The 121,890-nt window shown below is 32.2% G+C and overlaps 1 protein-coding gene and 1 pseudogene across 3 annotated transcripts; one reads left to right on the top strand and one right to left on the bottom strand.

Annotated features, from left to right (window-relative positions):
• The first annotated feature begins 7,149 nt into the window (after nt 1–7,149).
• On the top strand, nt 7,150–96,870 carry LOC118205995 (mitochondrial S-adenosylmethionine carrier protein). 3 transcript variants are annotated; one of them, XM_085819205.1, is made up of 9 exons: nt 7,150–7,513; nt 44,882–45,038; nt 50,097–50,206; nt 50,404–50,508; nt 60,148–60,240; nt 68,770–68,839; nt 81,294–81,358; nt 81,907–81,980; nt 95,937–96,870. In XM_085819205.1, exons 2-9 carry the CDS (start codon nt 44,900–44,902, stop codon nt 96,046–96,048), a joined length of 768 nt encoding a protein of 255 aa, XP_085675331.1. In that variant the 5' UTR covers nt 7,150–7,513; nt 44,882–44,899; the 3' UTR covers nt 96,049–96,870. The 3 variants fall into 3 exon arrangements, with proteins under 3 accessions (XP_085675331.1, XP_035234171.1, XP_035234164.1); XM_035378280.2 differs by lacking the exon at nt 7,150–7,513 and adding an exon at nt 35,191–35,324; XM_035378273.2 differs by lacking the exon at nt 7,150–7,513 and adding an exon at nt 35,430–35,538.
• LOC118205985 (uncharacterized) lies at nt 32,885–35,108 on the bottom strand (annotated as a pseudogene).
• Nucleotides 96,871–121,890: the final 25,020 nt, after the last annotated feature.

Genomic DNA, 121,890 nt, shown 5'->3' with positions numbered 1-121,890 from the left:
TAACTGACCCTAAATTAAACTAAGTATTTTTTAAAGTATCTTCAGTACTCCAAACAGCAGATTTCATATCATTCACAAATTCTTAAATGGTGTTGCTACTGTTCAGAAAATTTAACATAAATTTTAAAGGCTAATCTACATTTCAGCATGTGTATTCATTCCAATATCATCTTACTGAATGATGGATGTACTATTTGGTAGAAAGATTGAGATGTTATCTCTTACTAAAAACATTAAGTGAAGTATGAGCGGAACAGTTGTCTATAATCAGAACAATTTTTACATCATCCTGTAAACCAATTTATTTGAAATGTTCCCGAGTTTCTGGTATGAAATGATTTTCAAACCAATCTTTTGTTAATGTCTGTGTCATTTATGCTCTTTTGTTTGACTGGTGAAAAAAATCTTTATTTCTTTAAATGCCTGAGGCCCTTTTTTCCCCCTGTTTAAGAAAAGTTTGCATTTGTTCCTATAGTATTTGCATATGGCATCATTAATCTCACCTTGGAACCTTTGGCATCACTTGAGCCTTATTCTGAAAAAGCTATCAAGATATTTCAAAGCACATTATGCTAGAAAAGCCCAATTTCATCAACATTATAAATTGGTTCTTGAGATAACTTTTTACTAGTAATGAGTTTGATGGATCCATCTGCAAATTGTTCAACTATTTCAGCTGAAACATTTTCACCTGAGATTTTTATTTACCTTATGCCATGGTGATCTCTGAATTTTGTTAACCAACTTGTCAAACATGTGCAATTAATTTTTCATGATGAAGTATTTTGGCTTGGGTAATCAGCATTGGGCCTGTCAGTGGCACACCTTCATTGCAATGCTATCTCATCCATGCTGTCAGTACTTTGTCATGATTGTCACTTTTAGTATAATGATTTTTTTTTTTCATATTGAATTTCCAGTGCCATACTCTTCATATAATTTTAAGATGGGTGTCCCTGTATCCATTTTTTGCTTGACTGACATCGAAACATGCTTTTGCTCTGCAGGTTCTGCTGCAATTACAGAATTAGAAACTCTTTTCAACATAATATAAAATTCAAACTTTAATTTTGCTAAGGTAGCTGTAATAATTATAAGCCTGCAAAAAATAATAAGTTGGATCAGATTATGAAGTTAGATTGCATTTTACTATGTTAACTGAACTGAAGTTCATCAGAATCTTAATTCGTATAAAAGCAACATCTCACTCAAAATAAATATGTCTTGGTGTTTAATTTATTTATGTCTTGGTTTAAATAAATATGTCTTGGTTTTAATTAAATATATATAAATTTAAAATAATAAAATAAAATAAATATGTCTTGGTTTTAATTTAGGTTAAACAGAAAAATGCTGCTAACCCCTCCCCACAACTACTTAAGGGTCGAAAATATGGTCATGGCTAATGTCAATCGATCTGTTGTCATTGGCCATCATGTAATTTCTTAGCCAAAAAATATTTGAATGTAACACAAAAGAATTGTTAGTTAATCAAGAGAAAAATTGCTTTTAAAGCATACCTGCTTTTTCTTGAGTGTTATAGGTTCTGTTCCTGATATTTGTAAAAAAAAAAAAAAAAAAAAAAAAAAAAAAAACTATGGTGGTATTAATTAGATCATTATGAGTTTTGGACATCTGGATATCAGACTTAGTACTATATATACCAGTCAAGAGAAAAACCACTATTTAATAAATTCATTTTTGCTGCTTATAAAACTTAGATTAGCAAGACCGATTTTTCATTGCTAGAAATATCCTTATCACAGCACCATATTGAGAATTTAATTTTGTGCAATCACCATCATAATACACTATCTGGCCAAAATTATCTGGATATCCAGTGGTACAGCCTACTGATGTTGATGAGGCCTGCCTGCGAGGACTTGTGGAAGAAGATAAGTATGCAATTACTCAAGAGCTTGCAAAGGAGTTAGACCAGTGATTCTTGACCTTTTTTTCGTTGTGGTTACACTTTATCAATTTCAAAATTTGGCAGAACACTAACAATAAAATAAGTTTAAAAGAATTTTACTTATCTGTAATGCACTATGTAAAATAGTTTTTCATAATAATTTTTAGTGTTAAATAAAATAATATGTATTACAAAGACAACAAAATGTTTGAGTGAGTAATTATAGGAATACATTTAATGCAAAATTTGAGCTTAATGGTTTTTGATAATTTCATTTATATTTGGTCGTAAAAATGATAATGGTACTCTCATTTTGTCATCTGCACTTGAAAGTCTCGATCTTTTTTCCATTTTTATACTTGTTAATGTTGAAAATCCAACTTCACACGAATAAGATTTAGAAAATTGTAACAATATTTTTAAGCTTTTTTGCTTACTATGGGATAATCACTTCTAATTTTAATCAAAAATGAATTATTTGACTCTTCTGAATATTTTGAAATTAAATCTTGATTATTACAGAGCAAAATTAGTTCTTCCTCTTCATTCAAAGTTAATTCATGTACAGATATGTCTGTTATCACAAATAGATTACAAACCCAATCAAATTTTTTTATATCTAAATTGGAAAAGTAATGAATAACTCTTCTCTATTGTTGTGAAATGGTCAATAACAATTTTATTTTATGAATAGTTTTATAGGAGTCTTTTGAAACTGACTCAAACTTTTCCGGATTACCTTCCTGTGCTTTGTTCTTCCTTAAAGTGTCTTTTTTAAAAAAAAAAAAAAAAAAAATCCCACCAGTTTAACTGTTGACTTTAAAATATTTTCTTTCAGTCTTTGCATACATGAATTTATGTTATTAAAAATAACAAAAATATCAGATAAGTAAGCAAGTTTAGCACACCATATTTTATCTTCCAACAAATGAACAAAACCATTTTTATCTTGTTCAAAAAATGTTTTCATCTCGTTTTTCAATACAAGCATGCAAGATAAAACTTTTCTTCTGGACAACCACCTTATTTCCGTGCGCAGTGTCAAGGATTGGTATTTACCTTCCATAGCTTGGCATAAATAACTAAATATGGGATTTTTTTATGATTTTAATTTTATATAATTAACCATTTTAATACGTTGTTCCAGCATTCGTTCTATTCTAATGGCAGATACTTTGTAATAAGTGCTTCGATGCAAAAAACAATGGGTAATTAATATATCTGCATTCATTTCTTTCACATGTGCCACAAATCCTTTTATATATATATTCAGTCATAGCTGGAGCACCATCTCTGGAAATGCCAGTACATAAATTCCACAAAACTTTAATTTCTTGTAAATATGAGCTAATTACATTGAAAATATGTTTTCTGGTTGTGCAATCAGATAACTTACGACAACATAAAAATTTAATAATTATATCATTTTTATGAATCAATTGAACAAATGCAATTAATTAATTTCTGTTGTTTTGCCTGTTTGTAGAGCAAAGTTTGAATTTGCAAGAGTTTTTGCAGTATTTTCTTCAATATTTCGCAACGTCTTTAATTCTGCAACGAATTGTGTCATTTGTCAAAGTTGTATTTTACAAATATCAATATTTGCTGATCCACCAATCATTATTTTTACAATTTTGCGATAAGCTGGTACTACAATTTCTTCAGCCAAATTATTAGGTTTTAATTTAACTGCAGTTAATTAGCCTATTTCTATCTGAGCTTTTTCAGACATACTAAATTGCTTTTCAAAATACATTTTGCAGATAATGAATTTTGAAAGTAGCTTTTGCCTTTTGATGCAGGCGAAGGATGGTTAGTCAGCAAGTGACATTGGAACTTGCTCGGAACCACAGTACTATTTGATAATTTACAACCACATCTATGGATGCTCGAGAACAACTATATTATTTTTCATTGTTGATGTTAAATTCAAATTTTAAGAAATTGTCATTAATATTTCCGATGAACGATATATTTTTTGCAGAAGGAAACATCTTCACTCGTACTGGGCATCAGCTCATCAGCCTGATCGCTAACATCATCATTATTATCACAGTTAAGTTTTCTTCTTTTTAACCATTTATCCATTTTAGAAGGTTTTTTTAAGATAAAAATGATTTTATCAAAAAAATTATTAACCTTTTGAGGCCGGGGCTTTGGTAGCAGTAAAAGCCTTGAAGAGACGGGGAATCTTGAACCGAATGCTTCCCCCCCTTTAAGAAAGCACCTCCTATTTGCAGCAAAGATTCTTGTGTGTAGTTTTATGGATTCTCAGAGGAGTACATCTATGTTGCAAAAGGAAGGGAAGTGTAGGGATTAGTGACCAGACTTCAAGATGCTTTTCGTCACTGAGGGAAAATTTCATATTACAGTTCTTCCGGATTGAGACTACTGGGAAATGTGTAAAACTCCATTGAAGAAAATGCCATTCTTTATATTATAAGATGTTATGTTCATTTTTATAAAATTTTGGTTTGAATTTTAAATTACACTGCAAAACTACGTGTCTTTACTAAGTGCTTACAATAATTATTTCTATCATATCTTTATATTAATGTTATGCCAAAAAAATATTTCAATTATTTGATTATTTCCTTGGACAATTTAAAATTTAACCAGTCTTCATCTCAGTCTTTTTTTTTTTTTTTTTTTTTTTTTTTTTTTTTTTACTGTTAAATGTCCTTATAATTTTAAATTTGTTTTGGTATATATTATATTATGAAATATAGCTATATCTTTGAACTTTCTTCCATACAGGGAATAATTAAAAAATAAATGCTTAAAGCTATAGAAATGATTAAAAATTAAAGTTCAGTAGAACTGTTAAAATTATGCTCTATAGGCATAATGAAATTTTAATTTTAGATAATTGTTCAAAATCTGCTTGATCACATACTATGTAAGGAGGAAACTTTCAGCAAATTAGAATATAACTGGTTTAATTAAAAATAATTTTATTTTATTGTAGACTGTTAGTATTGCAATGTCCAACTACATAAGTGCTACTAATTAAGATTCAGTTCTTTTCCAAAATTAATGCATAATAAAACAGATGTTTATTGAAAATTAGTAAGTGATATATTTCAAGTATTAATAATAGAATGAATTTAAGTCATTAAAAATGTCAAATTATTTAGTATGCAAACCCATAATTCAAAACGTAAATTCCATTTGTCTAAAACTAAATTTCCAGCCTCACTAAGGAAACATATTCACTCGGGTATCAAAATTTAGGTAATTTCTTAGTGCAAAGAGTTTTTCAAATTGAAGGGAAAATTGTTTGTTATACATAGTGTCTGCAAAAACTGTAGGACAAAAGTTACAAGATAATTAGTTGTTGTCTTCAATACTGTATTATCTTATTCTATATTATGCTACATAATTTAGCACATTAAGAGAAATTTCCAGATAATTTCAGATGCCCGGTCAGCAAAATTCTCACCTGTTTGAAATCGTCGTCACATGTGAATTTTTCTATTTCCTCTACTGTTTAAACCAGTTCGTTTCAACTCCAGACTGTCTTTGTAGCAGCTTTGACATCAACCATGGCGGCATATTTTATATGGTGGAATTTAAATTCTACAATATATTAGCGAGTATCTTTACTTGCAGTTACTCAAGAAATCTTCATTGTCAGGTCATGCGAAATCTATACTGATACAGTTGAATTAACTGTTTTTCTCTTTTTTATTGAAAGTTTGGCAGCTATTCATTGGTTTCATTTACATTTCCGTCATTATGTTGTCGTATTGAAACTATTTCATAACTGGGTGCCCAAGGTATGCCTCTAGGAATTTGTCCTTGAACGTAGTTGATGAGCTATATGTCTAATGAATGACAAAGCCATTTCATCACTTAAGAGGTCAAGGTTCATAAATTCATATGGGGAACATGTGTTGTCTTAGAACAATGATTTGTACATTATTTGAGAGCTTTTACACCCTCTTTGTATTCTCAGAGCTCAACGGACAGTGAAATTTCACAAATGCTACTCTAATCCATTCTGTACATCTTACTCCAAAATTATTTAACCATGAAATCAAGACACTGATAAGGAGGTACCTTTTAAAATAACAGTACATCAGTAATCTGGAATCTAATGGCTAGAGATGACCTTTCAAACTGATTGACTAGTTTTAGTGTATTTACGATTTCCAGGTTTCAGACTGAAATTGTAAAACTACTGTTGTTTCTTTGACACAAAATTTATATTTATGTTCTTGCGATTTGTTTGAATAACAGTACCATCATAGTAAACTTCCGTGTGTGAAGGTCACTTCAGCATAAACAGATATATATGGAAATAAAGACAGACAGAACTATTTAAGAATGAAGTGATAAGAATGTAAGAAAAAGTGTTGTACATGTATAGACAGGGTTCGTAGTGGTCCTTATAAGTGCTTATAAGTCCTTATAGTATTTGAAAATAAAATATAAAGGCCCTTATAGGTGCTTACTTTTTCTTTAAAGCCCTTATTTTTTTGTTTTTAGTGCTTATTTTTTGCTTTTAGTGCTTTTTTTTTTTTTAATGAATGCGCTATTTTTCCCCGTGTGAAGCCGAAACTAAATAAACAACTTTTCTTCCTAATGTGGAATGTCAGATGGTGAGTCATACTCCCGGAAATAGCTTTTCCCCCTTTCTCTGCATTAACATAACCTTTGGTGTGCACGAAGAGTACAGACAGGTGCCCGTCCTTCTATTGGTCAAAGAATTGTGAAAGCAGTAGAAAATTCCGCTACATTCAGCATTCTTTTCCTCCCACCCAAATACTATACACGTTTGAATTTCTATCAAGATCTTAAAAATTTGCATTCTCATTCTGCTTGGTCAGTTCATATTCATGTTTATTATGATCGTTATGCTTATATTATGAGCATATGTATGAATGTTTATAATAACATAGTTGCAGTAACTGCTGAAGTATAGTAAACTTCCAAAAATGGTTCTGTTTTAACATAGATTATCTTTCTAAGGAATAATATTCGGAATGGCTTAAATAAAGGAAAGTAATCGAATAGTCAAAATAATTTCATTTTTTTTGGCCAATATATTATACAGTACGGAGGTTGGGAGGTCTCGCCTTTCTCCGCAAAATCTTGAATATTGAAACCGTTACAGTTCGCTGCAAAACAAGTAACGGACCTTTTTTTTTTTTTTTTTTTTGTCACTTTGGATTGAATAGGACTAAAAGTTCTGCGGTCTACCAACCCAAGCGAAGAATGATTCTGTTCCGGAAATTTAACGCCATCTGTTGAAAATTAGAATGAGAAACACCCCAGTTATTTAGTTCTTTATTCTCCCAATACCGGCAGTTGTTGATTCCGATTGCGGAATATCACATAGGGAAGAATTACGGCGCACGTATTGCGCAATAATGTTTGCGATATTTTGCAGAGATAATTAATTTTGATGTTCAGTCCGAGATTTGTTTATGAACACTTAAAAGAGTTTTACTGTGCTTGCTAAGCAGAATATTTTTTACTTCTGTTGGTTTATTTTTTAGCGGAAAAATCTAAAAAGCGGCCACAGTCTACCCCCCCCCCGCGCTCCTTCAAGTTAGGCTCGACTGTCCGAATATTCGCCAATTTCCAAGTGTGCAGGTTAGTTAACCTTTTACTGTTAAAGGCGACTGCATGAAGCAAATTTCTGTCTTCTGATTTCAGAAATATTCCTTTTTTTTACTTAAATTACTTTGCTTGCATTATCTGTTAAGAGAAAACTAATATACAATGAAAATTTAGAAAATGTTCAGAATTTAGATTTAAATTATTTAAATATCAATATGAGTGGAAAAATAAATTGTATTTATTATTAGGTTCCAAGTGAATACAATAAATATACCTTATTATTATTTATTTTATCTATTTTGAACTGAAATTTCATCATTAAATCTTGTAATATAGTTTAGTTCTTCATAGTTTTTTTTTTTTTTTTTCTCTCATTGTAAACAAGTTCTGTAAATTGAACTATTTAAAACTAAAAACAAAACAAAAAAAAAAAAAAAAAAAAGTAATTATTTTTCATGGTTGAGGTAATGCTTGTTGTCTCTTAATAAGTACGTCATTTCTCATATTTTAAATTACAAGTCTAATTTTTAAGGTTATGCAGTTGTGTATGATGTAATTAGACAGGTGCTTATTTTTTTTTTTTTTTTTTCTTAAAATGTGCTTGAAAAGTGCTTATAGGTGCTTATTTTTTTAACTAAAATGTGGCTATGAACCCTGATAGAAGTACGTGGGAATTTATATTTGTTTATGAAAATGTATACCTACATATCCATGTAGTATGTATGTCTGCATTGATATAGTATGGTTTAAGTGCAGATGTGCACATAAAGCAGAAAGCATGCGTACCCTTAAGTGGGAATAACGTATATACAGACACGTACATGTACACACACACAGGCACACATATGCATTTATATATATGTGTTTGCGTGTGGATTTATGCATGCGTGTATAAACATACAGATATATGTATGTGTATATATTTCATCATCAAGCTCTTGAAGAAGTTTTCGTATTTTTTCTTCAGTCAGACCTCTTTTGGCATATTGCTAGAAAAATACCTTTGATACAAAGACCTTTGAAAGAGATAGGTGGCTAAAACCTCAGGGACGTCAAATTTGACATTTCACCCCACTCTTTGAGCCTGGAAAATGGGGGGAAAAGACATGGCCACTAAAGTGGACAACCCCATCCTTTCAAACAGAGGACTCTAGGCCCACCAGTAGCCGAGCGGTAAAGTCGCTGAACACTGGTAGTTCGGTCCGAGGTTCGAATCCCGCGAACGGGCCGGCTGCATGGGCGTTTTCGTGGTTTTCCCCATGTGTAACATCTATACGAGCCAGTTTCCCTTAGAAAGTCCTCCACGAAAGGCAACCCTCCCCTTAGGCAGATAGCCCTAGAGTGCTTTGCCATAATTAAATAAACCAAACCAGAGGACTCTATGGCCACTACAATGGGCATCCCGCATGATTCAGCCTGATAATACATCATTTATGGTTTTTTAATTTGCTGATCAGTTTGCACAAGAAAAAATCTGTGTACACCACATGACTTCCTTGTATGGAATATTAAATTATACGCATTTTTTCTTGCATTTCATTTAAATTTATTGCATTGAATTAAATCTACTTCGCTGACAGCGCATAAACAACAATAGAATAAATGCATTCTTTAAAAGTTACTCTAGTATTTGTTTAACATAGCGACACTTTGGCGCTAGATTCACTTAACAGTATTATATTTCATTCATATTATAACTCATAATGCACAAAATTTATATCATTTAAAGAATAGAATTATCTAATCGTTGCCACATGTTCTATTCAAATACTATAATAAAGCTAGAATGATGTATAAAAGAAATTAAGCAAATAAAACAAAAAAGAAACAGTTTTTCACAGACGATTGAGTATTTCTCATTCAATTAATTCAGTTCTCACTTCACAAGAAGGCAAAAATACATAAAAACTCAAAATATCTATATTAAAAATTACGAAGTAAATCTTAAACACTTATTTCCTCGAAAAAATTCCAGAAAGGATTAAGCATGATTTAATTGGCAATAATAAATGAAGGTGTTATCTTTGTTGTTGCGAAGCTAAGTTTCTCTAGATTGGCAACAAATCCACTAGTCTGCTGTTTCAAATGTAGACAATCAATGGCCGCCATAAAAAAAAAGGCTTAGCGGCACTTAAACAACTTTAAAATTGTTGATAATTCTAAAAATATTGCATACAGATTTACTAAAGGCATAAAAACCTTAACCGGAAGATAAAAACAAGATAATTCAATCATTTCTAAAGCAAAAAATGTACAATTTACAAACATATAAGGGTAAAGAAACTGAGATCACTGAGCCGGGTCACAGAGTGGATATATATATAAATATATTTATATACATTTGGTGCGACCGATTGCAACCAAAATATAAGGTGCACATCTACATGTTATAGCAGTCCTATATACAAAATTTCAATGTTCTGAGGCTACTCGTTTTTGAGTTGTGCGAGATACATACATACGTACATATGTTCGTACAGATGCCACGAAAAATTCTCTTCAGAATTAATTTTAAGGCAGTTTTATAATTTTTTTGGAGGAAACGAGTCTTTTATTCTGTCCTTACGTACAGATATCACGCAAAAACATTGTTAAATTGCATTCGATAGTGGTCAAATGGATATTTTCATTGAAATATATATGCTGCCTGAAACTTTTCGCGATTACAATACTTCCTTTTTACTTCATACAAGGAAGTAAAAAAGTGGATATTGCCATTTGAAAATTTCGAAATGTTTTCACTGTTACTGTAACCATGAGAGCTCTATTGCTTTAAATCATCACAATCTTGAATGCATACCTTTAGATAACAATACCTGAAATTTCATTTCATTTGGATGAGCAGGTAGGCTGCTGTGGGTTTATATATTGGGGAAGTCTTTTTATGGCCACCCTGTATATATAAATAATTTTATTTATTAAATGGATCCATATTATCATATTTTAAAAGGGCTGAAAATAAAAATAAATTTGTATGATACATGGTTATTAAAAAATAATAAAACTGACATATGAATCTTTGATTGGCTACCTTATAAGAATTGTAGTTTTTAAGTGCTATCACATTGCTACACTTCTCATTTCCTGAATCATGATTAAATAAATATATTGCAGAAAAGAAGCCTGAATAATAAAATATGGCATTTTTGTTCACATAAATTCATGAACTCAATATGTATTAAAATAAATTTAAAAGAAAAGAAAACTAAAAGCTTTCATTGTTATGTTATGCTGAAAGGGGTATTTTTTTAATGTTTTGTGTTACAAAATATGAAATAAATAATAAAAGTCCAAATTCAAAATTAGTAGGTCTTTCAAGTGGAGGATTATGTAATTCAAAATTTAATGGCTCTTAGGTATCGTTGTTTTTTCATAATGTGAAAAATATACATACATTCATGCAGATTATTCATTATTTAATTTCTTTAAATATAATAATATTTGGTGCATATCTTTAAATATAATAATATTTGGTGCAAATATTAGGACAATAATATTTGGTGGCAACATTTTGAAAAGTGATTCAGACTTTTAGAGTGATTCAATGCAAAATACTGTTTCAGGACTAATTATCAGGTCTAACACTTCTCTGGGCTAATAAAAATTAATACAAAGTTATTTACTTAAATTCTTGGGTTGATTATATAAGAACAGAGTTTTCAAATTTCAGCATTATTTCAATGTCTGATATGGTTCCAAACAAATGCATTTCTGTGAAAGAATTTGTAAATAAGAAATCTCTCATTACAACTTTCCCTAAAATTGATAAATATTTATTACAGTCAAAAGTCGTTCATTCGGACACCCCTAATCCGGAATGATCTATAATCTGGACCTCAAAGCTACAAACTTTCTACGCATGCGCGTTAGACCTTTACGGCTGCGAATATGCGTGTGCGCATGCGCATAATACATTTACACATGTGCGTTTAATGTATATAACGGACAGTATAAGCTAAGCTAAAATTATCTAATTCAGTTAATGTTTGCAGATTGCGTTGTTCCTTAATCTCGAATTGGATTCGGCTTATTATTTTTTGCAGACTGTTAGAGCAATTTTATAAAAGTAAGCTTGAACTTTCGATTATGTGAAATAGAATTTCCGATATATATTTAATAATATGTAAAGGATATACAAAGCTCAATTATGTTTCAAAGTCCATTAAACAAAAAGTGGAATTGCTGCAAAAAATGGATAAAGGCATATCCTTTGTTTCTCTAACGATTCCGAAATCTGTTTATCAATATCACGCTGCTCTGCGGCAGGGGAAGGGGGGACGCTGCGGCACGCAATGAATTGGAAGTTGATCTGGCAGCACTATCCTTATCTTCAGGGCAGATGTTTTTATTTTATTTGGCTTATAATTCCTTACTAAATGTAGTATTTCATCTCGATGTACTCCGTCTTTGATATGATTTAAATCAAATTCCTCGTCATTATAATTCGCTTCCGATAGTGAAGGAAGTGACACAGAGGTTATTGAAAACGAAGAAATTTCGATTGACAAATTAGTCGGTATCCTCGACACAGCAATTATAGGACTTGAACAGCGGAACTTTGTAACTGAACAAGAAATTATGTCTGTTTATAGAATTAAAGAGAAAGTATTATCACGTAAAACGAAGCAACTTAAACAACTTACATTGAAAGAAATGTTTAATAAAGTAAAGAAATAAATATTAAGCCTTTTTTTTTTTGTAAATTTTGATACCCTTTAGATCATAATTGTTCTTTATTTCATAAATTACGATTTCATATTTTAAATTTTAGAATTTCTGCATGCCATCTTACCAGATTTAAACTGATGATCTATAATCCGGAAAAATCGATAATCCGGAATCGCCAAAGTCCCGACAAGTCCGGATTAACGACTTTTGACTGTATAACATAAATAATGCTTCCTATGATACTAATAGGTATCCTGTATAATTGTGGATTGGCTTTAAAACTCTGCATCACCTACAATGTTTATGAAATAAGCTCCTTTGTGTGAAAAAAAATTACCGTTTAAGCAGAAAAACTGAAGTAAGCATTTTTAAGCCAGTAAACAAAAATTATTACAATTTTTTAAGTGAGTATCGTAAAATATACTTAAACAAAAAAAGAAAAAAAATTTAGTATCTGCAAGTTAAAATGTGGTCAAGAACAGATGACTGAAATCAATACCCTTACATATCTTGAAAAATTGGAAATTCTCTATTGAGTTTATTCAAAATAACTCTACTTTCTAAAATGAATGAATTTCACTTTATTGTGCTGTAAGCCTAATGAAATATTCAAGCATCACTTCATAATATACATGATATTCATCAGTAAAATAAGATATTACAAATATTACTGTGGAGGTATTTTACCAAATAGATATTTTTGATGCAAGTGAACTAGCTGAACAGGAGACAACTATCATTAAAAAAAAATCTATGGTGATTTCCTGTTATGTTTTTACCACCAATCCTCGAATTCCATACCACAGATTATGTTCTTACTGCATTAATATAAATATTAACAAGACATAGTGCACAATAAAAATTAAGCTTTATTTAGGAACTTCGCGCACACTGCCCGACAGCCTGCCTGTTTCGCTCTGCTCGCTACTCGTAAGAAACTTCTCCTCTAGGGTTGCCACACTTATCGGAGGGCGCAAGGCGCGCTCCTTATCACCATCACCACAGAGTTTCCCCCAGTTCATTTAATGGCTATTCAAAGGAACGACATAGGTTATGAAATTATCTCAGAGTATCCGTGCTGTCGGGTATTTTTTTTATGATTAAAAATTAGAATATAAAATTAGAAAAGATCAAAATGCAATTCAATATACAACAAGGTATTGACACATATAATAAACATGAAATAACAAGAAATATGTTAAGATATGAATTTAAAAAAAAAATGTTTTAAATTGTTACGTAAGAAGCAAGTTTCTTAGGGAAGTGAACATGTCTTCCCGATCTGGTGACAGTTTGTGTCTTAGAGAGTTCGTTTGCAGATTTATTCTGCTGAACTGTCTTTAAATCTTTATTTGGTTTCAGTTCAGGCAAATTAGAGTCCGAAAGCAAATAGGCTGGTTTCACACGGTCTATAGACACAGTAGATTTCAGACCGTTAATATCAATAGTGAAAGTTTTGTCCGTTCTAGAAAGGACTTTATGCGGACCTGTATATGGTTGGCACAGAGGTGGCTTTACTCGATCGACACGTAAGTATACATGCATACACGACTTTAAGGTAGCACTTACGTAACATTTTTCTTGGCAATGTGCAGATGTTGCTATTGGATTCAATTGTTGCATTCTATGCCGAAGATTCGTGATAAATAGTGTGTCATACGGAGATATCTTAGATGATGTTATCATATCACTAGGCAGCTTGAGAGTTGTGCCGTACACCAGTTCAACACAAGATGACTGTAGATCCTCCTTTACGGCTGTCCGAATACAAAGCATAACAACTGGTAGTGTTTCAGTCCAGTTATTGGTCTCGTGAGCCTTGAGAGAAGATTTTAAATGTTGATGAAATCGTTCAACAATGCCGTTGGACATTGGATGATAGGCTGTTGTTGTGATTCTGTTCGTACCTAAAATGCGCGTAAATTCTGCAAAAAGTGCGGATCTCATTTGAGAACCTTGGTCTGTTGTTATGATCGATGGGCAGCCAAAACGAGATATCCAACAGTTGAAGATGGCTCTGCAAATGGTTTCCGTTTTCATATCCGGGATGGGAATGGCTTCAGGCCATCTGGAGAATCTATCTATGAGAGTTAAAAGGTACACGTTGCCTTCTGATGGAGGTAACGGTCCGACGATATCCATATGGATTTCTGAAAAACGAGCATCAGGAAGAGAGAATGTGCCCAGTGGTGCTTTAGTATGCCTAGTAATTTTCGATTTTTGGCAAGATTCACAGGATTTCACCCAATTTTTGATATGACGTTTCATATCGGGCCATACATAACGAGAACAAATAAGCTTCGTAGTAGCTGCAATTCCTGGATGTGACAGATTATGCAGATAATTAAAGATGAGTCTGCAAAAAGAATTTGGAACAAATGGACGAGGAATGTCTGTTGATATGTCACAAAGAATATTACCATCAGAATATTGGCACGGTTTAAATTCCAGTTTCAAAGATGATGTGTTGTTTTTGAGAAGGTCTTGTACCTCCGGATCATGCCGTTGAGCTTTCGAAATTTTTTTAAAATCCAAAAATGGAGATTTTGTTATGGAATCAATTTCGATTCTTGAAAGAGCGTCAGCAACGACGTTTTTTGAACCTTGCACATGCCTAATATCAGTAGAGTACTGAGAAATAAAATCTAAATGGCGCAATTGTCGAGGTGAACATTTATGAGGGTTCTGTTTAAAAGCGTATATTAACGGTTTTTGATCCGTATAAATTATAAACTTTCTGCCCTCTAACATGTGTCGGAATTTCTTAATTGCAGAATAAATAGAAAATAATTCCCTATCGTACGCAGACCATTTCTGTTGACTTTTATTGAGTTTCATAGAGAAAAAAGCTATAGGTTCCCATGTTTGTTGAGACAACTGCATAAGTGTGCCGCCTATTGCGACGTCATAGGCATCTACCCAGATGCTTAGCTGGGCTCCGGGAATAGGGTGTCTCAAAAGGGTAGCCTGAGCAATGGCATTTTTGGCAGCAATAAAGGCTTGTTCAGCATTCTCGTTCCAATTTAATTGTGGGGATGAATCCTGAACACGAGAACGAGATTTCTTTTTATTAATATAGCCTCCTAACAATTTTATTAAAGGAGAAAGAATATGTCCTGCTTTAGGTATGAAACATCTGTAAAAGTTAAACATGCCTAAAAATCGGCGAAGCTGAGTGAGAGTGGTAGGTTGAGGAAAATCTAAAATACATTTGACTTTGTCAGGAAGAGGTTCAATTCCGTTTTCACTAAGGTGAAAACCTAAGAAATCAATAGACGTTTGACCAAAGGTGCATTTTGAAACTTTTATGCAAAGTCCATATTCCTGAAGTTTGGAAAATAAAGCTTTCAAATGCCTGCAATGTTCCTCAGAATCTTTAGAGGCTATGAGCAAGTCATCGACGAAAGCGTAAACACCTTCTAAATCCCGCGTGACTTCATCTATAAAACGTTGAAAAGTCGCGGATGCATTGCATAAGCCGAATTGCATACGGGTACTTTCGAATAAACCGAATGGTGTGCATATGGCGGTTTTGTGGATGTCGGCTGGGTTAATTGGTATTTGATGGTATGCCTTAATCAGGTCGACATGACTAAAAATTTTAGTACCGTGCAATGCAGCAGTAAAATCGGCTAAGCATGGAATAGGGTATTTGTCTTTTATCGTTTGAGCGTTCAATGCTCGATAATCTCCTACAGGTCTCCATTCCAGACTTCCCTTTTTTGGAACCATGTGAAGTGGGGATGCATAATTGCTGCTCGAAGGTCTCAAATGCCCCAATTGCATCATAGTTTGAAATTCTTGTTTTGCTATTTTTAAGCGATCTGGAGCTAACCGACGAGGTTTTGCAACCACAGGTGGACCTTAAGTTATGATATAATGAACGGTGTTATGTTTAACAGGTTGGTTAGGATCTGGTAATCTAGTAACTGAAGGAAATTCTTTTAAAATTTTGTGATATGGTGTATCACTAAATACAGTTTTTACTGAATAAATGCTTGCATTTTTCACGCAACCGACGGTTTTAAAATGCGTTTTTAAATCTTTGAGACATTTGTTTCTGAGATCAGGGACCAATTCAAAGAAATGGAGAAAATCTGCTCCAAGAATGGGTGTACTAACATTTGCTATAAGAAAAGTCCATGTAAACTGTCGTCTTAATTTGAAATCCAAAGAAAATGTTTTTTGACCATAAACATGAATAGTAGAAGAATTAGCAGCGAAAAGTGTTTGTTGGGACGAATTCCGTTTTTGAGAATTATTTGCTGGAAGTAAGGACACGTCAGAGCCGGTATCGACCAAGAATGAAAGGTTTGTTCTACGGTCACGAACGAACAGGCGACGTGAAACTTGAGGTAAAGAATAAGTCGCCTCTATTCTTTGCTGGTTTTGTTTCCCTGCCATGAACAAGGTTTTGTACATTTGTCATCTCTACACTTTTTCCCAAAACGTCTATGATACCAGCAAACAGAATAATCTCTCCTTTTGGAATTGCTTCTTTCCTTATTGCGATCTCCGCGATTTGGTGAGCGACCACGAGAAAGAGAAATGCGATCAATACGTTTGTTTAATTTTTCTATTTGTTTAAATAATTTATCCTCAAGAGACTGATCAACTGTGCGAGAAACGGCACAAGTCCCTGGGGTTGGATTTACTTCTAAAATTCTGTCGGCAATTTCTGCAGCTTTATCTACAGTTAAATTGGAAACCGCTGCCAAAATAGACTGAACAGTCGAAGGCAAACGTTGAAGGAATAATACTAACATTAAGTTATCAGGAACATTTAAAGATTCTGCTCGACGCTTCATATTTCTAAGCAAATCGGAAGGTTTTTGAGAGCCTAATTCTTCTCCAGATAATAATTGGCGAATTTCTTGCTGAGAAGATTCTCCTGAACGATTTATTAACTCAGTTTTGAGCTTTGTATATGGATCAATAGGGTCTGGTTTCATAAGTAAATCCCGTACTATTGATGCAATATCTGGAGGAAGATGAGAAACTACATAATTATATTTAGTAATGGATTCTGTGATAGGTTTGGGGGTGGCAAGAGCAAAGGTACTTTCACACATAATAAACCATAAAGATGGGTCTGATCGGTTATAAACCGGAATTTGGACGGCATGAACATCAGACATTGTGCAAGGTTTTTAAGCCAAAATAAAAGCAAAAATTTAACTAAAGAAAATGAAATTAAATGATAAGTAGAAAACAGAATTATAAAATGATCTATAATTACTACTCATCTGTGATTCGGAGGACGAAAACCAATGTAATCCATTACTTCTGGTTTGGAGATCTTGAGTGATGGCTTGTAGTCAAAACCGAAAGTGCTTGAGAACTGTTCATACGATTTAACACAGTCCGGGTTACCATTATGGTGATTTCCTGTTATGTTTTTACCACCAATCCTCGAATTCCATACCACAGATTATGTTCTTACTGCATTAATATAAATATTAACAAGACATAGTGCACAATAAAAATTAAGCTTTATTTAGGAACTTCGCGCACATTGCCCGACAGCCTGCCTGTTTCGCTCTGCTCGCTACTCGTAAGAAACTTCTCCTCTAGGGTTGCCACACTTATCGGAGAGCGCAAGGCGTGCTCCTTATCGCCATCACCACAAATCTAAATCAAAATAGTCTGCACAGTAAGAAACATATCACTCATGAAGACTTAGTGGATAAGAAGATTTGTTTACCTCAGCCAAGGACTAAGATGGAAACTTATCATACTGTGTGCTAAATTTTATACATTAAAAGGGTGTGAATTCTGAAAGTAACTTTTTGGCACAATTGATTTTAATTCTTTGGTTCCTTTAACTTAATGGATGATGGTGAAAATTAAATGTCACTGGATCAATCATAGTGAAATCTATAAAAAACATCCACGAAACTGCAAGATGAAAAAAGATTTTAAATACAGAATGGCAAGATTATTGATACTGAACAACACTTGTTTAAACTGATATATGACAATCCTCTACATATTTATCTACAGAATCATTGGGTCTTACCTGTACTCTCTTATAACAAAAATAAAATTTGTCAAAATTTAGATCCTGTGCAATGCACCTAAGTTTAAGATAACATTGATTAAGATCTACATCTGGAATCATTCCATATAAAGACAAACACAGAGATACTTTTCCAAGCTCAGATAAAAGAGGAATTAACATATTCAAGACCAATTCTAAGGTTGTCGGCCACCAGTATGCAAAGACCTGATGTATCACCCCTCCAGAGAATTTTTCATATTTGACTAATACTTGATGCTGATGTTATAAACTCATCTACCTGTATAAGAATAAAAAATAAAACATTGATAAAAACATAATAAGTTCAAAACTTTATTTTTTGGCCAGCTAATAGGTTATAATAACGACAAAATAATAAACAAACAAAAATATTACCTTTGAAATAAAAATAGACATTTTATAATTAGAAATGCAAACAACAGTATTTACTCAGAAAATATAATCTAATAAAAAAAGTACTAAAGCATAAATCTCGTGAAACAAAAAGTATAACAGTCCTTCTACAAAAACTACCTGATAATTAACTAATAAAATAACTTTTCTGGCTTTATAAAACTATTGACAGATTTGCTTTCGATTTTTCAATTCTTGATCACACAATCTCTATGGTAAATAAAAGATTTACCTTATTATCTAAGTACTATTCAATATTCTGCTTTCTATATGAGTTGATTAAAAAATTGATTTCACCAAAACTATTGACAGATTTGCTTTCAAAAAGCAAATCTGTCAATAGTTTTGGTGAAATCAATTTTTTTCAGAGATTTTGGTTTTAATAGAGATGGTGGCCAAATCCTTCTTGTGTCATATTATTTCTCAAGTAATTTTTAATGTATTGGAAGCCGCAGGAACAGGTAAATGTTAAAAAAATTCTTATTGCTATAGCAAAATTTGGAAAACAGAGAATGAGATCTTTTTTTTTATTATAATTTTTAGTATCTCAATTGGCTGTTTTTTTACCTAGAAAAATATCTTTGAACAAAGTTATTTTATTAAAGAGTTGTATACCATCTATATCTTTCGCAATACTTCCTTCCTCCTGTACCTGTAACTTAACAAGTCCTTGCAGGCTTTTATGAAATCATCATTAGAAATGTTGTGAAACTCATATAGAAAGCAGAGTATTGAATAGTACTTAGATAATAAGGTAAATCTTTTATTTACCATAGAGATTGTGTGATCAAGAATTGAAAAAATTGAAAGCAGTCTTGTTCTGCTGAAAGGGATTTGATAGTTAATCACTGCCCTCGTAATCAAATAAACAGACTTTTTCTGAGCTTCCAGATAATAAATTCAGGATCTATAAAATCTCTAGCAAATGTTGTTGCTGAATCGACAAATATTTTAAAATTATCATCAAATCTTTGGGAAACTAATTATTTTTCAAGATTATCTAAGCCACCAATGCATTCCACGATTTTTAATTCAGGGTTTTGAAGCATTTTATTCAATACATCAATTCTTGATAATAAATCATGCCAAATTAAAACAACACAAAAATTTAAATGTTTCAAGACTTTTAATTGTTGATTCAGTACCCACTTTTGCTTTTTGTGTCTTTGGTGACATCTTCAATTAAGGTATTAATGCAGTAATAATGTTTTTTTACGTCTTCTTTCAGAGGTCTAATAGCATTGATACGATTTTTTCACCTTCTTTCACTTAAAGGTTTTAAACTTTTCACTTTTTTTTTTTTAAAGTAAATCCCATCGATATGGGGATGCACAAAAGTAATTGTATACCTCTTGTACCATATATATAAAAACAGAAATTTCACGACTGTAGCTGGTAGCGTCATTAACGACGAGATTTAATGTATAAGCCGCACACGGCACGTATAATGCTCTAGGATTGATTTCGAGAATAAGTTTCTGAAGCTGTATATTTTCCCCCTTTATGTGCGATCCACTGTCATGGCTCTGACCCTGTATATCTTTAACTTTGAGCTGCAGACTAGGTAATAGCTTCTCTATTAGAAAATTGTACAACCTTCTCCAGTGGTATTACTTACTGGAAAAAATTCTAAAATATCTATCTACCTTACCATTAGTAGTGTTTACACATCTAATTACAAATGTTATTTGTTCTGTGTGACTAATATCTGGTGTAGTCAAGAATTATAGTGTAATATTTGGCTTTTTTTGACAATGCATATTATCTCATTATGAATAGATTCGGCTAAAATATTAATTATTTCATTTTGAAAATGCTGCCTTAAATAGTGTGGATTACATATTTTGTTATCTCTCAATTTAATTGCATTATTACGGTGTTCTCAAATAACTGGATCAAATTTGGCCAACATCTCCACTGCCTTTAAAAAATTACCATTATCTCTGTGATACAACTTCGTACTAGTTCCTCTGAATGCCAAATTTTGACTGGTTAAATATTGTACTACAACAATCATACCAAAACAGACAATTTTGTTACTTAATTTATAAATCAATGTATCAGGCTAAATATGTGGTGACAGTTCAACACGGCTTCAATTCAGTCTTAAATGTGATGCATACATAAGGTGTTATAAAGAACCATCAAATAGATAAATCCTGCTAGAATAGAGAAAATACTAAACACGGTGACACAGTAAGGGGATAAGTGGATTAGATGATATTAAATTACTCAACTAGGAAAAGGAGTTTACATACAAGCAGGCATATATTTATAGATTATGATTAACTATTAATACATGTGTTCTTTTATTTCTATTTTTAGTGCTATGTTGTGAATCTCTTGATTCATTCGCCTATTAGATTATACGGCATCTTGTTAAATTTAGGGCTCTAAAAATGAATAAAACTCACAATTTTTTTAATATAGTACTAAAGTACCATTCATTACCTAAAACATAAAATAAAATTTAGAACTTTGGCAAACTTTGCTAACAATAATACTATATGAATATTTGAAGTGTTTTTCAAACAGGCTTTGTAATGAAAACCATTTAATCAAAAGAAGCTGCAAGATTTTTTCTCAAATAACTTCATACCAAATAGAACTATAAGAAACTACCTTTTAACAGAGGTATAACACACTAAAAAGGAAAATGGGCATTGTAAAACCATAGACACAAAAATCACTTTGTACCTCTAATTTGTTTTTCTAAATTGTAAGGCTATTATTAAATTGAAAACTTTTAATTTGCCCAAATGCATATTGAATTTAAACACTCCTATGTCTTAGGTAATATTACCCATATCAGATATTTTTTTAAAGCAAATTCGGCAAAGATCATTTTTGAGACGCCTTTTGTTAAGCATCAATCCGCAGTGCGCCACCAGTGCCGCTGATAAGGATAAAAAACCATTTATATTGCTTTATTGCCAGTTCTACCACAAACTTTGCTATCAAATGAAGGATGTGTGTAGACATTAATGGACAATGGACCAAGTGTGTACCAACACTCTATTTTTCTTAAAACTATGCTATGCTATCGGGACTTAATTTGATTTCTCAAAAACTATTTAAAATTCAGCACATTTATTTGACTTATTATAAATTTTATTTTGATAAATTTGTAAAACATTTTGCTTGATTGATGGAACAATATGCGGCCCATAGCCGCCCGCATGCGATGCACACCTGCTAGGATCAGCACTGAACATATTAGGAAAAGATCCCAAGTTGTTAACTCAAACTATAACAGTTATGCTTTGATAATGTATGTCCTTTGCCACAATTTATAAATGGCATAATCCTTTAAACAATGGGTGTCTAAAGTGCGGCCCAAACGCAAATTATGAAAGTATTTATACATTTTTATTAAAAAAATAAATGCTTGAATTTGATTCATACATAATCAATTCATTGACATTTATTTTAAAATAAAATTTAAATAAAAACATCTCAGTATTTCATGATGTATTAAAACCCTTCGCATACGGCTCCAGCGATTTCCACTGTGTGCGAAATACGTCTCATAATATGGGTCATGTGAAAATAGTGTGCGTAAGTTTATTGCTCTTATTTTCCATGTAGGCGAAGAATAGTACAATATTCATATTTCACGCTTCGTTTTGCACCTAGATGGCGCTACAGGTTTATATCATTGTAAGGGAATACTATTGCTTCTTTCATTCTTGGCGGGAACTGTCTTTGTCATTTGCAGGACCATAACTTCAGGTTTATATTACAATAATAATAATAAGTTAATACAAGCAATATTATTAGCTATACAAATTATATAGCATGTAGTTCCATTTATACTTTTATAATTCACAAAAGTTCACAATTTGTAAAATATTTAAATACATCCTAAAACCGTTCGATGTAATGTATTTTACCGCACATGAGAATTTACGTTTTGACATTTGCTTATGAAATTAAAATATATAATTTTTTAGGCAGTTTCCATATCAATAAAAAAATAAACAGAACATAAAAAAAGAAAAATTGAAGATGAAAAAAGGGAGTTTTTAATGAAAACTGAACAGGGAAATACTTTTTTATTGAGGAGAATAGCAAAGCACTTTGTTTAATTTGTAGGTAGTTTGTGCCAGTTTTTAAAGACAACAATTTTAAACATTATAGTCTAAAGCATGCCCGATAATATGATGTATATCCCGGCATTTGCCGTAAAGATAAAAAAACAGAACTAAAAAGAAGGGCTATCATCTGAACAAATATTTTTTAAAAAAGAAAAAGAACAGCTACTCAAAATAAAATCAACTGTTAAATAAAAGCAAGTTATGTCGTAGCAAATTTAATAGTGAAAAAATCAAAACCCTTTATTGAAGGCAAATTTATAAAAGAATGTATGGAAAGCGTAGCAAACATACTTTGCCCTGAAAAATAGTTGGATTTTTCTAAAATCAGTTTATCACCAAACTATAGTGACAAGAATTGAAGAGTTGGGGAATTTAGTTGAAACGTCTTTAAAAAGCAAAAATGATTCAATTTTAAATTTTATCCGTTAGCCATGAATGAAAACACTGACGCTTTTGATACGCACAATTGGCAATCTTTATCAGAGGAATTGATAACATTATAATATCATGGAAGAAATTGTTGCTTTAGTATCGTTAAACAGGGTTCGTACACATTTCCTTACATGAAATTTAAGGACTTTTAAGGACCATCAGAGAAAAAATTAAGGACCTATCAGCAAACAAACAAAAAAAAAAAAAAAAACCCCGAATAGAATAAAGCAATTATCTATACAATCGACTTCATGCTTGTAATCTCACTTTAAGAAACTAACAATAGAAGTGTGTATTATGGCACTATTATTTAATTCAATTTAATACTTAACATAAAACAATTTTGAAAATTAAACTAACTCCCTACAAGTTATGAAGTAGATAACATTAAATTAGGAACATAATAAAATTAGTATAATGCTAATTTCTAAGGGTACCACTTTATTGGTATTTCTTTTTGGACATTCTTCACTTTTTACTTTTACCCTTGCCTGCATGAATGACGAAACACGAAATGAATGATTGATGAGTTAGGTTTGGAGGCAACTTCCCCTTGATAAGTCTGTCTCCTGCCTGCTCAACAGTCATTCACTTATGCATTTTTAAAAAAATTGTTTGGATTATTTTAATTTGCTAAATTAGTGAATTTATTTTCATAAATTGGTTTTGCACTTGATTTGCTTATGTTTCTGAATTTAAATGATATTGTAGAGTAGTTTGAAAATTAAATCTTTTATATGTTTACACTTTTTTTTTAAATATTTTTTTGGCTTTAAATTTGCTTTTTTACTTTTATAAGTGTTTTTTAAAATTTAAATTGTTTAAATTTCTTTTTTACTTTTATAAGTGTTTGTTAAAATTTAAATTTAATTTGTTTAAATTTATAATGTATATATATATATATAATAAGAAATGTATACTGAAAATATAAAGGACACAACCAAGTCTGTAGATTTATTCGATGCATTAAAAACGACGATGAAAAGGTTTTCCTCATCTATGAAAAGTTTATCAGCTTTCATAACCGATGGAGCCCCTGCCATGGTTGGTATAAATGAGGAGTCGTTAAAATGGTTAATACAGCCGTCGCTGACGGCAATACGATGTTAATGACATATCATTGTATTGTACATCACAGCAATTTATGTGGAAAAATGTTTAAAAATGGTAGTTCAGTCCGATGTTCGAATCCCGCGAACGGGCTGGCTGCATGGGTGTTTTCCCCTATGTGTATACGAGCCAGTTTCCCTTAGAAAGTCCTCCCTCCCCTTAGGCAGATAGCCCTCAAGGCTTTGCCGTAATTAAATAACCTAACCTAATCTAAAATGTTTTAAATGCAAAGTGTATTAAGCATTGTTATAAAAACCATTAACTTTGTAAGAGCAAAAGGACTTACTTGATCATAGACAATTTCAAGACTTTCTTAAGGTAATGGGCACTGAATTTGCAGATGTTATTTATTATACAGAAGTGAGAGGGCTCTGTAAGGGCAAATGCTCAAAAGATTTTACGATTTAAGAACTAAAATAAAAATATTTATGGAAACAAAAGGGAAACCTTTGACTGAATTTGAAGACTAAGATTGGGTTTTAGATTTAGCTTTTTTAGTAGACTTAACAGAACATTTGAATGATCTACATTTGAGATTTCAAGGAAAAAATCATATTATTAATAATATGTTCCAAATAATAACAGTGTTTGAAAGAAAGTTAAAATTTTGGCACATTCAAATAAAAGATTTGACATATTTCAGTACTTTGGCTGCACATAAACCTGCGAGTGCTAACATATATAAAATATGCTACATTAATTTTTGATTTAATTCAAAGTAGATTTCAAGATTTTCAAAAAAATTAAAAATATTTCAACATATTTTCTACCCCATTTTCTCTGGAAATAAGTAAATTACCAAATTACCTTTAAATGCAATGAACTGCAAAGTGACATTCAACTGAATTTGAAAATGTTTCTTTACTGGAGTTTTATAAATATTAACTAACTTGCGATAAATATCCTAATTTTCACAATCATAATTAAGACACAATAAAACGCCGAACAAATACTAATTCAGAAGTCAAACAACAAACATCAGCGTTATATTTTCACAGGACTAGTTTCGATGGTTTTAGTTAGTTCGTTGGATAGTTAGATGGTGGTTCGGTAAAACCATCGAAACTAGTCCTGTGAAAATTTGAAAATATAATACTGATGTTTGTTGTTTGACTTCTGAATTTCACAATCATGCTTTATTAATGTCTTCAGTTTTTGGCAGTACAGTCAAAAGTTGTTAATCCGGACTCATCGGTACTTTGGCAATTCCGGATTATAGATCATCAGTTTAAATCTGGTAAGATGGTATGCAGAAATTACAAAATTAAAAATATGAAACCGTAATTTATGAAATAAAGAACAATTATGATCTAAAGAGTATCAGAATTTACAAAAAGAAAAAGCTTAATATTTATTTAACATTTTTTTCAATGTAAGTTGCTTCGTTTCATGTGATAATACTTTCTCTTTAATTCTATTAAACAGACATAATTGCTTGTTCAGTTACAAAGTTCCGCTGTTCAAGTCCTATAATTGCTCAGCGTCCCCCCCCCTTCCCGCAGGGCAGCGTGAAATTGATAAACAGATTTCGGAATGGTTAGAGAAACAAAGGATATGCCTTTATCCATTTTTTGCAGCAATTCCACTTTTTGTTTAATGTTACTTGAGGAAGCATTGAAATAAGAAGTAATTTCATGCAAGAAATTTTGATTTCAAGGAAAAGTGCCTTGTCAGCATTTTGTCGTTTAAAAAAAAAAAAAAAAAAAAAAAAAAAAACTTTTTTTCCTCTTATTTTTGATATTTAAAGCATTTTATTGACATGCCTGATGTTATTTGAGATAAAAGTTTCTGAAAATGATCTCAATGATTTGAACTACCGCTTACTGGAAAAAGATCTACTTGTTCACAATCTGTATTATTTTATGAATACTTTTGGAACAAAATTAATCCTGTCTGTCAGTTGCTAAATAATAAGAATTTCACTCACTTTCCAAAATTGATGGAGTGCATGAACTCTACAACATTCAATTCAAATAATTTTGCACAATGCATTTCAAATTTGAAAGAGGAATTCAAAAGCAGGTTTTCGTGAAAATTTTTATCAGAATGTTATCTTCACCATTTTCAGTAGACATTGAAAGTGTTCCACCTGAACTTCAATTAGAATTTATAGATTTACACTGAAGAAGAACCAACTCTATAAATCTTTTAAAGAAATATATATAGTAAAATATACAGTACATCGGGACTTTGGCAATTCCGGATTATAGATCATCAATTTAAATCTGGTAAGATGGCATGCAGAAATTATACAATTAAAAATATGAAACTGTAATTTATGAAATAAAGAGCAATTATGATCTAAAGGGTATCAAAATTTACAAAAAAAAAAAAAAAGCTTAATATTTATTTGTTTACTTTATTAAACATTCATCACTTTGTCATGTTCGTCACTTTTAGCATAACGAACCCTTTTTCTGTTAGTCATAGCAAGTGGGTTGTTGGAATCCACAAAATATTCAAAAAGTTGCTTTTTCTTTTTGCTTACGTCATATACAGTTGACTTTCCAATGTCATAATCCTTGCATAATTTTGAGACGGATATGCCTTTATCCATTTTTTACAACAATTCCACTTTTTGTTTGATGGACATCGAAACATGCTTTCGCTTTGTAGATCCTTGGGCATCTCCAGAACTTGAAACTCTTTTTGACATAATTGAAAATTCAAGCTTACATTTTATAAAATTGCTATAACAGTCTGCAAAAAATAATAAGCCGGATCCAATTAGAAGATTAAGGAACAGCACAATCTGCAACATTAACTGAAATACCTTAGATACTTTTAGCATAGCTTATACAATCCGTTGTACATTAAATGCACATTTTTAACACGCATATGCCCAAACCCATGAGCATAAAGTTTGTAGCTTTGAGGTCCAGATTAGAGACTTTGTACTGTATAAGGATTCAGAGAATTAAATGGGCAGGACACCTGTGCAGAATGAATGAAAATAGAGTAACTAAAAAGATCTCAGACAGACCATTCAGCACCCGAAAAAGAGGGAGACCTAAACTTAGGTGGCTCGACTATTTGAAAACAGACTTAAGAATTTTAAAAATAACCAGTTGGATGTCCATGGCCAGGAATAGAACAGCTTGGAATTCGATTCTGAGGAAGGCAAGGGCCCATAGGAACCCTGGGCTGTCTAGTCATTGAAACCCTGGGCTGTCTAGTCATTGAAGAAGAAACCTCAGTTCGTGAATTAAATTCATTCCCGAAAGGTCACTCACCATCCAAAAATGTTTGTAAATGGAAACTATTTCCCTCATTTAATGTAAAATGGATTAATCCATTCTTGGATGCCAGATGATTGCATAAAAGTTCACAACATAAAAATAATGGAAATCATAAAGACAAAAGGTAAACACATAAAACACCATATTTGTGAAGAGCGCGGACAGCATTAATGGGAAATGATGAGAATTAGAAATCCCCTTCCATGAATCAGCGGGCAACTCTTCCTGAGACACCTTTTTTCTGTCTTGTAGCTTGCAAGTTATGTCAGGGTGATATCATTATGTGGAACTTTGCATGTTACCTCATTTCATACAAATTTTAGATAAAATAACTAGGTTCATGTTCTCTTCCTCTGAAGACAATTCCTCCCTACTGCCTTTTACTACTACTTCTAAATGTTCCAGTTCCTTCTTGCTAAACATTTTTTATGATCCTCTACTAACTCCTTAAAGTCTTCAATGTGTAACTTCCAACCCTACGGTTGTGCATATAAACCCATTATCATAAATAATAAGAAAATTCTCAGTGTTCAGGATCTGAAACATCTCTGCCTGTAACACAATATGATCATAATTAAGCTGGATTTTACACGATTTTTGCTGCCAAGTTTTGTACTGACAGTTAAATGTCAAAGAATTATTAAATGGTGCTTTTCTTTGCTGACTGTATATCTGCAACTTTAGACAACATTCGTCATCTCAGACTTTTTTGTTACTTTGTTTGGAGTCTGAAGTTTCACTGTATAAACCAGTCTTTCTCAACTTTTTTTGGCCCATGTACTTTCATCAATGCTAGAAAATCACCTCCCTCAAACTAGCTTTCCAAAATTAAAAAAACACATATACAGTATAAAGTCCAAAATTCAGACATTCAATATCCATACCTATGGATCAACAGCATCCACTTTATTCAGAAACTTTTTGTTTGCTTTATGCACATTTGATATTTTTTCATAATAAAATATATGGAGGGTCTTGACTCTTAATTTCACTTTGGCACTGGTGACTACCTGGTTCATTATTTTTTGCCATGACTATCAACACAATGCAGCCTGAAAAATTACTCATGCAGCAATGTCTACGCAACTTTTTTTTTTTAATTTTCAATATCAGTACTTGAATACCAAGAACATGCTAACTCTTTATGTTGACATCATGCTCAATGATGATTACAGGTTGTTAATCAGAAGAAAATTGCTCTCCATATGAAAAAAAAAAAAAAAAAAAAAAATAGATTTAATGTAAATGATACTCATAGGCCAAACGATTACATTTAGTGCTATCTGAATAGAGAAGTCCACGATCAATGTCACAGCTGCAGTGTGCATTTAACAAAATTAAGGGATGCTTTGAACTGTTATCGAAAGCTTCCAATATTTTAAATAATTTTTCTAAATACTACAAAATCAAAGCAGACATTAAAAACCATTGGGTTTTATTACCTTTTCATGTTTCAAAAACGCAAGTTACCGCATCCAAGTAAAAATAATCTTATCTTTTTCCTATATAATGTAGTCCTTGAACCAGATAATATGCAGGTTATTTATTAAATAACATCAATACAAAAACTTATTACTTAACTTATGCCATATAAAAATGACAACACACACTTGAATAGTATGTTCATCCATCACTGACATAATTGTTAGTAAGCTAGTAAACATCACTCGCAGATTGCACCATGATATTTAAGAGTTAAACCTAAATTTCTCCGATGTCATTAGGAAAAAAGAAATCACCCCTTATAAGTTACTAATTAAATATATTTTTAAAAATTTTTAGTTTGACTATTCCAAAATAAAAGAACTGCAGGAAAAATAGATTACCTTTTCTGGACAATGTAAAATATGCATACAAGTTTACATGCTACACAAATTTTTCTCTCTGAAAACAGGACTCGCACACTTCTGCACAAAAAAAAAAAAATTATGGATCTACCAAAGCAAATAGGAACTAACACTATTTACACACAACTCCACTTTTGTAATCTGTAAGAATTAGCTTTATGTTGATACTTTTTTTATGCCTCATTTCATCATTACTCACTTTCCAGAGGTATTTGCAAATTTTGTCATATGACATTAAGCTAAACTATCAAGATAAATAATAATCAGAATGAATCATAACAGAAGCTTGGCTGTTACCACTGCAATTGACTGCTTAGAGAGGAGAGCCACCGATCAGAACAGACATGAATGCTTGATGTTGTTAGTATTGCAAGTTGCTCTTTGACCAAGTCTTGTATCATAGCTTTATGTAGATTTGATGAAATTGTAACCCAGTTAACATATATTTAACATAAGGTTCCAATATGCCACTGATGAAAGATCAGCTGTAAGGAATATATGTTTATATTTATTCTACATTACATTGTGTTGTATCTTGCAAACACAATAAAAATTAAGGAAAGGAGACAACTTTTAAGGGTGAGCACTTAGTTACAAATAATTAAACTATGTAATTATATATTTTTAATTATAATAAATTTGCATGGTTACAAGTTTTTTGTTTTTCTAAAGAACAATTTGTACTTAGGATGTATAGACAAAAGTTCTAATTTTATTTCTTTAATAATATGAGCATTGAAAATATACGAGGTCAAGACCAATGCCAAAATTTTTAGAATTTAGGAACAAAATTTAGGGCAGGCATTTGAGGTACGTATAGTGTACCAAGTAATATACACTGAATCTTTTAATTAACAGTCTGTTTTCAATTTCTTTGATACTTTTGTGTAGTGAAAACACAAACATATTCAAGCTTCTGGGATCAACAGGAGAAAATTCAAATTTCTTTTCACTGTTCTTACAAAAAAAAAAAAAAATTCTTCAAAAGTAAAGTGCAGAATCGGCCGCTTATATGGCGTGTATCGATGTGTACATGGACAAAGTCAAGGGAGTGCACAATGCCAAGTTCGTGCAATTCTTTGATTTGTTATTTACAAGTTGGCAATTTTGCAAAACGCACGAAGCAGTGGGTGATTCTGCATTTTCCTCAAAAATTCAAATAATTTTTGGCACATCCTTATTATAACAGCCTCCAGGACTAAATCTCTAATTAACCAAGATTTCTTCCTTCCCACTGCATGGCACGTATAGCCCAAGTGGTTAATTTTTGGATTATGGTAACTTGGCTATTTTTTGGCAACCAACCCTGCTACAGCAACCTGCTAGTTTTTATTTGGACACCATTTCATGTTTTTTTCCCTTCCTCAACAATTGTTTCCAATAATCTGCTAGCCGAATTATGCTTATGCTAGAACTTTAATGGAACAAAAGTGCTTAATCATGACGAAGATTAGGTGCGAAATTGCAAACTGCTTGCCGTGTTTTTAAGAATTGCACATGCACGGTATCTATGTACACGTCGACCTATTTTCACTTAAAAAAACATTCCAGAATTGCACAAAAACGGCATTGCACACACTCTTGACTTTATCCATGTACACTGCTAAAGTCCTAGCTAGTAACATTTATCGCCTTACCAAAATGTTGCCAAACTACCTGTTACCATGTTCCAAAGATTAGATGCCCAAGTTGCCGAACGCATTTCCAGGAAGTTTGCCAAGTGCCGCTTATCTGAGTATCCCCAATAAAATTATTAAAAATGGCACAGATAGTCCATTTCAAAAACTTTAATATTAGCTTTTATTTTCTAATGCTGTGCCAAAACCATTTTAGTTAAAATAATTTACTTTTTTCCAAGCCTTTATTAATTTAGAATGTTTTAAAAAGGACAAAACAAATGCTCATTATACAAGGGAAGCACTTCCGCAAAGAACCTGGTATATGTAAACATCGCCAACTTTGGCGATAAAAGTTCAAACCTGGTAACTCATTGGATTTATCCTATTCACTTGTTCGAAGTTTGCAACCATTCCTCATGTGTTCATTTTGTTGAATTATCACTGTCGTTGTTCATATTTGCAGATTTATATTATTCTTCTCTTACTAGTATTATTTCTAAATTTGGTAAAATCCTAGTATACAGTGCAGCATTGGCACTATTTTGAAAATTATCGCCAACACCAAAAATGATCCAAAGAACGTCTATATACTATACACTATGTGTCTATATACATAATATATACTATATATATTCTTTGAATGACCTGTTACTACTCATCGTACATGTCCCATTTTTACTGCTCATCATAAAGTCGCCAAATCCCGTGTGCACCAGATACTAGGATTAAACCCTAAATTTTTTAACAACGAATAGATAGAAATATTTTTGTAGATATATGCCGGTTCTCGATGAAAGGAAGAAAATACGGCGAGAGGGGTGAATGCTAATTTGTAACACGTTGTGTTCTTAGTTATTAACAGCTCTAAGATTATGGATCTACCAAAGCATGAGGTTTCCAACCTCTAAAATAATTTGTTTTCGTAGGCCGCAAAAATGTGCATGTTAAATAATTAAGAAATGCTTTTATTTTTGGTTAACGTCATCTAAAATTATTAGAATAAATAAATTTTTATGGCATAAAATTTTAACAAGATAATATATTGTTAATGCTTTTCTAACAATAACAGAGGATGGCAGGTGTGACATTAGTTTGATGCATTACCATGGTCATCAAAATAAGCAAACCACTGCTGGTGTAAGGAATATATTTTTTCTGTGTTAACTGGAATTTAAGACAAATTTTTTTTTTTGTTTATCACGTTTAACCGGGTAACTTCAGTACATTAATACTAATTTATATTTTTTAAATGAATTTTTATTTCCGTTGTAAATGCTTATATATTATCTTATGCTTAATATATTCTTTTCTGTGCTAACTTGAATTTAATACAAATTTATTTTCGTATATCACATTTAACCGGTTAGTTTTACATCTACATGCTTATTATCTGTGAATTTTTACTACCATATGCTTATTATATTGTTTTGTCTGCTAACTTGAATTTACATGCACTAAAAATCACCTTTACAAAATGTCACGTTTATGGCTCGGCTCATCATCGATGAACCGCGAGCTTGGCGAGTAAAAATGCAACGGGTTCTCTGCAGATGAAAACCCTATACAGGTATAATAAAATACTATTAGGTGTTGTCATGAGCTTGACAAGCATATTTTTTTCAATTTCAATAAGATATCTTGTAAGCTAATAAAAAGGTTCAATTTAAAAATTATGAAAGAAATAATACTTATATTGGATTTCTTTCCTAGTAAATTGCAGTTTTGTTTTCCACACGTGATACATTCCATAACTTTTGTCTTTAATGTAGCAGCAATGTTATAAAAATGTTATGCAGTCAAACCATCTAGGCACTAGGTTTAACTGTCAGTATGTTTTAATTATGCAGGCACTTGAGTAAGAAAATAATATATATACACAACGAAACAAAAAGATAAGAAAATTGTATAATAAAAGGCTACAGGAATAAAAATTTGAACAGGGAGCTAAATCTAAAAAAGTTATCATTTGTGAAGGTAACTTTATTACGCTCATCATCATTTTGCCATAATGAATTTAACTGATAACATAGTTTCATCATAATTTTGCCATAATGAATATAACTGATAACATAGCATAACATAGTTTTGCTCTTATTATAAATAAAATGGATAGTGCAATATGTTTCAAAATATTAAATCATATTCCTTTCTTCATTAACAATATACTACTACCATTAATAATAAAAAATTTAAGATACCATACTTAATGCAGTCATAATTAATAGCACACATCATATGCGTATAATTACAAAAGTTATGAAAAACGATATGTAATTTATTTCAGAATAAAATTCCTCTCAGCAGTAATCTTTTAAAACTACAACTATTAAACCATTATTATGATCTTCTCCAAGATAGCAAATACTAAAAAATTTAATATATAAAAAAAAAAAAAAAAACACATTTTTATCAAAGACAGAATTATTTATTAAATCCAAATGTAGACAATGCACATTAAGCAATCCACATTTATCATTTAGTAACATCACAGAAGATGAGAATTTTGTTCAACTTCCAATCATAATCTATCAGATAAATGGGAATATCTTATTCGAAATCTATACTGGACAATAAAAGAAATATAAAAAAATTAATTGAAACTAAAAAGTTGGTATAAGATATGTGTGCACTTTTTAAATAAAATATCAATGGATTCTGCATTTAAACATTATTAAATTTATATTGATATTCAGAAAATTTATTACCATCATGATAAAAAAATTTAAAACAAAATATTAGCCAAACACAATTTAACAATAATAATTGAAATAGGAAAAATCAGTCGCATGAAATGATTTTTAAATACAAACATTTCTAAATGTTTTCATATGAATAAATGACGTGATTAAACAAATTTAAAATTATTTATAAAAAAGATATTTGCCTAACTAACATACATAATCAAATGAGAAATTTTCCAGCTGATCACAAACATAAAAGTGCATTAAAATTAATTTAAAAATTACTATGTTACTTGAATTTAAAAAGTGTAAACATATTATTATTACCAATACAAGGAACAATTGCTTGAAAACAAAATCCAGAATGATTTATAATGGTATTAAATAATATTTAGTTCCTTCTGCAATTTACTGATGACATATTTATGATCAGGAAACTTCAGCTTTCGAGGCGGTCCCTTCTCAATACCACTCCACACAACCGAATTAGTTTCGTCTTTAACTAAAATACACTCAAAACTTCCTTTGCGGGGCTTTTCCGGATTAATGGTCACAGAAATGTTATCAAATGCTTGCTCTAATGCTTTCTTAAGAGCAACAGCGTTCCTTCCATACACTTGTCAGGACTTACAATGTTCAAGAACTATTCTGACATCTTTTGTCATTTTTTTAGAAGAGGACGAACTTTCAGATTCTTTTTCTTCAGCAGGTGAACGTTTTTGCTTTTTTGTTGGAGCTTTTTCTTCATCAGATGAATTTTCAGATAAATAAGGTTCTGGTTCGGGTGCTGCTTTCGGTTTTCGACCTCGCTTCCCTTTTGTTACCGTTTGATTCTTCGCAGTTTTGCCTTTCCCAGCTTTCTTCTTTCCACTTTCCTTTTTTTCTACATAGTCTTCATCTTCGGACCCTGCAGCAGCATTTGATTCCTCTTCTGAAGCTGAATCTTCAGTATATTTGGGAACAGATTTCTGGGGACGACCTCGCCGAGCTGGTGCCATTTTTTTTTCAGCAGGTTTACTTTTCGCAGTTTCTTTCGGTTTCTTTCCACGCTTCTTTTTAGATTCTTCTTTATCTTCTTCCTCATCTTCTGATTTCGGGACTTCAGCAGGTTCACTGCCAGAATTTGAATCTTCAGTATAATTTGGAACTGCCTTTTGCTGTCGGCCACGTCTGGCTGGTGCAGAACCCTTCTCATTACTAGATTTAGAGTTAGCCTTTTTATTTCCCTTTTCCGATTTCTCATCTTCTGATCCAATATCGCCATTTTCTGATGATGATTCCTTTTCTTTTTTATCTACTTCAGAATTCTTTTCTTCATTTTGTTCATCTTCTGGATCTGATGCAGAATTATCAAGTGTTTCAACTTCCTTCTTTTCATCATCTTCTTCATGTTTAGGCTTGTGAGCAGATTTAGCTCGTTTATTATTTATTTCCTCATTATTCTGATCTGCAGCAGCATCGCTATTGGTTTTCTTAGGTCGACCTCGACTTTTTCCAGCCATTTCTTACGAAAAGAGACTAAAAACCTTCGAACAAAGATTATCTTTAAGACTTACTTCAAAATGGAGTATGATTTAACGGCGCAATTTCGTTCTTTATTCTTTCACAGAATACCGGTATCCAGCTAATGCCAGATGCAAAAAGGAAACTATTGCGAACTTTTTTATCTCTTTCCCTACAACTTCAATGGAAATTAGATGTTATAGCGAATAATACAAGTGAGTTTTTAATTTATATAATATATTTTATTTTGTTTTATCAATCTACTAATAATTATATATTAATTTCTTTGAATTACACAGCCACATATTAAATATATAGCTCAGCTTCTTCCGACTCTACTCAAACACATGACCAGATACAAAAACGTGCTTTTGTTTACAGATGGCGGAAGTCGGAGCGAGATTCAATTCGTTTGGTATATCATTAATGGTATTTCATTGTTTTCTCTTATTAAATTTAAATATGCATATAGTAAGAAACTTTCTTAACCTGTTAAATTATTTCGCTCAACAAAGCTTTCTGTTCACATGTCTTTATAGCGATTTATTTCATTTAGGAACAGTAGTGTATGCTATGAGAACCTTTCTCTGTTTAAGACAAACATTCAGTGTTTAAATTGTGTCTGAGCCCCACGCACCCGGGATCAGTTTTTAAAATAAATCATAATCTTAGACCCAGCCCGAAATTAGTTGTACTTCGGTACTTCTTTGTATGAAACTGAGCCATATTTTTAGCAAAAAAGGTCTTTTGATTTCGTAGCATTTTATTTTAGCAATGCATAAGACTTGAAAACAGTTATTAATTTCTGAAAGCATATATCTATTTTTCTGGAAAGTGAATCCATGTATAAAATACGAAATGTTTAAAGAAAGAAAACGCTCCCACAATGGGTCTAAGGTTAAAGAGGTACTGTTTTGTTATCAGGACCAGATTCAGCAATGTATGCATGTATGAATGTATGGATGTGTTCACGTATATATGTAAGCACGAATGTATGTGTGTATACATATACACATATATACGTACACATGCACATACATTCATATATTACTGAATCCAGTCCAAATAACAGAACAGTATCATTAAAGCCTCAAAAATGCCCAGAACTAGCACACAGAAAAGAGAACCTATGGACTGATGTAATCAAATATGAGAAATGAAAATGTTTACTTATACAGAACCTTACATTTGTTCTCAGCTAACAAATCAGATCTCGTACAAAGACATTTTCCACCACTACACATTCTTTTAGTGTTTTATTCTTCCCTCGCTGTTTTTGTACCCACATTACTTAATAGTTGCTGTACCATGGGCCCAGGCTCGAATATTGGAGAAGACATGTATTTTGTAAGTGTATCTTTGTATCTGTGTAGCATGGGAGCACTTTAAATGCACAGTGAGAGAAAGCTTTCTCAAGTGGTTAGGTGGGAAACCCTTAGACCATCTCCCTGATTGCTTGCTATCAAAACTGGGATAGAGCTGTATGTTTAATGTTCTGGGACTACACCTATGTGTTAAGGTGGGCCAAAAAAATACCTTTTTTTAATTATTTTTCTATCACTTTGTCCAAAAAAGTTGACGATCAACTAGTTATGCAAAATGAAAAAAAAAAATTTTTGTATTAAAAATACAGTCAAAAGTCGTTAATTCGGACGCCCATAATCCGGAATGATCTATAATCCGGACCTCAAAGCTACAAACTTTCTGCGCATGCGTCAATTTGACGCATGCGCGTAAGACCTTTACTGCTGCGAATTTGCGTGTGCGCGTGCGCAAAATACTTTTACGAATGCGCGTTTAATGTATAACAGACGGGATAAGCTAAGCTAAAATCATCTAATTATCTATTTCAGTTAATGTTGCAGATTGCATTGTTCCTTAATCTTCGAATTGGATACGGCTTATTATTTTTTGCAGACTGTTAGAGCAATTTTATAAAAGTAAGCTTGAACTTTCGATTATTTCAAATAGAATTTCCGATATATATTTACTAATATGTAAAGGATATACAAAGCGAAAGTATCTTTCGGAGTCCATTAAACAAAAAGTGGAATTGCTGCAAAAAATGGATAAAGGTATATCCTTTGTTTATCTAAACTTTAATGTTTTTTTATCTAAACTTTGTTTATCTTTAATGCCGCGGAGCGCAATGAATTGGAAGTTGATCTGTCAACACTATCCTTATCTTAAGGGCAGATGTTTTTATTTTATTTGGCTTATAATTGCTTACTAAATGTGGTATTTCCTCTCGATGTACTCCGTCTTTGATATGATTTAAATCAAATGCCTCGTCATTATAATTCGCTTCCGATAGCGAAGAAAGTGGCAGAGGTTATTGAAAACAAAAAAATTTCGATTGACAAATTAGTCGGTATTCTCGACACAGCAATTATAGGACTTGAACAGCGGAACTTTGTAACTGAACAAGAAATTATGTCTGTTTCTGGAATTAAAGAGAATGTATTATCACATAAAAAATGAAGCAACTTAAACAACTTACATTGAAAGAAATGTTTAATAAAGTAAACAAATAAATATTAAGCTTTTTTTTTTTTTTTTTTGTAAATTTTGATACCCTTTAGATCATAATTGTTCTTTATTTCGTAAATTACGGTTTCATATTTTTAATTTTATAATTTCTGCATGCCATTTTACCAGGTTTAAACTGGTGATCTATAATCCGGAAAAATCGATAATCCGGAATCGCCGAAGTCCCGACAAGTCCAGATTAACGACTTTTGACTGTATATCTTTTGTTCATGCATCACATTCATAATTTTGAAAAATAGCAAAACATTGCTGTTTTTCATAGGTTTTTTTTATAATTACAAAACTTAGTCCTATTAAAATGTAATTGTCCTTAATGATGGGACGTGAGAAACATGATAAAAGTTTAAAAACCTGGCATTTCAAATTATTTATTGTTTGTGCAAAAAGGTCAAAAAACACAATTTTTTGTGAAAATATTTTGTAATTCCTGATAATTTTATTTTTAGTAGACAGTTAGTAAATATATTTATCATTTTTAATTTTGTAATTCAGACGAGTGCACCTTCAAGTTAGTTTTTTTTTTTTTTTTTTTTTTTTGAAAACTTCTGGCATTATACGAGGGCATTTCGAATAAAAAAAAAAATTTATTTAGAAAACATCAGTTACATCATATTAACTGGATTATTTATTATTTATCGTCATAATCACCCCTGTTATCCAAACACAATTTCCTGTACCCTAACTTGACAGTCACAACTTCATAAAGAGTTGTCATTGACACTTCCGGTATGATCTGATGCAATTCTTTCAATTTGAGACATCTATTCGCACAAATTGCTTCCTCTGTTCTCTGAAGAAGGGCGTCAGAGATCACAAATGGCCGACCTGTTTTTTGTTCGTCATGAACATCGGTCCTACCTTCAGAGAAATGACGACACCATTTCGTTATATTTTGTCGATTCATAATGTTCCCATAAACAGAAACAATTTCTTTGTGAATATCTGCTGGTCGCTGACCTTTTGCATGAAGAAAACGTATGACAGAGCGCACTTCGCATTTGGCGGGATTCTGAATCAGCGCAGCCATTTTAAACACAACCTACTCAACCAAAATCAATGTTGAAATGACAAACAACCTCAAGGAAAAAGCTGACGGTTCAAGGTTAACACCTGTGTTGCCAACTTGTTCACCAAAACTTTTCTTTTCCTCTGGTGTACGGTGTATCTTTGCTTTTCAAAATGCCCTCGCATATCTTGATGTAAAGGTCATTCTAATCAAGCTGTCTCTTGCTGCAGGGCTTCACCCGTTTTAGATGTTTCAGTCACAAGTTTGACACACCATTCTATAGCCTGGATTTAACATGTAATGCTTTGGCAATCTGACTCCAGTGATGTAGCTTTTTTTAATAAATTTTTTATGTCCTCATTGGTAATGTTCCTTAACAATGGAGGAAGAGAGATATTGCAATTATCGTAGCAAATCATGTTGATGTAGTCTGTTGCTTTGAGTTTTGATATGATGAAGTTTTGATCCCTTGAAAAGTAATCAGGCTTTCAATAATCAGCTCAACTGCAGTTCTCTGATAGGTCTTCTTTTATCCACAAACAATGTAAGGATCAAAATTTTGGGATGAGCAAAGAAAGACTTCTGCTGAATTACTGAGACTTGCAATAAATTTTGAGTTAGGCAATCATGGTATTCTAATAGTTTTCATGGCATTCTGATAAATTCAAAAACTATCTTTGGACCATCTATGAAATGGAAGTTGATGTATACTCTTAGAATTCAATTTGCTGCTGTCACTATCTTGAGTGTGAAAGCAGATCAACATCATGAGCTGCTAAATCTAAAATTGCACCTGAAATACCAGGTAATTATAAGTGATCCTTTCTCAGGCACTTTCCTGCCAGCTTGAGAAATGGGATACTCAAGATGTTGAAAGCAAACTAGTGGAAGTTTTTCATATCCAGTGAAATTTTTCCCAATTGTGAAGAATTTGGGTCATGTGGTAACATCAAGGGAGGAAACAGGTAATGGAACTGCAATTCACTGAAGTGTAAAAAGTATATAACCCATAGCAGAAGTCCCCCAACGTGCAATTCAATCTTGTGTGTTGTTATTGTGACCTGTTTCACTTCTCTGACTGTAACATCAAAATAAGCCCATGGAATTTCTTGTGGCTAGGAGTGCAAGATTTTGCCTGTTGTTGGCAATAGTCTTGAGCATCATACAGGTGATGGTACAACTTTGCTCAGTTCCGTCCCGAATTTCGAAGGAGAGTACCTGGGGGGATGGGTCTAAGAGTCTCCAACTCTGCTTTTCCTTTCAAACTGAAAACACATGTTGTGGTCCAAGTTCAAATCTTTTACAATCTTATCACTCCTGCTGATTCTACGTAGTATTTGAAAATGATTGTCATTGTTTAAAATGTTTGTAAAAAAGGTGCAAAATATTTCAGTTTTTACAAAAGATTATCTTTTTGGTAAAAGTATATTTTAGGGTACCCGTTGGCGAAACTTGACGATTTTTGGCGGTACGTGGATATCGTGTTTGTGCAATTCTTTGACTTGTTATTTTGGCTTGTGTAGTGGCGATTTTTGCGTCAAAAATCACCGCTGCACAAAGCCAAAATAACAAGACAAAGAATTGCACAAACTGGGTATCCATGTACACATCGACCTATTTTCACTTTAAAAAAAATCACGGAATTGCACAAACTAGGCTTTGCGCACTCCCTTGACTTCGTCTACATACACATCAAACTATATTCACTTAAAAAGTCAAAGGAGCAGCCATATAATCTGAATAAACTACATTTTAAATCAAACAATGAAATAACATAAAAAAGGAAATTCACCTTAGCACTACATGAAGGAAATATCCACTTACCTTATTTACACATCTTCAGTCAAACAAAATTCCTTAACAGTGTCCAAACGCTTCTTAAAATTATCTGAACTAGAATCTGTATACAGTCAAAAGTCTTTAATCCGGACTCGTCGGGACTTCGGCGATTCCGGATTATCGATTATTCCGGTTTATAGATCATCAGTTTAAATCTGGTAAGATGGCATGCAGAAATTATAAAATTAAAAATAGGAAACCGTAATTTATAAAATAATGAGCAATTATGATCTAAAGGGTATAAAAATTTACAAAAAAAGAAGCTTAATATTTATTTGTTTACTTTATTAAACATTTCTTTCAACGCACGCATACGTAAAGCATACATTACGCATAGCCGAAATTAGAAAATTGCAACCAGAAAACTATTTGATTTGTATTCGTGATATTTATAATGATGAGGAATTTGATTTAAATAATATCAAAGACGGAGTACATCGAGATAAAATACTACATTTAGTAAGGAATTCTAAGCCGAATAAAATAAAAACATCTGCCCTGAAGATAACGATAGTGTTGACAGATCAACTTCCAGTTCATTGCGTGCGGCGACGTCCCCCCCCCCCCCGCGCAGGGCAGCGTGAAATTGATAAACAATTTTCGGAACGGTTAGATAAACAAAGGATATGTCTTTATCCATTTTTTGTAGCAATTCCACTTTTTGTTTGATGGACATCGAAACATACTTTCGTTTTGTAGATCCTTTGGGAGCTCCAGCATCAGAAATTCTATTTGACATAATCAAAAGTTCAAGCTTACTTTTATAAAATTGTTCTTACAATCTGCAAAAAATAATAAGCCGGATCCAATTCGAAGATTAAGGAACAACGCAATCATCAACATTAACTGAAATAGATAATTAGATTTTTAGCTTATACCGTCTGTTATACATTAAACGCGCACGCGAAAACGTATTCTGCGCGTGCTTCAACGCGGCGCATGTGCAGAAAGATTTTAGCTTTGAGGTCCGGATTATAGATCATTCCGGATTATGGGTGTCCGAATTAACGTCTTTTGACTGTATTAGAACATTTAGTGTATTGATAATAGTAAGTTAAGGAACTATAAAAAAAAAAGATGAAAAGCTTCAAAATTTTGAAAGTGAGGTGCGAATGGAAGATATAATTATATTTGAAATTCTCTTTTCAGTTTGCTTAACTAGGCAATAGACAACTTTTCTGGGGTATAGTGATAGAAACATTTTTAAGAAGTGATTTGGGGCCCACAGTATTGTACAGCCATTGGTGAAATTCTGGTATCCCACCCACTCATATATGTACCCACATTTTTCTGCTAAAATGTTCTTTCATCAAGAGAGAAGAGAAACATGTCAAAGCAAAAGATAAAATAAAGCAAAGCAATAACCTTGGGTTTGGCATGGATTTTAATTGAAACTTAAAACTGTATTGATTTCGAGAGCAAACAGGTGCAGGTCCCTGTTCATCAGGAGTAAAGAAATCTACAAAGAAAGGTAAGCTGGGGCCATATTTATATCAAAAAGGAGTAAAGTGAGGTTGATCTTTGGATTATGGTAACTTGGTGAAAATTTAGCGACAAACTCTGCTACAGCAACCCTCTATTTTTTTTTCGCCGCCATTTTGTCTTCACGAAGTAAAGACATGTTTCTTTTCTTTTTTATTTACTGAACACTTTTTCCAACAATCTACTAGCCGAATTACACTTATGCTAGAAATTTTATGTAACAAAACTGCTTAATCATGACAAATATTAACTGCAAAATTGGGAAAAAGTGCACAATCACAACCTCCTTGCGCGTTTTTCAGAATAGCACGTACACATAAACCATTTACACATCGACTTATTTTTACTTAAAAAAACATCTCAGAATTGCACAAAAATGGCATTGCACACACTCTTAACTTTATCCATCTACACTGCTATTTTCTCATAAATTACAAAAATTTGCACGAAAATGCAAAAAAATTCTGTGAATCTTTAAACTTGGTAAAAAGCACATATATGAAATTACCTGATCGCGAAAAAGTATATACCCTTTCCAAGGATGAACATTTCCACGTATAACATATCCAAAAACTTTTACCTCTAAATTATCTATTATAAACTTCACCAACGAATTCATACCGCAAACATTACAAATGGTTACAAATACTTAGTGTCAAATATTTAAATTATTTCCATGCACGTTTACTTCAACTGAAACGTATACCAAATTCCTACAAACATAAAATTCACAAAATAACTATCATTTAATTAAAATATCACTAAACCATGTACACATCGACTTATTTTTACTTAAAAAAAATCCCAGAATTGCACAAAAATGGCATTGCGCACACCCTTCACTATATCCATGTACGCTGCTTTTTTCTCATAAATTAGAAAAATTTCACAAAAATGCATGAAAATTTTGTGAATCTTTAAATCCGGTAAAAAAAAAAAAAAACATGTATGAAATTACTTGATCGCGAAAAAGTATATACCCTTTCCAAAGATGAACATTTCCACGTATAAAATAAATAAAATATCCAAAAACTTTTACCTCTAAATTATCTATTATATTATAAACGTCACCAACGAATTCATACCGCAAACATTACAAATGGTTACAAATACTTAGTGTCAAATATTTAAATTATTTCCATGCACGTTTACTTCCACTGAAACGTATACCAAATTCCTACAAACATATAATTCACAAAATAACTATCATTTAATTAAAATATAATTAAATTCAAAAACACTACTTAAAATATAAATAAGCACATACATTAAATTAATAAAAATTAGCTTACAATCCTAATTACTTTAAACTAAATCATTGCTAATAACAATTTTCCAATAATACCATATTACTTTATTTACTCCTTACATTTAGAACAATGCATAAAAATAATATCCTCAAATAATTAAAAATACTAACTTACCTAATCTTCTTCAGAATCTTGATTACGTGGCAGATACACTTTTCTAATTCATTCAATAAAATTATTGAAAGATTTTTCTGCGAATTTTTCCTCCATACTTCCTCCGCTAAATAAAAAGCAAAATTGTCTTTATCAAAATGCCTAAATACCCATTTCGAATTCACTTTAGTTAGGGCCATGGGATCCAAAAATTAACCAACACTGTTTCACACAACACAGAATAAAGCTAAATACAAAATTTCCAGATTTCCCCCCTTTTCCGATTAAAGAACTGTAATTCGTCCATTAATGTCACATGACATATCTCATGATCTCTCATTTCCCTCACACAAAATAATGCATAATCGGAACTGAGTACTTCTCACATTATTACCAAAGTCCTAGGTAGTATCCTTTATCGCCTCCAAAATGTCGCCAAACTACCAGTTACCATGTTCCAAAGATCAGCCTAAAGTGAATTAGAAGGTAGAGCCTTCTAATTAGTGAATTAGAAGGTAGAGCCCACAGAAATAGTAGAGGAAATTGAAAATTTAGCTTTTTGGATAATTTTTGCGCACCCAGAGTCAAAATTGTGTCTCCTTTTTGGACATAAGATTCATCTTACTTGATGCAAAACTTTAACTATGTTTTAATTTGGCTGACATATCTCAAACCACACTGACAGGATATGTAATAAATTACTCAAAAATTAAAGCAGTTCTTTGATTCTTAAAACTTTCATTAGTCTAGGCGAATTTTTCAGGTCCACTAATTTTACCTTTTGAGTGTTTGATTGAAAACATTACTGGCAAACTTCTCTCATGTATTTGTTTCAATCAACAACCCATATTTAACTTTTTACCTATATTTAACTGTCTATTGCACCATCTGATTAATAGTTAATTCTTCAGCTGAACAGTAGGAGTGCAAAGGAATAAGAAAAGCAATCGTGGAATCATGAAACCAATTCTCACTGTGAAAGGCTTTTTTCCCCCAGCTAGCTTTTCATGATGCATCTCCAACTAGAATAATTAAATGGTTTAAACACTAAATAAAGTATAGAGGTAATTATTATATATATATATAAACTACATGACTACCTCTAATTATAATATCCATATCTAGTCGAACAATTTAAATTTAGCCCTGCATCAATGATACTGGTTACTGCTATGTCTGAAAATAAATAGGTAATATAATGTACCTTTAATTTTTACCAATTCTTTCCATACTGTAGTAAAATATTGTATTTAATTAGCTAGCTGACCTTTTATTTTAATCAGAATCATGCTCTTATCAATGTGTACCTTCATTTTTATCTCCTAAAATTTATCCTAAAATATAAGGAGGGCCTTATTTTTGAGGAAATATGGTATAATTCCAGTATTAAAAATTTCTAGTTGCTGCACTATGTTAAAATGCCAGCATTTTTGCTGATAATATGATACATAAAAAGCATTTATTCATGTAAATATTTCTATTGTATTTATAGTCTGGAGCTGTAGCTGGCATGGCTGTGGACATTTCTCTTTTTCCTTTGGATACTATCAAGACTCGATTACAAAGCTCACAAGGATTCTGGAAAGCTGGTGGCTTACGAAATATCTACTCTGGAATTGGATCTGTTGTTGTTGGATCTTCCCCTGGAGGTACAATACATTTTTGTAAATATTTGTCATTGATTTGTTGTACAAGTGCAGTGAAATCTGTAATAATAACCACCTATAAAATTGGACAATATGTTTAAGAACAAAAATTACTCTATGAGGCAACTGCCTCATACAGAACAACAGAGAAATCAAAATTATCTGAAACTGTGAATATCTTAATGATATTTCAAAGTATGTACTTATTTTAACTGAATTTATGCAAGTTTTAAAATTAAGCATTTATATGGTTTATTATAATTTTGCTTAGTATTTGAGGGGAATATTTTAAGACATAATGTATTAAAACATAACATTCTTGAATGTAATTTAAGTTAGTTTTAATGCTTATATTTTAATATTAATTTTTATGATTACCTTATTTCTTTATTTTTCTGTGGTTCAAAAATAGTTAAATTTTCCTGGCAGAAAGATATTTAACACTCCATTGGGCACAATGTGTTTCGGAACACATTTGGGCACATTGATCCTAAGAGGCACTTCATGATTTACTAAACTTTTATATTCATAAAAGGATAGCATTTGATTTTTTTCTTACAAAAATCAAATGCTATCCATTATTACTAAACTTCCACAAGTTATAAAAATACATAAAGGACAATAAAACAATTTTTATAGTCTTAAAAAGGAAACTATTTATATTAAACAAATTTTGTAAAATAACTTGTTGTACAAGACTAATTAAGTTGTTGTACAAGACTAATTATAGATTTAAATTTAATTAAAACTAGAACATAAATCTAATCTCTCATTAGGACATATCTGTCCTTCTACTTTTCTCTTATAGCATGGAGGACATATGAAAACAGCATATGATAGGCAGGTTGCTGTGTGACACTTTTTGCACTCATATTAGCTTAATATTCTGTTATGAGTCTCCTAATAGCATGTTTCACATTTGCGTCTTTTTGGAGATATCTGTAGCTCATCGTAATTTTGAGGTTGTTGTTTTTGGTTGGGAGCATATCTTTTCAATTTTTGTTGTGTACTGGCGCATCCCAATAGACTTCAGACTTTGTTGAGCAAGTTGTCAAGCACAAGTTCAGTAGACCATTGTTTTTATGAACAACCTTCTTTTAAGAGCTGTGCGCCCATTGCCTACATGTATGATCTAAGAAATGATTGAAGCAGTGTTTAACATTGTAAAAACGATTACCACGGGCCACTGTTTTACATTCCGATACACATTATGTGAACTGCACATTTTATCTACAATATCTACTCCTAATTTGGTTTCATTGTAGAAACTGATTATTTCTGGTTTCAGTTTTTCATGGTAGAAAAATCAATAGCTTGGTCATCATGCAATGATGATTGTTTTTTCTTGAAACATAGAACACCTAAACATTACCTTCACTACTGAAGCTAAAATTACTGGAGTTTTGTGGTTTGGCTTTGTCCCAAATAAAAGTCAGCATTTTCTTCAATGTTGTCTTCTTTGCTTCCCTCTTGTTCTGTCTCTGATCCTTCTTCACATTCCTCTACGTCTTCTGAATCAATATAATTTTCGACATCAAAATCTTCATATTTATCTGATGCTTCTAATAAACTGTATTATTTTTATATGTTGGATATGTGCTCAATGATGATAACGAGATGTACACAAAACATCATTTATTCTACATTGCTATTCTAATATTCTGTATTACAGTTATAATTAATAATAATAATAGATACAGTTACATATATAACATCTCCCTTTTTTAACCGAAATAATAATAATAAAACTATACATATTCTTTTAAATAAAGAGATTTTTTTAACAGTCCTACCAGACTGAGTAACGCAGTTATGTCCATTTGCAAAGTTTGGTGATACAATACCTCTTTCAGTATTTGGTGGCACAGCACTTCTGTTAGGTTTTGAAGAATTTACAGGCACATCTAAATTTGAAGTGCTCCTGCTATTCTCAGGTATTTTGGGTTCATCCATAACTTCATTCTCATGACTTTCATTTTCATAGTTGTTCTGCATTGCAAACTCTTTCTGAATAGTTCCTTTAAGAATGTCTCTTCGGTTTCTTTCTACAATTCTTCCATCTGTTCTTATAATCCTATATGAATGGGGTCTTTCTGCTTCTTCTATAATTTTCTCTCTTTTAGTTTTTTTTCCTTTCTCTGTTATGTGCACATGATATCCTACCTTCAGTGGTTTTAATGGTCTTGCATTTCTATCATAATAGCCTTTTTGTAAGGTTTGTCTCTTTGGTAAATGTTGTTTATGGTCTTCATATCATTTAGTTTGGATGAAATTCTTTTGTATAGGCATCAGTTTACCTTCAGTGGTTTTAATGGTCTTGCATTTCTATCATAATAGCCTTTTTGTAAGGTTTGTCTCTTCAGTAAATGTTGTTTATGGTCTTCATATCATTTAGTTTGGATGAAATTCTCTTGTATAGGCATCAGTTTATTTACTTTTCTTCCAAATATCAATTCTGAAGGGAACTTAATTTCATCTGAAAAAGGAGAGTTACGATATTCCAGTAATACTAAATATGGATCCTTGTTGTCAACTACAGCTTTTTCTAGCATTCGCTTGACAGTTTGAATATGTCTTTCAACTATTCCATTAGATAGTGGGTGATTTTGAATTGAAGACAAAATTCCATATTCTTGCAAATTCTTTAATTTCCTGCAACGATATTGTGGACCATTATCTTAATATACTAGTTTTGGAATACCATGTCTTGCAAAAATTGATTTCAATTGCTTTATCACTGCTACATTTGACAAATCTTCCAAATGTCCAATTTCAACTTATTTTCTAAAATAATCTATAACTATTAGATAATCCCTTCCTCGAAAGTAAAAGAGATCTGTCCCCAATAGTTCCCATGGACCATTAGGTATTTCTTTAGATATCATTGGTTCTTTAGTGTTAGCTCTTAGTAAACTTAAACATGTTGGACAATTCAGTACCAAATCTTCAATTTCTTTTGCATTCCTGGCCAATATAATATTCCTCTTGCTTTGATCTTGCATTTTACTACTCCTAAATTACCATAATGAATTCTGCTTAACATATCTTTTTGAAAACTTCTTGGTACAGCAACACAGGTAATTTTAATATTAATCCCTTTGCTTCTGATAGTTCTCTGAAGTTAAAATATGGTTTTGCCAGTTCTGGAACCATACATTTTTCATCTGGCCATCCAGTTTTAATTAATTTTCTTAAAACTTGTAGTTCTTCATTTTTTTCTGTTTCCCGTTGAAAATTTTCCATTTCGCCATTAGACATTGGTATACATTCTACAATCAATCCAGCATGAGCTTCTATGTCTCCTTCAAAGAAATCAGATCTTTTATCAGTGAATGATCTTGATAATGCATCCACTATAAAAAGTTCTTTTCGTGGTTTATGTTTTATCTCAAACTGATACGACTGTAATCTTATACGTATTCTTTGTAATCTTACTGGGCATTTATTTAATGGCTTTTTGAAAATTGATTCCAATGGTTTGTGGTCACTTTCCACCCAAATATATACTGGTGAAATTTCTCACACGCAAATCCAATAGCTAAAGTTTCCTTTTCAATTTGAGCATAACTCTTCTGTGTATCTGTTAATGCCTTAGATGCATATGCTACTGGTAAATTATTCTGCAGTAAGACTGCTCCTAGTCCTTCTTGAGATGCATCTACAGATAAAGCTACTGGCATGTTTATATCATAATACTGTAAAACTGGTTTATTTACTAAGATATCTTTTAGTCTTTTAAATGCTTTTTCATGTTTCATGTCATGTCATTTTTTTTAAGTATACGAATACTATAAAATAAAAGATAATAAATACTATAAAATAAAAGATAATAAATACTATAAAATAAAAGATAATAAATACTATAAAATAAAAGACTATGCAAATTATTCACAATGTAGTGATTAGTGTTAATTTGATGTATTTTGAATTCTATCTTGACAGAGATTTGATAGACAGAGTTTGACCAATATATTTTAGCATGTTTACTTTTTTTCATGATTAAAACAACTGCAATATTTCTGAGATGAAATCTTAGTTAATGATTTTGAAATGGAGAAGTTTATTATAAGCAATTACTATTTTTTAAAGCAGAAAGGGAAAATACCTAAATTAAAATGAAGAGTTAAGGGATTATTGCAAATTAACATTAAAAATTTGCTTTGCATATTTTTTTGCGTTTCATAATCCCCCCCCCCCAAATAGGAAAAGGCTTAGCAATAGAAAAACCTTTTATAAGAAAAATAAATGAAGATAATCATTATAAAAAACTTGATTAGAAATTAAATAAAGATAATCATTATAATGCAGAAAATATGAATCATAAAATTTTTTTTAAATAATATAGAACTTAAATTTCAAGTACTATTTTTTAAAATAAACACAACTTTTAGAGTTATAGTAATATTTCAGTATTTCAATTCAAATATCTTTTTTTTATGTAATGTTTTAGAAATTGTTATAGATATATGCTGAATTGGAGACGTTTGCAGTTGTGTCCTAATTTTAATATTGATTTTGATTTCTAATTGCCGCATTCAAACTGATCAAATAAATGCACTTGTTTTAGGATTTTTTACATTTTTTAAGAGAACAAAGAGGTTTCAGTAAGTTGGTAGAAGCAAAATAGAAAAGCATATGCAACAAATTCTCGTATGGAAGTCTAGTTAAAAAGAAAGAGTTATGGTGCAGTTTTGAATTTCACTTCTAAATTAGCTGTATCACCATCAATATATAACAGGCAGAAAGGGAAAATATCAAAATTAAATTAAAAAGTGATGGGACTACTGCAAATTAAAATTAGGTGCTTTGCTTTTGTGTTACACGCACACATAAAATTTAAAGGATAATATGTTAATTAATGCTTATTTAGATGATGAATAAAAACTTACTTTGGGGGATTATTTAACTTATAAAGCATATAATTTTTAAAACCAAGCTTGGTTAAAATATTACTCATTGGCAGATTTTTAGAGTAGAATTTTTGCTGTTTTTTAAATGAAAATTGTGTTGGTCTTACCATAATTTAATTTCTAATGTGGAGATTTCTTTTTTCATTTATAGCTGCTGTCTTTTTCTGTACATATGAGATGGTTAAATCATTATCCTGTCAGTCCATTTTTAGTGATTATCAAACGTTTGTGCATATGTTTGCTGCTTCATGTGGGGAAGTGGTCTGTAAACTTTTATCTTTGTTTTCTTTTATGGAAAAAAAAAAATTACAAAATTATTAAAATATGCAGGTATCATAAATATATTAATAAGCTCTTATTTTAAAGCTGTTTTCTTTCCCAGATCCTTCAGTGCATTTTAACGTGCAATTATTTTTTCTGCATCATATATGCTTAATATGTAAACTGTTGTATTTTAGGCATCATGTATCGTTCGAGTTCCTACAGAAGTAGTAAAGCAAAGAGTGCAAGCAAATTCAAAGCTTTCTAGTTGGAGACTGTTACAAGCAACAATAAGATCTGAGGTTAACTTTTTATTTTTCACTTGTTTCCTAAATTTATTTCTTATTTAATTATTTTCTTTCTTATTATTCCTCTGAAAAATAAATGAGAAAATCATGCATACCCTGCTAAGCAACATTCAGAATGTTTGCAGTCCCTTCTTATTAGATTCACCTAATGGTATGGCTCAGAATTTCTAACACAAAGCTTCAGTCCAATGTTTTTCTTTTTCCCCCATTGCTGTTCTTAGTATTTTTAATATTACTGGATTTTATAAGAAAATTTATTTATAAAATTATTTCAAGAGGTAAATGGAAAAAAAAGACTACAAAATTCTTTTAAAAAAACATTATTCTTACAATTTATTTTGCAGTTTAATAAATTCTGACAAATAGCTTTTTGTCATAAAAATGTTCAAATATAGAGTCCTGGCATCAGGTGTATTGATTAAAATTAGTTACTTTTAATTCTTTTATTTATTTATCAAAATATTCTGAAAAATATTTTTAAGAATTCAATGCAAAAGAGAATATGCTAGAAAAATTGTATCCAAAAAGCATTTTTTTTTTTATTTCAATCCAACTTACTGTAGATTAATTGCATTTGATTTATCAAATTTAAATTTTAGTCATATTGTGTATTTTTGATATGAAAAATTATCATGGAGGAAAGTACAAGCTCATTTAATGTTGCAGATAAGAGAAATTTTTATGAAGATTAACCCGTTAACTGCCACAGAACTTTTCATGATTCCATCCTAAAAAGCCAATTTTGATCTCGTAGTTGGCGTGTGTAACAAAAATCTCTTTGTGAAACCAACTATGAGATAATTCATGCACAGAAATGCTTCAACCTATTGCTTTGCTAGAGCTAAGTCAGTAAGTACGTATAAATTCGTTAGTAACTATAGAGGTATAGCGTTGAGCCCATCACATTTGTGTCTTTCTTTGTATGTGTTATTTTATAATCAAGTTATAAATGCCCCAATATGGATAGGAAAAGACCAGTACTGAAAATGAAATTGAATACTATGTTAATAATCTAAGTAATCCAGAACTTGAGGAGATTGTCAGCGAGGATGGCAATGGAAGTAGTGATAATGTACCTTCTGAGAATTCAAGTAAGGACAGTGATGATGAAGTGAACCTGAAGATGAGATGTTTCTTGAACCTGAAGACAATCACAATGCTTTCTAAGAAACTGCTCCAACTGTGAACGATAATTTGTGGAGAGAAAATTGCCAAATTCCCAAACTATTTATTTTCCAAGAAAATATTGGTTTGAAGTTGGATAAGACAAATCTTACAGTACAAAAAATCTTACAGTACTTCATATGGCCCAAACACTGGTAGACTTGTTTTTTTCTCAGAAATTTCTTGCATTACTGGTTGAACAAATGAATTTATATGCTGTACGAGAAATTGAAAAACATAATCAAATAAAAAAATCTTTTCAGTTTGTTAAGTGGAAGGACAGCGCTGCAGAAATGAAAGTTTTTTTTTTTTTTTTTTTTTTTTTTTGACTTTTATTACAAATGGGGCCTTGTTCTTTTCCTTCAACACAACATTACTGAAGTAAAAACAAAATGTTTAACGTAATGTTTTGGCCATCATGTATGAATTGAAATAGATTCCAATTGTTATTGTGGTATTTTCACTTTGTTGATAACTCATTATCATCTCCCAACAGATTATACAAGATGTGACCTGTACTAAACCATTTCAATGATATTATAAGCCAAAACTGTGTACCAAATAAAAATATTTGTATTAACGAATCAATAATGTTGTGGCATGGAAGACTGCATTTCCGCCAGTGCATAAAAAATAAATAGCACAAATAAGGTGTCAAACTGTATGAGCTATATGAATCTAATGGTATTGTTATGAAAATAAAGTTTATAGTGGAAAATGTGAGGAATCTGACAATGATTTAGGTCACACTACTGATGTTGTCTAACTCTTGCTTGACGACTATCTCGATAAGGGATATATAACATACATGGATAATTTTTATAATTCTGTTGCTCTTATGAAATTGCTAATTATACAAAATACTTATGCATGTGGAATTCTACAACATAACAGAAAGGTAATTCCAGAGATGTGGTGAATCGAAAACTGAAAAAGGGCAAGTTTTTTTTTGGCAGGAAAAAGGTCCTTTTAGTGTATGTAAATGGAAAGACAAGCGAGATGTCCTTATCATTTCAAATATGCATGATGCTGAAAGGGTAGGTCCAATCGCGATGGAAAGCTTTCAATGAAACTGAATGTAATTCGGTACTACAATCTAGGAATGTCTTGCATTGATTGATCTGATCAAATGCTGTGTATATCTCTAATAAAGACTATTAGATGACCTAAAAAGGTTGCTTTACATATTATGGAGATATATATATATATATACACAATGCACGCAAACTTTTGAAAAAAAAAAGAACTTATTCTAAAATAAAACTTATAAAATTTAGAGAAACATTTGTCAACACGTTGATTGGAAAAGAGATTGAACAAGTTTCAAGGGAAAAAGATCACTAGAGTTTCATTATTTAATTGTATTTTCTGTTAATTTAAGCCAAAGGCCATCTATTCATATTTACGCTATTATACTATGACTTATATGGCAAGTAATTAAATGACGAGATAACAACTCATAGTTGGCACCTTGGGGAAGTAAATGATCTATGAGATATCTCATAGGTAGCAGTCAACATGTTAACAGAAGTATGGCTTTTGCCTTGAAATTTTTAAGAAAAGTTGTTCAAAAAATTTTTAATTGTCAAGAGCTAGCATTTATTCAATGTGCCTGGTTCCAATGTTATGTATTGTATTAAATGTTCTGGAAAAAGTACAATAAAGTAGAACAAAATATGATTGTCTGGAAAGTTCTGCGGACTTTTTATGATAAATACCAATGGGGCAGTACAAAAACGTAAGAAAGTTTCATTCACTTTCATATTAAGTGTCATTTTATTCCATTGATTGAAATCTCTTTTGAAAGCTATATTTTTTTAATTTAAATTATATAGGTAGGTATATTGTGATTCACTTAATTAGGGTACACTTATGCTGACTTTTACTAAGAATGTCCTCAGTCTGATCAAAGTTCGTTCTCCGATGGCGACATTCTTCCAGCTCTCCCATCCGCTCTTGTCTTGTATACTCATTTCATTTATCTTCTTTCGTTCATCCTCTATATGTCCAGACCATCTTAATATACCTTTCTCAATTCTCAACACTGAATCTTTTTTCACTCTACAACACTTCGAATTTTGAAGTCTTAGTTAAATTATATAGTTATGCCAAATAAAATTTGACATTGCACTTATCAACGATACTTTTTATTGATAAAATAAAATTGTAAAATATCCAAAAATTTAAATTATGATATGGAAAGTTTGTGTAATTAATGTTTGTATGTTGTTGTTTTTAATTTTAACCATGATTCCAAGTTCTCATCATTAAGATAACTTCTCAATTTATTCTTAAGAAATTTCATGCTTGAAAATGATTGTTTGCATGAACATGTAGACTTGAATAGGGAAAGAATAGCAAACTCTAGTTTTATCAGTTGACTACTCCATGTGTTAAAAATCAACCTTCTCCAGTGCTTAAATTGCGCTGGAGCCCGACTCCAGTACTTCTTAATTTTAAGATAAATTACAATTTAAGCCAGAGTGTACCAGAGCCCTAAATAAGATGAGCTCCAGTACTTCTTTTTATAAAACTGAACCACAATTTAAAGGGGAAAAAATTTAGAATTCCTAATGTTTTAGTTTAACAATAAGCAGACATTGCAGTGCTCTATTTCCCTAGAAGTATGAATTCATGAGAACATAAGACGTTCAAATAAGTCTCCTCACTTACATTCGGAAACCTTTCCCTTTAAGAAGGGCAGTAAATTTGGGGGAGTTTGTTTAGGAACGCGTAAATTTCTCGCCATACCATTGTATCTATGTTAACAACTATGTGTATTGTTATCAATGCTTACAGTTAGTTATCCTCACAGGAAGGAAAATTTGTGTTCTTAAATGTGCGTTAAATTATAGTGAGACCAATAAGAGTGAAATGCTAAGAATAACTGCTCAAGCACGTCCTATACATCGTCTTCCCACAGTATCCACTAATGGGGGGGAAGGTGTAACCAGCAACTTTATATTCATCTTTAGGAGTCAGATTCAGGACTCATTTTACCCTTGGGCTGCAGCCCACCAGATCTTGGCTTCGGTGCTTCTTAGTTTTTTTAATAAATCATAATTCTAGCCGGAACGCACCGGAGCCCCGAATAAGAAGGTTGTGGCACTTCTTTTATGTAATTGGAATAACAATTTCAGTAGAAATTTTATCTCCAAAATTTTATTTTAACAATAAAATTATATTAAAAATCGCTTATTAAATTTCAATTTATCTCTTTACATTTTATTTAATTTTAATTATTTAATTACTTCAATCTGTAATTATTTCAATAAATAATAATGTATTATCTGATAATTATAAATTAAATTATAATTAATTATCCATTAAACTATAATTAATTATCTGATAATTATCCATTATATTATAATTAATTGTTTAATAATTATCAATTAAATTATAATTATTGATTAAATACCCATTTGTAAACATTAATTAAATAGCTATTAATTAATGTGATAATAATTAACTATTTAACTTTAAAATTATTAATGAATTTAATAGTCATTTTATTTATTTATTTACTCTTGTTCCTCTTTGCTGACGGTCTTCCATAGGACTCCGTCACTTCTAATCTTAGAAATTAAGCCCTGTTCAAAGTAGACCACTTGTGCTGTGAACTAAGCTCATATTTGTTTTTCTCCAATGTTTCTATATCTTTAATCCTATTATTTTGTAACTGTATTTTTGTATCTGTATATTTTATTTGAATTTTATTGTGAATATGCAAAATTACCATAGCAAATTGCAACAACAAATGTCAAAACGGTAAACGGAATGCAATCTGCCCTTGTATGGCCATGTAAATGCTCTTGTTAACATCCTAAAAAGCTCCCAAGGCGGCCTCTTGAGGCCTCAGGGAGTTGTTCCTGGTTAGTGGAGGGCACGGGACACATGCCTGCTTACCTCTGTTAGACATCAGGCGTCCCCGTCCTCCATTACCAACCAACCTACCAATGTTTCTATATCAGTGCTAAGACATTCAAATTTCAAGTTCTATAATTCTTTGTTTTTTAAATCCAACAACTGGATTTTTAAAATTGCAAATGTCAGTATTAAAGGGAGAATACTGACAATTCTGTTACAATAATGTTAAGAACTTTTTCACAAAAGCTAGCATCGCTTTATTGTTTCTGAATTCCTGAAACCTGCTGAAGACTTCTCTCATATTTAAAACTGTTGTTTTGAAAAAGCAGATGTCACTATTAGAATTATTTTCTTCATGATGTTTCAACAAGCATAGAAAGTGAATGAAAGTTTCTGTTTCAAAATCTTGAGCAGAAAGAGATAGTTTGTTTTCAAATGACATAACTTCTAACATGGAAAAAATTATGTTTTCTCTTCCCTGTAGTTTTTGATTAAGCTGATTTAGATGAGATGTAGCGTCTACCAGGAAGTAAAATTTTTGGATCCACTGATCATTCGTTAGTTCTGGATAATAAACAACCTTTTCAATGAGAAATGCTTTAATTTATGTTAATAAGGACGCAAAACGTTTGCTGTTGATAACCAATGTACTTTGTTATGCAGCAGAAGATCTGCATACTTACTCTCCATTTTGACTAATTTTTTTTTTTTTAAACTGGCAATGATTAAGAGCTTTAGCTGTAATGGAGTTGATAATCTTAATTACCAGTTATATAACTTTGCAAATTTCTTTTGGAAATGTCTGTGCACAAAGCGCTTCTTGATGAATGATACAATGGAACGTAAGTATCTCGTGAGTGATAAATGCTGAAATTTCTGCTGAAATCAGTACAATGGCCCATTTATCAAGACATCAGTAAAAATCTTACTAGAATCAGTACAATGGCAATTTTAACTTTATACACCAAATAACATAATGAAATTTCATGCCAAAATATCTGTTTTTTATTTTATTTTTAGACATTTCCAATGTGAAGTTTTTTCATAATATATGCAACCCAAACATCGGCTATGTATTTTATGTTGCCTAAATTCAATTGCTAGGAAATTTTTTGTTTCAGACACTGGAAAAAAACTTCAAATTTGAAAGCTCTAAGAAGCTAAAAAGCCCGATATTTTGAAATTAAACTTCATTTTTATGTTATTTGGTTTCTTATTAAAGTTAAAATTGCCATTGAATGGTATATTAATTCAAAGCATTTCCTTAGCTTGGTATATGACAACTACTACAACAGTGCAATTTCATGTATAATCAGTACAATCAAAATGCCGAAATTGGTACAAAAATTCCCTAGGAATAAAATTGGTGGATATGTTTTCAGTTGCTTTCTTGTTTGTGTAAAATTTGATGGCCTTTGTGTTGTATTTTCAGAATTTCAGGAAGAGATACGCTGAAGGAGCCAAAGAGCCATGGTTTGTCGACCACTGACCTAGACGATAGATTAGTTGTGCATGCTTTGCTTAAATTTCTGCTTTTAAAACTTTCATTTGTGAGTAGTATTTTTCGGAACTAATTGACTGATTTGGTTGCAAGTGCATAAACAGAGAATTCCTTAGTAGCCCTACCATATACAACACATTATCTTTTACAGTATGCAGCTGCCCATCTTATAAAGGACTTTATAACTTATAAAGGAGTTTGGTTTAGCTTACTTTATAGTCTTTTTCTTGTAATATTATAATATGGTATCCATTTCTCATCCCCAGTCGACAAATTAAAAAAAAAGAACTTTTTTCTTTTGTTTCAGCAAAGAATCTCACTGAAATTAAAGCTAGCATATTCCACTCTGTTAAAGTATGGGGCACCTATACATTGTAGTGGCTCACATGCCTAATTGTCTTCAAATGATAATTTACTATATTTTTTGGAAAATATATTCTGTCTGACAGTTCATGAACTGGTATAACAGATTTTAATAATTAATTTTCCCTGTTTACAGAGGATGGCCCTTCAGAGAAGGCATCATCTTCAATGCTGAAATTTCTGCTCTTAAACTTCTAACAACTTTCAAACAATGCCATCAGAAACAGCACTTATACTGTGTAAATTTAATGAGCAGACTAACTAGTATTTTTTCGTTTTGTAAATAAAAAAGGGTAATATGTCAAAAATGAACTTTTGAGTTTTCCATTTATTTGTCCCATTTATTTTTCTTTAGATATGCTTGTCTTTCTACTGTCCTCACATTTAATAAAAAATAATTTGATATGTGTAGCTTATATTCTATTCTGATATGAGTAGCTTATTTTAGAATCACTTAACCATTTTTTTTCTGAAAGTTTCCATAACACCTAAATTCTTCATACTTTAATTTGCATTATTAATCTTGAAAATTAACATTATAGGAAAATATTAATATTGACTTTTATGTGAATGGAGAGATATGGGCTTGATTCTATTTTTGTGTGATATTGCATTACATATCTAAAAAAAATAAGGTTTTCCTTTAATTAATATTTTAAGGAATTCTTCCCCCCTCCCCCATATAGCAGACACATAGCAGAGTTGCAGGAAAATAAATTAGTAACAATATATATTTTTAAATAATTTTTGAAGCTTTAATTCACTTAATATTGCATTAAATTCAAATTTTTTATTTTTAAATTCAAATTTTTTATTTATTAAATTCAAATTTTGGTAGAATTACAAGAGAAAATGTATAATAGTTTTGTGTTAACAATATTATTATTCTTACATTGATAATAACAAAATTTAAAAAAAAATTACTATCATGCTGTTTTAAAATCATGTCACGGGGGATGAAGTTTAAGAAATAGTAAATTAGTTCTTGATAGGAATACCATCTTTTAAAGTGATGAGTATTTTAAAATTTAATTAGCGTGTTAAAATTTTAACTTGCCTTGAAAAAGGTGAAACAGTATGTGCCGTGACCAAAAGAATTTGACTGTATTTTTCCACCCAATTTTATAGCTGAATTGCTGTATTTTTTTTCATTGATAATCAATCTCAAACTTGAATAATTTATCTTCTCCATTTATTTCTGTTATTTCCATACTTATTCTGTAAGTTTCAAGGTCTTATGATATTCATGTATGTTTTGAAATTTTATCCAGTTTGTCATAATTAATAATCATGTGTTAATAAACATAATTTGTGCTTGAGTATTGTTTGTTCCAGGAAGAAAAGAGTTTTATCTTCTTAAAAAATATTTCAATACTTTGCCTATGTTATGTTGAAATATGGTAAATATCAACAGGCATTTTATTTTATGCTTTTAAAGATTGTTAAAAGTGTAATAGGACGCAGAATAGTTTGCTGTTTTAAATGTTACATAAAAAACAGTAGGAGAAAGCATTTTCTGAATAACGTATTTTTTGAGTATTTCAAATGCAGATTTAATTCTTGTTCAGGATACAACTACATAAATTTTTATAAGTTCACCAGCAGGCGAGTGGTAAAGTCGCTGAACGCTGATACTTTGGTCCGAGGTTTGAATTCCGGGAATGCGTTGGCTGCATGGGTGTTTTCATGATTTTCCCTGTGTGTATGATCCAGTTTCCCTTAGAAAGTCCTTCATGAAGGCATCCCTTCCCTTAGGCAGATAGAACTTGAGTGCTTTACCATAACTAAATAAACCAAAACCATAAATTTTTATCCAAGTTCTTTAAAAACAGCACTTTATGAAGAAATATTTCAAATATCACATACAAGTGTAATGCACCTGCAGACATTGGGATGTAATTTATTTTAATCAACTAGCTTCTAGCTAATTTAAGATTTTTATTTATATGGTTTATTAAATATTTATTAAATATAAAATGTTAATTATTTATTATATATAATAGCAAAAAATATAATATTAGGCATTTTGACATCCTTTACTATGATGTAGCCCATTGTCACTTGATGTACATTTCATAACTTAAATAGCAGTTTTTCCTTCTTGTTTGCACAAAATTACAAATGCCAATGTATTGTATAATGGGCATCATTGCATATTGTTTTTGCTTCCTAATGTTAATTCTTTATTATTCAATCTTGTTAAAAAATTGGTTTTCGAAATTGTTTTTGTATTAATTTTATCAAATGCATTAATTTTGTCAAATTATTTTAATATAAAAGCTATAATTTTTCATATAAATACTTTAAATCATCTATGAACTGGCACTTTGCTAAAATAAATAATTATGTCTAAGTGATGCATTAAGAATTTCTAAAACTTTTTTTGCTAGAAATATTTATGCATTTGGTTTTTATAACTTTAAATATAATCAAAACAATTTTAAGCCTGGAGTGCCAAGAAATTTACATGAAAATTATAAAATTTCTATAGTTTTAACATTTTTTAAAAAATATTTTGTCTATCATTTAAAATTTATATGGATGATTTAATAGAAGAATTAAATACTTGTAAAATATAGTACAGCTTCTGAAAGTTGTGTAAAATCTGGTTTTTTTACCTTCTGATCAAGAAAGGGAAAACAAAATTGAAAATAACTGTGTAAAAAATATTTAAATTAGTACTGAAAATTTGCCAAAAATTATTTAATTTAAATTTTTTTGTTCCCCCCCCCCAACAGGGTCTTCAAGGAATGTACAGAGGTTATTTCAGCACCATTTTCCGTGAGATACCATTTTCCTTGATTCAGTTTCCTATATGGGAATATCTTAAGGTAGCATAATATTTTTGCATTTCTCATTACTTATAAACTTTAATGTGATGTTTTCTTATATTTAAACATTTAATGTGAAGTGTTGCATCTCTCATTACTTATAGAATTTAATGTGAAGTGTCTGTGAAATATTTTTGTTTGTAGAAATTTTCATTTTTTATGAGTAGGTATGTAAACCTATTTTATTTTAGTTGCTGCAACAACAATCTGAAAAAAAATATTTATTGAATGATAAGAAATAGTAAAAATTAAATAAATTACCATATTGGCTTGACAGTGTTTCATAAAATATCATTATTTGACTGCATTTTTATATTCATAAGAAAAATGCAGCATAATAATTGAAAAATACATTAAAATAATTTATTATATGTGTTATATGTACTTTAATTTAGGGTGAAAATATGCTTAATTTTATCTCAAGGCATGACATTTAAATTGCTTAATTATTATTCATACAAATTGACTTACATGTCTCAAATTCACATGCTGTAACTTCAGGTAGATAAGCCACCCTGCCTTATATGTATGATAATTGACTAAAATAAAAGTCAAATTTAATTGAATAAGCCACACTGTTGTATACGCCAAAACATTCTGAAACATGACACATAATATCCATTTAATGAGTAATTTCTTTATTGATGTAATCATCATTTATTACATTTACAACATAAATATAAAAAGTAATATATAAATAATTAAAAAGTAAAGAAGTATCTTACCTTGAACTTGCCAAAAATGGACTCTGCTGATTTCCAATAGATGTTATTTTTCATTTTGGGTAAACTTTGTTTATCACTATAAATTACCATATTATGAAAAATGAATACATAAATTAGATAATCATTCGTAAATTAGGTAATGAGACAAAATTTTATAATTAAAATAAACTGCATTTATTTATACAAAATCTGACTCATTGATGTCAGAATTTTATAAATTTAACAAATCATCATCAGTCACTTTTATCACTCTGTTCTAAATTACTTCTTCCAATATTGCTATTGTCATTTTCATTTCCATTTTCAATGATTTCCAATTTAACCTCTTCTTGGTTGGATTTTTTTTGGGGGGGGACTTCTGACCCCCCCCAAAAAAAGCATTTTTTATTGCCGAAAATTAATATTTATTCTATCCAAAATTCGAAAATGCAAAATATTTTTGACAGTAACCAGTTCTTGATGGACGTATGGGAGATCAAATATGTGATATCTTGTCCACTGGTCACCAGTTTTTCCTGCAATGCACCCAAGTTTTAAATTTAAAAAAATACAATATAATACTATATTTATTAACTCTGTTATTTTGATGTGTTTAATATAAATATCTACATAAAAATAATCATTAAAATTACCTAAAAAGTGCTTTATAAAATGGATTTCCAACTGTACCTTTAAAACAGCTTTACAACCTGCCTTGAACATCAGAGCATAAAAACCACATGTATCACAAAACCAAAATCATTTATTTAATAAAAAAAATTTCCTTACTTTATCAAAAAAATTGCCTATAAATATCAAAAATACATCGAATGATTTTTTAGTTGAAATTCTAACATATTTGCAGATATTCAATAACAGATATTTAAGACGTGAAATCTCATTGCAAAAATTGTGAAGAAACTAGGATTAGTCATGCTATCTCTTAGCAATATTCAGAAATGCAAAAGTAATAGCAGAATTTAAAGCAATGTATGACTAGCTATGAATTCAGTTTCAACGATCGAATTTTTCACTTTGTTGCATGGCATGCGACACTGACCTTACGGGCACAAAAACGCTAAACATATGAGATGTGATGCCAACCAAGGTTAATGGAAGCTGATACGATCATATCAACTTTGACTTGCTATCATTCTCTATCGACTCCCAAGGCAATTTCTCACATGAAGCTTTTTCTCATCCTTCCGGAATTAGTGAAGGAATGAAGTCCACTTTACATCCATTCCTTACGCTGTTTTTCCTGTTCGTGCTTAAAAATTCTATTGTTGGTGAGATCCAGAAGCTGTAAAATTTTTGTAAACCCACCTGTAAATAACCACACTAAATTTTTTGCTTTGGATTTTGTAGTATCTACTAAACAGAATCCAGAATAATGAGTCTTTGAAGTTGGAAAAAGCAGCTTTCCTTTTTCGATAAATTTCTCTCAGTCAAAGCAACATCCCTTCTTTGTGCATTTATCCTTTTTCGTTGACATGAATAATGACCCCTTTGGAGAAGTTTTCTTTTGACTGTTTTTCTTTGAAAATTGTCAAAAGGGTTAACTTCGCTCTCTTTGCAACACAACTGAAAACAGAAGTTGAAGAAATTTTTTCATTCTAGGTTGTTAACAGAGAAATAGTTTTTTTCACCTGTTGAATAAACAGTTCTCAGAAGACAATCAAAAGTAATGGCCATTTCGTTCCATATTAATTATTTGCCTCTACTCAAATTTTGTTCTTTAATTTTCTTAGATGTGTACTCTGAAAAAGTATCTTTTTTCCAAGCCAGTCCATGGGAAGATTCTGTCCAACTATTGTTTTAATCCTGATGGATAGTTTCTTTTCTTTCTGTAACACCTATTATACTCGCCAACAAAGTTTTTAGTTCCTATTTGTTGAGCAATTACTTTTACTTGAAGGTGAATTCTAACTGTTGACACTGATTATCCCTTTTCTCTTTGCTCTATTACCCATTTCTCCGAATTGAAAACAGGCCAGGCTACGATGCCAGTCCAACAAGATATTTTATTCTTAGACCATTTTCTCTAATTCTTCTTGTTCCGACTTCCACAGCCAAATGCATCTCTTGTTAACTTGAAATTCACTAGCTGCAGTGCGATTTCCAATTTCTGTCACTTTTACCCTGCTGAAAGCTTAAAAGCAGATGTATAACCTTTTTTTTTTTTTTTTTTTTTTTTCTTTTCTTTTTTTCCCCCCGAATAGGAGTTATAATAATAGCAATAATAATTTAAAAAATTCAAACAAGCGTGAATGATAAAGTAAGCAAAAAGAAAGCCACAAAGTAGTGACGTGTGTGTAAGAACTTGGTAAATTAAAAGTTTCTGTGGACATTAAAAAAGATGGCCATTGGAAAGTGTAGATAAAACCATGGAGTTCAGCAGAAAGTACATGTATTGTGATGTTTTTATACCAAGTGCCACCTTCCATAGTTTGGTGAGTTTTATACGAGTTCGAATTTATTGCAGTTCTTTATTACAACTTGAATGTTTGTATCAGGCTAAAATGTTGCAACAAATTCTATATTAATCGTTTCACTTATGCATAACTTACAATGTAAACTAGAAGTTTAAAGGAAGAGAGAAAATGAAATTCCTACAGATATGCCACAGTCCTAAATTTTCTACTTTTTAAACACATATAAACGGCAGCTTATCTACTCGAAATTACAGTTTATAAAGTAGTCTTGTACCTCTACATTCCAAAAGTTTATGAACAATGTTGAAAGTGCAGATATATTTGAAAAGTAAAAAATTATTAGCTAATCACCATTAAATTAATTTTTTTCGGAACACATGCTGTTGCTTCAACATTCTTGGAAACACTGGAAGAATGCTTCTTTGGAAATCTGTCATAGACTGGCCTTGATGTCATTTTATATAGTTCATATTATCTAAAAATATTGACCTTATTGAAACTCTTGATATCACAGAAGTGGAGGATTATAAGGTGAGAAATAAAATGTACTGTTAGCAGAGCTTAAATTGCACCAGAGCCCAATGTGACCTGGCTCCAGTACTTCTCAAGTACTGGAGCTTAACTGTAGCCGGAGTGTGCCAGAGCTCTTAAATGGAAGGGTTACTGCACTTCTATTATGTTATTAAACCACAATTTAATAGAAAATCTTTGGCTTTCAAAAAAAATTATTTTAGCAAAGAGTTTGCCTTGAAAATCATTTCTAACTCCTGAATTCAAGTGCTTGTTTCAGAAGATATAAGTCAAGATGGTAGAAAAGCCTCAACCACGTGTCAAGGGCCTATTATCCAAGAAGTCAATGAATTTATGAGAGGGGGGGGATTTTCCATTTTCTATCGGCAGGGTCATGGTCAAAAAGTGTTGGACTCTTCTTTCTTTGTTTTCACACCTACATCTCAGTTAAAATATTCTGTGGCCATGCACTTTCACCCAAAAATTGCTTTTCCCATTAATCTCCCTTTCATCATTTCCTTTCCTCTCAAATATCCTGTTTCTCAAATCACCTCTAATTACCACCTAATGAATGAGTCATCCCTTGATAGCAACCACCTCTGACTTAAATCAGAAGATTCTGTCTTTTTCTGCAGGCTAAGCTGTTCTGTCCTTGAATTTTTCTTACTTCTTTGCATAAAATATTCTGCATAACAATATAGTGTAAATAACAGTATTTTACATCATCCATTACATTTTTATATGATTGTTACTGAACTTAATAAACATGTGGGATGTTCTAAAATTTTAAGTTATTTGATAAGTACTTACCCATTTAAAGCTTTTTTATGACTTTACAACGTATAAGAAGATGCTTGTTTAAATCATTTATTAGAATTTTGCACATTATATTACAATGATGAATACTTTTAAAATGAGAAAATTCAAACAGATCCTGCAATTTAAGTTATATTCTTAAAGACAGCATTTTAAACTTGTGTATCTGATGAAATCTTCTATGGTACTGTTTCTAGCTGAATAGTTTTTCAGTTCAGCCCTGGATAATTCCCAGTACAGCTTTATAATTTCAGTCTTAAGTCTGAAATTATATCAGCCTTTATAATTTCAATCTTTATTCTTTAGGCAATATGTTGCTACAGCGGTGTTCATCACATTGCTTGCGAATTTGGTTTGAAGTTATTATATAACCATGTATTTATTGTAATGGTTTTTAATATTTGCTTGAAAGGAAAACATTTTTGCATGAGCTGTCAAGAACATTGCTGAGATATACCAGTGGCTCACAATCAGCAGTATTCTAGATATTACTTAACCTAGCCTGAATCTACTAGGCTTTAGTACACTTTTTCAGGAATAAAGAAATAATACCATAATAATTTAGAAGATAATACAGATCTGATTCAGAATTTTAATTAAAGTATTATATTTTTGATTGGGCTGTCTACCTTTGAGGAAGTATGGGTTTTGATAAATAGCAGGACACTTGAAAAGTATGAGCCCAACAAGATAGTTGTCTTCATAGAGAGCTCTTTGCCGAAAATGAATTCATCTTCATGTTATGCATATGGAAAATCTTGAGTCTTTTGCTTAAGAAGTTACTTTGCATGAAAATATGCAAATTTTACCATAGCAAGGATTTTTAAGATATTACTATTATTGCTTTATATTCAGGCATATGAAAAGAAATTTTTAGGGTCCTAATACAGTATTAAGAGTTTTAATCAAAATCATAGTATTCATCTAGTAAAATGAATTTTTTCCAGTCAGTTTACTAAATAGTATTAAAAAAATGATTGATCTAACCAGGTTTGTTTCTCCCTCACCTCAGTATCTAAAATAACAGTTCCCAAAATATTTCTCTGCATTAATCACATTTGACATTAGAAAGAGAAAAGATGGGTGTGGAAAGTAAATAATATCTTGTTATTCAATAAAAATAAGCATTATTTTATGTGTAGAGTTTGACTTATGAAAATGATGATGTTATTACACTTATTGAAGTTGTAGTTACTTTATTATCAACATTGGTGATCTAAAATTGTATCCAGTGTGTAAATACATCAATATGTAAATTAAGATTATAAAAGACATTAAAAAAGAAAGCTAAAGAAGATCACTTAACAATCATGAATCAAAATTCATTTAAAAAATAATTTATCAATAATTGTAGACATATGTTAGTGATGGGAAAATAGAGGTAGGAATTAAGAGAGTAAAAAGGTGGACAGAGACAGAGAAAAACTCCTATTGCTGCCCCCTTCTTGCACTTGGGGCTGAGATAAAGAGAGTGGGGGAAAGAGATTCCTTCGCTGGTGACAAGGGTAAAGGGAAATTGAAGGAAATGTCATTTTGAATGGAAAGACTACTTAACTAAATTTCCTTCCATACTCTGGTACTGTTTCTAGCATTCTTTGTGTTTTCATTAGTGGCATTTTAATTGTTTTACCTTTTTTTTTTATTGGTATGCTGGAAAAATCATGGTCATTCTTTCTATCATCCTTTGAAATAGCACATTATCTGTTCATTCAAGGCCTAAATTAAGGTAATGCACAGCTGAGCTATTGCTTAATTCTTCTTCTGAAATTGGAATTCTAGCTGCAGCCCCCAACTATGAAAAAAATCCCAAGATTTTATTTATTATTTAACAGTTCATCATTAATTTAATTACATGTTTGTTTTTATTTATCTTTACATTTTTATTGACTTTTAATTATTTAATATATGAATTGCTAATTATTTAATATTTGAATTACTTAATATTTTATTACTTTAATTATTAAATTTAAAGAAAATTTTCCCTCTTCTTTCCTGAGAGCCTTTCTTATAGGGTTGTGTCATATCTGATCATAGAAATTAAGTCCTAATATGGCAAGTAAGGTCATTGTGGAATGATTGAAAACAAGTTCAAATTTCTTTGTTCTGATGTCTTTTCCTAAAATGTCGCATTACACTAAATAGTTAAAATTACTTCATTTTCACTTAGATGCTTACTTTAGATGCTACAAACATTGTCAGATAACCAAATTCAAGTATTGCAAGTTTCAGGCATGTTCCATTACTTCTTCATGAACATTTTGAATTTAAGTTTATGCAAGGTACTTTTCTTATAAAACACTTTCAAAATTACAGTTTGTCTTAGAAGTCAGACTGGTTTGATTCTTTTAAAATGTTTATATGGTGATTTCTGTTTTCTTATATGTTTCAGATTTGATACTCTTGATCAGCATAGTATTAAAGAAAGGGTTCATGCTTTAAAATCTTCAAATCTAAAACAATTTTAGTCAAGTTGATTTGAAGGAAAATAGCTGCATTACTTTAATTTTACTTGTTTTTATCATTAACAGGATAAACGGCCTTTAAGGGGGGGGAGTCCTCACTTTTCACTTTGCGCAGCACAAAAAGTAAGAATTTTGGCTGAAGTAATAATTTTTACAATTTTGTGATGAAACATTATTAGGTATAATTCTTCACCTATTTAAATTTTAAAATATCAAAGAATATTAACACTATTACAATAAGATCTTAGAAAACAGAAAAAGCATTAAAAATTTTTTAAGTAAAATTATATAAATATTAAAAAAAAATAATTTTTCAAAGCAAAAGGTAGATGCATTTTTTAAGCAATATCATCATGTACTTACCCTGAAATTTTTATAACCATGGTAGATTTTTTTAAAGAGTGTGCGCAAGTATGAAAATCACCAATTTCAGAAAAATGGTTTTAAAGTCTCAAAATTTTTATATTTTCTCTCAAATAACACTAAAACAGTTTAAAATAGCCCAGTTGCATACACCACACCCTCCTGTTCTTCAACAGCTGTTACTGCAACAAGTTGGGCTCATTTTCTTGCTCTGCGAGCATCTATCCTAGACATCTCTGCCTTTATTTCAGCTGACTGAATACCATGTTGATCAGTGTCTGCTTCAAACTTGACTGCATTATCACCAATTCAGTATCCAAGTGCATCATTCATAGTATGTAATCGCCTAGCTTGACCATCGTTATATATAATAACTACCTCATTCACTGCTGTCTTAACAATATTATAACCACATCTGGAATTTTTAAGACACAATTTCCAAATCAATGTATTAAACAATTCATTTGGATTTTGTGTATGTCCTCCTAAACACTTTTTTAGTAATAATGGCATGCTAAGATCCTTAAATATATCTTTGATAGCATCCATTACAGGTGCTGGAATTGAAGTTTTATGATTGTACGATTTCAGATTTCCACTCACACTCACTTTTTGATATATACACCACAAATCCTCCCATTGGGCAAAAATTGTGAGTAGCCCCACGCTGGTTGAACATTTTTGGTAAAATATTGCCCACACTGCCTTTTACATAACATTTACAAAATTGCAATGTTTTCTAATAGTATTTCAATAATAAATTCTTAATTGGTTTATAATGTCATCCGTAAGGTGACCTTTTCTGCTGAGAGTTTTACCATCACTAAGCTTCTTCCCCTTCATTTCTTGCTTTCACTGTCATAATCTAGTGCCAATTCTTTTCTGAATTTCTGAAATTAAAGCAATCTATGAGTGAACGTTTGTAAGCAGCTGCGCGTACAAATGCAAACAAGCATTAGGTGATGAATTAAATGCCCAATCTGGCAATATTCACCTCGGAATCGTTTTCTTTATTTAAGGTGCTAATTCGAATATTGTAACGCTGTTTGTTTTAACAGACTCAGAAATACCTACAGTTTCTAAAAATGCAAAATAAATAAATAAACGAAATAAAATCAAATTTGAATTTTTGAGTGTGTACTTTTCTTTTGAGTGTGTAATGGTGAGAATATGACTTAAATTTTGATCAATGAGTTTAAATAATTAGATCATATGACAAATAAACTTTTTTTTTAACAGAATAGGTGGTCTAACAGACAAGGTTTTTACGTAAAGCCATGGCAGTCTTCCATTTGTGGTGCAGTAGCTGGTAATATTTAAATTGAAACTCATATTTTCTTAGGTATTTAAAAATTTATAATAATATATTTTATTTCTGTTTTTAACACATTCACGCCGGGGCCAATTTTTATGTTCTTCGCCGTGAGACGGCGCTTGAATTTTTGCCGCGTTTCATCTGGCGGCACGATTATTAGTTGTTCAGACCTGTATACGAGTTGTATGTTTGCTAATAGTGTAGTGAGTACTTATTTTGCAAGTTGTGTAACTCATGCAGTTTTTTTCATCTTAACCTCAGATTTCTGCCAATAAGTATAACTAGAAAGGCAGTTATAATTTTTTTTTAATTTTTGCCCTTATAAATAATAGATAACAGGGATATGGGAATAAGTGATTCGTCTGATGAATGTATCAATAGAAGATATCAATAGAAGCAATTTAATAACACAATCGAACACGTACCACCGGTGGTAAGTGCTGCCTGATGAGACAGACTAATGCGGGCCACTGGTGGTACTCGCCGTACAATGAGACAGACTAGTGCAGGCCACCGATGGCCCACATCGGCGGGAACGTATTAAACACAAATTTTAAGCAGCTTAATTTCTACTTTTATGTATGGAGCAGTTTAAAATCTGCTTTGAATACAACAAAATGATTTCTCAACTGGCATCATTGTTGCATGCTACAAACTTTTATAATAGTATTAAAGAGGAATTTGTTATTCCCTTTCCTCCCCTATATGGAAAGATGTATTTTTAAAAGTGAGAGAAATTCTTTTCATTGTTGAGTTTATCATCTTCACTGAAAGTGCTTTAACTTTTTAAGGCAGAATAGTAAATAATTCATTTTATTATGCAGTTCAGGAATCAAAAGGTATAAAGGCATTTGCTAACATGTTTTTCAAACAATGTTAACAAATCAAGCTGCGTAAAAGTTCTCTTCACCTTAATGTTATTTTACATTTCAGTTCGTTCGTTTTGCAGCATGTTAGAAGCATTAGTGGGATCAGTTCCAGAGGTATCAGAAAACAATTTTGCTTTCATGTACTCTAAAATCTAAAAAAATATCCTTTTTCTCTCTATTTTAAAATTTATTGCTGAGTTTTTTAAAATTATTATTAAATATAATGTTTTTGTTGTTCTTGGTTTCAGGTAGCATGGTTGATAGGATAATAAAATGGACAACTGTATTCACAGTCAAATGCTTTCGAAACAATCTTAATTTCTTCATAAATGCCTAACCATGCTTATTTAATTCGTTGAGAATTTATTCCATCTTAAACGTCTAATATGTAAATCTGGAAGATGCATGTAATGATAGTTGCTAGTAAATTCCGGTCAGTCAAATGTCCGTATGTTTATATGTTTAAATTTGAATTTCAGCTTTTAGGGACTATTTTTAGTTATAAAATAAACATCTGGGGACTGTTGTGAATTGTTTGGGAAAACTGTCAAATTTTTAGTTGGTAACCCTACTTTTGATAGGAAAGAGGTTGCCTATATTTTTTCATGACTTTTCCTTACCCCTGAAGTATTTTTCCCTTCAATTTTAATTTTTGTTTTTAAACTTCAGAATTAAAAAAAAAAAATGAAATAGGATTCAGCTGGTTTTATGTTGCATTATTCTGTGGTTCAAATTAGTCCTAACTAATCCAGTTTTGAATGTATTAGTTAAATGACTAATTATTAGGCTTCTGTTTTAATCTTTAATGAAGCATAAAATTTACAGCTGTATCAACTTTTCCCTCCTTTTGTAATGAAGCATTTTGGTACTTCTGTATTAACGCAACCAGGCCAAAATTCGCATAAATCGCCAAATTTGGCGACCCTACTTACGGCAACCTTATGTTAATTTATTAAAGCAAGGTGTGCATAATTCGTAGATTCGTTCGTTGCCTACGTTGTGCCATTCGTAGATGTTTTTTTTAAGTTAAAACATGTCGCTGTGTACATGGATTCTTGTCTATATTTCGAACTTTAAGTCTAAAATGTCTCCAAAAATGCGGTTTTCACACATGCAAAAACTACGTTTTGAACACACGATTTAAGCTAAAAATCCGAAACAAAAACAAAAAATTTAGATAGCAAAAACATAAAGTTTGTAACCAAAAATATTTGACAAGAATCCATGTACACAGCAACATGTTTTAACTTAAAAAAACATCTACAAATGGCACAATGTAGGCAACGAACGAATCTACGAACTACGCACACCTCGCTTTAATAAATTAACATAAGGTTGCCATAAGTAGGGTAAACAAAATAATATAAAATCTGTATTAAAAATTATCTGTAATTAATAAATGTACATTTTCTTTCTATTCATACTCTTTTACTCAAACTTACAAATCGCGCCAACCTGGTTGTGATAATACGTAAGTACCAGCATTTTTTTGAAAGATGAATATAGACTTTTTATATTAGATACTTTTTATATTTATAAAACTATATTTAATAAAATGAGAAAAAACTGATTCTGTAGAAATCCGTGTGGTTAATTTTTCATTCTAGTATTTAAGAAAATTGAACATTACATGAAGTGATTTTCCGTGAATATTTATCTGTTAGTAATTTTATGGTTTTTTTATATTATATTATCTAAATATTTAGTTACTATTAGAAATCCTGTTTTACATAGTCTTACTTATATTATTTCTCTGCGCATTTAACTAACTAACCATCCTAATATGTATTTGTTAATCCTAATATGTAGATGCTAAAATATTTATACTGGAAATCTTCATATGGAAACAAAGTGTTTGTTTATACTATTTATAAATTCAAGTTGGCCCTCATAAGTTTGGGGGCGAGTAGTATGGTTTAACCCTTTCCGGCACGCTATCTTTTAAAGTCGGAGTTTTGATTAAAAAAAAAAAAAAGTAGGCAGTCTAATTAGGCCTAGAGGAGTACACAAGTAAAATTTTGTGAAGATAGCACTTATCGTTTTAATTCTGTGGGTGTGCCCAAAGGGGCTCACTGATTGAATAGAGCTTTGAAAAGAGTGCTAAAACGAGCATTGTTGTCAATGAACTGACCGATGAGATGCGGAGAAACAAAAGAATACAGATTCTCAGTTGTCCTAGATTACTGGTGAGCCCGGTCTGGGCACACCTAGGGTTCACCGTTTGATTTTAGGCAAGATTTCAAGGTAAAAATTTAAAACTAATATAGAATAAGGAGATTAGCATACAGCCAAAAAAATAACATAGAAATTTCTTTTCAAACTATTCCTTTTATACCCTAAAAAAGTCTGGAAGATTTCTTTGAAAAATGAGGGTCTGAAAAACTAAACATGGCTAAAATATATGGACTGGTTTATGTTGAGCTGCCATCTACTATAAATAAAGAAAATTCAGAGTAACCTATAGTAACCTATAAATCCCTTTTCATTCAATTTTTCTGTGCATACAGAAGGAAATTTTTAGGTGTGTCCAGACCGGGCACATTGTGCCACAAAGGGTTAATTAATAATCTGACATTAATTTTAAAAAGAGCAGTTTCAGACTTCTTAACTTTTTGAGGCCGGGGCTTTGGTAGCAGTAAAAGCTACCAAAGGATGGGGAATCTTGAACCGAATGCTTTCCCCCCTTTAAGAAATCACCTCCTATTCGCAACAAAGATACTTGTGTGTAGTTTAGTGGATTCTCAGAGGGGTGCATCTATGTCGCAAAAGGAAGACCTTTGAAAGAGATAAGTGGTTAAAACCCTAGGGACGTCAAATTTGACATTTCACCCCACTTTTCAGCCTGGAAAATGGGGGGGGGGGGAAGACATGGCCAGTAAAGTGGACAACCCCGTCTTTTCAAAGAGAGGACTCTATGGCCACTATAATGGCCATCCCGTCTTCAAAAGGTTAAGTTAATGATTTCTACTACTATCAATTAAGGGGTGTTAGGTGCTGGATCCTTTTTTTCCCCCATCTTTTAAAACCCTGATAAATATTTTTATGTTTTGTTCATTTTTATTATAATTTCTAATATTTAGCTTCAGTTATAGCTCCCAGTTAACTCAACATACTATATTTCATGCATTGTTGAGTCCAAATATAATATGCACTATCTTCCAACAAAACTTCCAACAAAAACAAAAACAAATAATTATAAAAATAAAAATAAACTTACTGGCAGCAGCATTTCTTTTTTAAACTTGTAGATTGACATAAAGTCGGCTTATCTCCGTAGATAAACCATGCTATAGAAAGAAAACGAGCAGAAACAAAAAATTGTGCGTATATTGTATTAAGAGTGTTCAAAGATATAGTTGCATGTAAGGAAAACAATGGATGATTGAAAAAAGTGCAAATTTAGGTAATGTTTTGATTAAATAATTAAATATGTGTCAAAATGAAAATATGAGCTGTCTAAGGCTGCTATCACGTACGATACTTGTGTAGAATTTACTTTCAAAACACATATGATAGAGCATGTCTATTGCATTATTAAATGCTTTATTTTACTAATAAGAAATAGATAAAAGTAATAAAAGGTAAGTTAAGTAAAAATTAATATTGCAGGTGATGTCATGATAGTTATACTCAGTCCACACAGGATTCATGTAATGATGAATATTTCTCACACACTATCTGTCCTATAGGCACATAGACCCATGCCTTGAGAGAATACGTTTATCCACTTAACATCCACAGCTAGCTTTAGATAATATGATCAGCTTGGCTACAAGGAACTTAAACATCAAAGGAAACCATCTGTTTCCACCAACTCTTGGAGGATTTACAAGCCGTCTGCTTGCCTCCGCTCCTCTCCACATCTGGACCCTATCTGGCATTGTACTGCCCCGCACTGTGCTAAGCTGGGATGACGTCACCTCACTAGGTATTCGCTAAGTCAGCATCAATCGTCGATGATCTCTACAGTTTCGGCCATCTTGCAGGGCATCGTCCTCGATGTCTGTTGAGAGGACATCACCATCATCATGAGATACCTGCAAAGCGAATAAAAGAAACAAAAAAGAGAAAAAGGAGAGTATCAGGTCCTTAGGTTTGAGCTGATACAATCATCAATTAATTTGACCATGGCTTCTTATGATGAGCCGCAATAGATGTCAGATTCAGTCCTTCATGGCATCCTACTTTTTCGACTTCATATTTGTCATTTGATCTGACAGCTATGATTTTATACAGTCCATGAAACTTAGGTCGTAGTTTCAAACCAGTCCCATACTGAGTTCTCTGAATGGCTACCAAGTCGTCAATCGTGTACAGTTTCGGTTTCTTACGTCTTTTGTTAAATTGTTTATGATTCTCTTCTTGTATCTTCAAAATGTTGTTTTTCACATCTTCTCTCATTTCATCACATTCTTGCATCAACTGCTTTGGATATTCCTCATTCAGTATCTCACTAACCCTCAGATCTTCCAAGTTCTTCATTTTCGTGCTTATGAGAAGCTCAAACGGTGAATATTTTGTATTTCTCGTAGTTGTGCTGTTGATTATTCTCTGGACATCTGGAACATACTTAAACCATTTTGTTAAATCCTCATGTGATAATTTCGACAAAACAGGAATCAAAATTCTATGGATTAGCTCAATCTGTCTGTTACCTCTTGGAATACCAGTAGTAATTTTAACATGTTCTATGCCTTCTTCCGTACAATAAGCTGACAATTCTTTCGATGTAAAGGTAGTAACTCGATCTGAAATGATTCTGGCCGGATTCCCAAATACAGTCTGTTTTTGACTCAATTTTGAAATAACTTCTTGCGTAGTTGGTGATTTCACTGGATAGGACCAAGTAAATTTCATAAAAGTATCGACCACAGTTAAAATGTGTTGATATCTCCTGTTCGTCGATGGAAAAGGTCCAATAAAGTCGACATGGCATGTACTCAAGGGAACGTTTTCTTTCGGTAGAGGTTAAAGAAATTCTTCTGCTTTTCCTTGTTTCTTGTTGTACAGTATACATTTTATGCAGTTTGCAATTACTTTTTCAACTTTGCATTTCAGTCTGGGAATATAGAATTCTTGCTCTACAGCATTCACAGTTTTCTCTACAGCAAAGTGACCCTTTTTATGTACCTTCTGTATGATTTCATTATGTAGTGACTCTGGCACTACTAGCAGATCTTTACCATTTTCCAATTTGTACAAAATATCATTTCTCAGGAAGAATCCATTTTCTTCCCCCTTCTCAACTAAATTCTTGATCAATTTCACATGTTCATCTTCATTCTGTTGTTGTGCTAACCGAATCTTCTCTGTTACATCGGATGTGCATGATGTTAAAATTAAAGCATTTCTACTTAGAGCATCAGCATGTTACATTTGGCTTCCTGAACGATGTACAATTTCGTAATCGAATTCTTCAATAAACATTGCCCATCTTGTAATCTTAGGAGTTAAATCTTTCTTATCTAAAATTTTCTGAAAAGCACTACAATCCGTTAAAATTTTGAATTTAGAGCCTAAATAATAGTTTATAAACTTCTTCAGAGCTTCTATAATTGGTAGGGCTTCTAATTCATAACTACATAGTTTCTCTTGCTGCGGTGAAGTCTTCTTACTCATATACTGGATTGGGTGATAATTACCATCATCAGACAATAGGAGTAGTATCGTACCAAAGCCTTGACTACCAGCATCAGTATGAAGTTCTAATGGATATCCTTGTCTAAATATGTGTAGAACAGGTGCTTGAGAGAGAATTTCTTTAAATCTGCAAAAAGCTTTCTGTTGTTCAGAATCAAACTTAAAACCAATACCTTTTCTAAGTAAGTCACTAAAATGTTTAGCTATTTTAGCATAATGCGGAATGAATTTACAAAAATATCCCGTTAGTCCTAAAAAGCTTTGTAATTGTTTACAGTTACATGGTTGTGGAAAGTTTTGAACAGCAACAGTTTTGGAAGGTGATGGTCGAATAGTTCCATTTTCAATTACATGTCCCAAAAATTCAATTTTCCATTTTAAGAATTGGCACTTTTTGAAATTTATTTGTAGTCCGTGTTCCGAAGCAGTTTTGAATACTCTTTCTAATTTGTCTAAACATTCAGCTTCATCATTAGCCGGTACAACTATATCATCCATATAAATAATTAGTACACCTTCATTTAGCAAGTCACAAAATACTGAATAAATATACCTTTGAAAAACATGTGGACTAATACATAAACCAAAAGGAGCTTTAAGAAATTCATAAATACCATTATGTGTTACGAAAATGGTGTATTTTGTGCACTTTTCATCTATGTCTGCATGGAAAAAGCCATTTTTCAAATCTAGTGTCGTGAAGACCTTTGATTGTTCCAACTGATCAAGTATTTCTGGAATTAAAGGCAGTCGAAATTTGTCTTTAATAATCTTCTTATTTAATTTCCTATAGTCTATGAGTAATTTTTTAGAACCGTCTCGCTTGTTACACAAAACAATAAGCGCCGAATAATTAGAATTGCTAGGCTTTATTATGCCCTCTTTCAACCATTCCTTAATTTGCTCATCAACAACTTTTTGTTCTGTGAAAGACATGTATCTTCTATTTTGACAGACAGGAATTTCATCGCATAAATTTATTTGCATCTTGAAGTCACATTGCCTATTTTTCTGAGGTTGGTACGAATTAATTAATTTACACAGTGTTTCTTTATGTTCCACATTCGAAATAGGTGATAAATCAATCTCGTTGACAGAAATAGCATTCACCAGATGTGAAAGGTAATTAAACTTCGAGTTACTTCTGCTTTCAGGGATTTTGTTTAGATTAACAGGGACACCAGGCAATTGGGAAAGATCATAAACATTCTTCAATGATATAGCAATATTCAAATTTCTGTAATGCAACAAATGTTAGCATTTCGAGATGACTCAGCAGTTATCAAGTTTACATTTCCAATGAGAAATTATTTGAAGGCCATTCTCGGTAAAAGAGAAGTTAAACTGATTCATTACATCCAAACCTAATACAATTTGATTACATAACAACTTGACCACATAAATTTTCGTACGAAGTGAAAAACTGTCAATTGAAATATCAGAAATAAAAAAACCAATGAGATGCATTTGCTTTGATTCAATTCCTTTTTAATGTGATATCACTAAGATTCAAATTTGGAGAGCCAATTTGCTTATGTAACTTCACGCTGCATATTGTAACATCTGAACCAGTGTCAACTAGACTATCAACTAAATGATTATTTATTTCTACAGTCTTTATAATTCTATTGTTATCAGAAATTTGAGCTAAAAATGCTTGTTTCTCGAGGTTCTGGGTTTGACAGTCAGTCGCTTTATGCCCAAACTTTTTACATTTAAAACATTTTATCCCATTCGAATTGTTTATACATTGAGAAGATGACCAAATTCCTCACAACTAAAAACATTTGAGTTTATTAACGTTAGATTGATTTCGGTTTGATGACGCAAGCTTACTTCTATCTTTAACTTGAGTGTCTACTTTCGGTTTCGGATTTTTAAACTTATCATTGTTCGATCTCATTTTATCATAAATTTTAGCCTTTGTTTGAGTTCAGATACTGTTTCGCAACCATATAGTATAGTTTTCCTCACCACAGAATCGGGAATACCATCTATGACATATTTAATTAATGAAGCATCTTCAATGTTACCTCGCGAACGCATTTCTTTCATTTTCAAAAAATACTCATCTAAAGATTCATTAGGCATTAATTTATGCTTACATAACATTTCGTGCAATTCAGCTGAATTAAAAGCTTTACCAAATTCAGATTTCAAAAGCTTTTTTAACTTACACAAGTCATTAACTTTAGTTCACTCTGATTAAATAGTTTCGCTTTACCTTTTAATGGTCTTTTAGCAAAAACTAATTTATGCAAATCACTCAATTTCAAAGAATTTATGACATCTTTAAATTCATCAATCCATTTATCAACATTTTCATATGCATTACCAGAAAAAGGAATAACAATACTTTCAATATCCGAAAAACTAAGATGAGGTTTAAAATGATCTTGAATTTGAAGCTACATACTGTTATTTACTTGAGACTCACTAAAACCAGGATTGTCTCTTTGATTATCATCAAGCATTACTTCAGAAATTTTGTTAACAGTTTCATCTTCAATATCACTATTTTCTTCATGCAAAATATTTTCAAATAATACAGATAAATCACATAGAAAAGAGACAATTTGGGTTACTATTTCAGTTTTCGATCCCTCTGAATTTATGCATAGTACATTACAAACTTTAATTAACTTGTTCAAAGAAAAACTATTCTTCACTGCATCTATTTTCTTATTAAATTCTTCAGAATCTGGTTTAAATATAAAGCCAGAAAATTCACTTAATCTTTTCTGGTTATTTTGGTCTCCATCAGTATTAAAAATAAGCTTATGCAAACTTTTGATTTCAGAACTTTTACTGTTCTTTAAAGCTGCTTCCAATTCTGGAATTTCTATTAACCTCATTGGAAAGAAAGCTTTGTACCCACCCGAAAGATGATCGTCTTCAATTGGTAATCCAAAAAGTTAAACAGTAATCCAATAAATCCAACAACTTGTAAGAACAATCCAATAAATTCACAGTCAGTCAATACAGTTCAGAATACTATTCGCACACTTTTGACTTAAGAGTTCATTGAGTTCGCCCCACGTCGGGCGCCAAGTTCTGTAGAATTTACTTTCAAAACACATATGATAGAGCATGTCTATTGCATTATTAAATTCTTTATTTTACTAATAAGAAATAGATAAAAGTAATAAAAAGGTAAGTTAAGTAAAAATTAATATTGCAGGTGATGTCATGATAGTTATACTCAGTCCACACAGGATTCATGTAATGATGAACATTTCTCACACACTATCTGTCCTACAGGCACGTAGACCCATGCCTTGAGAGAATATGTTTATCCTCTTAACATCCACAGCTAGCTTTAGATTATATGATCAGCTTGGCTACAAGGAACTTAAACATCGAAGGAAACCATCTGTTTTCACTAACTCTTGGAAAATATACAAGCCATCTGCTTGCCTCCGCTCCTCTCCACGTCAGGATGCTATCTGGCGTTGTCTCGACTGCTCTGCAATTTGCTAAGCTGGGATGACGTCACCTCGCTAGGTATTCGATAAGTCAGCATCGGTTGTTGATGATTTGTTTCTAAAACGTGACTTTAGAAGGAACAATTCGGGGAAGTGACCTTCCGTGAAATCGGATTACCATCTTCACTTGGTAAACAGGCTGAAAGCCAAACAAGAATCAGTTATCGCTCAGATTGGCGAAAGTGACATTTTCTTTCATGTGACGATTCCTTTTCCGTGCTGTATTTTGTGTCGCTCATACTCTTTTCGTTTTAAACTTTATTGTTAGTTATGGAAAATAATAGAAAAGTAATGGCTATTAAGTAAATCACTTTTATCTCAACTCTGGCGATTCTAAAAGCTAAAGAGAAAAAAACGTGCAAAGAGAAGTCCTATTCTTTGTAATGATCTGTTGTATATATTTGATTTTATTATTGTAAATAGTTATTTTGCTATCCATATATTTATTTAATAAATTTTATGTGCATGATATGATGCCATTTACTGATATTTGTTTTGTGATGAGTCAAAAAGTTTTATTTTATCTGCAAAATGTTAAATATTTCATAAAGGCTATTTGCTCAGTTTTTTTTTTTTTTTTTTTTTTTTTTTTTTTTTTTGTTAAAATTCCCAAGTACAGTTGCAAATGCAAAGGTCTGTAAGTGGGTGAATTTAAATGACTAGCCTAATGCACAAAATGCACTTCAATTATTTTTCAACTGTGTATTCCATATCCATGATAATGTGCAAAGAACTGATGACTACAGTTGCATAATCATTATATGAATTAGAAGTAACTTCAAATAAACTTTTTGGCAATGTTAATTTTTGCATTCATACATACATATATATATATATATATATATATACTCATATCTAATAAGTCATATATTTACCTACACATAGCGAGAGAGATGCGATGGTTTAGAAGTTGTTGATGTATGTTTATTAGTATTAATGTAATGAATAAGATTTTTATTAATGAATGTATATACAAATGTTTTTCATCATTCATAATAATAAATTTATAAATTTCAAATGTTTCAATATGTAGCATTTATAATAAAAATATAGTTCTTAATGTGTTTATAATCTAAAAAGCATTTCATTAATAACATGAAAATAATAGCTTACAAATTTAATGTGTGTCCTCATTATTAAATAATCTGTTTTAATAAAGATACATAATTGCTGATTATGCAATTTCAATTTAAAAGTAATAAAAGTAATTAGCAGAAAAGTAAAGTCACGCATATACAAACATATTTTAAAAAATTATTCCCCTTAATAAAAAAAAAATTTGTTATATAACAATAACATTCTTTTCACACAATCAGCCTGAAATACGACAAATTTGGCGAACTTTTGGCGACGAATAATTTGTAAACAAATCATCAGAAATAGCATGTCATAAAATATTCTCTACTCTGAAATTTCCACGATTATAAATTTAATGAATATATAAACATTTAAAAATGACTTAGACAGTTATACTACAACAAAACAGCAATATATATATATATATATACGGCCTTTTCTGTATTTATTCAATTAAATCAGCATCTATTTCCACCGTCCATGATTTCACAATGAGAGCCATCGCCATATTGAAAATTACCCTTGATCCTTCAGAAACAGATCTTTCGTCTGATTGGTTGAATATATGCGGAACACATCTCCAGATGGAACATTTTTGGAAAGGTTTCAAAATGTTGCTCATAGCCGGGAATGTTGCACCTAGCTAGATGAAACATTTCTCTGAAGCCTCCCGTATAAACCAGTGCTACTAGAATCTCGTTTCTCAGAAATGTCCCACCTAGCCGCGCACGTCGATAGAAGTGATAAGGTTTAAGTATATGTCAAAAACAGAAACATCTGTCATGGGGAAGCAGAAGTGTGAGTGTAATTATATTGAAGATTGACTTTGGCCATTGAGACTTCAATCTAGTTTAAAGTTTCATCACTATAGGATGAAAAATGCACAGACAAGGAAGCACCTGCTAAACATTAGTGGCAAGCTCATGTTTAAAATGCAGATGAATTGCTTTGTTTTATTAAGATATATCTTGAGAGCGACTCTGACTACTCAGGCTGCAGAATCACCAATAGATTATAAAGCATCAAATGATTGTGTTATGCTGAGCCCTTTGTAAAGACTCTGCAATGCAAATTATTGGTCCAGAGCAAAAACATTAATCTTCTAAACTTTCAAATTGATAACTCAGTACCCTGTGGTTTATCTAAAAATAATAAATAAATGAATAATACAAATAAATAAACAAAAAGTGGAGATAATGATTAATGTTACATAGGGCTAGTTTGAGATTCTTTTATTCAAAACTCACTCAGACTTGTTTAGTGGGCATCACAATATCCTGATAGAATTTCGTGACATATTACCATGTCATATGCAGATTGAAACCTGCACCCATAAGGTAATATGTTTTAACTATGCATTGTTTCTATTCACATTAGGTTCCATTGCAGCAGCTATCACAACTCCTCTTGATGTTGCTAAAACAAGAATAATGCTTGCTCAGGTAATTTTCATTTTTGTACTTTTTTGTCCGGTTTTAAAATAAAATAGGAGACATAAATTATTAAAATTTAGTATTACTATAATTTTATTCCAAAATTTCTGTTGTATTATTGTTTTTTTTAAAGAAATTATTTTAAAGTACAGATATCTTGATTATGTACACTATGCAACTCGGTTCAGATCATTATCATACTGTTAGTTAAGATGAAATTGCGGTCAGATAGAAAGGCTGTAGTAATTGTGTCTGATCTTAAAGCATTGTAAAAGTTTTCTGTATTGTGAAACATTTTAAAAATGGTAATACAAGTTTTGTACTATTATTTCAAGTTCATACAGCTTTCTTAAAAAAAGATAATTAAAAATTTTCTGTTTTAGAATGATATTGTTTTTCAAAATTTCCAGTTTCTTTTTATGTTTGACTTAGAATCAGTGATTTAAAAACCAAAAAGGAGTTATTACAGTAATTTTGTAACAATATAGTATTTTTTTCAAACGTTTTTATTGATGTTATGAAGGCAACTCACTTAATAAAAGCATTTTCTCATACAGAAAGGTACTATGGCATCTGAAGGTTATATTATACCTGTACTCAGGGATGTATGGAGAGAAAAAGGATTTCATGGGTAAGCATGCTTTGAAATGTAAATTTGAGTAGCATTTATATTTTATTTCTGAGGACAATATGTATCTTTTACTTTTCAATTTTATTAGAAATATTGTCATCTCCTGCCATATAACTCCATAATTGTATTAAGAGCAATATTACTTTTATAAATTACTATCATATTCATTTCTTCCCTATTAATTATTTATTAAAAGTATGATTGTTGCAGTGTTTCTTCTAACATAACATACATATGAATATATTTAGATACTACCATGCTGTAATAATTTAATTATTCTGTTGAATTTTATGTGAAGGAGATATACAGTACAAACATAGTAATACAAATACAGTACGAAGTCCGTAATTCGTACATCCGTTATCTGGAATAATCTATTATCCGGACCTCAAAACCACAAACTTTTTTTGGTATGCTTTATGCATGCACGTAATGCGTTTACGCATGCGTGTTTAATGTTACACATGCACCTTTAAAGTTACGCATGCACGTTTAGTACAAGCAATGAAGCAAACAACTTATATTGAAAGAAATGTTTAATAAAGTAAACAAATAAATATTAAGCTTTTTTTTTTTTTTTTTAAAGTTTTGATACCCTTTAGATCATAATTGCTCTTTATTTCATAAATTACGGTTTAATATTTTAAATTATATAATTTCTGCATGCCATTTTAGCAGATTTTAATTGAAAATCTATAATCCGGAAAAACCCCTCATCCAGAATCGCCGAAGTCCCGACGAGTCCAGATTATGAACTTTGTACTGTGTAAAGTAACCTGAGTGTCCCAGTGTATAAAAGCCCACCAGCGGCCGAGTGGTAAAGTCGCTGAACACTGGTAGTTCGGTCTGAGGTTCGAATCCCACAAACGGGCTGGCTGCATGGGTGTTTTCGTGGTTTTCCTCATGTGTAATGTGTATATGAGCCAGTTTCCCTTAGAAAGTCCTCCACGAAGGCATCCCTTCCCTTAGGCAGCTAGCCCTCGAGGCTTTGCCTTTATTAAATAACCTAACCTAACCCAGTACATAAAAGAACATTAATACTGAATGTAAACTTTCTTGGGCAACTATCTCTTCAGAAGGTCAAAATTGTCTGGAAATAAAGTAGTCAACGTACAAGGAAATCAGCCAGCTTTGAATCCTATATGAGTATGTGCAGGGTGATTAGAATTAAAATTCCACTTTTCAAGGGTTGTAAAAAAAAGAAACATTGATCAAACTGACCCCAAACTAAACTGAATATGTGTGAAGCAGTGGCAATTTATCTGGTATCTTGCTCGGTCATTAAGGAAGAAAGTATATGGTGGAGAGTAATCCAAGGACCAGCATATGTGCCATTTCCTGTCAATTAAGGATGTCTCGTACCAGTGTCCAGTGTGTCTTGAACACCGAGTCCTTTTACGTCTTTCATCTCCAGATAGTTCAGTTACTGCTCCCCGATGACCATCCTGAACGTGTGCACTTCGCACAGCATTTTTTGCAAGAAAGTGCATGTGATGTTCATTTCCCAGCTTATGTCTTGTTCACGGATTAGACCACGTTCAATAGCGACGGCGTATTCAGTCACTACAATAAGCATTTATGGGCTAAAAAAAAACACCACAGTGTGCGGCACCAGACATAAATAGCTTTAAAGCTAATGCATAGGCCGGTTTGGTTGACGACTGCTTAGTCGGGCCATAACCTTTTACCATCCAGGTTGAATGCCATGAATTGTCTTTCTGGACCTGGTTCTTTCCAGCTTGCTTGATGATGTTCCACCAAATGTGAGGTACAACAAGTGGTTCCAACCATAGACCTGTTATATACTAGACAGAGCATCGCCATTCAAAATCGGGTGAAAAAGCGGCACAGGAATGAGCTGCAGGAGTTTGGGCATGAAATGGAACTGAACCCAGACTTTGGCGTACTATCGCCATGGCTGGCGATTTTTTCCCCTCTTTTCTCTCAGTTCGAAATGCGAACTTGGAAAGATGTCATTTCGCAGAAGCTGCCGTTGAATTTGCAGAAGAGGTTAGATCGATAAATACCAGCCAAAATTAATAATTTCCCTAAAATTGGACACTTTATTTTAAAATTTAAGCCAGACAAATGGTCATACTAGCTTAGTAGCACAAAGGTAGACAAAGAGAAAAAAGACAAAAATAGAATGAGATGAAGCAGTGTACAATAAATACAACATATTGGAAAAATGGTAATAGGAATAAATAAAGTACAAATAAAATAAATTTAAAAAAAAGAGTTTTTTTCATTTAAAAATAAACAAATAAATAAAAAGTGATTTAGGCAAAGTATTAATACATACTAAAGATAGTGGATGAAAAATAAAATAATTAAAAAATTAAAAATAAATAAAATTCATATATATATATACTTATTGTAATGCATAAACAAGGAGCAAAGATAATTTAAGAAATGATTTTGAGTGAAAAAGAGATTAAAATAAAACAGGAAGATTATAAGCCTAAAAGGAAAAAAAGGGCCAGGAAAAAATAAATAAATAAAAAAGAAGGTTTTTTAGTACTTAGGACAGAATAAAAAATAAAAAAAAAAAATAGATAACATAAGAAAAATGAGTGAAAACAGAAAATAGTACAAAAAGGAAATTTAATATTTATACGAAAAGGAAATTTAATGTTAATACGGTGTAATACAGAGAACTGCAGAGTAGGCAAATCAAAGTGAGAAAGATATTAAATTAAATGAACTAAAAATGAATGTCAATATAGCAGATATAAGTTAAAAGGAAGAGAGAGAGAGAGAGGTAAATAATTAAATTATGAAACAAAAAAGTGGTAAATTAAGACTTCCTTTTACTAGCAAATATATATATATATATATATATATATATTATGCACTTTGCAAAATGTAGTTGCACTTATTTTAAATAATTTTAGAAGGTTAAATTTAAATAATTTTCATTATTTTTAAAAAGAAACTTAAAACTATTATAGTTTTGAAATTTAACTGCTATATAATTACTATTTTCTTAATACTTAACAAATTCTTAATATTTGAATAAATGCCAGAAACATGATACAGTCAAAAGTTGTTAATTTGGACACCCATAATCCGGAATGATCTATAATACAAACCTCAAAGCTACAAACTTTCTGTGCATGCGTCGCATTGACGCATGCGCATAGGACCTTTACGGCTGTGAATACACGTGTGCGCATGCGCAAAATACGTTTACGAATGCACATTTAATGTGTAACGGGCGGTATAAGTTAAGCTAAAATTATCTAATTCAGTTAATGTTGCAGATTGCATTGTTCCTTAATCTTCAAATTGGATTCGGCTTATTATTTTTTGCAGACTGTTAGAGCAATTTTATAAAAGTAAGCTTGAACTTTCGATTATGTCAAATAGATTTTCTGATATATATTTACTAATATGTAAAGGATCTACAAAGCGAAAGTATGTTTCGAAGTCCATTAAACAAAAAGTGGAATTGCTGCAAAAAATGGATAAAGGCATATCCTTTGTTTATCTTTAACGCCGCAGCGCCGCGCAATGAATTGGAAGTTAATCTGTCAGCACTATCCTTATCTTCAGGGCAGATGTTTTTATTTTATTTGGCTTATAATTCCATACTAAATGTAGTATTTCATCTCGATGTACTCCATCTTTGATATGATTTAAATCAAATTCCTCGTCATTATAATTCGCTTCCGATAGCGAAGAAAGTGACAGAGATTATTGAAAACGAAAAAATTTCGATTGACAAATTAGTCGGTATTCTCGACACAGCAGTTATAGGGCTTGAACAGCGGAACTTTGTAACTGAACAAAAAATTATGTCTGTTTATAGAATTAAAGAGAATGTATTATCACATAAAAAACGAAGTAACTTAGACAACTTACATTGAAAGAAATGTTTAATAAAGTAAACCAATAAATATTAAGCTTTTTTTTTTGTAAATTTTGATACCCTTTAGATCATAATTGTTCTTTATTTCATAAATTATGGTTTCATATTTTTAATTTTGTAATTTATGCATGCCATCCTACCAGATTTAAACTGATGATCTATAATCCGGAAAAATCGATAATCTGGAATCGCCGAAGTCCCGACGAGTCCGGATTAACAACTTTTGACTGTATAAGAAAGAAAATACGTGATAGAAAGTAAACATATTTGTTATATTTGGATGCAAGAAAAGGGATAAAATAAAGTCATTCATGTACCCCCCCCCCAAAAAAAAACATAATTTTATGCAGTTCTTACACAGTGTTACATGAACATTACCAAGTATTAAATACATACATTACTACTTCGCACATGTCTGCATAAGCAAACGCATACAAAGAATATTTAAACAAACGCATTCAAAGCAGTCTGTTGGCGTATAAAAAATGTCGCCAAAGCAGAATACTAGACTAATTAAAATTATATTATATAACTAAATTTTTAACATTTTTTTCAGAACACAGTTATTAGAAACATACATATATATTAAGATACTTTTATTTAAATGTTATTTCAAGTATGCGTATATTATATAAAATTAGAAAATCTATTTTTATTAGAAAATGGCAAGTAGAGTGGATAAAAAATCCTCTACATTTTATAAAATTAGGTTTTAAAACATTAGAAAAAGCTCTCCTGTGAAATGATACTCCTCCACCTTTCACATATCTGGAATTACATCCATATGCAGAGCACGAAAGAACCATTTTTGAAATCCGAAACAATGCGCGTACACGCAAAACACTTTCTTCTCACAAATTCTCCATAGAACTGTAATGGTAAGGAAGATCCGCGGGAATACGATCTGGGAAATGTTCCAAATGTCACGTGGTTCGCATTCCTATTCCCCTTCAGGGTTGCTATTTCTCTCTCTAGTACATCTCTAGTACAGATCTATAGTTATAACATGAGGCTCATTTTGGACTGGGTGTCCGTAGCCATTTGAACAAATAATTCCTGCATCAATGGATTGGGCATGGGGGACCGATTCCCTGCCCGCCAGTCTCACCGGATTTATCAAACCTTGATTTCTTTTTGTTGGGAGCCATCAAAAGTGTTGTGTGTCATGATCCTGTTGTGTCTGAAATGGATCTTGGGGCAAGACTCATCTGCGCAGCTGCTTAAATCAAAGAAACTCTTGGTGGGTTTGAACATGTCCAATAATCAATGGTCCATTGGTGTCATGCATGTTTGGCGTCTGATGGTGCAAACTTTGAACACCTGTTGTAACATTCAAGCTGCTGTACACCATTTGTATTCGTGTCCAATTAAATGCTTAAATCACTTTCTTGTTTCCTTTCCCATTATCTATCTCTACTACCACTTAGCCCTGACATTTACATGCATGGGTCCTTATGCAATTCGTAATCCTTATGATGTGCTCTACCTCCCCCAGAAGTTTGTCACAACATTTACGGGACACTTTGTATATGTCATAATTTAATGTGTAGGAGGAATCAGATACCTTAACATATTGCAGTCTTAGATGGCTGAGTGGAAAGACGAAAAGATGATGCTAACAAAAAGGAATTTTGAAGAAGTCCCAATCTTTATTTTCATGCATATAAAACCATCTTAGTAGACATTTATCCAATCATAATGAAATACGATAAGTTCTATGTACATTAGTGGTAAAGGTACAATGTAAGCATTTTAGACAGGACAGCACAAGCAGCACAGAGTTCTTTGAAGGCCAGAAGCCAGGGAAAGGAATGATATAATTAACTTGGAAGCAACATTTATACTGAAGTAGATGCAATTGTAGAGACAAACTTTGATTGGTTAGTTTCAGTTTTAGTTACCTTTTTCAAGCAGCATCATATAACATGGAAAGATCTCAAATTTGGGAGAACAGATGAATTGAGAGGAAGAGCATAAAATATAGAATCATTAATTTTAAGGTCACCAATTATTCTTACAGCAGCCATCATATTTTGTTATATCTTACATTTATATATATATATATATACAGTGGCTCCCAAAAGTGTTCGTACACTTATGATTTTTATTGAAATAGGGTTCTATCCATTAATTAAATGTAAACTTTCTGAATGAGATTTTAATAATAAGATCTATAATCTATTTGTAACAAAATTACATGAAATATTTTTTTAAACATAGCGAAATTTTATTTTTAAGAAATTAATATAAAAAATGACAAACATTTTATCTCACCAAAGTCTTCGTACACTTCAAAAAAATCTTCACATATTAGTAAATATTTTCATTTTTCGTTAAATTAATATTGATTAGGATATCCTTTAGCATCCACAACAGCTTTTAAATATCTGGGAATAGATTTTACTAGTTTTTTGTAATTTCTGTATCAATGTTCATCCATTCTTCCATCATGACTGTTTTGAGTTCGCTTTTCTTTTTGATGTCGTGTTTTCTTACTGTAACCTCAAGTTCTTTCCAAATGTGTTTTATGGCGTTTAAATCTGGCAACTGAGGTGGTGTTTTCAAAACCTGTGGACAATTATAGAGAGACCACAGGCGAACATTGAGAGCCGTATGCTTAGGATCGTTAGCATGATTAAAAATAAAGTTTCCAATAACCAAATTTTGAGCTGATAATTTTAAATTGTCTCTTAAAATATTTAAATAAAGAGAATTATTCATTATGCCATCAATCAATACCAAATTACCTAATCCTGATGCTGCCATGCACCCCTACAGAAGAACCCTTAACCGTCATGCTTAACTGTTCTAACTACGTTCTTAAAATGAAGTTCCTCATTTTTTCTTCTCCATACAGTTATTCAACCATTGGAACCAAAAATGTTAAATTTGCTTTCGTCAGCAAATAGGACATTATTCCAGTACGTTTCGGGTGTATTTATCATTGATTTTGCAAATGAAAGCCTAAGCTTTCTGTTTTTCTCACTAACAAAATTTTTTTACGAGCAGAACGCCCATGTAATCCAGCTTCTCTGAGAACTCGTCAAACAGTTTCAGGTAAAACTGAAGTAGAAAACTTTGCATTAAATTCTGCAGAAACTTTTACCGTCCTCAAATGTGGGTTTTTCACAAATTTTCTAATAATAAATCTCTTTATCATGTTTAGTTAACTTTCTCGGTCAACCTTTTCTTACCTTGTTTTCAGTCTGATTTTCTTCTTTAAAATGTTTTCTTACATACTGTACAGTAGAATGGGATAAATTAATTAATTTAGCGATATTTCGAATTGATTTATCACTACTATGGTGAAAAATTATCAATTTTCGAATGCTGTTTGTAATTTCTTTACGACTGCAATACATTTTTCAATAATAAATAGAATATTATGAAGTAAACAGTAAAAAATTAAAGCAAACAATTTTTTAAATGCCACCACAATGCAAAAATTAAAAAAAGTGGCAAACAATAATTCTAATTTTGATTTTATCCAAAAATATTTCAAAGTACAAAGACTTTTGTGAGATAAAATCTTTGTCATTTTTTATTATTAATTTCTTTAAAATAAAGTTTCGCTATATCTTAAAAATATTTCATGTAATTTTGTTACAAATAGATATAGACCTTATTATTAAAATCTCATTCAGAAAGTTTACTTTTCGTTAATGAATAGAGCCTTATTTCAATGAAAATCATAAGTGTACGAACACAAAATGTAAAGGCAGGTAGAGGGGACCTGAATAAGCAGATTTCGTAAAGGAATGTGTGTGTGGTAATGCTGCATTAAAGCTCTAGCATGTAAAGCAATATGACTAGGAATATGAATAGGAATATGACTAGCAATATGAATAGGAAACTGAAAAGACAGAAGAGAAAAAATTATTAACAGTTTGCAATAGGTGCTTGAAAGAGCGGCCACTAACAGCAATACAAGATTCACAGTGGCGGCACATGGATCGATGTACATTAGAAAAGCCGTCAGGCATGTCGAGTACATGTCCAGCAGCAACAGACAAGCAGGCAACAAGATCTTCTGCAGATGTGACGGGACTCCCGGGTATACAAGGCCTTTAATATGACCCCAAAAGTAGAAATCCAAGCATGTTAAACCAGGAGAACACAGTGGCCAGTGAACTGGCCCTCCCCATCCTATCCAATACTATCCATAAATAGTGTTGCGGTGATTCTTGACATTCTAGCTGAAGTAAGCTGGGGCTCCATCGTGCTGGAACCACATTCCTCTGCGAAAAGCTGGAGGAACATCGACCAAAAGTTCAGGTAATGTAGAATCGCTCTCTATACATTCTTTAAGCAACTGATCCATTTCTTTGTGCAGCCCCATATATGAAATGCATGTCGGCAAGCTCCGCATTGGTGTAATGATGCATGCTGCTCGAGATCCATTAGGAAAATGAAGAATCCAGCTAAAGTAGTGCTTTTATACATCCTACTCATCAGCGCTGTCTACCGGTTCAATGTGGCATTACCGTACACACATTCCTATATGAAATCTGCTTATTTAGGTCCCCTTTACATTTTTGAAATATAGTTTTGAACCACTGTTTATATATGTTTATAAGGATTAAATACAAAGCTGTTCAAAACTTAATCTAATTATGTGCTGATAGTTGTAACAATTGGCAGCAATAAAGCAAACTAAAAAATTAATAAAGACTTTCAAATCCATCTCATATTCATCCTGAAACAGACCATTAGCGTCAAAGTGGAGAAGCACAAAGTCATCTGAAAGATAAGTTGCAAAACCTGTGTATACTAAAATGAAAGATGAAAAAAGTAAAAGAAAAAGAAAAAAGTTATTTTCTTCCATTTTTGCATCGTCACCAGAGAGTTGATACAATGATAGAAATGAAGGAATCAGGTTTCTAAACTGATTATGAGACATATTATATTTTATAATTTTGTACTTAAAAAAAACATAGAAAATTAATCATAGAAATTTATGTCTTTATTAATCCAATCTCTATGGACTGGAATGGGTACATTAAAATTGTGAAAAGAACTGAAATTGTAAAGAAATAGCATGAAAAATTTAATTTGTTAAAATTTTTTTTTTTTTTTTAATTTTCAAGCAGATCAAGTCTAAGCTACAAATCCATCTACACACCTTTAAAGCAGCATATGATATATATGCCACAATAAACAAAACTGTAACAGCAGAGCTGCTCTACTGTTACACTTTCTAGAACTAACTCTAGATTTTTTCTGTTTGTTGTATCTAATATTTACTGTGACATATATTTTGTGGTCTGTTTTACATGTGTGCAGATGGATTTAAAATTGTAAACTCAATCTGCTCACACAATTTTAAAAAAAAACTTAACAAATTTAACATTTTGATGCTGTTGACTTACAATTTCAGTTCTTTTTACAATTTTAATTTGGTTACTCCAGTCAACTATCCAGTCACTTCTATGGATTGGACTGATAAAGACACAAATTGTTTTGATTAATTTTCTCTGGTTTTTTGAATTATCTAATTCTAAATTGTAATTTGTGTCATTGTCAGTTCAAAAACATGCTAATTTATTTACTTCTTTCATTGCACAATCCTTAGCAATAATGCAATGAGAGAAATAAATAAGTTCTCCGTTTTTCTTATTTTGTTTTCATTTTTGGTGTGCATAGTTTTTGCACCTTATCTTGCAGTTTATCTCTGTGCTTCTTGACTTTAATTCTAATTGTTTCTACTGTGTTGAATATGGGATGGCTTTGAAATTTTTATTAATTCTTTTATTTTGTTTTATATATATGTGTGTGTGTATATGTGAAAGAAAGAGAGATAAAATATGAAAGAAAACTATAATTTGGCAATAATCTTTTTTATTCCTTCCTAAAATTACTTCTTCTTCCTGTCCTAAAATTACTAATTGTTCATAATATGAATCTAAAATGCATCATATATTATGCCATCTTATGTAACATGTAACACTGCAGATATTTTTTATCCAATCATAGATCAAAATTTCAACAAATATTTAGATCACTGCTGATGAATGTGTACTTAACTTTCCCTTGCACTGTAGCATACATCACCCATCTCTCTGCTGTTTGTCACCCATTGTCTGAAAATATAAGCTATACAACAGTATGATGTGTGGCTGAGAATATGTATCTCAAGAATGTCCAGCAATACGTTATGTCTTGTCTTCGGCCACTTCCGTCTATAAAACTCATCCCTTATGTATCTATGGCCACATTTATCTGCTAGTCTGATTCAAACTGCACTAGTCTATTGCTATTATCTCCCAATCATCAAAATATATTACGTATATATATCACCTACAGCATTGTAGGTATACAATTAAAAGCATGTAAAATATAGTAATATTTGGAAATCCAGATTTCAAAATGCTATTTTCAAAATCTTCAAAAACTTTTTTCATAAAATTGCAAATGAAAGATACATGTGTAATCTTAACATGCATGCATTAATTCTTGCATGAGTTTCAGTCATTTATATTTTGTTTATTAATTATGATTAGCAACATATTTGTTTTCAGTCAGTTTTTGTTCACCCTTGAAGTTCTTTTACTGAATCTAAAAAAATATTATTTTTTTTTACTAAACATGAAAGAAATCCATAAAAATATGCTAGTCAAAACTGCATTGTAACTTTTAAAAGGGAAATCTTTTAAAAACTTCTGTTTAGTTCATCGAGATATAAAGGCATAAATTTCAAACAAAATGTTATTAAATCATCAAGATATGATTAAATTCTATCTACATATTTACAATTGACCATAAATAATTTAATGAGTGATATTTAAAGATCTTATTGGAGTTGAAGTGCAAAATTAAACATATGCCATGCAAAATAACATTAAAACTGTATGTAAAATATTTTTTAAAAATATTCTGAATTTGCTGACAGTTTTTTAAATGACAGATTATTGTTTCTAATAGCTTTTAAATGAATATTTTGAAATTTATTTAGATGTTCGATTCTGGTAGATTAATGAAACTATAGCTGATGCATTTTCTGATGCAGTAATTGCTGGATCTAACGATGAATGTAGTAGAGAAATAAAATGTCCTGAACTACCATCTAATATAGATTGCATTCCTGAATAATTTTTATGACTTTAAATCTGAAAATCTGCAGTTTACATTCACAACATTTAAAATTCCTTCTAGTTTCAACAATAAATTTTCCATGCAAGTTACTGTAAAACTGCATGGTTATTCCTTTGTAAATGATTGTATAACATATTCCTTTGTAAATAATGGTTCAACATTATTCCTTTGTAAATGGGGGTTTAGCATATTCCTCTAATGGTTTAAGATAGTTGATATTTTGAAATTTCAGCAGTTTAGTCATTGCACAGAATCAAATAACAATCATTACCTTATAAAATCTACTATTTTTATTACATGCTTCAATTAAGAATAAAAACTTTAAAAAAAAAAAAAAAATAGCTATATAAACGTTAACAAGAGAAGTAAACAATTGAAGTCATCTTGTCTAATGATAACCTTCTAACTCATAATAAGTGTCTTTTGAAATAATAAGGAATGTTATTTATCTATTGCATAATTGTTGCAAATACTCATGTTTATTTGAATGAATATTGATTTTTTGTATATTTTTATCATATTTACCTATTGTTTTTGTTTGTTTATATATATAATATTTACTGTAGTTATGTAATAGTTTTGTTATGCATTTGGATTTTATCAAATATGGGGCCATTTTTATGTTTGTAAGTTCTTGTTAGAATGGGGTAGATCCCATTATTCCGAGTTGGTCAACTTTTAAATTGAAATAATAGCTCGATTAAAATTTGAAATACAGGCAAAAACTTCCATGACAATTTTTGTTGCCAATTTGACTATATTTGCCAAATTCTCATGAATTTGGTGACATTCTCGAGGTTTTGAGAAAATGCCTTTTCAGGGACTTGGGATTTATTTTTCCTAAAGCTTCCAGAAATGCTGGTTGCCCATGTATGTATGACTGTATTTGAACCATGAGAGTCTGTTCAAAGATTTTAGTGATTAATTTTAGAATCTGGGACTTGGATTTAAAAGTTTTCTGTGATTTAGTTTGTTAATGCACAAAATTTCTTGACTTTTAAGGTGAATTTGCCTCATTTCCTCTTTTCTTCTATTTATAATTGCTTACCAAGTGCGATATTTCGTTTATTTCAATAAGGTGTAAATTTCTTTCTGCTTATATGATATAATTATGGAAGATATTTCTACAAACGCATACCTCATAGCATTACAAATTGTTAGATTTTTCATTAGCTTTGGAATCTGGAAAAAATTGTGAATAATGTCGTTTCATTAGTTTGCATAAATTACAGAGCACAAAATTTGTAAGAATTTAATGAAGAAAGATGTGAAAATAATAAAGAAAGAAAAGGTAAAAGAAAAATTTGAAAAGAAATTGGGAATTCACGGCTTGATTTACATAGCTTGCAATAAGTAAAATGCAATCTCTACTGCATAGGAGAAAAAAGGCAGTATTAGTAGTATATAGCAATTAACTATCACAAAACTAGAATTTTAAGATTATTTTTAACTGTTTCAATTGTGAAAATGTATTTTGATAAGATAAAAATAATTTGTAATATTATTGCTGTTAATAATTTATCATTTGATAACTGAACATAAGCAGAAAGTATCAGTTAAACAAAAGCTAACCAAAATATACATAACTTATCAGCGATTTTGTGATTAAAAAATTTGGAGCCATTTCAAAATTATCAAACAATAATATCTCAGAGTTTCAGAAAAGGAAAAGCTATGCTAATAAATGCAACCAATAAGGGTTATCTCTGATTATCTGCGGAATGAAACAGGATACTTACTGCAGTCCAAAATCAATAATTGTTATCTTTGATTGTTTGCCGAATGGAACAGGATACTTACTGCAGTCCAAAACAGTATATCCTTGCCATAGCTACCTGATGAAGGAAAACCTGTGGTTGTAATTGTAATCAATGACTGATATTTTTGATTGTCTGCTAAATGGAACAAGACAGCTATTTCAATGTAGAAAATTATATATTCTTGTCATCACATCTACAATGCAGGAGAGACATCATTATGTTAGTTAATCATCAGTTGACAGGTTTTTTTATTTTATAATAGTTGTGGAAAGACAATTAAAAAAGGGCAGAGCTTCATGTCAGTCACTTTGAAAACCACTCTGTATGGTTACAGAATTGAGACTGCTATATCCAGATTCATGTGTTATAATATTTACAGGCATACTCAGTTATGAAGAGAATATGGAACATGCTATATATATTTTAATATCCATGAAAGGGTTAGTTATTTTGGGGAAAAAAAAAAAAAATCAGACATCTTATGCTTAGATAATAGTTTGTTCCATGGAAATCGTCTCTCTCCCTTTTTTTTTTTTTTTTTTTTCCATTAAAGTCATTTTCCATTAATGGTTGTATCATTAATTTTTCTTTGAAGTTATGAATAATTAACCACTGAAGTTACAAATTATTAACTATTGAAGTTATGAATAATTAACATATCATTGGCTTAAACAAACATTTAGTAATAAATAGCTTAAATAATTAAATTTATTACCAAAAATGAAGTTGCTCATATTGTTCTGAATTTTCAAAAAAGTGTTGTTTCATGATTTAATTCCAGTTCAAAATTCAATTAATTAGAAAAATTATTCAAATTTGGATTTGTAAAAGTAGTTAATTTTGATAAGCTTGTGGCTGCTCCGAAAGGCATTCAAAATCTCTCTTCTTCCCCTGCCCATTTGTTCTTCTATTTTTAAAAATTAAAATTTTTTATTTATTTTCAGTTAAAGGTTATTTTTACTTTCTTTCATGATGTATTAAATATCTGTTTTGTATCTTCTTAAATTAATATTATGTATTTATGTTGTTTACTGCTGCAATAAATGTGGCTTTGAATGCATTTTTATTTTATTTTACTTCTAATCTTACTGTCTCTAAATAATTATGAGCTATATGTAAAAAATATGTTCCCATAATTTCTTTAACTGTATTTCAATACTGAGTTTTGATAAACATAATTAAAGGCTTTTTGAAGATTTCTATTCATTTTTGTGAATGTTTATGTAATTTCAGTTTATTTGCTGGTGCAGTTCCACGTGTATTGTGGATATCATTAGGAGGCGCTATTTTCCTTGGATCATATGAAAAATCAAAAGAAGTTTTAATTCAATGTCTAATCACATAACAGATATATTACTTCATTGATCTGTATGAAAGTAATTACGTTGAATCATTATTTATTAAAATTGTGTGATTTGTAATCAGATATTATGTACTGATATTTAAATATCATTAGAGGTATATAATGCACTATCTCACATAGAAAATGCAGCACAATAAAAGAATTAGTAGAATGTGATGAAAATTAGCACAATATTATGTATATAAATAAATTTTAATTTAAAACAGATAATTCAATATAATGATCGACTATCATTGCATTGTATTACTATTTTGAAGATGCAGTGATCAGCAGGAAGTAGGACATTTGTTGCTGTAATATAAAAAGCAACTCTTTGAGATACAGCTGAAATTAACATGCGGATATTACCCTGAGAGATGGATGACCATATGCTTTCAGTTTTCTCTATTGTCCTTCTATTTGCATAGGGAAGATCAAACAAAGGAAAGCCAATCATGTCCCACAAATGTTTGATTGATGTGAAACCAAGGAATTCTCAACTACTCGTGTCTTCTGACATGAAAGTCATCTTGAAATATGTGTTTCCAGACAGAGTAATGACAGAGTTCTGTCATCTGATTCTTGTTCCAACTCTTGACTCATCTGACATTTGCTTCTGTTTTATCTTGCTAATTAACCATTGCTAACTTGTATTTTTTATTATTTATTAAATCATTTTTGTGTATATTCCCTACAATTTACATTATGGTGTTGCATTTCTTGTGTCAGGGAAATAGAAGCATAAGTAATAATAAATTATTTATGATATTTATATATAGAAAATTAAGCTTAATATATTTTCAATAAATTGGATAATCAGATGTATTTCTCTTTTCAGTTGCCTTAATTTTTTTTATCACAGACATTTTTAGGATGAGAAAGTTTGTGATGCATTCTCAAAACATTTTTTGGGGAGGGAAGATGATTTTTCTTTAATTTATTTACTATGAAATTTATAACTTAAAAGATGTCATTTCAGGCCTGCCTATAACACTTTTAATTCTTTTTCTGATTATTATAGCTGATGCTCCTTATGAATTCAAACATATTGATAATTCAAAGGAAAATATACCTTTATTTAGTTATTGCTTGTCAGAACATAGCTAGCGGTATCACCTATGCTTAGAACCGACTTTGTGTCAACTTCTCTTAGTCCAAATAGGCTTTGTCCCTGAAGGACTATAGTTTTTATTTTGCGATTTTGCATCGAATCACTATAAACCGCTTATCACTTTTCAAACTGTTGCCGCCAAATGTCAGAGTCTTGCATTATATTTGAAGAATCTGCATAAATGTATCTATGTTTTTCGCATTGTGATAAAACAGCAGTACCTATTTTTTTAGTAGAGTCATCCAATTTTCAATGACGTAATCCTACTGCGAATATGGGCATCTGAAAGCCCCAATTCGGAATTTGTTTTATTATCGATTTCATATTTTGTAAAACTTTTACGAATTTCTGATTAACAAACTCAACGATTTAAAAGCAAGCAATAACCACACTCTAGGGGGGGGGAGGAAAAAAACCTTTTTATCTCCAGCGCGCGGAACTGTGTATCTGAAATTCTAAAGATATGCTCATTTTAAAATTATTTTGGGACATTGCTATTGAACATAATTTTATGGTTTAAGTGCAGACAACGTGATATTAAATAAATAAAGGTAACATACGTTAAAAGACGCCCCTTTAGACGTAATTTAAAATCTGAAACCTTTCAGATTTTTTTTTTATTTACTTTTTTACTTTTTTAATTACACTTGGTCTAGATTAATGGTTACGTGGTCAGAGCGGACACGTGAGAGTAGCTGGGTGGGCAGAGCCATCATGCTTGCACCTATTGTGTTGTTTCCGTAATTAGTCACATGCCATGTGGTGGTTTCGAGCTTTGCACCAGCTGTAGAGATAAGCCAATACTTTTAAGAGAAAAGGTTTTTGTCAATTTCTCAGTAGATGTTTGCTCCTTATGAAGTGTGTATGTCGTTTTATAGCGTCGAAAAAATGTGATGGAACCCATAGCCATTTCAAAATTACTCTTTACAAAAAAAGAAAAAGAATGTTTACTTCTAGATGATTACCCACACCGTTTACACCGAAAAAATAAATTAGGAATGAGTTGGGTATGTGTAAAAGAAAAGACACATCGTTGTAAAGGAAATGCAAAGACAATTTTTCAAGACGAAAGACTGAAGAAAACTGAACATTCCTGCGTGCCCAACATTGCTGAGATCGAAATTAAAAGGAAGTTAGAGACTTACAGAAAAAGAGTCCGAGAAGAAACATCAGTTCCTGTTCCCCGGATATTTCAAGAAGAACTTTCAGAATTATATCATAAAGTTTATGATTTCGTTATTAAAAGACCGATATACTCCAGTGCCAAGACTGTTTTATGTAAGGAGAGGAGAAAGGCTTTGGGAGCTACGCAAAATCTCCAAAATGCCAACGACAATCGGTTTGCAAATGATACACTTATGCTTTTTAATGGAGAAAAAACCTTTCTTCGTTTAGACTTTAAAAATGACCAAGATAACAGGATTTTAGCATTTCGAGGAGAAGAATCTTGGTACCTTTTGGAAAATGGAGACTTTTTCTTAGATGGAACATTTAAAAGTTATCCGAAGCAGTTTGCTCAAATACATACAACACACGTCAACTTAAGGAGTTCGGCAACTAAGACCAACATTTATCCAGCGCTTTTTCCATTTTTACCTGGTAAGAGACAAGCAACTTACATTGCAATGTTTCAGGAAGTGAAGCATTGGTGCCCTAAGTGGAAGCCGGAGATTATAAAATTGGATTTTGAAGCTGCAGCCATCAATAGCTGTATGTTAGAACTTCCCAGTTCGACTATTTCCGGTTGTAACTTTCATTTTAATTAATGTTTGGGGCGGAAGATACAAGAAATGGGTCTAGTAAAGGAACATAAAGAGAACGAAGATATAAGAAATGTCTGCAGAATGGTTTCTGCATTAGCTTACTTGCCAACAGAACACATAGATGATGCTTAGAACATTTTATGGGGAAAATCTTTTAGCATTGACAAACGTACCACATCCATTGATTATTTTGTCGAGCAGTGGTTGGACAATCCAAATATGCCCATTAAAATATAGAATGCATATGGATAGCATCATAGAATAAATAATTCTGCTGAAGGGTGGAATTCCAAATTAAATGCAACCGCTGGCAGAAACCAGCCTAATGTGCACTTATTAGTTAAAATACTGAAAGAAGAAACACAAAAAGTATCTTTTAATTTGAAAGCCAGAGAATTAGGCGACCCTGGAATAAAAAGGAAAAAAGCATATGTAAAATTAAATGAAAGAATTGAAAACATCCTAAAAGAATTCGGAACATCAAACAATTTAGAAAAATGTCTAAAATATTTAAGTTTTGTAACTAGGTTGGACTAAATCCAATAATAAATGATATTTATGCCTTTATAATAAAGGTTAGTTAATATTTATTTCACTTCGATTTATTTTTCTTTTATTTACTTGTATTTGCTTTGTATATTTTACTTCTAGTATTTATTTTTACTTACATTAATGAAACTAATTAATTTTATGACAGCTGCCACCTGTTCTAATATTTATTTGACTCTAAAATACAGTTTTCCAGACGTACTAAAATTTGTTCACACCCTTCATTATACTGACTATTAATTTTTAAATATTTCTCTAAAAGGTTTTATTTTTATTAAATTTCGCTATGTTTAATATGCACTTGCACTATAATATCATAACAATTTAAATATAAATAATTAAATTTGATTGGCAAAAATGTATTTATCCTTGTAAGCAGGGGCAAAAACGAGTGCAAAAACAGTAAACTTCGGTAAAAATCAAGTTGTCTCACTCAGAAAGAGATTTGCTACTTAAAATACTGTTTCAAATTATATTTGTGATTTTTAAAAGTATTTCTTTACTTATTTATCTGTACCTTTTATCTGTTCTAAGATGGGGAAAAGATGTGTCTGCTCTAACCACGATGAGTTTCGAAGTGTCCGCTCTGACCACGAAATCGTATGTGTCCGCTCTAACTACGTCCGCTGTAGCCACACCACCAGATTAACAATACGTAACTACACTAAGAATTATCTGTAGTTGTCTTTCATGCTGAAAGGATGTTTAAACATAATGGCTATTATTACTTTTATAATTAGCCAGTTAGCTTTAAATATTAGAGAAATTTAGTCTCAGGATGATGAGTTGGACTTTTCGGTGACTAGTAATATACTCCGTTTCTTAACATTCATCTACTCATCTAATTCTTTTATTCATTTTATAATTAAAGGTATACTTAGCTATGCACTTTTACCACCACTAACTTAATACATAGAACCTGACCTTTTTAAAATAACGAGACCAACAATAAGTGATGAATTCAGTAGTTTTAGAATAGTGAATTTAGAATTTGTAACAATAAATGGTGGTGATCTTTCTAAACTATCAGCATCAATATAAATAGTTAGTTGACATCTGTTAATCTATATACCATGATAAGTAACATATTTCTGTGTTATTGGTTTAAACAACAGTAAATTATAAAGTAATCCTGTCTCTTCTGCACTATGAACAGCATTCAATTTGGAATTCTTTTAGTGTTATAAATTGTCACTTTTTCAAAAGACAGATATTCCGACTGTTGTATATATCGCTAATGATAGATTCGCAGCACTTCCATCATTATTATTGTAAGAGAAGCTTATCAAAATCATGAAGTCTTCCATTTCGAAATTGAAGTTTCTCTCCTTGATTAAATATTCTTACATTTTTAGATGAATGTTATCAGTATGGAATGTTAGATTTTGAATTTTCTTGCTAAATCCATATCTTTCAAATTAGGATTGTTTTCCACTTGCCTTACAAATCTCCATTTTCCTTTTGAAGGATGAAGACCAATTATGTGATGCAGCTTTAGGTGTTAAAGATAAACCAATGAATTTGTATCTCAAACTCTAGTTCTTTGAACATTTCAGTACCAAAATATTCAAATGTTGATATGGAAAGGGAAGTGTGCTTAAGTTAAGAGCTGAAGGCCAGTTTTCTAATTTGCCTTGAGTTCTTCAGAGAGATATGGAAAGTTAACCGAATTGCTTTTGCATGGTAATTTATTCCTTTCTTCAATCTAGAGAAAAAAAGGAAAGAGGCACAAGATTTGATCAAGCAAAATGTAAAATCTCGATGGATAGTAGTTTCTTCTTTTTTCCTCAGCTAGGAAAGTTATACTATTAATGAAATTTGAAATGAATTTCATAATACATAACTAAAACTAGTATTTTCAACTGAAGTGTTTGAGGATTCGAAAATTTTGTATAACTGAAAAATTGATAACGTTTTATTGTGCTATAAAATTTGGGACATAGCCATAAAGAGGAACCAAATTCATAAATACTTTAAAATACAAAAGGAGGAAGTAACTCATTGCAATGAAATGTAATTTCCCCTGTAAATATCATTGAGATAATATATTACTGTTTTGAAGCAATCGTTCAAAATTTATAAAGTAGCCGTTATAATACATACATATACAACATAAAGAAGAGACTGTGAGAGTTAGTACTTTTCTTCATGTAATAGGAATTCGCGCTGTTGAAATATATAATACATTTTTAGTAGAAGAAGGTAAAACTATGAAATAAAATGAAATTAAATCAAAATTTACGGAATATTGTATACCTAAGAAAAATATTACTTATGAAAAACATTTATTCTTTAATAGAAATAAAACCACGGTAAAAGCTCAGATCTCTTAGGTGGGCGAAGGACACAAGGTGCGGGTTCCTGAACCGGAGCCCTATCCCAGTGTAATAAGTTCTTGCATAACGTAAATATAACTTGTGTGCATAGCAAATTAGAGAAGAAGTTGAAACTACAAGCAATAAATAGCGTATGATAAGCAGTCGAGAAACAGTGGAAGATGGTGTAGAACAGTCACTGGTGAATTAGGAGATGCTTAATAAATGAGGTCGGAGTTCAGCTATGGCCGCGGAAGGGTGACAGGTTAGCGTAAACCAGGCAGCAGAGTCGACGTAGATCGTCATGAAGACCCTTAGGCTGCTTTCAGACGGCGACGTAAATGTCACAGAGCCATAGTCACAAGGAATAAAATGCGGGAATTCCGTTCACACCTGCCACACAGGGTCTAAGCCGCACCCACTTACAGAAGTTAAATTTACGCATGCATTGGATGTGTCTACAGCTTTCCCGCTCTCTTTTCCCATTCAGGTTTCACGCGTTTGCTCTGATTGGTCGACGCTTATCCCAAGTCGACGTAAAATTGAAAACTTCGAACTTTATGCTAAGAGCCCTAAACCAGATTTTGTGACGTAGCACAGACTGGTTGCCTGGCAACGCAGCTCGACTGAAACCACTTATGCCCTTTATACCGTCCTCTAAAATCTAAAAGCAGCTTAAGGCTGTATTCAGACGGCGGCGTAAAGGCCATAAAATACGGGAATTCCGTTCACACTTGCAAGAACGGTGTAAGCCGTGGATAAAAGAGAAGCTAAATTTGCGCATGCGTGGATGTGTCTACAACTTTCCCGCGCTGTTCTCCTGCTCGATTGATTTCCCGCATTCGCAGTGGAATGTAGTCTACCCGCTTGTTTTGTGACAACGAAATCTTCTGTAGAACGCCGCTTCGTTTTAGCTTCGCTCTGATTGGTCGATGCTTATCCCAAACTCAGCGTAAAGTTGAAAACTTTGAACCCTATGCCATGAGCCCTAAACCAGGTTTTATGACGTTGCACAGACAGGTTGCCTTGGCAACGGAGCTCGGCTTTAACCACTTATGCCCTTTACGCCCCCGTCTGAACGAAGTTTTAGGGTTCTTCGACCGCTAAGGGTCTTTATCAGTCCATATCACTTTATCCTTGTGGCTTGATGAGTATGAAAATTTGAAAGTCCAGACACGGTGTAAAGCCATATGCACAATTGTGCAGCTGTCTCGTTAGAGTAGTTAAATGTAAGCAACACAACGTGAATTAAATTCTGCAGGTAAATATCCTACATAATCTGTTTAAAGCAATTTCCTGAATAACTGACGAAAATAAAAGAATAAGTAATATATACAAGTCCTTGCTATATTTTGTGTTCGGATGGGATCGAACCTACACAAAATTTTAACGAGTGTGATATCCTGACTTAGACCGCTCAGCTAGTGAGCTCTGGGCGAAAATTGAGACTTTGAGTAGTCATTTACTTGCACTGAGTTGAAAAACGCACCCCCTTCAAATGGCGGGCACTTGCCTATAACGGCATTGGCCATTACTAAGGCCAGAAGTGGTGGCCATTTTATTGTGGAGGGACCTAATAGGTGGCCACCGAGCTGAAAAACGTTACCATTCACAATTGTGAAGGATGATTCTCGGTCTTTTATGTGGTTAAATTATGGTATAATCATAATTTCCAATTTGTTTAACGATGTTATGATTGTGATAGTCACAGCTGTTGTAATAGTTGTGTGTAAATTTGAGAATTTCAGAGTCGATAGGTTTTATTTACAGATCGTTATGGATGACTATATTTCTTGTAAACCAAAGAGCGTTAGTGATGATGCGTAGTAGTTTACTTTCAAATCGTTGTAAAATTAATTTTATTTCTTGCAGCGGCTGCCTAAGCAGGTGTAGCGTAAAGTAAGATGGGCTTAATAGATTGTAGATAAAGGCCGATGCTATTCGCACCAGCGGTGCGGTTAGCCGCTTGAACTATTCGCATCAACATTAACCACGCATACGCATTGAGTTGTCGAATTCGTCATTTGAACCCAATCAAAAAGAACAGATTCCACTTACGCGAACTGTCTAAGTGGTTGTAGTGAATCTTTTTTTTTTTTTTTTTTTTTTAGGCAAGTTACTACCTTGGCGTAGTTTATCATTTTGTAAGCGTTGGCGACTTTCAAACGATTAGAAAAGAAAATGGGTTCCTTTTCTTATATATATAAAAAGAAGGAACACATTTCCTGTTATTAAGGGCAGATTTTTATGTTCGCAATGTTTATCATTTTCCTGAACGGTTGGATTAGTTTAAATGACTGGTTTGGGGGGGGGACAAATTCTTGTGTACATTTTTTGTACTTCTTAGAATGCATTTAGCTTCAAAGATGTGTTTTGCTCAATCAAGACTAATTCATTCCTCTTTGAAAATTTTCTGTGTAGAAAATTTAGACATGAAATAAGTTAAAAGCGATTAAATCAACTATTAAATGAATAATTAATGATATAATACTTTATATTAAGAATTTTGTATGCCTGTTTATTTTTTAAGGAAGTATTAGTACAAACACATTAATAAATTAAATTAAAATAAATAATGAGATGAAATTTAAAAGACAGAAGAGATGTAAGAGATTTAGATTTTAAAATTTGCACACACAAATGATTTATCAGATTTTATTTCATAAAAAACTTTGATTTTGAAGTATGGCATTTGAACTTAGAAACATTTGTGGATACTGAAAAAGTGATGAATATATATTATAATTTTCAGTAAGTTTTCTTGTTGAATAATAAATTCTTACAGTCCTATGCTATAAGACTAGGGTCTAAGTTTGAATAAAAATTGCTCTGTTAAATAACAGAATTTAAGTAAGTTCTGTAGCCGTTTTGTCAATACATTAAAGATTATTTAACTAATAATACGACCTCGCTTGCAATTAGAACCGTCATTAAATCCCTGTTTTATCTAATCCTTTCCTGAACATTATCATGCATATAAATTGACCTCGTCTTTGTAACTGATAATTATTATCTTGCTGGTGAAGTATTTAATAGTTAGGACAATAGAAAGTTAATAGTTTAATAGTTAGGACAAATCTCAGCAATAGAAAGGGTTGTTCTTTGCTCTCGCTACCGCCTGCCTTACGGAAATCGGCGTAAATTGCCGGTACCTGTGCTGATTGTGCGCATGCGTGAACGTAGATGGCGTGAATAGCCTTTTAGCTATTCGCACCGTCGGTGCAATTAACCACTGCGGTAGATAAAGGATTCTTTTCGTAGTTAAAATTCAGATGTGAATTTCGTCCAATTAAGGGATATATCGGATGATTCCAAATTCATGGTACAAACTTGGAAAGGAGGTACAGAACAAATATTGAATAATACTCACATAGGAAATCCAGGTCGCAATCCGTTTATTTAGTCATAAGTAGTGTAATTTAAACTGCATTTACAATAAAAAAAACCTTAAAATGAAATTGAGATCACATAACATCTCGTATGAATTGCTTCATACGAAGAACAGCACCCACAGATCCTTTTATAACTCATGAAAAAAGATCTTGTTTCAAACTACGTCAGGAAACATATATACATATTGTTACGAATTTGGTATTTAAAAAGCTAATGTTAGTTCAATTAGAAATTAAATGGTTTTATTTCTCGCGCAGTGCAGCGCGTGACGAATATTAAAAGAAAGCTAAGCCGGAAAATTGAAAATACAAGAGCGCGTGCATTAAATAAATAAATATCTCTTTTTGATTTCGAGAAAGTACTGGAAAATTCTAGCGCGTGATTTTAAAATCTTATAAAAGGAGGAAAACATCTCAGTTTGTAGTAGTTGCTTAGTTTGTTGTTGTTTAGAAAACTACTGTTGTTGATTGTAGCGAATTCGCGGATTAGCGTTCTTTAGCTGTTTTGAATTACGTTCTATTGACATTTGAGTAGTTAAAAGAAAACTACTGTGAGATATTGTAATACTGCATGATAATTTGAGAAAATTTAAGCATTTTTGTTGTGATAATAATAAATTTTTGTTCATTTTTCATCGGACTTGTGCATTCATTTCATAACGAACCCGTACGCACGCAACAATTTTTGGTTTCAGAAGTGGGATTTGAATGCCAATAACAAGAGCGATGGAAGAACAATTGAGACAGCTCATTAGTGCTTTTGCTGCATTCCAAGAAAAGATGGAAGCTGGCCAAGCATCATTTAAGGAAGAAATGAAATTGGGCCAGGAATCCGTTAAGGAAGAAATGAAATTGGGCCAGGAATCCGTTAAGGACGAAATGAAAGCCGTTCAAGCTGGTCAAGAAGAAATGAAAAGAGAAATTACTTGCATAATAGAAAATAAATTTGAAGCTATGGAAGGCAGAATTGACGCAGTTGAAAATAAAGTTGGACATATTGAAGAAAGAGTTTCTTCGGTGAAAGAAGAAATAGAAGAAAGAGTTTCTTCTGTAAAAGAACAAATTGATGAGAGAGTTTCTGCAGTTGCCAAAGAAATGGATACTTTAAAGAAATTCGTAGCGTCGGCAGGGAGCAGGAGTGATGATTTTAAATTCTTACCAATGCCTGCTCGTCCACCTCTGAAGCTATCCACATATGATGGGAAGACCTCCTGGCAGGTGTATAAGACACAATTTTCTATCGTGGCGGATGCGAATGGATGGGATTCCCAAGCTAAGGCCTGTCATCTCGCCGCTTCTCTAAGAGCCGACGCAGCGGATATCCTTCAGACTCTTCCCGAAAACAAAAGGTTAGATTTCGAAGCTCTGTCCGGCGCCTTGGAGTTGCGCTTTGGGGAGAAGTGTTTAAAAGACTACAGCAGGCTCCAATTAAAATCTCGTCAACAGAAGCCTACCGAAACACTTCAGGAGCTCGCCGCGGATGTTGAAAGGCTGTCCCATCTCGCCTTTTCGGAATGCCCGACAGAAACAAGGGAAATCCTGTCCTTGCAATACTTTATCGACGGCATCCGAGATACTGAAATACAGAAAGCTCTACGAATGGCGGATGTAAAAGATTTAAAAAGTGCTCTAGTGTACGCCATGAAATTTGAGGCAGCCCAGCAAGCCACTCGTCGAGACCGCCACCCAGTCAGAGCTGCTCAAGTCCAGGAGCCAGGGGATCAAGTCACCGCTCGACTTGACGATTTAACTAGACAACTGAACGCCTTGAGACGGAATATTGGTGAGAAGAAACCGACCGTTAAGTGCTGGAACTGCGGTGCTGAAGGACACATACGACGAAACTGCAAAACACCCCAGGGTACTGATGTTAAGACCGCTTCTAGCAAGCAGCAGGGAAACTAATTAGTGGCCATCTCGCGGGGCGGAGGTTGCCAGATAATGAAAAGCCCCCGTTTAAAGCGCTTCAGATTTCTGCAGTGAGAGGCGGCAGTAATGGACTTTTCATAATAGGACATATTAATGGAGTTCCGTGCAATATGACTATAGATACAGGAGCCAACGTCACCATCATCCGAAAAGATTTGGCTCAACAACTAGGAAACAAACTTATCTGGACGCCGCCCTGCGTTACCCCCCAGACTGTGTCCGGTGAGAAGATCGACATCGACGGAAAAGTAAATGTTAACATCACGTTTGGAAGTGCCGCTTACCATCACACGGCATATGTAGCAGAAATCACTGATTCTTGCATACTCGGATTGGACTTTCTAAGGAAATACAATTTTTCCTTGGATTTTAAAAATAACGAATTCCATTCTACATCTGAGGACATAGCGTTATTTCTCGTTAATGATGAAGAAGTTAAATCTGTCCATAAAATCATAGCACAAGACTATATTACAATACCGGCAAGAACAGAAATTTTACTTCCTGGATCCATAGCCGAAAATAGAAATTTCCGCTACGGCATCATAGAATATCCCAATAACTGTAATATCCCAAAAGGAGTATTAGTAGCCTCAACACTCGTCGACCTATCCAGAACGGTTATCCCGGTGAGAGTCGCCAATGTAACTGAAAAGTCGAGAGTTATTAAGAAAGGTGAAGTGGTTGCAACATGTACTCCAGTAACCAGCGTTGAAAAAAAGAATAACATCCCAGAATCCGTGTCCTCAGAGAGCATTACATCGGAGTTATTGCAGAATGCACAATTAAACGATAAAGAGAAAAATGCTGCCGATCGCGTCATTAAAGATCTTCAAGTTGTTTTCTCCCGCTCGTCTTCTGACGTGGGTCGAACTAGTTTGACACAACATAGAATAGATACTGGCGATCATCCCCCAATCAAGCAACATCCAAGACGTCTACCGTTTGCTAAACAGGAAGAGGTGCGAACACTGTTAAAAGATATGGAAGAAGGCGATGTCATCGAGCCTTCAGCGAGTCCATGGGCATCTCCCATCGTTCTCGTCAGAAAGAAAGACGGCTCAACAAGATTTTGCGTTGACTATCGCCGGTTGAATGAGGTTACGAAGAAAGACAGTTACCCTCTTCCTAGAATTGATGACATTCTAGACACTCTTTCTGGAAGCAAGTGGTTCTCAACACTTGATTTAAAGAGTGGGTATTGGCAGGTAGAAATCCATCCTGATGACCGAGAAAAGACGGCATTTACTACGGGACAAGGACTTTGGCAGTTCAAAGTGATGCCGTTTGGACTGTGTAATGCGCCGGCAACATTCGAACGTCTTATGGAGACTGTTTTGAAAGGCCTTTCTTACGAAGCCTGTCTGATATACCTGGACGATATCATCATCGTCGGAAAGAGTTTTGAAGAGCATCTAGAAAATCTTAGAAAGGTGCTTCAGAAACTGAAAGAGGCCAATCTGAAGCTGACTCCCGCTAAATGCAAATTGTTTCGAAAGGAAGTGACTTACCTGGGACATGTCATCTCTGCAGAAGGTGTGCGCACGGATCCTGAAAAGGTATCAGCGGTTAAATCCTGGACGCGTCCCGAAAATGTCCATCAGCTGAGAAGCTTCCTAGGGCTTTGCACCTACTATAGGAGATTCGTGAAGAACTTTTCTTCCATCGCAAGACCACTTCACAAGCTGACAGAGAGCAAGAAAAGATTCTTGTGGACAAAGGAATGCGAGGATGCATTTAACAACTTAAAGGAAGCTTTCACATCTGCTCCAATCCTGACGTATCCTCAGCTCGACAGACCATTTATTCTCGACACCGACGCGAGCAATGAAAGTGTCGGTGCTGTTTTGTCCCAAGAAATAGACGGCCAAGAACGTGTAGTAGCTTACTGGAGCAAGTGCCTGTCTAAACCGGAGAGGAATTACTGTGTCACAAGGAAAGAGTTGCTCGCCATAGTCAAAGCTGTAGAACATTTCCATCATTATCTATACGGGAGAAAATTCCTCCTCCGCACGGACCATGCCTTATTGGCGTGGCTTTTAAATTTCAAAAATCCTGAGGGTCAAACAGCCAGGTGGATACAGAGACTCCAAGAATATGACATCACTATCCGTCATCGTAAGGGATCATCACACGGAAACGCCGACGCCCTGTCTAGAAGACCTTGCCAAGAAAACTGCCGATATTGTTCCAGGGTGGAAGCGAAATACGAACTGCTGACTCCGGTCGCAAGACAAATTACAACATCAACATCGGCTGCTCGAGACCCGTGGAGTGATGATGAAGTCAGGAAAGACCAGCTGGAAGACCGCGACATTAAACCCATACTTGATTTAATAGAGTCATCAAACAGAAAACCTACATGGCAGGACATTTCTATCTGTAGTCCTACAACAAAACAATACTGGGCACTCTGGGATTCACTTCACATTCGAAACGGCGTCTTGTACCGGAAATTCGAGTCGGATGATGGGAAGACGTTCCGATGGCAACTGATACTTCCGAGATCCCGGATTCCTGATGTCCTCAAAGAACTACATAACAGCCCTACAGGAGGTCACTTTGGAATTATGAAGACCTTACAGAGAGTTCGTGAGCGCTTTTACTGGAATAATGCAAAGAATGACGTGCAAAAGTGGTGCCGATCTTGCGATGCCTGTGCAGGTCGGAAAGGACCGAGGAAACGCAGCCGAGGCAGACTGCAACGTTACAACGTAGGTGCGCCTTTTGAACGTATCGCCTTTGACATCCTGGGACCTCTGCCACGAACTGCTGATGGCAACAAATACATACTCGTTGTCATTGATTACTTCACCAAGTGGCCTGAAGCTTATCCTATTCCTGATCAAGAGGCAGTCACAGTAGCTGAGGTAATGATACAGCACTGGATTTCCAGGTTCGGAGTGCCTCTTCAGTTACATTCCGATCAGGGAAGGAATTTTTCCTCGGCAGTAATCAAAGAACTATGCAAACTACTTGGCATTGACAAAACTCAAACGACGCCATTGCATCCCCAGTCGGACGGCATGGTAGAGAGGTTCAATCGAACCATCCTTAATAACCTCTCATTAGTGGTTTCCAGAAACCAACAGGACTGGGACAAGAAATTACCACTCTTTTTACTGGCTTACCGCAGTGTTGTCCACGAGACTACCGGCTATTCTCCATCACAGATGCTCTTCGGTCTTGACCTTCGTCTGCCTTGTGATCTATTGTTTGGCCGCCCTCCGGATGCTCCTTCATCGTCTGAGGAATATATTCAAGATCTCCAGGCCCGGTTTGAAGTGATGCACAATTTTGCACGAGAGCGAGTCAACTTGGCGACGGAGAAGATGAAGACCCGATACGACACAAGAGCTACTGAACATCAATTCCACGAAGGAGACAAGGTGTGGTTGTGGAATCCGACTCGACGGAAAGGACTTTGTCCGAAATTACAGTCACCTTGGGATGGGCCGTACACAGTCCTAAACAGGCTGAATGACGTCGTGGTTCGGATTCGTAAGTCTTCGAACTCTAAACCTAAAGTCGTTCATTACGACAGGTTAGCTCATTACTATGGCCATAGTACATAATGTAAATAATTGTAAATAGTATAAGACCATGGTCCATTTTTGTTTTTAAATGTGTATTTGATTTGTATTTGATAGCATTTGATTTGTTTTATGTATTGCATTTATTGTTCATGTTGTTTATTATTGTAATGTAATGCTTATTAATGCATTTATGCCACAGTTGTAAGTTTTGCTTCCTGTCCAGGGATTGTACTGCCCGGGACGTGCAGTCCTTGGGAAGGGGGCAGTGTTACGAATTTGGTATTTAAAAAGCGAATGTTAGTTCAATTAGAAATTAAATGGTTTTATTTCTCGCGCAGTGCAGCGCGTGACGAATATTAAAAGAAAGCTAAGCCGGAAAATTGAAAATACAAGAGCGCGTGCATTAAATAAATAAATATCTCTTTTTGATTTCGAGAAAGTACTGGAAAATTCTAGCGCGTGATTTTAAAATCTTATAAAAGGAGGAAAACATCTCAGTTTGTAGTAGTTGCTTAGTTTGTTGTTGTTTAGAAAACTACTGTTGTTGATTGTAGCGAATTCGCGGATTAGCGTTCTTTAGCTGTTTTGAATTACGTTCTATTGACATTTGAGTAGTTAAAAGAAAACTACTGTGAGATATTGTAATACTGCATGATAATTTGAGAAAATTTAAGCATTTTTGTTGTGATAATAATAAATTTTTGTTCATTTTTCATCGGACTTGTGCATTCATTTCATAACGAACCCGTACGCACGCAACAATATTAATAATTAGCATAAAAATCACCGTTTGCCGGTAGAGGGCAGTAGAAGTTTTTCCCACCTCAGCTTCATCTGGAGAATACTATTTTCGGACTTCCTAGACGTCAGGCCCAATTCGAGATTCATCCAGGAATCTGGAAAGAGCAGGGACAGGGATTCCCCGTTGCATGCCAGAATAATAACAGAGGCTCTATTACTTAGCTGACATAATGCCTGCCTTACACGGATTAAAGCTCCTATGTCTAGAAGCCATTTATTATCACTAAGCGAAATAATTTACAGTGGCAAACAAGGCCTTCTAAAACATAAGTAACAGAACATAGTCATGATATACAGTAGTCAGAAAATTTCACATTTCAGATTTGATACCATAATAGAAGAATAACAATACAGATAGTGTAAACGTATCGCGATCGTGTTGTGTCGGTGATGGGAGACTTTACATCTGCCGAAAAAACAGACATGCATTACAAGTACTGCCGTGCAAACCATAACCCCAGGGTGGCGCTACGAATGTATTACTCGCAGTTTCTGGATAGACGAAACCCGAGTCACAGAACTTTCAGCAGTTACATCGTCAACTTTGGGAAACATCTTATTTCTACGTCACCAGACAGGATGCTGGTCGATGAGAAACTGTACGCAATCTAAGATTTGAAGAAAACATCTTGAACATTGTGGCTGATAGCCCCAAGTAAAGTACAAGAACTGTTGCATAAAACGTAGATGTGAATCACAATACCATTTGGAGAGTGTTAAAACGAATCTGCAAGATTATCCTCTGCGCCTCAACATCTGTCAGTGGCTTTTTCAGCAATCTGTGTTGTAGCTGGCCTTCACAGCTCATGTGCTATTTACAGATGAGGCGACGTTTGCCCGCGATGGTGTATTTAATGTGCACAATTCTCATGTGTGGGCAGTTGAGAATCCAAACGCAACGCGACCATATGCGTCTCAACAACGAATCGGTGTGAATGTGTTGCCGGGTACCGTCCACCACTTTTTAACTGACCCATACCTGCTGCCACAGCGACTCAATGTCCAATGTTATCATTTTTCCCCCCTGGTACAGGTGTTACCGGAACTGCTGCAAGATGTTTCGATCTCAATTCGTAACCGAATGTGATTTCAGCTTAATGGGGCGTCAGTCCGGCACTGAATCGCAATTACCTGAATGCCACTTTTGGGGATCGATGAATTGACCCTGAGGGACTAGTCCCTTGGCCATCCTGATTTATCGAGCCTCGATTACTCTGGGGACATCTGAGTCTTTGTTTATGCGACTCCGTTTGACTCTGTTAAGAAACCCGTTACTCGAATATCAGTAGCTGCTGCATCTGTGCGTGAAATAATTGGCATCTTTGCCAGTATACGTCAGTCGCTCCACCGACGCTTTCAAGGTGTCGCTGTTGACGGACAGAATTTTGAACAGTTATTGTATACATCTGGTTTCAGATGAAGTGAGACGCCGTATATGACTAAATAAATGGATTGCAACCTGGTTTTTCTATGTGAATATTATTAATATCTTTATTCTGTACCTGCCCTCCAAGTTTTTACCAATTATTGGTATCGGAATAAAAAAAATTGCCCTTTGGAACCTTATTTTGGCCAACCTGGCTTTCCTAATCAAAGATTTATTTATAAATTGTTACAAGCGTCAGAGGAAATTTATTTTAAGTATTTGGAGGAAACCTCGCTAACTAATGAAGTGCGATGTAAATCACAGATAAAGAGGTTTTTTTTTTTTTTTTTTTGTACTTATCAATATGCGACAGGTAAAATACTTAAAAAAATGCAAGTACATAATTTTCTTGGTGAAAATGTGCTTTAGTCCACTGCTTGGCGATTTTCAGTAGTGGCGATTTCCCACTAAAATCTCAGAATACATTGCGTATTCTGAGTTTGTTGTTGCAAAGTTGCTAAGGCGGAGCTAAGTGACGTCCATAAATGGGTGGGACTAAAATTGTGACGTCACAATGTATTCTCTATAGATATAGAAATAAGTATAATAAATTCTTTATATTTTAAGTTATAATAATGCAGTAAGTGAATTGTACTAGTTATTAAAACGGTAAACATCATCGCAGTCTCTCATATTTGTATCCGCGATTCAATTCACCTATAGATGGCGCTTTCACACATTAGTATGGCGGATAAAACTCGGTATTTTGATTTGTGATCTGGCTTCGTACATTCAAAAATGGAGTTACTTAGCTCTTCCGAAATGTTTGATTTTGTTCAAGGAGGCGTAAATTCTCGCTGTATTACTGAAGCAAAGAGCATTTTAAAAAGCTGATCATTTGGTAATGCTCGGAATTTTACTTGAAATCCAATGTACAAGTTTTGGCTTTCTATTTAAGGATAAGTTCTATAGCGTCCTGATCGCATGAAATCGGAGGACATTTCATTGTTCAAAAAGGACAAATAAAAATTTTTTAAAAAAATTCTTGTTCATATAAAGGAGGAACTGCTGGCTGTTGTAGGAAATTGTGTCGCTGTTTCATTGTATTGTGACATGTAGCTGATTTTAACGTTCACTGATTGTAAACAAATGATTTCATATGTGTTTTACTTGGGATTTCCAGAAAATCTGTGCAGTAAAAAGTGTCTTTTTTTCCCATTAAAATGATATTGAATCATTATATGTATACTAAAAATATATTGATCTATTATATGCATCTATTGTATTTATTATACACATGATAGCACTAATCATCAAATGCAATTTTGAGAATATCAACAAGCAAAGCACTTAAAATGAAAAAAAGACACTTGTTATAGAACTATTAATATTTTGTATGTATTATAGAAAATACATGCAATAAATAATACCATGACCAAACATTTAAAAAAAATGCATCCAGAAGACACTGCATACACGATACACATGCGGATTTTTATATATCATTCTAAAACATAACTTAAGATTGATTTGCAACACTTGATATAAATGATTTAATGTATTTTTACTCCTCCGAACTATTTTAATGACAAATTTATTTATTCATTTACAATGTTTATCAGATAATATCAAATCAATATGTATATCTGGTGTTACCAAAGGTTTTATTATCCTTAGCATTTTTTATATGTACTATAATTTTCCTAGTAAAAGTGCTGTACGCAAACAGAGTCGTAGCTAGGGTTTTCAGCGCCCAGGGACAACTGAAGATTTCGCGCCCCCTACTGCTTGCCAAGGATGGAAAACATTTAATTCTAAAATGTCGTAACATCAGTTTGCCGCCCCTTGGATTCTGCGCCCGGGGACAGATGCCCCCCTGGCCCCCCTCTAGCTACGCCCCTGTACGCAAACAATGACATACTGGCAATGAAAATTTTGAGATTGTGCCAGTAAAAAAAAAAAAAATCGCTAAATCTTCTTAGCACTGATGAGGCTTATAGTTACAGGTATCAACACTGCATAGAATCGACACCAATTCTAGTTACGAACATATAAGCAACACCATAAAATCGAATTTTTATAACGACATAATAATAGGTAAGAGAATTAATGCATATTTGCCCCAGAAATACAACTAAGATAATGTTTGAGATAATAAATATGGTTGCATCTTTAAATAATAAATAACTATGCAAAATCTTTTTTCTTGCAACTAAAAGGCTGTGTATTCATGTATTTTTCTTATTTTACTAAATGTTCTACACGTTCTTATTCTACTAAATTAAAGCTTGTTATAAATAAAACAGGAATACATAAACAATCTAATAAATTACTGAACTGATCCAAGTCCTCGCTTTTATTTGCTAACCTGTATATCTGTATACACATGTCTGTGCACGCTGTTTAATTTACTCCAAAGTTATTTAGTTACATGCAATCATATTTTGAATAATGGCTGAGAAATGAAATTACTTAAAAGTCTCTCCTCTATCAATATTTATCACTGAACAAATACTTGGGTGTTTTACATTACAGAACAACAGATTTTCTCGAAAAAGATACATGTGCCCGTTTGATACTTCAAGTGAGGAAAAATACTTTCATCATTAGCTAATTTTCACCATGGAGAAAATTTTTTTAAGCTACTTTAAAAACTTTTTATTACTAATACTTACTTTAAAACGAACATTGCTATAAAAGATAAGAAAAAACATTTAACTGTGCTCAGCGAGTAACAATGGTATGTATATCATTTTATAAGAAATTGTTTGGTGCATGCTATTCTATAGTGGAAAAGATTTGATATCTGTAATACTTTTTATACTATTACTCATACCACATCATCATAACTATTTTCTGAACTGGAAATTTTTTATGCTAACTATCCTGAACCACTGTAAACAGTTCTAAATAGTTTAACAGGAAATGACTCACACACAGAAATTTCAACATTACTAGAATATGAAATTCAAAGTTCATCATTAACGTTAAAATAATTAACTTTTACTTTATGTGTCATTCTATAAATTTTCATTTAAATCATTGCTAACATAAACTGAAACACAATTTAAATTTCTGCAGATAAAATATGCATAAAAGCATAATTGTATATGTATGTGTATTAATAATATTTAAGAGATTAATGACCTATAATGATTTATACTTCAATACACAAATATGCATGTTTACTTTCGAAGAACACACATACACATTTATATGTATGATACACGAGAAAGAAAACTTTTCTGACGAGAAAAAATGCAATCATTTTTTTTTTTTTTTTAAATGCTTAGAACGCACGTTCATATAATGTCCAACTTTCTTTCCAATTCGAAATACGCGAATCCAACCTCTTCGTTTTGCTATCTCGTTTGATATTTTTCGAACCAAGAATGCGATAGACTCAGGTTCCTTGCAAGCTCGTGATTTAGACTAGTGTACACAACAAAACGTGTGGTCTGTACTTCTTTTTAAGTTATACATATGCCCACAACAATAAAAAATAAAACGTTTAATTACTTTTCGATCACAACACGCTTCACAAACTAGGTAGCATTGCCAAACGTAAATACCGAGCTTTAATGTTTCCACCTTTCAGCCACTAGATGGCGTATCAGAGCGCTGGAATCGCGGATTTCATACAGCTTCAGCATTTTCAAAGATTTTAGAATTTATACAAATAAAAAAAGATTTTTCTTATTAAATTTATTGCGGCAATTATATCAGAATGTTGCAAATTATTGCGTGTCTTTTAAATAAAATAGTATATACTCCAATTTACGTTAAATCTATTAAGGCGGTTTGTTGACAAATGTCTGCCTATTCGTTCAACATAAGCAAATTTAGCCCTTTATTATCTCATAAAAAAATGCAGTGCCGTACTGGAAAAGTCTGCTGCTACATAGAATACATCCTCGAAATTCTGCTGATTTAAAAAAACAGCATACTTTATCATGTTATAAATAAATATTTGCCGAATATCACTTTTGTTTTTTTAGCGTTTTTTCGATTAGTATTAATATTGAAAAATAGAGGGCGCCACAATTCCATTTCGGCGGTAGTCAAATTTTCATTTTGGGGTAATATTTAATTTTTCTGCATTAAAATGGTTAATATTTTTATTTTAGGAAACGAAGTAACATTTACAGATTCACCATGACACATTTCATTCATCAAAATGTTATTTCTACAGCACAAAAGGTGCACATACATAGATTATATTCAAATACTTTGCAAACCTAAAGGTTTCGGTAACGTCATTGCATATTTCTCCAAGTAGGAAATTTGGCTAATTTTTTCGCGCCTGTGTGTAGATCGTCTGCAGAGTTGAACAGGTTTCTAATGTATATCACCTCCCTGCAAAAAGCAATTTAGGAGGAGAAAACGTTGAAAGCTTTCTTTAGCCAATCGAGATAACAAAACGTTCAACGCTTTCAATAGCCATCTGCAGAGTCTGGAAACCATAATAACGAGTTAGTGCATTCAACGAAAAATTTCTCAAGAGCAATTTTTGGCTCTCCGCTAAATATAATTCAAATGATTAATTATTTGACTAATACTAGTAATAAATATTCAGCTAAGGGTTATGCAAGAACGTGGAAAGATCATTCGATATTTTTTCAGAGAGCGTTAGGGATATCTCTAAAACTGCCTCAGTTACCAATTTTGAATCATTATACGTAAAATCTTGAATGCTGAACTGATATTTACATGGAGTAATGATCTCATTATGTATTAGGTCAGCACTTTACTGAGTACATTGAAATTAAGTATAACTAAAACGGATTTAAAATAGTCTTCAAATATTAGGTATAGTGTGTTATTTTATATAAAGATTCGTTAAAGTAAATTTTGCCACTTCAATATTTGAGTATTTTTACTTGCATCACGTAGTATAAGTTATTTCATCGCCGGAAGGATGGCATAATTGGAAATTAAGGAACATCTGGAGAGATAAATCGTGAAATTCGGCGAATATTTCGCAGCCGAGGATTTTCACTTACACTTTCTTTCAAAGAATCAGTTAGATAACGACGCATTAACTTATATTTATTTTCAAACAATCAAGCTTTGCCAGTGTTAATAGAATCGTTACAAGAGATTAAGATCTTGATTTAAGCTGATAGTATAATGTAATACGTTATAACGCCCCACAGATTTTTTTTATTTGGTATCTGTTATCATCATTGGTTTGGCTATTTATTTCATTCTTATATAAAATTTTCTGGTATATGCTAAATTATTGTAAATTACTTTACTCGAAAAAGATTGTGAATGCACAGAAATTAAAGATGTTAAATATATATTGGTATTTATGCATATGCTTGCAAAAAGCATGTATCTGCCTTTAACAAAATACGTAAATATTCATTAAATTATTCATAAATGTGTTTGGAAATGAAGGAGTTATTCATCCATAAACTTCTGTAAAAGTTACTGTGAAGAAATCTAGTTATTAGATGTATCTAAATTTATAATAATTATAAATATTATCTAACTATATAATAACTTAACATTTCATTGTAAACATAAATTTAAATTCTGTTGACAAATACGTTTATAAAGCTATTTAAGCAAGAATTGTTCATACTGGAAAGCAATCTGTTAAAAGGTATTGTAAAGCAAATTCTATGAGATGCATACTTAAGAAAGTAGTAAAAAAGAGTTTTTAGAATATGTATTGTTGAAATAAAGGGTAAAAAAAATATCGTAAATATTAAAAGAATTATTTCCTTAGATTCTATAATAAATAGACCCCACCAGCGGGCGAGCGGTAAAGACGCTGAACACTGGTAGTTCGGTCCGAGGTTCGAATCCCGCGAACGGGCTGGCTGCATGGGCGCTTTTGTGGTTTTCCCCATGTGTAACGTGTATACGAGCCAGTTTCCCTTAGAAAGTCCTCCACGAAGGCATCCCTCCCTTCAGGCAGATAGCCCTCGTGTGCTTTGCCATAATTAAATAATTCAATCCAATCCTATAATAAATAACTCAATTGCAACTTTTAAATAATATTTAGAAAAATAACCCATTTTTTATTCCCTTTCAGAAATATTTATAGAAAGTCAAGTACATGGAAATCAACACCAATATTTAATATATTTCACTATTAAAAATAAAAGGTGCTCTAATTTGAAATGGACAGAACAGAGCATTAATTATAAAATGAATTAGATTTTCGATTTAATGATGCCTCAGGAGCTAAAAAATCATCTCATATTTGAGAAAGTATTTTAGGAAGAAGCTCTGTAACGGTGGCGTAGCTAGGGTTGGGCAAGGGGGGGGCATCTGTCCCCGGGCGCAGCATCCAAGGGGCGCCAAATTGATGCTAGGAAATTTTTTAATGAAATATTTTCTATTTCTGGCACGCAGGAAGGGGCGCAAATTCTTCAATTGTCCCCGGGCGCTAGAAACTCTAGCTACGCCCCTGCTCTGTAAATAGAAAAGAAATAATGCGTAATTTTAATATTAATATTACAATAAACTTTGATCTTAATTTTTATAATCTTTAACCAAAAAAAATCGAATTACCTTAATTTTTTTCTATTATAATTAATGAAAACTTGTGAAAATATTTCATGCAAATTAAACTGTTCTGGAAAAAGTATAGCATTTAATTTCGTTCAAAATGAAATGTTGCTTAAAAATGCGTTCGTTTAACATACTTAGGACTCTGAAATAAAAATTATAGAAAAAGAACTGTATGTTTTGGTGTCTACGAAGGGATCACCACTGCTTCAAAGCAGTGAAAGGGGAAAACCGGTTAGGACCCTCTCCCAAAGAACGTCTTTGGTCTATATACATATTCCTTGTCTCTCCTCTTACTTCTTACCTCCATGGAGGTACCCTAAGGGGATGAAGGGGCAGTTCAGACAAAGAATGTCTACAATACATATTCTTTGGTTCAAATAAGAATAGAACTTGTAGAGAAATAATCAGTTTTCAGTTTATAATGCACCATTCAGAAGCTACTTTATAAATTGAAATTAGTCCATAGAATATACAGCGATCTCATTTCTTTACATTTTCGTCATCAGATTTTGCATCCTGATTTTTTTTTTTTTTTTTTTTTTTTTTTATTCTTAGCCTTCATATTTTAGATATTGCTTTTAATCAGCTTTTAAAAACTTTGTGATTTTGGTGTTGAACTGTATGCGGTGTAAATGCGAAGAAAACGATGCTTAATAATAAAGCTACGTGTAAAAAAGACAAAAAAAAAAAAAAAAGAAAAAAAGTTCGTTTAGCAGGAGTGCGATAGCAGCAGCGCGAGAGCGTAAAAAACCCTTCTGGATGGCAGTTAAAATCTAAAACCTTTATTTATTTATTTATTTATTTTAGTATCTAAATTTTGGGGGCTGGATTTAAGAAAAGTTTTTGCATAGGGGCCCAAGAGTTCTACGCTACTGATACTAATGTATACTTTTGAGAAGTAATATGAATGAAGGTGTTACTTAGATAATGTATAAGTAATCAATTGAGCTTCAATTCCAATGGCCTTGATACTGGAAGATGCTAAGCCAAGGTGAAAGTAGCACTTTCATTTGGGCCGGAATGAATTAATGTGATAAGGATATGGAAATTTATTTCTTTAGTCGAATATGGGAAAGCACGTGACTTTTTTAATTAGTGCCGGGTTTCTTAAACTTTTTTTTTGGGGGGGGGGGACTCCCTAATATTTACGAACATTTTGCGGAACCCCATAAGCATTGCGTAAATCCGACACACGTGTGAGTGAAACTATCAGTTTCTTCATGTGTACTGTAATATACTATTGCAGTTTTAGGTTACTGACTTTAATTTTTAAAGTAAAATGAAAGTTTCTATTATAAAAAAAAAAAATGCTTCGAGACGTTTTCGGTTTTTCTTTGTCTGTATTGTCTTATCTTTATGTATTTTCAGGTACATTATTTAAAAGTATTTGGTAATTGTAAAATTATTATAATAAGTTAAAGAAATACCAAAATTGCTAAATTTTTAGCGACCCACAGTTTAAGAAACTCTGGATAAGTGGAAGAAAGAAATCTTTAATCACAGTTTTCTAAAAAAAGACTTATGTTTACATTACACATAGAGGGAATCACGAAAAGCCAACCCTTTCGTTGGAATTCGAACTTCAGTTAAACTACCAGTGTCCCATGATTTCACCTACTCGGCCAATCGTGGGTTATGGATTTAAATTTATTAATAGTTTTGAAGATAAGACAGCATTAGTATACCCGGGCGAAGATATTCAGGAAAAAAGTTGCACTTTGAAACTAAAAGGTAAGTCTTTCTAAATGAGCTTTCTATTAACAGTAACTTAGGCAGGAATTGCACTGCGTGGTAAACCAAGGTGGATGCACTAGTTGGTTAGGTTGATACTTAAAATAATCATATAAATTAATTTATACAGTAAAATCATGTGAAAATAGAACAAATACACATAAAGATACACATTTAGATGGTTAGGTTATTTAATTACGGCAAAGCCTTGAGGGCTATCTGCCTAAGGTGAGGGATGCCTTCGTGGAGGACTTTCTGGGTGCACTAGATGATACTGTTTAGTTTGATAGACTCTGGTATAAAATTTAAAACAGTTATTCCTAATAGTTGAAATATAGCTTAGATTAATAGGCCCTTAATTTTAATTTAAAAACACAAACTGTTTTTGAAATATGTTTAAGTTCTTTATGTCATCGAAAAGATTGTGGTGAAAGATAGAAAACGATTTATAAGTAAGTCAAGAATTCCTTTAGAAGCTGTTATCTTTAATGAGATCACTTTGAATAAAAATTGAACAATTAACATGAAAAAGCACATAACATAGAAATTAACCCGGAGCAATTAACAAGGAAAGCATCAATATTGAGAACTGATATTGATGAATATTATTTGAAATACAAACCTCTTGCGTGGAAGTTCGTGATTAGATAACGAACGGGACGATTCTCGCAGTTACCTTTCTTTTCTAAACACACATCTTTCAGTTCTTTGAATCTCTTCATTATCAAAATAAAAACTCCTTCATCAGATAGGTTTAATTTTTGAAAGAAAAATTAGTCACATGGAGACAAATTTTCAAACGGGGAGAAAGGAATGAGTAAACG

The sequence above is a fragment of the Stegodyphus dumicola genome, chromosome 6, assembly GCF_044657685.1.
Source record: "Stegodyphus dumicola isolate Sdum_Otavi_A_Nest chromosome 6, ASM4465768v1".
In the NCBI taxonomy this organism is placed as follows: Eukaryota; Metazoa; Arthropoda; class Arachnida; order Araneae; family Eresidae; genus Stegodyphus; species Stegodyphus dumicola.
The sequence above is the reverse complement of the archived record's forward strand: the minus strand, read 5'-3'. Positions and strand labels throughout refer to the sequence as shown.

What these genes read in the sequence shown, in the direction of transcription:
- LOC118205995 (XM_035378273.2), top strand. Translation starts at nt 35,491, where the DNA reads ATGGCGGAAGTCGGAGCGAGATTCAATTCGTTTGGTATATCATTAATG. An exon ending in CGTTTGGTATATCATTAATG is followed by an intron (nt 35,539 to 44,881) that starts GTATTTCATTGT and finishes TTGTATTTATAG; the next exon opens with TCTGGAGCTGTAGCTGGCAT. An exon ending in AGAGAAAAAGGATTTCATGG is followed by an intron (nt 81,981 to 95,936) that starts GTAAGCATGCTT and finishes ATGTAATTTCAG; the next exon opens with TTTATTTGCTGGTGCAGTTC.